This window comes from Emydura macquarii, unplaced genomic scaffold (genome assembly GCF_026122565.2).
Source record: "Emydura macquarii macquarii isolate MOO-44397 ecotype Brisbane River unplaced genomic scaffold, CSIRO-AGI_Emac_v2 contig_3374, whole genome shotgun sequence".
NCBI lineage: Eukaryota > Metazoa > Chordata > Testudines > Chelidae > Emydura > Emydura macquarii.
This window is the reverse complement of record NW_027133511.1, coordinates 6,030-147,686: the sequence shown is the minus strand read 5'-3', so window position 1 is coordinate 147,686 and position 141,657 is coordinate 6,030. Positions and strand designations below refer to the sequence as shown.

Genomic DNA, 141,657 nt, shown 5'->3' with positions numbered 1-141,657 from the left:
GAGCGCAGTGCTACAATCAGGCCGCTATAGGGAGCCCGTATCCCCCCAGTCTGCAGCAGCCATTCAAGACTTAAAAAGCAGCTAGAGCAAGATTTGCCAGTGCCCGTGGGATTTAGGAGTCCAAGTCCCTTCAAATGGGGATGGAACCTGTGCACCTAAATCACATAGGCACTTTAAAAGATCCCACTCCTATATTTGAGTCCCCATTCAGATTGCCCTTTGGCCAGCCTAGCACAGGGTTGTGTGTGAATTACTGCGGCATGCAGGAGGGGTGAGGGCAGAACGCATTCAGAGCAGCAAACTAGGGGGTTGCTTCATGCTCCCCTTGCACACACGACTAGGCAGGACAGGCTCCTACAGCCGGTATATTGGGAGTGACGTATCTGGGGCGAGGCCCCTAAATCAGTCGTCTCAGTTTCAGAGGCTCTTTGCACCTGCTGAGGCCAAAATTCTGGCCTTTGCTCCTCAAGAGCTCAGGGAAAATACGGCTTTTGAGCAGAAGAAATAAAGAGCTGCACAAGTGTAAATCAAACAAGGCCGAGGCGCACAGGAGCTGTGGAATGGCCACCAACAGAGATGGCTAGACCTGGATCGACTGCACAGGCTACATACCGGCGGGAGAGGTGACCCAAGCTGTACATCCATTCAGGTGGCTTATTTCACATCTGATCCCCTCACTCTGTGGGGCATGACAATGGGCAGCTGTAGGAATGACATCCAGACCTGATCAGCTCAGGTAGGCAGAAGCAAGCAGCACAGATGAGCCTGCAATACAGACCCTGCTTTTATGGCCCCATTCCTGGGAGTGGGAACACGAGCTATAGGCAATAAAACCCCTCCACCACCCAGGAGCAGTGGCATCCATGTAAAGTCGGTCAGCATGAATCCCATCAGCGTGTCTCCGGTAGGGCGTCGTCTCCATAAAAAGCCCTGCAGAGCGCTCGGACACTGAAAACCAGTGGGGGATGGGCTCTGCAGCCAGCAGACCCAGGGGTCAGTGGCAGGGTCCACAGGTCACTGCTTGCGGAAAATGAGACACTTGTTGTTCGCAGGCATGTCCACCTAGGGGCACAAAGTCAGGGTTAGAGCACGGTGGCTACACCAAGATGCCCGTTTGCCAGGCAGCCAGTACCCAGGCCAGCTCCAGCTGCCTGCCACAAGCCCTAGGATGCGGAAGCCCCCAATACTGGGCTGGCTTGGAATCAGAACCAAAGCGAAAAGGGACTGGGAAACGGGACGCTTCCAGGCCCAGCCTCTCCAGCAGGAGGCGCTGAAGGGAATGATGGAAGTAGGGGAGTTCAGTTGCTCTGACCCTGGCCTCTCCCCGATAAAATCACATCAGAGCTCCGCCTCATGCACACACACACTGGAGAGAGGACAGCCCCCTCCCCGGCCCATCACGAGCCAGAGTGTAGGGGAGGGCAGGGGAAGGGGGAGCTCTGTAGTCCTTGTTCATATGGTCCCCTTCCACCAGGGGACAGGCCCAGGCTTCTGCTGCAGAGAAGGGATGGTGCTTCCGCCACACAGCTAGGAAGTGAGGGGTGCAGAGAATCCGGCTGGCCACGGGGAGATGATCTACAGACACCAGCGCTGGTGGCACTCTACTGCGGAGCTGCCTGGTTGTGGGTTCTGTTCCCACCCCAGGAGCCGAGCCTGTTCCCAGTGCTCCAGCATTAAAAGTGCTACCTTAGGACAAGCCGTAAAGCAGAGCCCGGTCTGTCCGGCTCTGGCGGGGGACAATCCCACCCTCCTGGCAACAATCCCTTTGGTGTGGGATCCTGGGCCTGTGAGAGCCCAGCACGCCCACCAGCACCTACCATCCTCTCCAGACACAGCCCACTGGCCTCAGCCAGCTGCTGCAGCAGAGCCGTATCCCGAAGGCCCCAGGCCGGGTTTCTGCGGAGGAGAGAGACCAGACAGCTGGCAAATGCGTCATTCCCACCACAGCCCCCACAGGCAGTCCCACAAATGCTCTTGGACTCCAGGGTTCAGAGGCAACCCTTCCCCCACAAAGGGGGCTAGGACAGCAGCAGCCCTGAGGATCAAGACCCATGACTGCCGCCCTCCGGAGATCCCGGGGGGTTCTAGCCCAGGGCTGGGGGCGCCCCCATAATGTGCCAGCCATGGGTGTGCCGGCTAGATGAGCACAGGGAGAGGGATATTGTGGGTAATGCTTTGGCCCCTTGGACAGTGGGCCAGGCATTGCCAAGAGCGGGTGGAGGATGCTCATAGGCAAGGGGACATAGCCAGCCAAGGGGCTCTAGGCTCCAAGGTGATGCATGCTGCCTATGATGGGCAGCTGCAAGGCCTTGCCCTGTGGGGGTCCAGTGGCCCCCTCAAGGAACTGGCCTCCCCCCTGGGGGTGGAGACCCAGGTGCACAGCAGACTGGGAGGGGAGATGGCTGGGTCTAACTGGGTGCAAGGGCCTGGATTGACAGTCCCTGAGATGAAGCATCAGGTCCAGCCTGGGCAGAGGCAGGGCAAGCCATGCCCAACACAGCCCAGACCCGTCCCAGGGCTACCCGCCATGTGAAATCCATCCACACGGCCTCCCTGCTGAGCCCTCAGGGGAGACCCACCACGCCGCCCTCCAGCAGAAGCCGCACCTGCTCGTGCCAGCATCTGCATGTCCCACAAAGACCGAGAGGGGAACAGCTCCTCAGCCCCCATGCACTCCTCCTTTGCCAACGCCCCAGAGGCTTGGAATCTGCAAGCCCCGGGCCGGGCGTACCACAGGGTCTCCTGCCTCTGGCATGCACGGCCAGCCCGGTTCTGAGGCAGAGGGCTGCACCCTGCAGAGTGGGGTGTGCACGCCAGAGACCAGGCCACAGGAGAGGGCGGGTGTTGTCTAGCTTTTGCGATTACTGCTTGGCCATGCCCCTTTTCCACAGAGGGAAAGCTGGGGCCCCACACATTGGGGGTGGGGTGGGGATGGACACTCTGCTGATTTGAACCCTCCACCCCTCCTGCCCCATTTCCCAAGCAACAGAGACCTAGATCTTTGGAGACACCTGCAGGGCTGCTTCCCCCATCGGTGCCGAAGATCGCCTCCCCCGGTGGCCACAAGAGCAGCTGGGCTTTTAGACCCTCTTGGCCCAGACCCTCCCCCCGCCTGGCAGCTGGGATGCTGCACCCAAGCCAGGCTCTCCTACCTCTGTCTCAGGCAGCAGTCGAAGTCCACGTTGCTCTGCGGGCTGATCTGGCCGTTGATGGCGTAGGGCTATGGGGACAGGGCGCAAAGGAACTCATTATAGAGCCAACTCAACGTGGGCACCTCCAGCATCCCAGGGGCCATAGAGCGGATGTGACTTCCCCATGGCTTAGGCTCCAGGCTGCCCTCCCCCTCCATTCCCAACACTGGGGGGAGAAACCAGAGAGTGGAGATGGAAACAGAGCCAGCAGTGGAAACACAGCGAGGTCAGCAGGCAGAACTGGACCCAAGAACCATCCAGGTGAGGCACTGCCCGCCAGACCACGCTCCAGGTGTGTGCAGGGGGGGGGACAACAGCCAGTGCTCGTGACCCAGCCCACACAAAGGGTGTGAGGATTAGCTCCCAAGTGATGGGAAAAGATGTGGGGGTGGGGGCGTTGTACGCAGGGGGAAGCCAGCAAATGTATAAACCAAAGCGCAGAAACTCTCTGCCACATGTGCCAAGGGGCATGCGGACTGGAAAGGACCCCGGGGGGGGGCAGACTGCCCATCTAGCCAGCTGCCCCCACTGAGCGCGTCCCGCCAACAAACAGCCTCCCTCAGACACGCAGCACCCCACCCACCCCGTTGGGGCCAAGGGAAAGAAATCCCCAATAGCTCTATCACCCTCCTGGACTGCAGGCACCCGGCGTGTCCAGGCCCACCCAAGCTGTGCCCCCCGCGGAAGATTGCTTACCCCGTAGGTGATCAGAACAGCTCTGGGTTTCAGCAGCTTCCCTGCTCCTTTAAACAAGCCCTGGGGAAACATCAACTCAGTAAAGGAGGGAGCCACTGGCACAAGGAACTGGGCGCATGCAAAGCGTGCCATGGCTGGGATCCTCCCTGCACCGCCCAAGGGCAGCCAGTGACTGCCTCCTTCCTCTTTTCCAGGGCTGTTCATGTTCCTTGCAGGTGTCACCCCTACACCCTGCCCCTCATCATCTCTGGCCATGACCCAGCTCCAATATTTCCCATGTGGCACAAGGGGCCTCTCAAGCAGATGCCAACCCCCCCCAAATAATTTGCTCCATTGTCCCATCTGATCTGAGCATCACCCCTCCTTGGGGAAAGAGAAGGATTCTCAGCTGGTTTATTGGTACGCCATGCACACCCAGCACAGCCCATCTGTGAGCATATCCAGAGGCTTGTAAGTGACCTGAGATGGTGCAGCCACACGGGGGGAGAGAGGAGGATTCAAATCAATTCAAGTTCACTCTCCCTCATTCTAACATGGCACCCTGGGGATGATGGGAGCAAACTTGAGGATTAACCAACAGTAAAGAGTCTCAGATTTGTCCCCCTAGGAGTTAGGACTGTGGGCAGGTCACTTCAGATGCCATGTGACTCAGTTTCCCCATCTGTCCAATGGGGATAAAAGCACTGCCCTGTCCATGGGGCGGTGAGTTCATCAACCTCTGTAAGGTGCTTTGGGATCTAGGAAGGTGCTAGAGAAGGGGCAATATCAGGATTACAGGAAACAAACATCCACCAGGTGGCACCACGGCTCTTCCAAACGTTGGCTGAGATGCCCGGCATGCTAGAGCGAGTGACCATACTCTGCAACAGAGACCACTTGCCCAGCCCAAAGGGTTCCAGCATTTAATCAGGGCTTTCCCCTAGTCCCAGGCCAAGGGTCAGAGTCAGATGGCCCTCACCTCGGTGCACTTCAGCTCAGAGATGTGCATCATGTTGATGTTGACGATGAGATCCAGCGTGTCGGGCCTCAGGCCACCCCACGTCTCCCAGCTCTGGGACGAGTCCAGGAAAATTGGCGGCCTCACATTGCTGACTCCCAGTGCCGTGATGAATGCAGAGATGCTGCCGGGGGGGGGGAAGGAGAGCGCCTGCTTGACAGGCATGCCAGAGCCCAGCGCTGCACAAGTACTGAGCCCCAGCCCTGGCACGCGCCGCTCCCGCTTCTCCAGCTGAGGCGCTAACCCTGGACTGGCCACCCAGGGTGCTCAGTGCCATATGGACACGCCATAGAGACAGCCCCATGAAACTCACAATTAAATCACTAAGCAGCTGGCCGAGACTCACCCCAGCTGTGGTGGTGGGGTTGTGCCAGGCCCGCATGGGAGTCAGAGGAGCAAGGCTGGGCCAAACCCAAGCGCTTCCGCAAATGCAAATCCTGCCCCTAACCTCTCAGGCCCCCCTTCCCCAGCTGCCCGTCACAGGCGCTGTTATTAAGCTGAAGTCCAGAAGCTCCTTCTCCCTTTGCCATAGTCTGAGCCTCCTCCAGCCCCAGGTTAAAGTGGAGAGCTCTCCTTCCAGCGTCACATTCAGGTCCTGCTCTGAAAGTTTGGCCTATGATTAAATCCAGGGCAGGCTGCAGTGGAAACTACCCCCCAGCCCTTCTCTCCAGCAGATGCGGGCAGATCACTTCCTCCAGTATTTACCAAAGCAGCCTCGGATTTTGAGAGCTTCATGTTTTGGGTCTCCAATCTGGGGTAATCCAAGGGCCAGATTTCCAGAGACGCTGGGCACCCCAATCTCCTGAAGTTAATGAGGAAACTGCAGCTGCTCAGCACCTCTGAAAATCAGACACCCCAGAACCAAGACACTAGATGTGGGCTTGAACTCCTGAGTCTCATTCTGGGCAGGGACCGTGTCTTACTGCGCGAATGTACAGAGCCTAGCACAACACACCCCTGATCTTGGCTGGGGCTTTCAGTCACTACAGTAACAGAAAAGCTGTATGTACATGGGGGGCATCATACAATTGAGTTAGCAACCTCTCGAGGGTGTTGTGGGGAATGCTTCATTTTGCAGGGCAATTTAAAATGCAAGTTATGCTATAAGCACTGAAAAGCGTCTCCAAAAAGAACACCCAGGGTCCTTGTGTATGAGGCTCAGCCTAGGGATGAAACGGTTTTTCTACCATCAGCACTGCACTCTCAGCCTGTGCTCTTTCTGGCATGTGCATTACCACCAGGAATAAAGAGCCTGTCCTTGGGACCCAGTTATCAGCACCGATGCACACAGCAGAACAGACACCAGTTCTCTGTCTCAGCACTTGGCAGGGCTAGCAGGAGCAGTGAAAACCCCCTTCTGGAAGCAGGGTGCTTATTTATACCAGGTGCATCTGCTAAACAACATACAACAAAAGGTCTCGCCATTGACAAGTTGTGAATACAGCTTAAGGGAAGAACCTTTACAAAGAAAGGGAAATAACCCTCCCCAGCCAATCCACCCAGTCCTCAAAAGTCAGAACGAATACAACAGCTGCAGAGTCACAGCCAGTGATTTTGCTCACTGAACAGACACTAGGAGCAGGTCAATTTTAGACCATCACTTGCTAGATCCTTTAAATGGAAATACATCAGGCCCTGATCAAGATTGAGGGTCCATTGTGCCAGGTGCTGTACACACACATAGCAAGCAGCTGTTCCTGCACCGAAATAGAGACCACTGACAGAGGAAGGATTCTTGTCCTTATTTTACAGAAGAGGCACAGAGAGATTCCAGCGCCCATGGAAATTTAACCCAGTCTCCTCAAGCCAGTCCTTCAACCCCAAGAGCATCCTGACTATAGAATGTGAGCACAGCCCTTCACCACGCACAAGGGACGGGGAGCACCAGTGCCCCCCGTGCATCATGAAGGGCTGGCCAGGTGCACCCCCAAGCCAGGGGTGAGGGCCACCCCGTCCAAACCAGCGCCTGGCTGCGGGGCTGGAGCAGTGGGTAAGTGCGGGGTGCCGGACTTCCCCTTCATGACAGGCAGGGGGCGCAGGAGGCTGAGGGGCAGCTGCTCCAGCGCTGCCCACTCCCCCATGCATTGTGAAGGAACAGCCCGGCTCCCCCTCCCCACCAGGCCGGCCCAGCACCAGGCTGTGGGGCTGGAGCGGGAGAGGCAGGCACTGTGCAGCAGGTAAGTGTGGCCAGGGGGAGGGCGGACCCAAGCCTGCCTTTGTGCCACTCAGGCCTCACACCCTCCCCCAGGTACAGCTCCCCCCCCCCTCGGGGTAGCTGGGGGGCAGTGCTGGGACCCCTCCTGCCTTGCAGGGGGGACGCAAATGCAGGCTTGGCGCCTGGGTGCCGGACACCCATGGTACGCCACTGCAGCAGGCCATGCCAGTGGGTGCCCATGGGGAAGACCTACCTGTCAACGGGCCTTTCCACCCCCCTCAACATAATTCCCATTTTCCACTCTGCCCCTCCCAACCCCCCAGCTCAGCCAATGAGTCGGAGGGCTCCGCCTGTTTCACCCCCTAAGGTTCTGATTGGCCACTGCGCTGCCCCCCCCCCCCATCATCATTTACACCAGATAATTTACACCCACTTTGCATTAGTGCAAATAGAAACAGGAGGTCGGGGTGGTACTCAGAAACACCTGGGGTGGAGTGGAGTCACGCTGGCATAGAGCATTCAATGTGATATGTGATATCCTGCAAAGCTGGGGCAGAAAGCAGGCGACCTGTGTAAAGGGAAGTGCAGGGGGGGAAGGGGGGTAATTTCCCCATTGCAAATAACCCTGCTGAACAGGCAAGGTAATGGTGAATATGGTCTTGTATGTGTCTGCTCTTGAGGTCAGGCCCAGGCATGTATGACCCAGACGCCACCATGGCAGGTTACAAACATGCCGGTCTGCGCAGGAGACCCTAGCCCTGCACTCACCGACAGCCCACACACGGCACTGATTCCACAGTAAGGCGGCACTGCACCACAGAAGCAGAGGGGACGCAAACTCTGAATGACTCAGGAGGAAGCTGTACAGGTCTCATGCTTGGTCTGATGCAAGTAACAGGGAGGCAGGATTTTTCCCAACACACACAACACCGTCCCTCTGTCCCCCAAGCGGCTGCTCTGGCAGAGGCACTACAATTGCCAAAGCCGATCGCCAAGCTAAGACAGTCTAAACACGAGGGGACAGACCGTGGTAGAGCATGTGACTCTCCCACTGCAGCCATGGCAACAGGGAGGATTCGATGCCTGGTACCTTCGATCTGGACAGACTTGGAATTTCAATCGGAAGCAGGATTGTTCTGTGTGGCTGGAAGCAAGGGGAGAGTTTAAACCAGCACTCAGACATTTAAGGGCTTCAAGGTGCACACTTTGAAACAGACGCCCAGCACTGGTGAGAAGGAAGCTGAGCCAGGCTGGTGCACTAAGGGTTTCAGAGAAGTTTTGGCAAAAGGGTGAAGAGAAATAATGTCCTAAAGTGCATTTTCAAACACGATTTCCTTTCCCTGGATATAAATAGCCCCCTGCAGGGTTTGCCACCCAAGCATTGCTGTCCCCTGCTATACAGAACAAAACTGACTAGACCAGGGGTTGTCAACCGGTGGTACGCGTACCACCAGTGGTACGGGGAAGACGGCTCAGTGGTACGCGATGGAAAACGCGCCACCGATTCCCCCCCCGCCGCCGCCGAAAAACCCCGCTGCCGCCGAATCCCCCCCTGCCGCCGCCAAAAAACCCCGCTGCCGCCGAATCCCCCCCTGCCGCCGCCGAAAAATCCTGCTGCCGCCGAATCCCCCTCTGCCGCCGCCGAAAAATCCTGCTGCCGCCGAATCCCCCTCTGCCGCCGCCGAAAAACCCCGCTGCCGCCGAATCTCTTCCCCCGCCTCCGGTCAAAACACTTTTTGCCGCCGAATTAAAGCCCCCCCCCCAACGCATTTTCCGCCGCTGAGAAAGCACCATCCTCTCTGCCGCCGAAAAATGCGAAACGGCGGCAGGGTTTCGGCAGAGGGCATCGATCCCTCACGCAAACCCGCAATTTTACTGAGTCCCACTCTGGCCAGGTACAGTTAGGTGAAGGGGTACTTGACCCGACTGTATCTGACCCAAGTGGTACTCTGTAAAAAAAGGTTGAGAACCGCTGGACTAGACAATGGTTGAGACCAGGCAGGGGAAGTAATATCTTCCAATGGACCAACTTCTGTTGGTAAAAGCGACAAGCTTTCAAGCCACACAGAGCTCTTCTACCTCACCCATCTGGTCTCGCTAACATCCTGGGACCAACACAGCTACAACACCACCGCAGACAATGCTGGGAGCGACTGATGTATATTCAGTCTCCAGACCAAAAGCAACCCCACAATGACAAGTGCCTCCGGGTGCTTTGTGAAGGGTCCTCAAATTGTGACTCAGCTCAGCTGACTATCGACAACTGGATAAATGCGCTAAGCCCCAAGCCTCCCTTGTGATCCCTCTAGGCAGCCTGCTGCTCCCACACACATCAGAAGGCATGACTGGTGAAAGTGGCCCCATAGTTCAGATCTCCTGAGTCCCACTCCAGTGCTCTACCCATAGACCACACTGCCTCCAACTAGGCAGTGGAACAGGATGGTTGCCTTCATGCAGCCTGGCAGCACCTATTCACCAGACTCCCCACTTCACTGAGTAGGGAGAGCGCTCATTAAAAAGTGGAGGGAGCAATGACACTCAGGGGTGACAAGGCCAAAGCCACCCTACTAGAGCCTGCTGTTTGCCCTAACCATAGCTGCAATGCACAAAGCCCCTAAATAAGGAGTGGTGCTGCAATTCTCCGCTTAACGCAGTGGAACAAATTATTGTTTGCAAGTGCACTTTGTTACTCTAGTATTGTTATGCAGGTAACCACATGGGGAAGTCAGGGTCCATCTCCCACTAACATGATAACACGTCTCTTTTTTCATATTCAGTGCACTTTGCATGCTTCGTGGGATGAAACTTCACAATGCCATGGGACATTGGTAAATAGATGCCCATTTTACAGATGGGAAAACAGGGTAAGGTTAAAATTAACTTTTTAATTTTTTTTTAAGTGGCCACAAGTTTTGGGTGCCCAACAGGAGACACCTGAAAAAAATCCAGGCCCAGGGTTTCTTGGTCCAGCCAGGCAAAAAATCAGTGGCTGCTGCTGAAAATCTTAACCTAAGGGACTTTCCTGCCAATGCAAACCCGGGAGCTCCTGGCTCCCAGGCCTGTGTTCTGCCCACTAGGCTAAACCTTTCTCAGCCTAATTAGTTATGTTACTAGGTTTGAGCTGTGAAGGTTGTACTGCGATGGCGATTTGGAGTGCAAGCAGCTTGAAATACATTCTATTATTTTGATTTACTTTTTAGTCTGAGCCATGCCCAGAAATCTTGCTTAGATTGTCTTTGAAACCGTTCTTAACTCAGCACATCCCCGTAAACGAGCCAAAACTGAAAACGGCAAAATAAGAATAAACCACTTAAAAATCAGACCCGTCAAAGGATAGAAGCAAACTCCAGTGACCGGCCGCCTCCGTCTGCTTCCAAGCAAAGGGACTGAGCGGGAGCAGCCGGGCCTGCGGATCTAGTCCGGGGATTTAAATCAGCCCTGGAGGCTGGATCAGACCAGGAAGCCCGGGCTGGAGCGAGGGTCACAGACCCGCACAGGGGCAACCCAGCCAGCGGCGCCGGCGCGGAGCGCGGCTGGACTCGCAATACAACCACCCTGGAGCTGGGAACGAATCGGCCGCGGGCGCGGCGGAGCGGAGCGGGGGCACTGGGCAGACGCCGCAGCAGCTCGAGTTGAGCACGGCAATGAGCGGGGAGCGGCCCGGCTGTTGCTGCGCAGGGACCCAGGGGCCAGCCAGGCCGGGATAGCCTCGCCCGTGGCCCCTGGCCACAAACCGCCCCCGAGTCCCCGGGGCCCGCCGGCCGCTCACCTCTCCAGGCACTGGGGCTCCACCTCGGAGGGCTGCCAGAGCAGCTGGGGCAGCGCCTGGGCGCAGTGCACCGCGTGCTGCCCCGAGCCCGAGGCCACCTCCAGCACCCGCACCCGGCCCGGGCCGGCCCCCACGTAGTCGCGCAGCACCCGCAGGATGGGCTCCTTGTTCCGCTCCGCGGCCGCCGCCACGATCATGCTGCTGGAGGGAGGCAGGGAACCGCCGGCGTCGGCAGCGCAAGGACCCTGCCTGGACTGAGCGCTGGGCGCCCGTTCTGCTCCACGCCCACTCCACGCCCAGCCCCAGCCCTAGGCGGAGCCCGGAACCAGCCGGCTGACCGCGCATGGGGTGCTGGGAGTTGTAGTTCCGCTGCGGGCGACAGCCCAGGGAAGAGAGGGGGCAGGTCAGGGCAAGGAGACTGCCAATCCCAGAAGGCACCAGTCCATGCTCCTTGTCCCGCCCCCGTGCCTTAAAGTGACCGCCGCCAATTTCTCGCGGGGAGATGGGGGCGGGGTAATAAAAGGGTTAACGGGGGGGGGGGGGGGGGGGAATTTTAGGGCAAATCCCACCCACGTGCCGAGGAAGGATAATCCTGCCCCGTTCCGGGTGTGAGGGGGCGCCCCCAACCTTCCAGCCCTTGCTTGAAATGACACCCCTCATGGGAAAACGGGGGGCAGGCCCCACGGAAGCAGGGAGGGGTCATTGCCCCCAGCAGCCTCCCGCCTCCGCTGCTGCCGGTGGGGCAACAAGAGTAACACGGAGGGGCGGGGGGCAGCCGGTGAGCGGGGATTCCGGGCGGCCGGGAGCCGCTAAAAGGGGCTTCCGAGCAGGGGAGAGCAAAAAACGTTCGTGCGCCGCCCGGGAATCGAACCCGGGTCGCAAGAATGGGAATCTTGCATGATACCACTACACCAGCGGCGCGGCTCGTTAAAGTGGCGGGCGGCGGAGCTCATCAGGCACTTCTGGGCAGCGCCACCTGAAGGCGTAGCGCTGCATCGACAGGCTGCATGGCCCCGCGGAGCTAGTGAGGGTTGTCGCGGCCCGTGCTGCAGAAGAGGCAGACACCGGAAGGCTGCCGGCTACACCCCGGCACTGGGGGCGCTTTCTCAGGTGCTAACCCGCCTGGAGCGGCTGCTCCTCAGCCTCTGCGCTGTGCTGTTACTTTGCCACTGGCCGCATTGTGCAGCCCTTTGTATTGGAGTCGCTTGGCTTTCGTTAAGCCATGACACTAGCTCCAGTAGCCGTCACCCCCCCCCGAATTCAAATGCCTTGCAAAGGGGAAAAGGCCCATTTTAAAGAAATATTTCATGTGCTTAATTGCAAATAAATCAGACGTGACTCTGTGCCTTTTATTATTTCCCCATGTGGAAATAATGAATAGGGAATGATACTTATTATGAATACAGTATTAATAGAAGACTAACATGATTGATCATATATTTTACATTTCTACAGCACCATTCATCCTGCAGGATCCCAGAACACTTTATAGATTATGCGCTATACTAGAAAGTCTGCCCTTGAAATGCAGCCAGCTCTGGGGTGGAGGGCGGTAACCACCCAGTGCTGGGACAGAAGGAATTGTGAATGGCTACAGCAGAGCATTTAGCAAAAGTTTCACAGAAACTATTCAGGAAAAAAATGCCAATGTCATTTATAATGAACAGTTTAAGGTGGAATTGTTTGTCATCCATAACTGATGGGTTTGATATATTGGGGAAATGCACTGTTAGCTAAATGGCTGTATAAATAGCTCACTACCACAATATGCAATATGATTAAATTAATTCTACATTCATATTTCATAGATTCAAAGGCCAGAAGGGATCTTTCTGATAATCTAGTCTGACTTCTTGCACAGCACAGTCAGCGAACCTTGCCCACTAATTTCTGCATGAAGCCCATAAAACAGGGTTACTTACCAGTAACTGTTGTTCTTCGAGATGTGTTGCTCATATCCATTCCCATTTAGGTGTGTGTGCGCTCCGTGCACAGTTTCCCGGAACTTTTTCGCCCTTAGCAGTCCCGGTAGGGTCGGCTCAGGCGCCCCCTGGAGTCCCGCGCGCATGTCGCGGTACATAGGGCACTGCCGACCCCACCGGCCCCCAGTCCCTTCTTTCTGCCGACTCCGACAGTGGGGACGGAGGGTGGGTGCGGAATGGATATGAGCAACACATCTCAAAGAACAACAGTTACTGGTAAGTAACCCTGTTTTCTACCTTTGAGTGATTGCTCATATCCATTCCCATTTAGGTGACTAAATAGCCATACATGGAGGTGGGTAGAAGTTAGCATTGCGCCGCCCTGGCCAGGACAGCTCTGCCAAACCCCGCGTCCTCTCTCGCCTGTTGCATGATGGCGTAGTGGGACGTAAAGGTATGTACCGTCGACCAGGTCGCTGCTCTGCAGATGTCCTGCAGGGGCACTCTCCCCAGGAAGGCCGCAGATGAGGCCTGGGCCCTGGTCGAGTGTGCCGTTACAGCCCCTGGAAGAGGTACCTTTGCCTGCTCATAACAGGTCCTGATGCAGGCGGTGATCCAGGTGGAGATGCACTGGGTGGAGACAGGTGAGCCTTTCATCCGGTCCGCCACTGCCACGAACAGCTGCGTCGACTTCCGGAAGGGCTTGGTCCTCTCTATGTAGAAGTATCGGGAGTAAAACCCTTGTCCCCTTTCCCCTGGTGGGACCTCCTCCACCGCCCCCAGCTGGAGGAGGGAGCAGACTTCCTGAGTGAGGAGTTGCTCATGCAGTGGGTCCCTGAAGGGAGACTGGACCGGAGGGGAGTCCGGGGGGAAGGGCATGAGCTGCAGTGCATAGCCCCTGCGGACTATACCAAGGACGCATTGGTCCAATGTGACACTTTGCCAGTGGGCGTAGTACGGCCGTAATCTGTGGGCAAAGGGTCGGTCGAGAGGCAGGGGGTAAGTAAGAGTACCACCCCCTTGCGCACCATCAAAAGGACTTTTTATTATTCTGGCCCTTATTCGAGCCACGGGTCCCCGCCGAAGACCCCGAACGATTACGGCGGTTAGGGCCTCTAAACCTCTCCCGACCCCTTCTGGGTTGGGCGGGTCTAGGGGCTGCCTCGGTGGTTGTTGAGGCTGCCGCTGGCCCTGAGGGCGATTTTGACGCCTTGCAGCCTGAGGGGTGTAAATCCCCAGGGAGCGTAGCGTGGCCCTTGAGTCTTTGAGGGTGTGTAACTTGTCATCAGTGCTGTCCGCGAAAAGTCCAGCTCCATCGAAAGGAAGATCCTGGATGGTGCGCTGGGCTTCCCAGGACAGACCCGACGACTGAAGCCACGAGGCCCTCCTCATGGCGATGGCCGATGCTATGGCCCTACTAGCGGCGTCCGCCGCGTCGCTGGAAGAGTTCAGGGCTGCTCCTGCCACTGCAGCCCCTTCCTCTATTACCGCCATGAAGTCCGCAGTCTTGTCCTGGGGCAGGACCTGTGGAAGGACCTCAGCAATCCTCTGTAGCGAGGACCATAGGTTGAGGTTGTAACTCCCTAGGAGCGCCTGATGGTTGGCGATCCTCAGTTGCAGAGACGCTGTTGTATAGGCCTTGCGGCCAAAGAGGTCCAGTTTCTTAGCATCCTTATTTTTTGGGGTGTTGGCTTGACCTCCTTGTCTCTCTCTCTGGTTGACAGCATCAACAACCAGAGAGCACGGTGCCGGATGGGTGTATAAGTACTCCACCCCCTCCATGGGGACGGAGTACTTCTTCTCGGCTCCCTTGGCAGTGGGAGGAACCAAGGCTGGAGTCTGCCAAAGGGACTTGGCCACCTTGAGCACCCTCTCGTGAATCGGGAGGGCTACCCTAGATGGACCTACCATCCCCGAGGCTCCAAATAGGGGGTCCTCCTCCTCGGAGAGCTCTTTGAGATCCAGTCCCAGGTTACCAGCGACTCTTTTTAGCATGTCCTGGTGAGCTCGAAAGTCCTGCCATGGACCTTTGCGACCCCGGAAGGTGACGTCATCGGGGGATGAGGAGGAGGACTGAGGAAGGGGCCCTGTGGAGGGGCCTTCCTCCGGATCAGATCCCTCGTCCGAGGGGTGATCCCTTTCCCTGTGGGACGCTGAAGGCGGAGGCGGTGGTGCCCCAGATAATTTGAGGGAAACTGTCGCCTGTCCCACCTGTGTACCCCAGGGGCCCCAATAAGGCCACTGCCAAGGTCCCTGGGGCCATTGAGGAGCCGGCATCGGGGCCGAGTGGGTCACCCGGTGCCGTGATCTAGACCCGGATCCACTGGAGCGGCGCTTGCTCCTGGTCTTGGGGGAGCGGCTCCGGGAACTAGAGGACGACAGCGAATGTCGGTGCCGTCGTGAGTGGTGCCGGTGGGAGGAAGAGCTGCTCGAGCCCGAGCGTCTCCTTCCTCTTGAGGATTTCCGACGGCGTTTGCCCCCTTTAGGTGACCGGGAGCGGTGCCGTCGGTGCCGGCGAGAAGATCGGGACCGGGATCTGGATCGGTGCCAAGCTGTCGAACGGGACCGAGCGCGGGATGGACTGCGCGTCGGTGCCCGGCGAGTCGGTGCTGAGGGCGCCGGTGCTGGAGGCAGCGGTGCCAATGACGCCGGTGCTGTGAGTAGCGGTGCCGATGACGCCAGTGCCGCGTGTAGCTGTGACGGTACAGCTGGCTTTGCCGCAGATGGCGATGATGGGGTCTGCAGCGGCAGCAGTGCCGGTGACTCAGGCTGTGCCATGGAAGGTACCGGGATCCGCACTGGACTGGGTGCCAGGGATCTGGACCGGTGCCGGGCGTTGCGGTGCCGAGCCGGGCTGTTGAGGGATGATGGTGTCGTCATCCCTCGAGAGCTCCTCGACCGTCCACGGTCCCGTGGCGTCGAGGAGCTGGACTCGGTGCCGGAGCTGGGAGGGGAGCCCGCACTCTCAACCCTCCTCAACCGTCTGGGGGGAGACTTCGACTCCTGTCATTTCCACCCACCGGGTCCACCCATTACGGGCTTACCCCGAGACGCAAGTCCCAACCTCGGTTGAGGGTGGGACGGAGGCGTGGGCAGGCCCATGAGGGTGCGTGCCGCGGCCAACGCCTCTGGCGTCGACGGCCCCTGCAAGGGCTCTGCCCCACTCCAGAGAGTTGGGGAGGGCTCCTCGCGTGGAGATGCCGGTGCCGGAGAAGCCTCAACGGCATGTGGCTGGGGCATCTCCGGACTCCCCCGGTGCCGGGTCGGCGGTGCGGAGGAGTCCTGGCGCGTTGTCTCATGGAATCATAGAATATTAGAGTTGGAAGGGACCTCAGGAGGTCATCTAGTCCAACCCCCTGCTCAAAGCAGGACTAACCTCAGCTATATCATCCTAGCCAGGGCTTTGTCAAGCCTCAGCTTAAAAACCTCTAAGGATGGAGATTCCACCACCTCCCTAGGTAACCCATTCCAGTGCTTCACCACCCTCCTAGTAAAAAACTTTTTCCTAATGTCCAACCTAGACCTCCCCAACTGCAACTTGAGACCGTTGCTCCTTGTTCTGTCATCTGCCACCACCGAGGACAGCCTAGCCCCATCCTCCCTGGAAGCCCCTTTCAGGTAGTTAAAGGCCGCTATCAAATCCCCCCTCACTCTTTACTTTTGCAGACTAAACAAGCCTAGTTCCCTCAGCCTCTCCTCATAAGTCCTGTGCTCCAGCCCCCTAATCATTTTGGTTGCCCTCCGCTGCACTATCTCCAACTTGTCCACATCCTTTTTGTAGTGGGGGGCCCAAAACTGGACACAATATTCTAAATGCGGCCTCACCAATGCCGAATAGAGGGGAATAATCACTTCCCGTGACCTGCTGGCAATGCCCCTCCTAATGCAGCCCAATATGCCATTAGCCTTCTTGACAACCAGGGCACACTGCTGACTCATATCCAGCTTTTTATCCACCGTTACCCCCAGGTCCTTTTCTGCAGAGCTGCTGCCCAGCTCGTCGGTCCCCAGTCTATAGCTGTGCATGGGATTCTTCCTTCCTAAGTGGAGGACTCTGCACTTGTCCTTGTTGAACCTCATTAGATTTCTTTTGGCCCACTCCTCCAGTTTGTTTAGGTCACTCTGTATCCTATCCCTACCCTCCAGGGTATCTACCACTCCCCCCAGCTTAGTGTCGTCCGCAAACTTGCTGAGGGTGCAATCTACCCCATCCTCCAGATCATTAATAAAGATGTTGAACAAAACCGGCCCCAGGACCGACCCCTGGAGAACTCCGCTTGTGACCGGTTGCCAGCTAGACATGGAGCCATTGATCACTACTCATTGAGCCCTATGCTCTAGCCAGTTCTCTATCCATTTTATAGTCCATTCATCCAACCCATACTTCTATAACTTGCTGATAAGAATACTGTGTGAGACAGTATCAAAAGCTTTGCTAAAGTCAAGGTATATCACATCCACCACCTTCCCTACATCCACAGAGCCAGTCAACTCATCATAGAAAGCAATCAGGTTGGTGAGGCACGACTTTCCCTTAGTGAATCCGTGTTGACTGTTCCTGATCACCTTCCTCTCCTCCAAGTGCCTTAAAATGGATTCCTTAAGGACCTGCTCCATGATTTTTCCAGGGATTGAGGTGAGGCTGATCCTCTTTCCTCCCTTTTTTGAAGATGGGCACTATATTTGCTTTTTTCCAGTCCTCAGGGACCTCCCCCTGTTGCCACGAGCTTTCAAAGATAATAGCCAATGGCTCTGAAATCACCTCAGCCAACTCCTTCAGCACCCTCGGGTGCATTGCATCCGGCCCCATGGACTTGTGAATGTCCAATCCTTCTAAATAGTCTTGGACCCATTCCTTCCGCACTGCGGGATGTTCGCCTCCTTCCCATTCTGTGCCACCCAGTGCAGCAGTCTGAGAGCTGATCTTGTCTGTGAAGACAGAGGCAAAAAAGGCATTGAGTACCTCAGCTTTCTCCACATCCTCCGTCACTAGGTCGCCTCCCTCATTCTCTAAGGGGCCCACACTTTCTCTAATCTTCCTCTTGTTGGCAACATGTCTGTAGAAACCCTTCTTGTTCCCCTTCACGTCCCTTGCTAGCTGCAACTCCAATTGTGCTTTGGCCTTCCTGATTTCATTCCTGCACGTTCGAGCAGTGTTTATATAATCCTCCCTAGTCATCTGACCAAGCTTCCACTTCTTGTAAGCTTCTTTTTGTGTTTAAGTTCGCCAAGGACATCTTTGTTAAGCCAAGCTGGACGCCTACCATACTTGCTATTCTTTCTGCACATCGGGATGGTTTGCTCTTGGGCCCTCAATAAGGTCTCTTTAAAAAACAGCCAGCTCTCTTGGGTTCCTTTCCCCCTCATATTAGCCTCCCAGGGAATCCTGCCCATCAGTTCCCTGAGGGAGTCAAAGTCCGCTTTTCTGAAGTCCATGGTCCGTATCCTGCTGCTCTCCTTTCTTCCTTTCGTCCTTGGATGATGATGTCGGTGCCGGCGGAGCGCTCCGCACCGAGGAGACTCTTGGTGCCGCAGATGACTGCGCTGGCTCGGGGTCCGGACGTAGAGCGGACTCCATCAATATTTCCTTCAGCCGCGCTTCTCTCTCCTTCTGGGTCCGCGGCTTGAAGGCCCTGCAGATTTTACATCTGTCCCTGCGGTGCTGCTCCCCGAGGCATCGGAGGCAGCGTGAGTGAGGGTCACTCACAGGGACCGGCTTAGCACATTCGGTGCAAGGCTTGAAACCTGTTGAGCCAGGCATGGCCCAACGCAGAGAGAACCCCTGAGGGTTTTCCAAACTATCTAACTAACTGAAAACGATTTGTAGAACAAAGAGCTAAGGGTCTGCGACTTGCAAGCAAGAGGCAAAGTTCCAACAACCGTCAACGGGCGGAAAGAAGGAACTGGGGGCCGGTGGGGTCGGCAGTGCCCTATGTACCGCGACATGCGCGTGGGACTCCAGGGGACGCCTGAGCCGACCCTACCGGGACTGCTAAGGGCAAAAAAGTTCCGGGAAACTGTGCACGGAGCGCACACACACCTAAATGGGAATGGATATGAGCGATCACTCGAAGATAGAACTACTGTTTCAGCTACAACATGTATCTTTTATAAAGACATCCAGCCTTGATTTATAGGCTGCACGGGACAGAGAAGTCACCATCTTCCTAGCTCAGTTGCTCCAATGCTTAATTACCCACGCAGTTAACAACCTGCACTTCATTTCCAGTCTGAATCTGTCCAGCTTCAGCTTCCAACCACTGGGCCTCATTATGCTTTTTTCTGCCAGATTAAAGAGCTATCAGAAATCTCTACTCCAGGTAGGTACTTGGCAATCAGCTCTTCAAGAAACTAAATAGATTTAGAGTCTTTAGTCTGGGTTTTTCAGACCTTGATTAATTCCTGTAGCTGTTTTCTGAATCCTGAATATTTCTTTCTTTTCTTTTTATTTATTACAAATGACTTTAATGAATTAAAGTAATCATTTCACAATGTTTGCTTCAGCTAGGTAGCTAGCTGCACTCTATGCTTACTTTAGATAGTAACACCTGGATTCACAAACAATAAAACTATCCTCTTATCCTTCATGCTGTTCTAGCTGCTGTATATGCTGCTCTTTAAATGAGGAACACAGGCATGTTAAGCTAATGGAGTGACTCGATGGGCCGCCATGAGGACCTCTGCGTAATTACCATTCTGATATGCATGAGAAAATGTGAGACAACACTTATTTCTTTTTATTGAGAACATTTGAAATTGGTGGCCCCTTTGCTCCTTTCCCATTGACCTTCTCCTCCTTCACACGCCACATGCTCATCAATGTCACCAAGTCCTTCTGTGATCATTCGTTTTAATGTGAAATTTTAGGATTTTGACAATCTGGCTGCTCACTTTGATACTGTTATGCCAAAAGGTGCTCATGGCTGCCTGCCCTTGGATGAGTCTTGGATCCAAAGACAACCACAGAGCCCGTTAAAGGCAGCGGGGCCACGCTCTCTCAAGTTCAGCAGCGGGAGCAATCAAGCCCTTTTACATAGTAAAGACAGCTGCAGACTTTGGTGGCAGCCACCTATAGCACTAAGCATCATGGCAAACCAGAGCTAACCCAGGTAGATTAATAGGGGTTTCCCTGCTTGCAATGCAAACACAGGGGTTGCAGGATGTGTGCGTTGGATGCCAAAAAGCCAGAAGAAACAGTTGAGAGTGTGTCCCTGAGAGGAAGCAGAGGCTCCTTGGGCACAGGGCTTGCTGGAGGGGCAGATCTGGAAATTTCTGGGCAAAGAAACTACCTGCTGCTTTTTGTTTCTGCTGCGTTCAGAGAAAAAGGACATTGTGGACATTCTCTGTAAATAAATAAGATTCCACCAAGATTATACCTGTATTGTGCCATCAATTTATCATCCTAATTGTAACCCTGCAAGGTCCTTAAACTGGCTACCATTGTGGCCCAAAGGAACAACAACACAATGTGTTGACAAATGAATGGATTATACAGAGGGGATGCAAACCTCTCCTTATCTCAGCTGTTCCTTTGCATTTGTGGTGCTGTGGCAGGCATTTGGACAGAGCAGAGTGAATTCTGGGAAGGGTGTCTTTTTCCCCCCCAGAATGCTCTCTGCTGGCATGAGCAAGGGGTTGGCCCTTGCATGAGTGGCGCTGCAGGGCTATGGCTTTGTGGTGAGTGCCGCCAGCTCTACAGAGATGGCTGGAAAACATGACATACACTTTTAACAGCCCAGCATCCTAAACTAGGATATTAAAGTGATCCCCAGTGCACAGCTGCTCGGAAAGCATCGGGCATCATTGCAGAGAACATATCCTGGGAACGCCATGGGAAATGTGCCCCTAGCTGGAGTTTAGCTTGCACGATGGCCCTGCAGTGCATTCTAGCTAATCTAAGCAGGAAGAGCCCAATCCAAAACCCACTGGAATCAATGGAAAGACTGCCAGAGAGCAGGCCCCTATAGTATCTGACATTCAGTACAGATTACCCACTGCAGGGCCTAGGCGTGCGGCCAAGCAGAAAAGGTTGGGTTCTCCCTTCTAACACACCCGCCGTGTGGCCACCCTGACCTCTCTAACTTCTGCCTCTGCAGCACGCTGCATGTCACCCATGTACGGGATGTTTATCTGTCCCGACCTTGGAGTGAAATATAATGGCCTGCAGGGCCCCTAATCCTGACAACAACTTTGATGATAATATTATTGAACCAGTGTTTGTTGTTCCTAGGGAGAGCTGGGCTGAGGGTTGTTTCCTAGCACAAATGGTTGCACAGTTTACGAATTATTCCTGCTCTGAAAGCAGCATCGGGTATTTAAAGAGGTGCTTAAATGATCCAGTCTGCTCCCCACCTGAGTCCCAGGGACTGTTATGCCAAAGCAGCACTCTCAGCACACTGAGAAGATGGCATTTTACATTGCCCCTGACCCCAGTGAGATCTTGCTGCTCACTCTTTCTGGCCAGTTCAAGACACAGCACTGATGGACTCAGCAGGGAGTCACAGCCTTCTCTTCTCCCCAAGGGGAGGATGTCTGGGCAGATTGGGAAGAGGGGTAATGATGAGAAAGGTCTGCCCCCAAAAGGTGCTGCTTAGCATCCTGATAACACCTCAGGATCAGCTCCTGAAAAGAGAATCACCAGAAAGGGAATAATGGGTTGGAGACATTCCAAAGTATCTTTCAGGTCACTCCAATCCCCAGTGATAACGTCCAATTCATCCTTTAGGGGTAGCAGCTCCTTGCCAGCAGTCAAGGTTAGGTGACACTTTCCAGTCAGAGTCTGATTTTGAAATTCCTGCTCCCATTCTCACTTCCACCCCAATAAAGGAGTCCATACCGATCCTCCTGGGCGTGGCATGGGGAGGAGATTAGGGATCTGAAATGGCCAGAAATATTGAAAACATGGAAACAAAAGTCCCACCCCCCTTGTTAGGAAAAAAACAGAAACTTTGGGGAAAACTGCTACAGTGGTTACTTGCCTATCAAAACTAAAGTTTATTTACTTCATTAAAAATGAGAAGCATATTAGGTATAACTGAGCACATAAAAAGTACTATTTGGTCTAGTTATGAAATAAATAAATATAAATTCTTTAGTTTTTATTCAAATAATAATGACAAGTATACCTAGTCGTGGGGACAGAGCTGCAGCTGCACACTAGCGTCCTTAGATGGATTTTTTTTTTTTTTGCCTGTTGGCAAATAGGAAAAACATTAAGTGTTGAAAATAGAAAACATCCTTTTGTAAACAAAAAAGGAAGGTTAACTCCTTTGGGGTCAGCAATAATGTGTAAATAAACATGAGCCGATGTCATCGTGCAGATACAGAAGAAGCTCATGTTTCTAAAGGAAAAGCTCAGAAAATGAACAATGTCGTTAACAGAGCACAATATTAAAACAAAAACGAGAGTCCTGTAGCACCTTAAAGACTAACAAATTCCTGCAGGCATAAGCTTTCAGTGGCTGCAACCCACTTCGTCAGATGCATGAAATAGAAATCAGATAGGGGGTATATATATACATCCAAGGGTAAGAACCGACAATGGGGAGGGTAGGTGTTAGCAAAGTCCATTCAGTTAGAGTAGATGAGGCCTATTCACAACCCTTGATTAGAAGGTGAGAATGTGTGAACAGTGACAATTACTTCTTGTAATGAGATAACTATTCCAAGTCCCTGTTCAATCTCAGTCTGATTGTGTCAAGTTTGCATATGAGTTCCAGCTCTGCAGTTTCTCACTGAAGTCCCTTTTTTAAACACTTGTTTTTAAAACACTTTTTACTTTTCTCCCATCCTCTTCCTTTGTTGTCACAGGTTATCACAGCTCCTGAGAGGCCCAGGGTCAGACAGGTCTTGTTCTCTCATGTCACAGTATGTGAAGAAGCCACCTAACTAATGGTGCTGTTCTGCTCCTGTCTGTTACAAATGTCTGACCCTCTTACCATCTCCTTTCTACTCGCATTCCCTCTGGGGATGGAGTGGTCAGTTTTGATTGGACTGAAAAATGCACTTAGAATCCTAGAAGATGAGGGTTGGAAGGGACCTCAGGAGGTATCTAGTTCCACCCCTGCTCAAAGCAGGGCCAACCCCAACTAACCCATCCCAGCCAGGGCTTTATCAAGACAGGCCTTAAAAACCTCTAAAGATGGAGATTCCACCACCTCCCTAGGTAACCCATTCCAGTGCTTCACCACCCTCCTAGTGAAAAACTTTTTCCTAATGTCCAACCTAGACCTCCCCGACTGCAACTTGAGACCATTCTTCCTAGTTCTGTCATCTGCCATCACTGAGACCAGCCTAGCTCCATCCACCCTGGAACCCCCTTTCAGGTACTTAAAGGCTGCTATCAAATCCCACCTCATTCTTCTCTTCTGTAGACTAAACAAGCCCAGTTCCCTCAGCCTCTCCTCATAAGTCTTGTGCTCCGACATTTGAGTCCTTTAACCTCCGCCAGCCCCCTAATCATTTTTGTTGCCCTCTGCTGGACTCTCTCCAACTTGTCCACATCCTTTTTGTAGTGGGGGGCCCAAAACTGGACACAATACTCCAAATGTGGCCCCACCAATGCCGAATAGAGGGGAATGATCACTTCCCTCTATCTGCTGGCAATGCTCCTACTAACGCAGCCCAATATGCCGTTAGCCTTCTTGGCAATAAGGGCACACTGCTGACTCATATCCAGCTTCTTCTCCACTGTAACCTCCAGGTCCTTTTCTGCAGAACTGCTGCTTAGCCATTTGGTCCTCAGTCTGTAGCTGTGCATGGGATTCTTCCATCCTAAGTGGAAGACTCTGCACTTGTCCTTGTTGAACCTCATCAGATTTCTTTTGGCTCAATCCTCCAGTTTGTCTAGGTCACTCTGTATCCTATCCCTGCCTTCCAGCATATTTAGCACTCCCTCACAGCATACTGTCATCTGTGCACTTCCTGAAGGTGCAATCCACGTGATCCTCCAGATCATTAATGAAGAAGTTAAACAAAACCAAATCCAGGACCGATCTCTTGATACTGGCTGTAAACTAGACATCAGGCTATTGATCATTACCTGTTGAGCCTGATGATCTAGCCAGTTTTCTGTCCATACTGTCCATTCAGCCAACCCATAATTCTTTAACTTGCTGGCAAGAATACTGTGGGAGACCACATCAAAAGTCAAGGTATATCACGTCCACCACATCCACAGAGCCAGTCATCTCATCATAGAAGGTGATCAGGTTGGTTTTGGCAAATTGGTGGGACAGTGGTCGAAGGGGAAAGGCCAACAATTTTGTTCAGTGTTAAAAAATTCTCTGCTCCCCGAGAACCACGAAATCCCGACCCACCATTCACTTCCCCCCTGCTTCAAGGGGCCAGATTCACCGTTGCCCTGTCCTTTGTGCAGTGCTGTACGCCAGGGCAAAGTGGGTGGGAAACACTGCTGGGTCAGGAAAGGAGCATTCCACATCCACTGGTGTATGTCAAGGCACAGCGGGATGGCCAATGGCGAATCTGCCCCAATGGGTGAAGGGTCAAATTAATCCCTGCTATAGCTCCACTGTAGCCAGCGGAATTACACAGCGATGAACGGGCCCCACGCAGTTAAGTGAAACTCCCTTTGAACTGGTTTAACTTTGTACGAGGGCCCAAGGGCAGACACAAGGCTTCAGTCAGGCTGTTAGCTGCAATAGGTGCAGGATGGAAAGCTACAGCTACTAAGCAAACAGACAGAAGCCTCCTGACTCCCCTGAGAAGCCTTCCTTAGCAAACACTTGTCACCTATGCCCCAGACACAGAGAAATCTCACTCTGGCGATGATAGTGGCTAATGCAAATAGGCTGGGCATGTGGAACATGAACCTTGGAACATTTCTAAGCATCTGTGCAAATAATCATCATAATTACATTTTAAGCAATGGCTTCTGTGCTATGGATTCCCTTTTTTAAACACTTGTTTTTAAAACACTTTTTACTTTTTGTAAAAAAAAAAAAAAAAAAAGGCTTAAGGGCCCCAGTCAGTAAGGGGGAAACAGGGAGGAAGGCTTAAAAAGGGTGACAGCAGGCATACTTTATTATTATTTTTGCATTGGCCTAGGATGCCCTTGTGCCAGGCGCTATGCAAACAAGGACAACAAAGCAACCCCTAATCTAAAAGGGACAGTCTAAGACCAGAGCCCCCAGGCAGATACAGACAGATGCGGGGGGAAGAATACAAGGAAACGAGGAGACAGCATGTCGAGCAGCAGCCTGAGCGCACTAGTGGCCCCATGGGTGAAACTATTTAGTTGTTAATAAAGGTTGGCCTTGCATAGCGCCTTCCACCCAAGGGGCTCAGAACATCTCCCCAAAGCAGACTTGCTTTTCAGATGGGGAAACCAAGGTGTTTGCCCAATCCTGTTTTCATGAAATACATGAAAGAACAGAGCCACAAACATGCCCCGTCCCCTCTTCCTACCAAGAGGCACTTCAGCCTGACACATTGTAACTTTAATCAAAAACCTCAACTGACTCTTATTGTTCTACCCTTTGAAATGTTCACTTCAGCCTTTTTAAAATATCCATTTACTGCATTATAATTCAAGTCTGTCTTTACTTTGAATAATTCTGTTTTACGATTATTAGTAAAACCACTCCACTGACAATTTTAGCTGCTGATTTTACCCACTTTCAGAATATTTGTAAAAATCCTATTTTATATGTGCTTAAGTCAAAGATGAAATAATGTTTGCTTTAAAAGACATGTCAGTTCTTCAGCTAGGAGTTTGCACTGAGTGATTGGAGTGTGAATGGCTCAGCAATTGAGGTGGGTGTAGACAGGGAGAGTTATTGAACTATTGGTCTAAGTAAAGGATATGGAAACATGATGAAGAAAACACTAGCCTCACCTCAAACGTTTGAGAGAGGAAGAAAGGAGCGAAGATAATAACTTTTACCACTCAACTGGCCGAAGAGGAGTCCACCCTGATAACTTTGGAGTCAGCCCACTTCAAAGAACAAAATCTGATCAGGCTTGCAATAATGTGGGTGATTAAGGATCACACCAAATGCAGACGCAGCATGACAGAGCAAAAACCCACAGACTTACATGGGATCTTTTTCCTATAAAATGGGACAGAAAGATGAAGGCTGGAGGTTCGGGTCTACATCACCACACCATCCAGGAGTACTGATGTGCATCGGCAGAACCTTGCTCCTCACCCTCGTGCTACAGTCACCTGGCCAGTGACTACCACGGGCACCAAGAGGCTGGTAACTATAATATCTGTGAGACCCCCTATGTATGTTTGTCTGTCTCCCTGTCTGTGTATGCCTGTCTGTGTGTGTGAGTGTGAATGAAAGTACCAATTGAAACGTGTCAACGAAGTAAATTTTATTAACAAGAATCTCTGTATTTGTAGTATTGATACAATGTTGATACAGTTTTCCTGGTATTTACATTATTGATACTATTTCACTAAGTAAAGAACAATATTGATGTTGTTACAGTGTTAATACTTTTTTATTGATACTATTTACCAAATTTCTATATTCACAATAAACGTGGCTTGTTGCCTTATCCCCTGAAAAAGATCCTGTGATATTTATTTGAATAACAAAGGCACAGATGATTAATTAACTTGCTAAAAAGCAATGAGGGAGTCAATGGGAGGAAGAGAACCCTAGAGTCCTGGTTTCCACTCCACCACTTTCTCTCTCAGTTCCACCTTCCTTTTTGTGTCAAGCCCTGAGAACATGTGATGCTATCACTAACCCCTAGAGCAGAGCCAGGCGTGCAGGAACATTACACCTTGTTGGTGTTGGCCTCATCAGCTGTAGCAAGGGAAACTACAATCCTTAACTCTAGAATATGGGACCCAGGTCTGCTTGCACTGACTTTCCAAAGCCAGGGCTCCCACTGGCTGGGAGCAGGCTTGTGCTCTCAGGCAAGAGATTTTTATCTCAGCAGAGATTTTTAACTATATGTCATGTTAGGGCCAGCTCCTTTGGGGAACTGGGTGCCTCCTGGGAGATGCTGAGCACTTTCACCCCCATTACAGTGGAGCGTATCACAGAATCAGGACTGCAGACTAATTCTTTGCCGGTCAACTCTCTCTTTGCCAGCTCTGTTATATCATGGAGCCAGAACAACGGGCCCTCGCGGCATTTCTGGTGGGGATGATCTCTAATTCTCTGCAGCCTCTTGCATGTTCCTGGGCTGCTTGTTGGCATCTGGCTCAAGTGCACATGCTGAGCACCTAAGGGGATGGCACTTGTACTTCATACGCCCTGGTGTCAATCTCTCATTCTCCCATATTGCTCCCTTTGCATTATGGACTTGGCTGGACCTTCAAAGGCTGCTTCAGACAAAGCTCATCCTCCATGAGATAGAGTGGTGTATGTACCGCAGTAAGCAGGTACCCTCTGTACCTTGCCACAGTTGACATATAAATATACACAGAGCAATGGGTTCTGTCTGCTTTAGTCATCAGCCTGGGGCCGTTTCTTCCACTCTCTTATGATGTATTGGGGATGGATGCACCTCCTGGCGTCTGGGCATCAAGTTAAACCAACAATTCCTAACAAGATAGATGAAAACACACCACCTCCCTCCCCACTGACACCTTTTCCCTGCAGCAAAAGCCTCCAGCCCCCACCCAGATGCCCCAGTCTGTCTGTAGCTACATATGTACACAGCCCTGTTGTTATAGGATCTGAGCATCTCACAGTCATCAGTGGATTTTAGCTGGGTGACACCCTGTGAGGGTGATGGGGCATTGAGGCACAGATAGACTGACACATATCCTTACAGGTACTTAGGCACCTAACTCCCATTGGTTTTAATGCCTAAATACCTTGGAGACTTGCCCAAAGGCACCTCGCGTGTCTACGTCACAGAGGGGAGTTGAATCCAGCTCTCCCAGGTCAATGTTCTATGCACTAGAGCGTCCTGCCTACCCAGCCTGGGGAACATTGGTATGAGCAGCTGAGTTAGCAAGGCAGTGAATGTGTTCAATAGAGAGAAACCTTGATACTCCCCAGCAGTACATGCTGTCCTACAGCATCTCACTGCCCTTGTTGTCATCAGACACTACTCCCAATCCTGTCAAGTGAAGTCAAGGGTCTTTCACCCAGCTCTAGACCTTCCTGACCATGGGATGCACTGAGCATGTGAACCCAAGGGGTCAGGAGATTGCATGTCACCCCAGCTGCACACTCAGTCAGCCCAAGGTAAAACCCCTCCAGCTCCTCATTCTGCATTTCAGAACACAGGCTTGCATATGAAATAAAGGCAGGAACAGGCCCATACTTGGGCATTGTCAGTGATGTTGGACTTTGGCTAGCTGAGAAAGGGTTGGGCTTCCCCTTTGTTCCACCCAGATCAATTGGGGCATGTGGGACACCTCCTGTACTATGACCTCCCATTCCCATTAGCCGTGGCTTAGGCCCAGTTCCTCAAAGACAAAGGGAGTTAGGCACTTAACACCTTTGAGGATCTGGGCTGTAGTGACTTGGGATAAGAGCTGGTCCAAATCCTGCTCTTTGGCAGCCCCCATCCCTTCATTTCAATTGGTCTCCGCTTCTCCATGTGTCCATACACCCTGCCCTCTGGAGCAGCTCTATGCTGCATCGCCTTCCTTCATTGTAGCCAGAAAAGGCAGTGGCTGCAATGCTGCACATGCCAGTCACTTGCATGCATCCAAGGGCACAGGGAAATGCTCCTGCTCTTGTAGAGACGTGTCAGCACTGCAATGAACCTAGAGTCCCAGCCTTCGCTGACTAGAGAAGCAGAAATTTCCAAGGTCACCCCTGAGCCTGGATCTCCTGTGAGGCAAAGGCAGGCTGCACCTGGTTAAAAGTCCAATGCAATCTTGTTGCATCTGAACTGGAAACTGCCTTTAAACCACGTCTGACCTGGGGCACAAAAAATGCTGGCTGGCATGTCTGAGTTTTGTGTTCCCCTTGAGAGCCTTTTCCATCAGTGGAACATCAACTAGACATCATCTAGTGGTTAGAACAAGAGTGTGGGTATTTCCAGCTCTGCCACTGATTCATTGTGTGACCTTGAGTAAGTCACTTTGCCTCTATGTGCCTCAGTTTCCCCATCTCTAAAATAAGGATGTTAATATGCAGCCCACCTTCCTCAAATGAAAGGGAAGTGCAGAGAACAAGGAGCAATGGTCTCAAGTTGCAGTGGGGAATGTTTAGTTCGGATATTAGGAAAAACTTTTCACTAGGAGGGTGGTGAAGCACTGGAATGGGTTACCTAGGGAGGTGGTGGAATCTCCGTCCTTAGAGGTTTTTAAGGCCCGGCTTGATAAAGCCCTGGCTAGGATGATTTAGTTGGGGTTGGCCCTGCTTTGAGCAGGGAATTAGACGAGATGACCTCCTGAGGTCCCTTCCAACCCTAATCTTCTAGGATTGCTACTAATTTCTGCCCCCCTCAGTAATTTGGAGCTCTAAAAGTCATCACTGATCCTGCAGGTCATTACTCCAGCCCAAACTGAATTTCACTGGTGATTTCTAGTCTTCCTGGGGGCAGTAGGAAATAAGCCAGCAGCAGGATTTGGCTGTGTAAACACAGAATGATAAAGTCCTTCTTTTGATTATTTAACCCAGATTGGAGCTGGAGGGAACCTGCTGTTTACCATGCACTTTTCTATGGTTCCCAATCTGCCTCAGGCCAAATGTACCCCATTGACCTTTGTAATGTGTGACGAAGATCCTGGAACAAAGACCTGTCGTCAATAGCAGAGAGGGGCAGAAATGTGAAATGATGTTTCCTTGCAGCGTACAAAGTGGCTTAGAACATCACATTCCATAGCCAGCAGTTTGGTGATCAACATTTGCCAGAGGGAATCGCTACATCACATTAGAGCAGTGGTCAGTGTGTGAGAAGGGCCAGTGCTGACACAGCTAGGTCGATGGAAGAATGCTTCCAGTGAACTAGCTTCCATTGCTGGGGGAAGTAGTGTTCCTACAGGGATGGAAGGGAACCCTGTAGGCTGCATCTATATTAGGGGATTATGCCAGCATAGCTAAGGTGCCAGAGCCATGCTGCTCCAGTCCCTGTAGTGTAGACAGGGCCTCAGTCTCTGTAAATGCTGTATCTTATCTAAGGTAACGGTGGGTATTCTAGTGTGAACCCACTAAGCCCTTGGCCTCAAAAATGCATCATGGCAGTGCATTCCACAGGTTGATGATGCATTGTATGCAAAACTGTTTCCTTTTATGTTTCAAATGTGGCACTTTCTAATCTCCACTGGATGAGGGTGGTAAATGGTGTGTGTGCAGAAGAATCTAAACTGTTTCTCACCCTCATATATTCCTGTGCCTGGTGCAGCCTTCCCGGAGGGACAAACCCGTGTCACTTCCATGTGAGTCCTGTATAAGAGGCCTATGGGTTATGCAGTGGATTTACCCAAGACCATATTTTGGCTTGGGTCTGACCTGATCGGAATGTGGCCCCTTTCAAGTGTCACACAGACATAGAGACAAAACGCTAGTGTCTTTGTACACGAGTGAGACACATGTCCTTTTCACACGAGAACCTTTCAGCCATTTGGAGCCGTTGAGACCATTGTTTTTCCAGTGGGTGTCTCTGAGTGTCAGGGGAAGTTCAAATGGTGGCTCTCCCAAGGGCGTGCGGGGGGATGCATTAGATGTGTCCCTGTGGAGTGAAGCTCAGCTGCCTCCCAAAATATGTTTTTGTTCAGAGTCTTGTGCTCCTCTCCATATTCCTGCCTGAGAGACAGTGCCCACCATGACACCAGACACCCCCACTTCCCTCCTGAGTACTGGTTCCACAGGAGACTCACAGGGTGAGCAGGGGCTGTCAGACCCATGGGGCTGTTTTACCTTGGATTGTTTCCCCTTCTGTGTGCTGGGACCTCGCCTTAGGGCTTGAGGGCAGCTGTGACAGGGAGAGCGTCTGGCTGTGCAGCTGGTATATCAACTCTCACTGCTACTGGGGTGCTAGTCACTAGGGTGCATCTGATGGGTGGGAGCTAATGCATTCAAATGCATCAATCTCCCCTGTATTTACACAGCCCTCCATGACAGCCCTCAGCTGGTAAAAGCCTGTTAGGGCCCAGTCCTGTAGCCCACGCTCATGCAAGTACAGTGGCCTCATTGAAGCTCATGTGAGAAAGGTTTGCAGGATCGGGCCCTCAATTGCTCATTACAGCCACTTCTTAATTCTTCAGTCAGCATGTAAGAAGCTCTTCTGTTTATTTTAACCAATTCCTTTGAAGACAAATCATCTGTATTAGGTTTGTCTCCCCACTGTGATCACATTCTGTGGCTCAGATCTGATAATTCAATCAGGAAATCCAGCTGCAGGGATGTTACAATCCATAGATGTTAGGAGTTTGTTTAAAATAGGAGAGTTCAGGCTTATTTGCTACTTCTCAGACCTGAAGTGAATGAGGACCACAACTGACAGCATCGAGGCAGTGTTGGCCAGTGGCTAGAGCGTAGGACTCATGAGACCTAGATTCTGTTCCTATCTTTGCCCCTGTTTCACCATGGAAAAAATCACTGCTTTTCTGTTGTCTGAGTTTTCCTGTCTGTAGCTCCTTTATCAAGTACATGGAGATCTATGGATGAAAATCTCAATACACATATAAAGGGTCAGATCCTCTGCTGGTATAATTTGGCCTAGCTCCATTGACTTCAATGGGCCTACATTGATTTACACTAGCTGAGGGCCAAAGTATTTATTACTGAGAGCTGAAATTTTAGGTCAGTGCAGAAGAACTGCATAAAAGCAATAAGTAAATAAATAAAAACACCGAGGACTGGATTTTTTGGTTAATGTTGCTTTGGTAAAGCGAGCCACCCATTGTCATTACTAATAATGATATTTTGCTCTTGTGATCTCACAGCACTCAGCAAACATTACCAAATTAAGCTTCCCAATGCCCCTGGGAGTTGGGAATTCTTACACTCCTCATGCAAATGGAGAAACTGAGGCACAGCAGGGTGAAATGACTTGCCCACAGTTGCAGTGCTAGGAGGACTAGGAACCATGTGTCCAGATTCATGAGCAGGCCACACTGTCTCCCCAATTCATGACTGATGAAAATGGCATTTCCCCTCTTTCAGAAACAATCTGGCTAACACGCTAAAGAACCGCCCCCCCTCCCCAGCTCCACAGTACCCCTATAAAGAATGGGGTGAGGTGTCCTGTACGTAACCTTCAGTGCTGGGCAGCTCTGACCTTTCTCCATTCCAGGAGAGACATATTATTAGGCCAGTAGGAACAGGCTGTTGGCTGCTCTTTGACCCTCTGAAAGCTCAGTGGCTACTTTGCTAGCAGTGGAGGGGTGTTGTTAGCATGTGACCGAACTTGTTGTTGTATTAGTGACATAGGTTAGGATACCAACAGAACCGCAAGGAAAGTAGAGAGAGAAGCTATAGAGCATCACGATGGGTTTGATTCTCACCCTCCGAAGCAGACAGCTGCTGTTACTGTTATTGCTGCTGCAGCAGTGTCTCCACCTTACCCCATGTGTAGCGACAAGGCCCCTGAGTTTTTCAGAACAGTGGGTGAATTTGATGGGTATGTTGTGCTCTCTGTTACACTGGGTGCAGTTTAAGGAGTGCTGCAATGCCCTGGGCACAACCAGAGGAAGACTGGAGTTGGCAGCTGTCCTAATTTCTACCTTTGCTCTGTGGGTCATCTGGTCTGTTGTTGGGGAAATCCTGTGCCCTTTAGACCCAGTGTTCGATCAACCCCTCACTGACATCAGTGGGGACGGGACTGAGCCTCTAGCTTGCAGTACTTTCATGTCCCATTTCAAAAGTTGCCCCTGGTTTTGGGACCCAGGGAGGCACAAGGCTGATATAACTTTTGCAGCTTGCAACACATCATCACCACTGAGCTGTGTTGGAGGACAATCAGCAGAAACAATGTCACAATTAGATGACCTCCTGAAGTCCCTCCCAAACGTAATCTTCTATGATTCCATGAACATGCATTTGGTGACGCAACATCTCTTCGTTTGAACCTCTGAAAAGGGATGGATTTATATGCACCTTCCTTCAGGTGTTTTCATAAGCTTCCATCCTTGCTATCAGAGCCATGCCGGAGGGCCCATTTCAATAACTAAACCTCGAGATACACAGCTTTGTCTGGCTCTGGGCCACCTTGCACACGTGGCCGGGAAATCCCCCATAGCTGAACCTCCTGCCTTTGGTGGCTTTTAAGATTATTTGCCTGGACTGTTTTTAATTGCTGTGTGTTAATGTCACACACTACCTGGCTGGCAAAAACTTTTCAGCAGCAGCCTAAGCAGTTTATCTCCAAACAGAAAACAGCTGAGCAACACCAAAGATTTGATTTACCCAGCAAATGCAGAGAGGCCAGAGAGAGAAACCCCAGCCAGATTTCTCCCCCCACGCTGAATGCCCCTATTCGTCTGTCTGGGGCGTTTTGTAGTTGGATAATGAAGCAAAGGAGCCTCCTGTCCTGTCCCTTTAAGAGGCTTGAGGGGCGGGCTGCATCCATGGTGCTGTCTCTCACGGTCTCCCTCTGCCTGTTAAAGGGGAATCACTGCCTGTTCCTGTGCCTGTCCGTCCCCAGCTCTGCGCAGCGAAGTTAAAGTCAAAGGCATCTTGGAAGAGTTTTGCAACAGGCAGATCTGGCTTTGAAAGCTCCGGCCAGCCTCAGCCCTGCCGTGTCTGCTGCTAGCGGCCAGCTCCAGGCAGGAGGAACAAGAGTTTCCCCGCTGCTGCACCATCCACGTTGGGTGCTGGGCGCCCTCTCGCCCTGCCCCACAGTCAGCTGGAGCTGCGCGGGGCACATGATGTACACGATCACCAGGGGACCTAGCAAATTAGCCACGCAGAGAAGGATAGGTAAGGGGGGCGGGCGGCGGAAGGAAGGAAGCCAGATGTGCAGCAGCCGCTTCTCTGCTGACGTCGGTGGGAGCAGCCAGTGGAGGCTGCGCCCCGCTTGGTGCTGCGCGGGGCCAGGACGACTCTGCCCCGCGCCCCGGTGCTGCCGCCTTTGCGCGCCCCCAGCCCAGGCTCCGCTGTTCTCAGCACCACGCTGTCGGGCCGGGCCGGGCCGGGGGCAGCGGAGTCGGGCAGCCCGGGGACAGAGCGCGCTGGTGCCCAGCAGCCGCGGCCGGGAGCCCCGCGCTGACTCCGGTGTCTCCCCGCAGGCCCCACGCAGCAGGTGGAGAGCAAGGCGGCGGATCTGAAGTGCCGGCAGCCGCCGCACAGCGCCTCGCTTCTGTCAAGGTGAGCGAGCCCCTCCCCCCCCCGTGGTCCCCCTCGGCCCGCCACGTGCGCGGGAGCCGCCCCCCGGCCCGGGACCCAGCTCGCGCTCCGGGGTCCGGCTGCAGCCCGGGGGTGCCCAAGTGTGGGGCGCGGCAGCCCGGCCGGGTGCAGCGGTGACCTTGTGCAGAGGTTACCCGGCTCGTCCTTGCCAGTTGCCACATGGCTCCGGGGAGGGCGGGGAAGCAGCAGGCGTGGAGGCGAGCTGGGGACTCCGGAACCAGCCGAGGGGTTCCCCAGCCCAGGCCGGCAAAGGCCGGGGCGGGATTCAGGCTGGGGCAGGGCTCGCTGAGCCGGGAGGCTGAAACTGGGGAATAGGGGGCGAGTGCATGGAGCTGGGGGGCGGGGCAGGGGGCACAGAGCGTGGGGGGCGGAGCTTGGCGCTCTTAGCCCAAGGGGTGCCAGCCAGATGAGGAGCACTGGCAGCCCCCCTTCGTTGCTGCCCAGATGTTGGCCTTTGCCCAATTTCCCGCACACATGCTCCCACAGGGGAGGGGCAGGGTGTACCAAAGTTCAGCCATGGGATGCCCTGAAGCTGGGCCAGCTGCTCCCAGGGTCTCCACAAAACCCAGTACCTGTCCTTCTCCTGCTGCCCGTCTCAGGGGAGGAACGATGCTAGGCCATGGCCCAAAATCACCCCCCCTCCATGGTGCTCTGAACCTACCTATGGATATTGGGGCCACAAGATGTGGGACCAAGGAGGATATGCAGGGCCCGAAACTGCATTTCTCTGTGCGTGTGTCAGGGGATGGGGCGGGCGGAAGGCCTGAAATCCTGGCCCCAGTTAAATCAATGGCAAAACCAGTGTTTAAAGTGGTCTGAAAAAAGTGTGTGGGTGTCTATCCTAATCTGGGGTCAGCAGCTTTGGTAAGACAACGCTTGAAGTGCACACCTCAGGGACCCACAGGATTTAAAAAAAAAAAATTCTGGATCTGTGAACTTGCAACCCCCACTCCCCACTTTAAGCACTGGACAAAACTCCCATTGAGGTAACTGGGGCCAGGATGTCACCCAGGGGCTCAGTCCCAGGGAGGGGGGGACCTCTTCAGAAACTTTTGTGCTTGAGCATGTGCGGAGCGGGGAATCACCAAATGCGGAGGTCATTTTGGAAGCTCATGGCCTGGCTCAGATGAGCCATTACAGGATCCGGTCCATAACCCATGAGTGTGGTCCCCCCCCCCCCCCCCCAGTGCAGCCTGTCTGTTTCTGCCCCCCAGCTTCCTTCTGATTGAAACATAACTCAGCCGGGAGAGCTTTCGCTTACAGGCCATGGGAACTGCAGATTTAAGCAGATGGTTCTGAGCTCTTTACAGCTTGGCTCGGAGGATCCACCCATGGTGGAGATGTAGAGACCCTCCCCAATCTCTCAGACTCCCCCTCCCCACACAGCCCAATCTGCTCTTTTCCAGATAGTGCAGCCAGAAGATAAGGAATTAAACCCTCTTGGTGGGGATGAAGACAAGAATGGCCAGCCCTCAGATATGCAGTGGCCTAGGCAAGGGTAATGAAGGTGCATATCTGGCTAGGACACTTGGTTGAACAGCCCCCGCCCCTCATGCTCAGCCCAACCTCCTGCCTGCAGTAGAAAATACTACATAGTTTCCCAACCCACGTGAGGGGACAGGAAAGGCCAGAGCACGTGCCGCTCTGATGACATAGCCAGAAATTCAGGCTGAAGGTGGGGAGGCGGTGCAGAGGGCCAGAGGCAGTTGAGCAGGTGGACTGCAGTAGCTAAGTCACAGTCACTGCCTGTGTCCAAGCCTGTCTGTTCTCCACTTCAGGGGAAAACAGCCAAGGGCAGAGTGGTATCCCACCTTAGCTGTATGCATGGCCCCCAATTCCACGGTCGGATCCACCTGGCTGGACCTTTGCACCCATGTGGAGCCCTGTGGAAGTCAGCATGGCTCTGTGAAGGCACAATGGTTCAGCTGCATGGATCTGAATCGCTGCAGGACTGGGTCATGCTCCTAACAGTTCCCCGGATTCTGCTGTGGCTGCTGTGCTGGGCAGTGAACTGCACTGCTGCTTCAGCACCCCCTACGGGATCACCCACCTGTACAGGCTGGGGTACGTGAATGCATGAACCCTTCTATGCGGGGAATTACCAGCTGTGAAAGGTGCACAGAACTGGGGGAAAGTAAACTTATTTTACTCTAAACTTATTGCACCTAGAGGACCTTCTCAGCACCTGTTTGCTATGGGGCCTCCCTCTCACCCCTCCAACCCATCCACCTGGCCCTTTTCTTCCTAATATCTCTCCAGAACAGACTCCCTCATCAGATCACTCCAAATTCCACACACCAAAAATACAATAAGAAAACCTTAGAGTTGCACAGCTAAGCACTCAAAATTCAGGATATTGCAACATTACTATTGTACACACAGCCTTAACTCTGCCCTGTTGTTGGTAAGCATTACTATACTGTGTTTTGATTACATGATCACATGGTATTTGTCACACAATGAACAACTGAAAACGGACCATATTTCTGTTTACAAACAGCAGAACTATACATTTGCATGTGGCAGGTGTTTAAGGTTGCTGTAAAAGTTCTTAGGAAATAACCCCTATTCAACACAGATTTCTAGTGACTTTGGAGCCATCAGATCTTCTATTCTTTAGCTGCCAATGAAACATAACTAAGAGCAATGGGGGGAAGTTTCACTTAAAGGCCATGGGAACAGCAGAGTTTGTGTGTGCAGATGTCTCCAAACAGTACTTGGTAGATTAGTTTCTATATTATACTAAGATGATAAAATCAGTTTCTCTGCTTATCAATTCTCTGTTGTGGGGGGAACCTACATTTTCATGATGGGATGTATAGAGGGGGACCCTGGCAGATAGTATTGTCTGCTTTGGGCTATTCCTTACTAGAAAGATTATCTAGTGGATACTTCCTCTCCCAATCACCTAGTTCCCTCTGTCTTCCCATTCACAATCCCATAACACCACTGTAGTAATTTACCTGCATAAAAAAGTAACATTAGGGAAGGCGGTGGTGTGCAGCATAGCAGTTAGAAACAGGGAGAAAATAGCACCATGAGATCAACCAGTTCTCCATAAGCCAGGCATAAGTGCTCTGCAGCCCACAGCTTGGGAATGACTGGTCTGTTTGTTTCTGTTCTTCCACCCTATGGGTAATAGATATAATTCTATCTAGGGGATTGTAATCTAGGAGATAATTTTTAGTTGTTGAGCAGGGTCACTATAATACACTTAATAGAAAAAAGTCCAGCTTTGGAACACATTTAGGCATTGCACTGCTAGGATATCAGCAGAAGACTACCAAACTTGTTTGCAAAGCATTTTAACCAATAGAGTTGCAGTATGCAAAAAAAAAAAAAAAAGAGCTGCTGCCATGCTCCTCTATCCGGGTGGAAAGTGCCCCTAATTCCCACTAAAATCAACAGCTGTTGATTGCACCTGAGCACCTTGCAGGATTGGCCATTTATTCCTATACTGTCTAATCCAAAACTCATTGAAATCAGTGGAAGGAGCTATAATAATCCTCTGCAATAATTCTTTCCAGTCAAGGACCTCAGCTGAGCACGGACCTGGTGAATTCAGCCTCCTAAAATACATATTTTGGCAGTGACAAAAAACCAGCCTGTATTAGTACTGAATGCCAATTGAGACAGATGCAAACCTTTGATCAGCTTTGCAAGGCTTTTGTTATCCAATATTTATTATTGCTACCTTCTGGTGAATGAAACTGCTTTGGGTTTTGCTCATGTGGCTTCAGTGGAAGTAGATTTTTCTTGGATTTCACCACTTACAAAATATTATTTACCATAGAACCTATTAAACAAACAGCAGCCTTATTACCCATGAAAGGCTGTTTCTTGTTATGACAAGACTTCAGTTTAACTCATATCCACAAAATTCTCCCATCAAGATGACCTGTGCTTGTGCCTTTTGGGTTTGCTTCTTTATGGTATAAAATGGAGATCTGCAAGGATGTGATATTTGTTATTCAGAAATGTCAGGAATGTCAATCTTGCTGTTCTTGCTGGAGAACTCCTTGGATGACAAACAACTGTGGCTTGGGAGTTTCTCTGCTCTTAACTGAAAGGGCTGGAAGTGCTGAATAGGAGTTAAAACCAGAAACAGAGGTTTATGTAGTCTTCCCTTCTCTATAGCTCAGTTTTCATTACTTTGCTACTTTCAATGTCACAATCCTAGTAGATCTCTAGTTATCCATAGAATCGCCAAGGGCAGAGAAAACTTCAGTGTCTAATGTGAATGTCATGCGGGGAGCTCCTAAAAATCCCAATACATCTTTCTGGCAGTTTTTCTCCATCCTCAAGATGCAAACAAGAAAAGATGTCCTGCCCAAGCTCCATTTTCTCCTGTTGCCTTTCACACATTAAACAATATGATGGTTAAACATTTACCACCTTGAAAATTCCAAGTCACTTATTTACCATCCTGGCCTTTAACATTCCCACCGTGGTGACTGTTATACGGAATAAAATTTCCCTTTGACATTCTGAGGGCCTGCCTTGCTGGACCATGTGACATTGCTTAGGTAGTGTTATTGCACTGCAGATTCATCAAGGCAAGAAAATGACTCCCAGGAGTAGACAATGGACCCAAGAATAGATTGGCAGGATTTCATGTCTCAAGCGCTTGGCAGGACTGATGGTCTCAAATGGTGGCAGAGCATGGCAGGGCCTTCAGGTCACTAGCTGAGACCTTGTGTACGCTGGAATTTCTAGACTCAGGGAGAACTATGAGAACTGGTTGAAAATTGGAATTTCTGCCCCATCAGAAATTCTGATATTTCAACATTTGTTTTTGCCCCCAGTTGGGGTGAAAAAAAAGAAATATGTTGATTTTTCCCAGAACAGCAAATTCTGAAAAGTTTAATTTCAAAACGGTTCATGTAAATGTTTCTGTTTTCACACTCCAAATCCAAATGGTTTGATTTGTTTGCATGCCTTGTGATCTATTCTCTTCTATGGGGCTGGGATCATGAACTCATGGTCCCCCCCATTGGTTCAGAGGAGCACCCACAGTGCATCATGGGAGATGTAGTCCAGCCAGAGATGCCATTCAATAGAGAAGAATGGTGGCATGAAGCATCCAAAGTACACTATGGGAGCTCAAGCAGACAGAGATTAATACTAAACTGACCAAAAAAATTGATTCTGTTCAACAGACTGAAATGTTTCAATCTGGGTTGACCCGGCCTGACACACAATATTTCATTTCTATTTTCCTGACAGAAAATTGAAAAATTTAGTTAAAATAAAAAATTTGTTTTGGTGGAAACCACATTTTCCATCCAATTCAACAGATAAGTCCCAGTTAATTCGAGTAGCTACACCAGTTCAGACTCTTCTTGCACACTTGGTGCATTTGTGTCAAGTGTGATCTACACTGATGTAGGTACTCCAGTGTCAAACATCTTACCAGCAAGTTAAGAAAGTATGGGTTGGATGAATGGACTATAAAATGGATCGAGAACTGGCTAGAGCATAGGGCTCAACGAGTAGTGATCAATGGCTCCATGTCTAGCTGGCAGCCGGTCACAAGTGGAGTGCCCCAGGGGTTGGTCCTGGGGCCGGTTTTGTTCAACATCTTCATTAATGATCTGGAGGATGGGGTAGATTGCACTCTCAGCAAGTTTGCAGATAACACTAAGCTAGGGGGAGTGGTAGATGCCCTGGAAGGTAGGGATAGGATACAGAAGGACCTAAATAAACTGGAGGATTGGGTCAAAAGAAATCTGATGAGGTTCAACAAGGACAAGTGCAGAGTCCTGCACTTAGGACGGAAGAATCCGATGCACAGCTACAGACTGGGGACCGACGAGCTAGGCTGCAGTTCTGCAGAAAAGGACTTGGGGGTTACAGTGGATAAAAAGCTGGATATGAGCCAGCAGTGTGCCCTGGTTGTCAAGAAGGCTAATAGCATATTGGGCTGCATTAGAAGGAGCATTGCCAGCAGATCGCGGGAAGTGATCATTCCCCTCTATTTGGCATTGGGGAGGCCGCATTTGGAGTATTGTGTCCAGTTTTGGGCCCCCCACTACAAAAAGGATGTGGACAAGTTGGAGAGAGTCCAGCGGAGGGCAACAAAAATGATTAGGGGGCTGGAGCACAGGACTTATGAGGAGAGGCTGAGGGAACTAGGCTTGTTTAGTCTGCAAAAGAGAAGAATGAGGGGGGATTTGATAGCAGCCTTTAACTACCTGAAAGAGGGTTCCAGGGAGGATGGAGCTAGGCTGTTCTCAGTGGTGGCAGACGACAGAACAAGGAGCAACAGTCCCAAGTTGCAGGGGGGGAGGTCTAGGTTGGACATTAGGAAAAAGTTTTTCACTAGGAGGGTGGCGAAGCACTGGAATGGGTTACCTAGGGAGGTGGTGGAATCTCCATCTTTAGAGATTTTTAAGCTGTGGCTTGACAAAACCCTCGCTGGGATTATTTAACTGAGGTTAGTCCTGCTTTGAGCAGAGGGTTGGACTAGATGACCTCCTGAGGTCCCTTCCAATTCTATGATTCTACCCCAGGCTCCATGGGAAAAATAGCATGTGGTCATGTAATTCAAGATTGTACCATAATACATATGCACAGAGGAGCCAAATTAAGGTTGCATGGGCAACCTTATGTAACCCCCTTCTATGTCTGGGTTACTTGGGAGCCGGCAACACTCACTGGTGTGCACGGGCGCTAAGGTTGTTAACAACAAAGGAGATCCTGAGTATCCCAGCGGTGATGTAGAATAGGTGGGAATCCTCTATCCACCCCCCTGCTGCAGTCCCTTTACTTTTAAAGGAATTTAAACTTGGCGGTGCCTCCACCTGGCTGGCCCCTGCACACGCTTAATAGCGGGCCTTGGGAGCTTCCAGGACTAAACCTAGTCTGATAATAATAATAATAATAATAATAATAATCTGAGACAGGTATAACAACAATTGCACTTATGCAAACTAAACATCCAATATACTTAAATTAGAGTTAACACAACTTTACTTAACAAATTAAAGACATATAGCATAACAGACTGAAATTAAACATCACTATTATATTAAATCCACAGGGCAGCTGAATAAATCAATTAATAAAAATAGTATAAAAACAAATGAAACTTGTTGAAACTTCCATTTACACTGCCACTGTGTACCCCACCTGCAGAGTGTACACTCCCCAAGAGTTCAGAGCCCTAACCCCTTGCTTGCGTGGGCGCGCTTGAAGATCTGAAGCAGACAGCACTCTGTGGGTTCGGTGTTCAGTTCAGCTCAGTTGTCCCGCTGGAGGTTTGGAGCTGGCCCAACCAAAGGTCTGCAGTCCTGGCCCTGCTTGAAAGGATTCTCCCTCTGCCTCTTCTCAGGCCCAGTGAAAGTTTCTGTGCAGTGCCCCTTCCCTTACACGCCCTGCCCCAAACAACAGGGGGGGTGGCACTCACACTACCTCCACTGCAGGCCCACCTCAGGCAGCTCTAGGCTCAGTCCCTGTCCTGGCTTGGGCAATGCCAGCAACCTCCGAAGCTCCCTGCTCGAACAGGCTCCAGCAGGCTCTCGCCGCAGCTTTGGGACCCCAGCAGCAGTCAGCAGGCAGCAGCAGCTTTGGGACTCCAGCAGCAGTCAGCAGGCAGCAGCAGGCAGCCAGCAGCTTCCAGCCTCAGCTGCACTCCACCCTAGCACCAAAATGGAGTCCCCCACATGCTATTCCCTGTCTCTCTGGAAGGGGAAGAGTCTCTCCCCTCTTCCCCAAGGCATCATGGGAGTTGTAGTTTCCCAGGCTCTTCCCAACTGTAAACTCCCAATCAAGTTCCAAGGCCCCTGAAGTACAGGGTGCCTACACTTAATTCTGGCATGTTCTATCTTCTCAATGTGTAACTTTGCAACCGTAATGTTCTTGTAACATAGCATGTTTGTGTGTAATTTCCTAGGTTTACAAAAAAATCAAACTGAAACCCCCTCAGAAATTCCCTCAAGTTGTGTCACATTTACTCCTATGTGGTTCATCAGCAGGGTTGGACCCTTTAGATCTACTGCACAGACCTCTGCCGCTGAGCTAGTGAGGTAACTGATAGCAGTAGTAGGTTGTTATAATCGATGTGGGTCCAGCACTAAAGAGGTATGGGACACATTGCCAAGGGGTCTCACAGCTGTTGGCCCACAGCATAGGAAATGAGAGATCAGGAACCATGGGTTCCATTCCAGGGTTTGGAGGGGAGTGTGCTTTAGGGGGCACAGGCTCTTCTGCCTATTCCCCCTAACCCACCTTTTTGTCCAAGTCCCACTCCTCAGGCTTCTCACCCCAGTCACCTTGCCCAGCCAGTCTCCATTCCCCAACTCTCAGTTTCTCAGCCGATCTGTCTCTCACCCCACCCCAGCTGCTAGTCACTGCTCTCCCCCACCCACGTTCCTCATCCCCATTGGATCCTAGTCCCAGTCGCCCCCCCTCAGCTTCTCATCCACTCTCAGTATTCTCCATACCACCTAGTTCTTTGTCTCAGTCTCTGCCCCTGCACTCCAGCCCCTTATAAGATCTGTCTCCCCACCTTCGCCCCTTCTTCCCCTACCCCACCCCATTGGTATGCAATCCCAGTCTCCTATCTCTGTCTCCCCCCAGCCCATCTCCCAATTCTGGGTTCATCTCTAGCCCCAGGTTCTCTCCACCATCCCCAGCCCCTTGCCCTAATCTGCTCCCCACGCCACCCTGCAGGTCTGGCTCTTGTCACTTCTTCATTCAAATCAGACAGCTTCCTCTAGCTGGTTGGGCCCAGCCAGGGATCCTGGCTCCACAGCATGGAGGCCCTGTTCAAGCTTTCCAAAGACAAGGTCACAACATATTTTCCCTTAGCCTCATTACTGGAAACATCTGACCCATTTTGGCTGAAATCTTCCCCCCAAAAAGCAGCTTTGGGCAGATACTCAGCATGGAACATTTCTGCCTAAACAGTGTGACGTTCGGCAAAGTTATGAGCAACTAAAACCAGGTTCTCATAATGGGAAGCGTCAGACAATCTTTCCTCTAGCTGGACTAGGATGTGCCAATGCTCATTTCTAGATCTGTTAGAGCCAGTGGGATCGGGGGCGACCCGCTGCACTGTAGTGAGGGAGGGGGGCTTGGAATACAGTGTGGAGGCAGCCTCTTCTGGGGGCGTGGGGGGGGGGGGGGCAGAGAGGATGTTGGGATTTCTGAAAATCAAGCCAAGCAAGGTAAATTGAAGCTGTTGATGGATGACTTTTTTGGAATAAGCTAATACTGACTGTGCCTGGACCGGTACCTGTGCGAGGCGGTGACTGAGTCCTGTTTCTAGTCCCACATATGGGCCGCATACTCCTGGTTATCCAAAGCCCTATGATGCGAACTGGCACGCTGTCTGAATCCCTTTCCTGTGCCCCAGGGATCTCGTGCTGGGGGACAAGAGAGGCATTTAGATCGTGCAGTTTCGGGTAACAGAGCAGAGCTCCCCAGCCAGGACTGTGAGGCAGAGGAGGCCCTGGCTGCGGCCAGTGCACTACTGAGTGGCTGAATGTCTCCTGCCCTCCTGGTTATCCGCATAAAATCCACACCCCCCGCTATTTGGATAAGCGGCAGCATGTAGTATTTCCTACCCCTCTCCATGCCCAGCCCCAGAAGTGGGATAGGAAGGGCTTGCTTGTCCCCATCTGTATCAGTCTGGCCCTGTCCAGCTCCCTCCCCCCACCCCTGACCCCGTGCGAAGGGGTGCCGTGCCTCCATCACGTAGTGTCTCGCTGGGCTAATGGCTCACGCGTCATGCACAGGGCCAGCCCATGCTTCTTAGAGGCACAGCTTAGATGCTTCCCTGATGGGCATTCTGCAAAGCAGACGGACAGCTATTAAACTGAACAGTGGGTCCTGGGGCCTGTGTCCCAAAATCACGGAGGGATTTTTAATGTGGATTCGTCCTTGGGCAGCAGAACTGACCAGCCCTGGGGCCATTTGAGCAATGCTTTCTGCCTTTGGGACTTTTCTAGACCTGTGATGGCCCCCCCCCCCACCTTACACTCACAGCCTTCCCCGTGTGTGTTGGTTCAGTTATTGCGCTGCTGGTTGGTGCTGGAGCAGGGAGTCTGCAAAGATGCATGTGGGTCATTCCCAGCAATCAGCAGCTCTGTGGCTTTTCCAGTTCTGGGGGCAGGACGATGCAAAGATCCTTGGATTGCTGAAGTCAGAGCCTTTAATGCTGCCCACTGAAGTGACTGAGAACTTTAGAAAGCTGCTGACTATTTCAGGGGTGGGAGAAATGGCCTTATCTTCCCCACAGGCAGATTCCCCCCCCCAATCCATTGATGGTTATGCTGCCTGCCCCAGTTCATAGCAAGACCCCCCAGCATCTTTTTGTTCTGCGTTTGTATAGCACCTAGCACAGTGGAGGTCCTGGTTCATAACTTTCCCTCCAGACCTGAGTACAAATATTTAATAATCATCAGAAGGAAGCTGGAAGTTGGCAATTGTGGGATTTCACTTCCTGGCCCAGGAAAGCCAAGGAAAAATGAGGCACCTGCTGAAATGCCGCTGGCTCTGCTGACTTTGCCAACGCTGCCGCTCAGATGACGAATGCAACATTTTCCTTCCCAGTGAAAACTCATATTGCAGTGACTATGTGGGGGGGGGCAGTGCCCGCTGCCGAAACCCTGCCGCCGAAAACCTTGCCGCCGTTTGTCCCTTTTCGGCGGCGGGGGGACTTCGGCGGTGGGCACTGCCCCCCGCCCCCCACGGAACCCCGCTGCCGCCGTGAAACCGCGCCGCCGCCGAATTCTCCCTCGCCGCCAGGGCCACCATCAGGCCCTTGACCTAAAACAGGTTCCCCACCCCTGATTTAGAGCAACAGGTTGTTAGTTAAAGAAACCAAATTGCAAATGTCAGTCACCGGGAGTGTGCATAACGGGGGCATGGGCCAACCCAATAACCGGCGGGGGGAGGAGAGCTCCTCCGGCCCCTGGGGCCCTGGGCAGGGGCACAGAAAGTGCCCCTCCAAAAGCAGTGGAATTTAAATTCCTGCACACGGCCCTGTCAGTCATTGTCTCATAACCTCACGGTATTGATATCTCAGCAATGCCTAGCAATACCCGAACTTGAGGCCCCATTGCGCTAGGTGCTGTACAGATAAAAGCCTTTTGGCCTCTGATTTTCTCTGATTTCTTTGCCTCAATAGCCCGACCCCAAAACTCGTGTTCAACAGAGTGAACGGCAAAAGGCCCCAAGTGACCCCACAGATCACGTCATCCACAGAGGAAAGCTACACGCTGGCCCACGAGGAGAACGTCCGCTTTGTCTATGAAGGTAAGAGGGCCTGCCCATAGGCAGGGTCTAGCTAGCTCACAGAGAGAGAGAGAAAGGCATCCCCTCTAAATCCCAGCCTCCTAGAGGTGTCTCTGTGCCGGGGGGCGGGGGCTATACCATAGCTGAGAGGATGCAGGGATGGCTCGGTGCCGGGGGTGCTCTGGTGCTTACCTGTGGCAAGGATCCTGCTGTGTGAATTAGCCCTTCCCTCACTCCCCAAGAAATCTGTCACCGCTGTGACATCCCGGTGCCTGCTCACTTGGGGATGTGGCTTGGAGGTTCCTGCGATCCAAATGTCCTGAAGTCAGCGTCTCCTTTCCTCGGTGGCTTGCACAGACTCCGGGTGGGAATTTGGGGGGCAGGGTGGTTAATCAGCTGAACACGGGTTTCTAGTGCAACGCTATGGCTCAAAGGGCTAATGTGATCCTGGGAGACCTAAGCCGGGGAATCTCGGGTAGGAGCAGAGAGGTGATTTTACCTCTGGCTCTGGCATGACCACTGCTGGAATCCTGTGTTCAGTTCCGGTGCCCGCAATTGAAGAAGGATGTTAAAATGGAGAGGGTTCAGAGAAGAGCCAGAAGAATGATTAAAGGATTAGACAACCTGCCTTACAGTGATGGATTGAGATCCCGGAGTCTAGTTAGCTGGACAAAAGGAAGGTTAAGGGGTGACGATCACAGTCTGTAAGCACCTTCAGGGGGAACAAATACTTGAGAATGGGCTCATCTATTTAGCAGACCAAGGTCCAAACACAATCCAATGGCTGGAAGTTGAAGCCAGACACATTCAGACCAGAAAGGTGGTCAATGTGTTTAGCAGTGAGGGTAACTGACCCTTGGACTAGTTTATCAAGGGTTGTGGTGGATTCTCCAGCACTGGCTGGTTTTCAATCCAGATTGGACGTGTTTCTGACAGATCTGCTGCAGAGATGGTTTGGGGCCTGGGTCACACAGCAGTTTAGCCTCCATGGGCACAGTGCTAGCCTTGGACACTGAATCTTTGTGTGGTTCACAGCTGGTAGTGCTCGGGAATGGATTCTGCCTGCCCAGCCCAATGGGCAGTTCCATTTGTAAGGCTGGCATCAGCTGTGCCAGAGCAGCCTCATGAGGTCTCCTCTCATGGGGCCTGAGCCTACAGCCTTGGGGCAGCATCTTCTAGACCTGGGCAGAGGTCGTGGGAGGGGGGCTGGGGAAAGTGGGAACCCAACGTAGAGCAGTGCCTGTGCTGGACCAGTCAGAACGTAGGCTCCTAGTTGGCCCCCTTGTTTGCTGGCAGCTGCCCCCAAGGATTTGCCTGGCTCTCACCTTCGCTCTCCCTCCAGCCTGGCAGCAGGTAGAACAGCAGCTGGATGACAGCCAGCAAGGAGAGGGCAGGTGTGGCCCGGTGCAATATGCCGAGAAAACTCCCAACCCTGCATTGACAAGTAAGTGTCCAGGACCCTCGTCCAGGGGGCAGCGCTCAGCACAGCACGGGATGCGTGCCGGAGAGGAGGCATGATGGCTGCTGATGGACCAGGCTGACTTCCAAGAGAACAGCATGGCCCTAGCTTTTTACTGGGGTGACCCATAAGCTGCATTTGGGCTTCTTGGGGACCTACCATCATCCCTGCTCCCCCCTCCCCAGCCCCCTGCTATCGCCTCTCCATCCCAGCCCCCAAACCGCCTGCCTGGCTCCCCACAGCGCTCTCAGCCAGCCCCTCTCCCTCTCGCTGGGTCCAGTTGCTTCCTCCAGGCTCCCCAGGCTGCAGGGGCTCCTGCTCAGGGAGGTGAGAGCGTGTTGGGGACCCCCGGGGCACACACTCTGGTCAAGGCCCCCCAAATGTGTTGCCCTTGGCTCTGAGCTCCCTGCAAAGCAATTCCACTGTGGGGCCAGTAGGTGGCGCAAGGACATTGTGGCCCCGCTTCTGTGGAGTTGGTCTCTGAAATGAAAGGAGTTGGAAAGGCCTTGAGCCAGTGCACAGGGGATCTCAAAGGGCCTGGTAACAGGGGCCCAGCTGGCAGGGTCTGCAGCTGCGCCCCCCAGTGGTGTAGGAGGGAGGGGCCACAGAACTAATGAGGCTGGGGCATGTTGACAGTGAAGTAAGTGCGTGTCCTGGTGTATAGGGAGCTGCAGGCCAGGACAAAGGAGCGCTGTCAGAGCCCGGGGCTGGAGTAGCAGGAGGGCTGCAAGTCCAGATAGAGGGGCTGTGGGCCCAGCATAGTTCTGCCAAAGTCTGGGGGCCGGGAAGGGGATTCAGAGAAATTGGCTGTTGCCTTACACATCCGCCTGGTTGAATAGGTCTTGTCAGTTCCGGCCCCACTGCAACCTCCCAGGCCAGGAGCCAGACTCCCGTCAGCGGGGCCAGGAGCGCCCTTCTTTGTTTTTTCTGAAAAAATGTCACTTCTTCCAACAGACCAGCCTTTGGGGACTGGGAGAAGGGAGCCCCCAGCTTGTTCCCCGAGCACAGGCCCCCTCCCTGCCCCCCAGACCCCTATCCCACTGGGGGATTGCCTCAGTTCTGTCTCAGGGGAAGAGCGCCCACTACTGAAGCACCAGCACTGTATTACTCTGAGTGTCCCATGAGCATCATCCACTGAGTCCCTGGGGAAGCTGTTTGCCAGGAAACCCAGCGGGTGAGGTCAGAGTCCTACGGGGATCACCCTCCTCTCCTCCAGAACTGACTGCTCCAAGCTTGCCATGCCTGGCTGCCCAGCCCCAGGGCTCCAGGGAACAAAGGCTTCCTCTTTCTTAGCGACACAAGAAGACCTTTGATCAGCCGTGCGAAGAGGAGAACAGGCTGGGGGGGGGGGTGTCGCTGTAGCGTCCTTCATACTCCTAGCAGCCCAGAGAAAGTATGGGGGGAGCAAAGATACAGGCAGCAGCTGTGGTTGAAAGAAGGGGAGGTGCACTAAGGCACTCCGATTATTACCTCCTTAGTTCAAACAGGGGCATGGTGAAAGGCCAGGTGAAAATGGACAGGGAGCCTTTTGCCTGCAATCCACCGTCAGCCCCTGGTGGCGGATGGGGAATTGCCATATGCCAACGTGAGCACTGTAAAACTGTGCTGCCTAGCCCCCATGCAGCCTGTCCTAGTCTCTTCTTTCTCTCTTTCAGATTTCGTACCGATTGACCTGGAGCAGTGGTGGGGGGAGCAGTTTCTAGCCAAAATTAAAAACTGCTCATAAAAAACCCAACCCCAAAATACGGTGTAAAAAAATTAAGTTAAAGAAATAAAATTGTTAAAATGCTCCCAGCGAAGACACCGGAAACAGACCACAGCTCCGCTATGCCGACGGCAGGCCAGCAGCTCATGGCCCCGGCTGGGATTCCTTAAGTGCCAGTGTTCAGACACTTGAAACTCCTGCAGACTCAGGGTCCCGGAGACACCGCTGCGGCAGAGGTGGTGGGGAGAGGCTTGCGACCCGCCCCCCACATCATCCGTCTCTCTCTCTCTCTGTCCACCCCTGAGTCGTAGCCCCACGGGAAGAGAATAGTTATCTGTAGTCAGGACCTTGTTACAATAAAGAGCTGAAACTGCCAGTGGATGGAAGCTTGCTCTGCTGCGGGGCTTTATTTGCAGGCTCCAGGCTGTCCCAGGATGGGCAAGAGACAACCAGGCCTAGTGCAGCCAGCTGCTGCCATGCCCTCTGCCAGGCAGGTGGCACGACCCATGTGACTCTGCCTTTTCCTCTGCGGAGAGGGACCTGTGCAGGCATGCTGGGGCGGGGTGGGCCTTCTGGCTCAGAATATTTGGGTGCTGAGCCCCACCATTGCAGCTGGGAGTTTAACTGCAGCTGGCTTCCTCTGGCTGGCAGCTCTGTAAATGGCTCCCCCGTGGGGAGGAGCAGGAGGTGCCCAGGCCTGGCTGTGGGAGTGTTTGGTACACACCGTATAGGGGAACGTCTGCTCCCCGGCATATTCCCTGCTGCTGTGACCCCTGGGCTGTGCATCGGGCTCCTGCCCAGCCCTGGAGCAGCTTGAACGGGGAACCCTATAGTTGGGGGGGGGGGGGGGGGGGGGGGCGGCGGCGCAGGTCAAAGCACAAAAGAGAATGGGGCTCAGCCTAGACAGCATGCCACTTGGGGCTCACCCAGGCCTCTTCCCCCTCTCCCAGCTAAGCACCCCCACTACACCTCTCACCTCCCTCCCACCATTGCCCCTCCTCCACCTGAACCTGCAAAATCCAGCGACGCAGGGCTTAAACTCTTTGCTCCACGGCCCCAGGCTGCGCCTCATGGCAGCAAGCTGGGCTGCCTGCATCCCCCCCTCGTTCCCCGCTGCACCAGCCAGGCCTGGCCCCTGTGTGATGTGGGGAGGATCTGAGAGGGAAAAAGCAGAGCCAAGGCCTGGCTCTGCCAATTCTGGCTGGGCCACGTGCCTACCCTGTGGCAGCTGAGCCCAGCCCCCAGGCAGCCGGCCCAGGAGGGGCAGAGCGAGATCCCAGCTGAAGGCCAGCGCTGAAGCAGGATTGCAGTGCATGGGCACGGGCCCTGCTTCCCTCTCCATGAGCGAGTAGGAGATGCAACGAGCCCATGGCTGTGCCATGTCCGCCAGCTCCGCAGGCAGAGGCTTTTGGGCCTGGAGCTGGGCTCCATCCAGCTGCTAGAGGCAAGCACGCGATGAGCATATAACACCCTGCATGAGGACACCTCATTAACCCGCTTTCCCTCCCCTCGCACATTGGCCACCCAATGCCCCATTCCCTTGCCACAGCCAGGACTGAGAACAGGCCAGTGAAGGGAGCAGGGCCAAAGGCAGAACGTGCCTCCGTAGAGGCTGCAGCTGTCACACAATCACATATACACCCTCTGTGCCTGAGGACAGCGCTGCCTAGTGATGAGAGCGGGGGGGGGGGGGGGGAGACGCGTAGGTGGGAGCCCTGAGTTCTGGCCCCACTTCCACTATTCACCGGGCATGACTTTGGGCTAATCCCGTCCTCTCCCTGGTGCTCAGTCTGCCCAGCTGGGTCACGCAGTCAGCAGCCTCAGCAATGCACAGCAGTAGCTGGGCCATCCCCCAAGCGTGGAGCTGGCTGCAAGGGACACCAGGGGGACATGCAAAGGGCCCCTCGGCAAGCCAAACACTGGGGGGGCTGTGAGAAGGGGAGGAATCAAGCTGAAGAATAAAAGGCCCATGTCGCTGAGGGTCCCCTGCAGCCATTAGCCAAAGCTGTGGCTGGAGGCAGAGACACCTGCCCTGACTCCCTGGGGCAGGAGACCCTGTGGCTGCTGCCTGATTCCCACTTGGGTTTTGCAACACACAACCGACACCTTGCTGAACAGATACACAACCTTGGTCTCTGCCCCTGTGGGTTTGATTATGGGGGAGGCACTGGGGCAAAGATACAGGGGGCAAGGGGAGAGTAGGCCAGGATTACAGCCCCACACTCATGCTGTGCTGCAGCTTGGTACGTTTCCCTCTGGAGGAGACCTCGCCCCCGTCGGTTACAGCCTCAAGTCCCTGCTCTGCCAGGGACCCGCTGCTAGCTCTTGGCCAAGTGACTTCGCTTTTCCCCCCCACTGGGTGGCTGGCTCTCTGTCTGCGCCATGAGAGTGGTAGCTCATCGGGGCAGAGACTGGCTCTTCCTCTCACCCAGCGACCGTGACTGCAGCTAGGCTCTCTGGCGGCTGCACTGCCACAAAAAACGAGCAAGCGGGGTGTGTTTTGCTCCCTATCACCTCACACCTCAATCTGCCCTTTGATCTAGCGAATTAAAAGATTTCTAGATACAAATCCAGCATCAGTCACCCCTCACTCACCCTGCTCATTACTGAGTGCAGCCCGCATGGCCCACGTCACCTTTGGCCTGTGAGGGAAATGCATCCTGCGGCACGAAGTGCCCACGCCACCCCCAGCCGTGACCAACACCGAGTCGCTAAAACTCCCCTCCACACTTCAGCTGTTTGCCCCGGGGGTTGCTCTTCACAGACCAGTCATGGGAGGCAGCACTGGTAGGAAAAGGCAGTTTATTTCGGAGATGGGACAAGCTGCGGCTGCCTGCCATGCACACAGCTACCCAAGAGCAAACAAGCCCCGGCTCACGACCAGCGCCTCCCTCCCGCTGCTGGCCTTGTCGTCACAGTAGATTGGTTTCAAATGAACCAACACAAACCTGGATCAAAACAGACCAATGTGGACAATGGCCTGGCAAGAAAGAGACCCACGGTGGAAACCAGGCAGCTGAGTGCTGCGAAAGGGCGGGTGGCGCAGGATGGATAGCAAGGAGAGGTGGCAGCACCCACGGCTTAAATCCTGGCCTGGGATCCCATTACTATGCATGGGCCCAGCAGAAGAGAGACCTCTGCCATGCTTAACCCTATGCTCTGCGCACACAGTTAAGCTCAGGCATGCATCTCTGCTGAATCAGGGTGCGACAGCAGGCGAAATCATGACAACGACAGTGGCTGATCATCCCAAGCAATGATTCTACTGCAACCTTCTGCTGAGAACCGATCCTAAGCACTCCTACATCTCTGCTGCAGGATGGAGGTCGTGCCTGTGAGCAGATAGCCATTGCTCACACTCCTTCCCCGAGAAAGCCCTTCCCTCTGGTTGCACTGAATCGCACAGCATGTCTCCTTGCTCTTTCACCGGCAATTCACAACGCGGGGCCCACCTTCTTCATCCCTCGCAGCCTAACGGCAGGGAGCGGAACTGCTGCTTGCTTTCGCTCAGGTTCAGTTGCATGCGGTGGGGTTCATGGCCTGGTCAAGCCCGAAGTCAATTCACAAAAAAGTTTGAAACTTCAACTTGAAATGATTTAGATTTTTGACCATTCATGTCTTTTTTCAGTTTTTGGCTCTGAGATGGTTCATCTAGTTTTGGGGGGGGGGGAAGGAGAGCTGCTGCTACTAAGTTCCCTACTCTCTCCCCAACTCTTGGGGGCTGCTTGCTTCTCTTTTCATGATACTGGGACAGGCAGTCCTGGAAGCACGCACCTGCCTGGGAGTTGTCTCGTTTTATACCAAAACGATCACACTAGTTTTTTAAATATTGAGCTTAATACAATGCTGAACCTTTATTTGAGCTGGTAACTTGATTCCCCTCTCACCCCCGCCCCTGCCAGTCAGTTCCAGTTCAGCAGGTAGGACAAAATTAGGGTTAGGGTCAGTTCCGGTTCCACTCATGGGTTGGAGGGAGCTGAGCTGACATGCTTGGGAAGATTCCCTTCCTGAAGCACAACTAACATGCATGCTCCTGCACGTATGTAATAGCTACAGCCTGCAGGTCACACAGCGGGTATGAAGCACGTGGCCTGGCTCCAGGCCCATATTTCTGCAAAAGGGAGGGTGATTTATTGCACTGAGCAAACATCACTCAAAGGGTTTGAAAAAGGGAGACTCCATACCCTTGAACTATGGAGGCCAAAACTGTCAGGTGGTGTTTCCTGCTGCGGACGGGGAGGGGGTTAAAACTCAAAAGCCCATCAGAACCACTTCCAACAGCAACCTCTTGAACAAGCCACACAGCTTAGATGCAAAGCACAAATCAATAGCAAGCTGAAATGGAAAGAAGCGCACTGGGGTACGCAGACCCCAGTCCTATGAAGCCAGGACTTACACATCCTGTTCTCCTTGGGAGAAATCCTCGCCCCACTGAAGTTTTGCCATTGATTGCAATGGGGGCAGGATTCCACCCCCAAACCCAGCTATTGCTGTAACTTATGCTGCGGACACTTTTTTAAATAATGTAGGCTTTAGAATCTAATTTTGTGGCAAGGCAGCCCCACACAGAGATCTTAGCTCCAGCTGCAGAGGGATAGCCAGGAGCCTGGCAATTTCTTAGCTGACAGGTCAGAGAAAACATCTCTGACGTATATTATCTACAATTAACTCCACCTCTAAAAGTGACTCTTCCTGGCCAGTCCAGAAATTTCCCCTACACAGTTGTAGTGACATGTTGCTTTCACTGCAGACAGCAGCCACTTCTCAAAGTACTGTTCTAGCCTCCCTCTCAGCCCCATCGCAGCACTTGGGGCTTAAGGACAGTGACAGGGAAAAGAAAGAAAGGGCGGGGGGTGAAGGATCTCCAGCCTGGAACCTGCACGCACTTCATGCAAAGCTATGCAACAATGCATGGGAGACACCCGTTACAGACACACACTACAACGCCAGAGGCCACATGACAATCTCATCTGTTTGCCCCCTGCTGTCTCTCAGAATTTGGGTCACCAACAGGGATTTTTCTGGGCAGTGGATAGGGAGAATAAAGAAAGTTTACTCCAGCAGGGCAAGGGTTAATTATAAAAGCATGTGGTTCCTGCTCCCACCAGCAGAAATTGGGTGGGGAGGTGGACATTCTTTCCTTGGCTGATCCAGCTTCCACTGAAGTTTTCCCATGGACTTCAAAGGGAGCAGGACTGAGGCCTTCCTGCTTAGTAGTTGTACAACTGGAAGACAGTGCCTGGCAAAACGGGCACCCCACCCGTAGCTGCATCGACATGTGGACTTTGGGGGATACAGGTGTTCCAACCCACCGATCCCTTCGCACCATCTCACTGAACGGCTGCTGTAGTCAAGTTCGAGCAGGAGCAGTGCTGAGAGCTGCCAACTCCCCCTGTGCACCGCACCTGCATGGGTTTGATGGGTCCAAAGCTTCCCCACTTTGCCATGCAGGCACCCATGCTCAGCTAGTGAATAATAAAACGGACACATGCCGCGGTGAAGATCCAGAGACATTCTTAGTAACACAGTGCACCATCGTAGTAACAACATCAGGGGAAACGGAACAGAAAAGAAGGATCTGGTTACAGGAACAAAAAACAAATTAAACCCCCCACGACACGAGCATCAGAAGGGAATCTGCACCCCAGCCCATAAATATTAGCATTTAATATGTGCAATCGTGTGTGTAAATATAGTGCAATATCTCAGCTCTGCACTGATCCCGGAGCAGTCAGGCGGACGGAAGCTAGTCACCAGCATAGGAATCAGAACAGGTTACAAGCAAAGAAGAGAGACCCGAGAGAGGGTTAAGAGCAGGAGACAGCCCAAACCTATCAGCAGCTGCTCCTGCAGCCTATTCAGCCAGCCCTTCCGTACAGGGACGGCTCTGCAAGCCAGAGAGCTTGATCCTGCCAACACCCTCGACCGCCGGTCACGTCCCTCACACGCCGCAGGATCAGGCCCACAGGCAGGTCGAGACGTGCTGACCGTATCAGGGAGCGCAATAGTGCCTCCTGGCAGAGCAGTTTGACCATTGGTAGGGAGGTACCGTGGGAAGGCTGAAGCAGAGGAGAGACGCTGGCATCCCAGGCGTGTCGTATGTGGATCAGAAGGTGGCCCACTTCGAGTGCCTTCGTGAGTGAGCAGGGAGAGGGGCACCTGTTGGACACAAATCTGAGTACCCCAAAGTCGAGGTGGTTTGTTATATGTAGTGAATCCAACATTTAAGAAACTAACATGAAGCACTATGTCTCCCACGGCAAGCCCACAGAACCGGCCCAAGGAATTCCATCTCCCTCTCCAAGCCCCTGGGTTGCCTCCATCTCCTCCACCATTTAGATTGTAAGCTCTTCAGGGCAGGAACGCATCTAATTCTTTGACCACCACATGGCATGCCTGATTTGGGCGCTACGTAAAAAGGCCAGACTCACAACGGTTATAAGTGGCACACGGATCTGAACGAACCAGAATTGGGCTGGGGCCCAAAATGCACATCCCAAATTGTTTCCGTGCCAGGCCCAACAGTGTCCAGGCTGCAGTTAGGGTTTGTCCAAGGCGCCTCTCACAGCAAAGTGATGGAAGCAACAGCAGCTTCTCTTGGAGAGAGTGGGACATTGCCCCGGCTCATGACAGACCGATCAGCTGCAGCCCTTACCTCGCCGAGCGCTCTGTGCTGAGATGCCACTGAAGATACCACCATACCGCAGGCTGGGAACCACAATAAAGGGCTTTCAACTGACAGGTGCTTTGCAAGGACAGGCAGGCAGCATTTTAGGGGGTGGAAGTGAAGATTTTTCCCTTTTGAATGGCATTCCCCTGGTCTCCCAGGGTGGGTTTTGGTGAGCTAGCTGGCAGCATACACAGGGCTCAGTGCTGAGCTGATGCTCGTTACAGTAGGTGCTGTTCAAGTCCGACAGGTGCACGCTGCGCCCGCTGGCACAGAGAGGCCCACGCTGACCTAAGGGTGGGATCTGGGGTGGCCTTGAGCACCTGGACCCTACTGAATGAGGTCAGGAGGGTTCCCCTGTTCCTCACTGGTAAGTCTGTGCTGGGATAGTCTCCCCGCCCCCCTGCAATTTACTCTGTGGGACACGTGCACTGGGGAGGGGACACGGACGGACGGGAATGTAATTTCACTCCGCTGGCCTGGTCTGGACCACGCACCGGGGGAAGGCTCTCTCCAGCCACGCCCAGAAGCTTCTCACTGGGATCTGTGCCACAGATCCAGAGCCAACCCTTCCTGGACAGCTCCGTGTAAACGGGACCGTCTGCGGCACAACGTCCATGGGCCACTAGGAGCGGCCTGTCCCCATGACCTGCTCTCTAGCACAAAAGCGCACACTCTATGCAGGCTGTGTCTCCGGTGCCAGCCAGGGGGGGAATTTACCCCTGGAAGCCCAGAACAGTTATTTCCCCACTTCCAAAAACACTGGCTGTGGCAGACGTAATGCAGGCCAAGCAGTGAATTCAGACCACCTTTTAGCACATACTGGCCTGGCTCCTTCACTTGTTACCAAGGCAGGACGGGTTCCGGAGGGGGAAACTGTTGTGTCCAATAGCTGTTCCTCGCTCTCATGCGTGTGATCGCTGCAGCCCAGCTCAGGACGGAACGTGGCTCTCCCTGGTGTCAGGTCAGAACAAAACAGGCAGTCAGCAGAGCTTAAAAAGAGCCAGTGATGGGCTCTACCCCGCTTTGCTGCTGCTGGCCCTGCTAGAGGAATGGACGGATGGTTCATCTGCAGGTCCTGGAGCGTGAACAGTGGCTATTTGTTTCTGTCTATCTAAACATCAAGTGCTCCTAGAGGATCATCCAAAACAGAGCCTAATGAACTGAGTGAAGTGTTAGCTCTAAGCTACGTGACAGTGTCCCTCTAAATCACAGTGAGCCACTGAGGGAATACCATGCAACGTGTGTGAGTACCAAAGCCGTGTCCTTACGCGAATGCGTTTCTGGGCGGATGAGGCGCGTGCAGAGATGTGGCACGTTAGTGAGGGGCCCCTCTGGAATGGTGCCGGGAGAATTCTGCCTGTTCTCAGCTACGACAGGCACGTTGGGCCCAATCCTGCCCCTGTGAAGGCCACAGAGACTCTGACTGCAACTGCAAGGAGCAGGATCGGGTGCTCACGCATGCTGGTGCCTTTTCCCCTGCTTTTAGATGTTCCTGTGGGTGGGAGTGAATGTTGACAAGTGACTGTCTCTTGCACACTCACAGGGAGACGTGTGCTGCCAGCGCCCCACCCAGACGCACGCAGGGATCGGGGACAAGAACACCAATCCAGAGGGAGGCTCTGACACCCCCACCGAGCAGCTGATACATCGATTCCCCCCTTCGATGGAGCGAAGCAGCAATTTCCTGGTGCGGGCCCGACGTGGTGTAGAGAGAACTGGACTCCAGAGGCTCTACAGCTCCACTGGCTGCTCCCCTACTGCCAAGCACCATTGCTTAGTTGGTTTAAAGATGGGGGGACAGTAACATTCAAAGATTTCCCCAAAAGGCAGCAGGTTGTGAGCATCTTCACCGTCTGTGCTTTGCAGACCCCCATTCACACACCCTCCTTGTGATCTCTGCACTGAGGAGCAGGCCGTACGTCCCCAACCCCCAACACACCCTGATAAAAGCGTTCTGACATTGACACATTATTGAAGACGCGCTGATAATATACATGACTGTCTCCGTATACACTATGTACAGGCGGCAGGTCAGTCCAGCGGGCGGGGCTTCTCTTCACTTCCCTCGGTCCTCTGTGCAGTGCTGGAAGCGGGTGAAGCTCATGAAGACCTGCTCCAGAGAGATCTGGCTGACGGAATAATCCTCCACGTGGAACTTCTCTTTAGCTCTCTCCAGCGCCCCAAAGACCTGCGGGGAGAGCACAAGGGGCCGGGTGACTCCAGTGACTGGGCTCTGGGGATGTAGCTGGGTGAAGCCCACTGGCCTGCGTTACTCAGGTCTGATCAGACGGCCGGATGGTCCCTTCTGGCCCTGACCTCTGTGCCTCCGGCTACACAAGCCTCACTGCAGCGACTGTCTGCAGCGAAAGGAGACACCGCCCAGGGCCCGGCGTTCACTTTGTAAGCCAGCGCCCTTAACTGCTGGGATGACTGGGAGCCCTGATGAGGGCGGCATGTGCCCCGGGGCAGGGAGCTGGCTACAAGACCCAGGGACCACTGGAGGAGAATATGGCTTGCTGGGGCCGCCTGCTGGTCAAAAGACAGCAGCAGATGTGTTTCAGTGGGAGCTGCGTCTGATTGGCCTGACCTAGCAGGAGGGTTGCTGGGCCAAAGGTGGGGGGTTTTAGTGGGGGTGCTGCCCGGTATACAGAATAGGTCCTCTGGGCTGGAGACAATTGGGCCAACGTTCCAGCCTGACATGCCTAGTAAAGCAAAGCCCAGCTGAACTGGATGGATAATCCCAGCAGGACCAACCCCCAAATGGCCAGGGCCACCCAAGTCCCTCCGTTCACACCCTACTTCCCTCCTCTCTCTACGGAAAGGGAGGAGCCTGGCCTGGCTAGAGCCAGACTCCAGCAGCCTCTGGCCAGCCCTCACCTGTGCCCAGCTGAGGTTCTTGTTGGTCAAGTGATAATGGACCATGCCTTGGTGCTCGTGCTTCAGGACACTCCCTGGAAGAGACAAGTTAGGAGACAGCTGGCGACACGCACACATGGCTACCACGCCCACCGCCTAGGGCTCCCTGGCATGACCAGAGGCCGCGTCCCGGCTGAGGGGAAGGGGCTTAGGAAATGATCTGTACCTGGAAATGTCTTCTCCACAAAGGCCTTGAACACCTGCACGTCGCCCTCCTCATCAGCCTGGGTTTTGGCCAGCAGGGTGTAGCCGCTGCCAAACTTGCTCTTCAGGTGCTGGGGGCTGCCCAGACATTTGAACTGCCCGTTAACCATGATGGCCAGCCTGGTGCACAAGGCCTCGCACTCTTCCATGCTGCAGGGAGGAGAAGGGAACCATGGAATGGAGGCGGCATCTGGAGGGTACGATGCTGAACACCTGGGGGGGCTGCTGCCTGGGGCAGGGATGTGACGGGGCTTTTGGGTGGGGGCTGGAGACAGACACGGGAAGCTCTTCTTTACCCACAAGGGAGGTGGGGTGCAAGCTTGCCACCCCTGCTTCGCAGGCTAGAAGCCATGGGCAGAGTGGAGTAGGTTACACTGCAACGGGAACTGGGAGGACTGGGCAGAGCTACCATTTCAATGCTCATTCAGCAGGTGCCACAAACATCTGCCTGGCGCTCTGGGAGATGGGGAGCAAGGGCTAGTCCATTGCAGGGGAACCTCCCAGCCACCCTGCCCCTCCCCTGTCCCCCTTCTCCCTCCACATCCCCCCTTTCCTCTCCACTGTGTCCCAGAAAGGAAAGAGGCACCACCTGTGGGATGTGATGATGATGGATTTCCCGCATTCCCGTGTCCTGGTCACGGCATCCCAAAGTAGGCGCCTGGCCACGGGGTCCATGCCAGTGGAGGGCTCGTCCATAAAGATCACAGGAGGCCCGCCGATCAGGGCAATGCCGGCACTCAGCTTCCGCTTGTTGCCGCCGCTGTGAGGGAGACACGGACATGAAAAGCAGCTTCGAAACAAGCTCTGTGGAGCATCATGTGTGGCTCTATGGGATGCCTCACTGTCTCGGGCATGCTGGGGGGCGGGAAGCCTGAATGTCAGGGGGCTGCAGGTAGGAAATCAGGGCATCCCATTGAACCAGTTCACAAAGGCTCCCCCCCCACAACAACAGGTAATCATTTGCACCACTCAGGTACCATCCAGCTGTGTGTCAGAGCCCTTTCCAAACTACGGGGCACTTAGCTGCACAGGCAAGGACCAGCTATCCCCATTTGACAGATGGGGAAACCGAGGCAGGGAGAGGGAGACTGGCCAAAAGTTCTCAGCAAGTCTGGGGCAGAACTGGGACTACATCTCCTGTCTTCTGGCACTGAGCCCTGAGCTTTAACCTCTAGGCCCTGCTCCCACAGGCACTCAGGTTTCCAGTTCTGCCCATGGGGACGCCTCAGGGCAGAGGGTTTCTGTCTCACCTGTAGGACCTCACTAGCTTGTCCGCATGGGGCTCCAGGAGCAGCCCCCGCAGCATGTTCTCCACGCAGCTCCCGATGTAGCGCTCGGGGATCCCGCGCAGCCGGGCATACATGCTCAGTGTCTCCCGGCCAGTCATGTGATCCAGCAGGGCATCAAACTGAGGGCAGTAGCCAATCCGCTGCTGAACCTGGGAGCAAAGGAAAGCCAAGAAAATAAGCAGAGAGCCAGCCCCTGTGAACAGCTCATTTCACTGAGATCACTAGCAGGGGGAGCTTTGCTCTTGCCATAAAGATCCAGTCCTAATCATTTTACACTAATTACATCACTGGGTAGATTCAAATAACCACAGCCCTGAATGTGCTGGATCTCCAGGCAGAAAGACAGACAACCCCATACAATACAGGCTTATGGCTAATGTGTCTTCTAACCAGCTGGTAGAATAACGAGCCATGAGAAGTCACAGAGCTGCTAGAGACTAGGGATGGCTAGAAAATCACGGCATGGCTGGTTGGTGCTCCCTGATTCCTAGACAGGCGTGCTGCACTGCTAGCCAGACAACACCATACTACACTCTTCAAATCCTCTTCGTGTCAGTCAGTCCAGCAACTGAGGCTACCGGGCAAGGAAGCTATACTCTACGTACTGCCTGCCAATAAGCAAGGGGAGAAATCGGTCACTCAAAGAGGTTAAGTGGGCACCACGCAAAGTTACTCACTGTACTGTACGCCTGGTATCTTGCTTCCTAAATCCTCACTAGCGAGAGGGATATTTGTGCCAGCCTCCTATGGCCTGATCCCGTGTTAAGTTTCTTCTGGGTAGCTTCCCAGGTTTTAATTCTTTGCTCCCTCTCCCAAATCAACACTATCTGCAGACCAGAGTGCATGAACATGGGCACCTAACTGCGGCACCAGCTTCAGGGGGACAGGAACTAGATCACAGGCTCCTAGCCAGTTTTATTCCACAGCTGGCCCCACAGTGCAGGGGGCACTGTGCTTCCGTGTGACTGCCACTTCTCAAAAGAGGGGCTGCAGGGGGTTAGAGAGACCTTAATGGGGGGAAAGGCACAGACACAGATAACGTGTTGGAACTTTGGATTCCAGGAGGAGAGCCCTCAAAACTGACCCCAAATTTCAAGGTGGATTGTCTTTGGGAAGGAATCATTAACATGTCTGGAGCAGCAGTACCATGTATTAGCGTCCACCCATCGATGTGTCAGATCCGAAATGATCAGGGCCTGTTTTCAGGATTCTCTGCATGGTTACCAGAGGCTTAGTTTATAAAGGAAACGCTGCTGCTTTGGCTAACTCCATCCATTTTCTGGAAAGCCACCAAAAAGATGGACAGACGGAAAGGACTGCTCATCCCATTTAGGAACTACAAGTCCTGTATTCTGCCTGACAGCAGTCAGCACCAGCTACTTCAGAAGAAGGCAGAAGAACAGCCTATTCATAGGGGTGTTTTTCACCAATTCCCCATCAGTTAGTAGTGGATTTATTCCGTAAGGTACCAGGGTTTATTCCCATCTGAATAATTTTAATCTAATGTAACTGCTGATGTTCTCATTAGCCATAAAAGGTCTGATACTTGTTTGAATCATGCTAAAATCTCACTGTGGAGCAATGAGTTCAATGGCTAATTATGCCTTGTGCAAACTATTTCCTTTAACTACGTTTATGAAATGTGTTGCCTTGCAATACCATTGACTGCCCACCATTCTTTGATTGGGAGAAGGGATAAACAGAAGGTGTAAAGAGATGGCAATTTCCTGCAGTATCCTGGGAAAGCCTGGCTGAATTAAGTTTATGTAGCTTTCAGGTCCATTGCACTAACTGCCAAGGTGACGTATTATTGTGGGCCGGGATGGTCTGTGCCGTCTCGAGGGGAGAAATGAGATGTAAGGCTTGGAGGGAGGTAAGGCACACGCTGAGCAACATGCCAGAGAAGAATGGGCTTTTGGCACAACGTGTGTGAGACATGGATTTCCTGGGAAATATCTGGGGGAGGGGGTAGGAGGAATGCAAATTTCTCACCTCTGGTTATGCAAAAACCCAGCCTTTGGAAGCTCTGCCCTAAGAAAGGGTCTTTGCCTGCTGACCACCTCCTCCCAGAGACTGTATGACGAAATGGATGAACTGACTGGCTGATTGTTCTGGTTCGGAGCGAAGGCTGTTACGAACTTGTACCCACAGAAAACCCCAACCGGGGGGAAGAGAGCAGGGTAGGGGTGAAGGGCTGACTCTTGCCAGAGCCCCTCCTGGAGACGGGGTGATCCCTGATAAGATCATTAGCAGGTGTGTAGGTTCTTTTACTATTTGCATTGGTTTTCTCTATAATACTCTTAAGAATAAATGGGCTGTGAGATAACTTGTAACTGCTAGCAATTCACACTGTTACAGATCCCACACGCTGCCACGTGATTGGTCACAGCGCAAGCCAACAGCACCAGTATTCCCCCTGCACTCCATCAAAGGCATCTGCTCCAGGCTTCTCAGCCATCACCTCTCTTGGGCAGGGACCTACGGCTCTCTCACCTGACTGGGGTTTTCCTAGGCTGCACAATTCCCGGCCTATCCCAGCAAGCCAGGTATCTGCGCTTTGTTTCTCTCCGAAGGCTGTGAACAGCAGGGATGTTACCGTGGTCAGAACGCGTGCAGAACATTTAGTGAGAGGTAGCAGCGTCCATGTGACCAGTTAGTGCGTCAGAGATTTGCATCTCAGCTTGCCATGCACTAAGTCTCTATGCAGACGAGCCCTAATTTACATGAGTCGGTAGCTTAATGCATTTTGATTACAGTGCGTGGCACTCTTTGAAAAGTTACTGACGTTATTCTGAGGTTAAACTCGTTTTCTCTCTGCCTTTACAGCCAAGAGGGTCAGCCTCCACCAAACCCTGCTTCCGACCTTCGGAAGCAGCTAACACCCCATCGCTCTCCTGCTCCCCACACACACGTGGCCAGAAGCAGCATTGTGCCCTGAGAATCAAACATGGGGTGCTGAAGCAAGGCTGCTCTCCCACTCTGCCCCCAGCGTCACCCCCAGCAGGGTGACACCAGCCTCGCCCATTCGCTCTATGGGGCTCGCTACCTTTTTGATGTTGGCTAGGATGCTGTGGCCATCCACGTAGGCGTCCCCCGAGGTGATGCTCTCATCACCGGTCAGCATTTTGAAGGTGGTGGTTTTGCCGGCCCCGTTGAAGCCAAGCAGGCCGAAGCACTCCCCTTTGCTGACCGCCAGGGAGATTCTGTCCACAGCTAGCAGGGACTCGTGGCTGTCGTACACCTGGGAGAAAGCAGAGAGCAATCCACTCGGTTACAGAAAGCCTGAGTGCTTTTCCATCTGCCCGATACACTCCTGCTACTTCCTGACTGGGGTGCTGGGCTCCACAGGGGATGCTCAGGGACAGGGCTAAGAAGGGGACCCTCAGAGCCTGAGACAAATGAAATCAAGCCCTTGAATACAGAATTAGATACCTCACTCCCTATCCAGTGGCAGCAGGGGCGTTCCTGCCACCACAGCATGACCAGGGAAGCTGACCAGATTGGGGGCACTCGGCATCCTGCGTGTGAGCAGCGAAAGGGCTCAGGCCCCTGTCCCACAGTCAGCAGCGTGCAGGACCGTCACACGCAGCACTCGGTGTTCTCAAAGCACCCTGGGAAATGGCAAGCAGAGGGGCAACCCTCCACATCCACCAAAGCCCGGGCTTTCCTTGGGCACTTCGCTGTCAGGGCCTCTTCACGGACTCGCCAACAGGACAGGAGCCGCATCCTTCCATCCCAGCGGGCCCAGCAGGGCGTGGCCAGCAATACCACTCGCCAGGACGAAGGTGCCAAGTTCCACAAGGCCGGGGGTCACGGACAGCCAAGGCCGGGCTTTGCTGCTGTGCAAACCTTCCCTGGAACAGCTCTGCTAGTGCGCCGTGAAATCCAGACCGGCAGCACCCTGCGAAGCTGCAGCGGCACAAACCGTCTGTGTCCATTCGTCTAAACTGGGCCCGTTTAGGGTGGACGTAACCCTGCAAGGCCCACAGGCTCCAACTCACCTTGGTGAGCTCTTTGATGACCAGTGGGCTGCTCAGCGAGGACAGCAGCTCTGGCGGAGACTCCAAAACTTTCTTTCTCTCATCTGCCACATCCCGGTCTTCTGGCAGCACAGGCCCCTTGTTCAGCAGCAGCACCTACGCCGGGGTGACCAGAGGGGACGTCAAGGCGTGACTGGCAGGGGCGAGAGGCTGCCCTGGGTGAGCCCCCAACTTGGAGAAATGCAATTTAAAGGAGGAGAAAACTGTTCCAACACACGCTGGATGGACCCTCCCTCCCAGACAAGCTGAGGAATGATTTCACTCCCCCCCCCCCCCCCCGACTGACCCTTCTGTCCAGCAGACTTTAGGAACAATTCTCCTCTCTGCCCCCGATAGACACAGCCCTGACGGTGGGAGGGAGAAACCCCCATGTCAGAGAAGGACCAGCAATGAGAGCAGTTTAGCGAGGGCGGGAGAATTAATCCTGCTTGTAGGCAAGCAAGAAGATGTGACTGAAAGCAAAGAGCATGTAGATCTGGGGCTCCGACACCACGATGACACCTGGCACAGGCTGCAGGCTCCATTCAAATTCGGACTGGCTCCGATGGGCTCATTAGACCAGCCTGATACAAACACCTCTGAACTAAGAGTGTTAAGAGTCACACATTCCCCCAGTCCTGGACAATCGGGACCCGATCCAAACTGAGCGCTTTGCGCCCATCTCGTTTGTATCACCACCAACGGGTCCGATTCCCATTTACGCCAGCGTCACTTCACTGACCTCAGCGGAGCCAATCCTGATTACACAGGGATAAATGAGGCCCCGTTCCTCAGAATCCCAGCACACTGACATCCCGCACAATGCTGGGCTGGCAGATTCCCTGCTGCAAACACTCAGGCCCTGGGTCAAATGCACACTAGCCAAACCTGGCAGAAGGGCTCATCAGCAGGGGAGAGTGGAGGGCGGTTAATTCTCCCTTCCCTTGCTGGTTCAAGCCAGGAAAAGGGCTCTGAATGTTAAGAAGGGAGAAGGTGGGGAGGGCATGGAGGCACTGCAGCTTGATGGCAAACACCTGGCTGCCTGCACCGGTAAAACTACACTGCACAGTTGTTTCTGAACGGCTCAGCAGCTCACCCATTTCCGCCTCCTACAGAGGTCGCAGACAACGATCCTCAATCTCCAGAGGAGGTTCGTTTCAATGAAGAAGAGGAGGAGGAGGAAGGCAGTGCCCTGGACAGCCAGGGAGGTCAGATATTGTCCGATCCCTGGAGTCTCCCATGAGAAGTAATTCATCTGGTAACTGATATCTGGAGAGGGGGGGAAAAGCCAAAAATCAGAGGTGGGTCATTCCTTCCTTCGGGGGGAGGGGAGGATTTGTCCCCACCTGCCACATCCCTGACCAGCCCAGCAGGGCTTCCCCACACAGCTCGGCCAGCACCCTTTGTCCCCAACCTGCTGGATGCCCATTAGTCAGTGACTGCCAACTGGCAAGGATCTGGTGATGCAGAAAGATGCCCAATGGGGATCCAGGCAGAGCACACTGGATTCTTCACTCTTTGTCCAGTCTTTAGCCTAGTTCCTTAGAGGTAAAAGGCTAATGCCCCAACCCCACTGTGCCCTTCCCCCCTCCCTCCCTGGTTAGCCTTTAAATCATCTCCTACTTTCTTGCTTTCCAAACTGACTTCTCAGCTCCACTGTCCAAGGCCAGGCCTGGAACCACAGATTTCCCAAGGGGAACCACGAAGATGTCTCGAAGGAGCATGGACTGTGCAGAAGCCAGGCCTGCTAGCCCCAGAGAAACAGGGAGGCAGGGATTTGCCCTTGCTGTGCGCACATGTCAGGGATCAAAGACACCAGTAAGCCTTCAAGTAGTTTTGATCTTTCGCCAGACTCCCCATCCTCAACTCTACTGTCCCCCTTGAGCCTGGCCCATCAATGACATGACTCTAGATGCCCACCTAGGTTCTAATCTGCTCCCCAGATCCACAGGAGGCAAAATACCAAATATAATCCACCTTTCAGTTTGCACTGGTGTTCTGCAGAAAGCAGAGCCTCAGGAATCTAAGTGCACTGTGCAGGCACTCAATAGCATCACACAACAGAGAGGGGTGAGCAGCATTTGTAATCCATTTCTCACATCCGCTTACTCCCAGTGTTCCCCCCTAATGGCAACGAAGTTCCTTTCTCTCCCCCTCACTCCCAACACCTCTGGAGAGTCTTTTATGGAGACCAGCCTGTGCCGTCTCACTGCAAGGCCCATGGGGATGCTGGACAGTCGAGGGCTGGCAAGCTGAAAAGGAAGCAATTTGGATACTCACTAAACGCTTTGCAGATGATGACAGCTTCGATGGAAGAGGTGCAGAACTGAATGAACTCGTAGTTCTGGTAGAAGTCGCTGATGCACTGGCCCAAGCAGTAGTTGGGCAAAATCAAGAAGATTTTATCTAGGGTTCTGGAGAGGTCCACCAGGCCTAGCTCTGAAAGAGAAACAAGATCAGGTGGGTGGACTTCAGTGCTGAAATTTGTTGTCCCAGAAAACACAGCAGCAAGACTTCAGAATTTATAAAGCAAGGAGGGAAAATGAATTGGCACCGTGGTGCATGGCAGGAGGAATGAATCTGCAGAGCTCTCCCTGCTAGCAATTAGCACTGTAGGGTCTCCGGCCAAGGAATTGAGGAAAACCTCTTATTTTTCACTGGAGGCTGAACCACGCTAGCATCTTACAGGACAGAGTGGGAGGGTGAGGATTATGTCAGGAAGGCAGAGGGCAGTCACCTTACCTGGAATGCTCATGATCGTGACCGCGAGGAAGGTGGCCGTGCCCGAGAAGATGTTGAAGATGGTGAGCCGAGTGTAGGCCGTCGCTGCCACTGAGAAAAAGAAACTGAGCAGGTACATGAGAGGGATGATGGCCCAGCCGTAGAGCAGGAAGATAAGCATCACGTCGACGAGGTGGTTGTCCTGGGTGAAAGCTTTCACGGCGAAGGCCTGGAATATCACCTTAAAGACGACACCGAGAGGAGAATCAACACCCAAGGAATGAGTTGTTCTAGATCATGCCTAACACAGCCTCCATCTGACCTGGCTGGACAGCTTAACACTGTTGCCAACTCTTAAGACGCACTGCCAGCTCGAATCAGGACATGGGCAGAGTTACCCTTATCCTGGAGCCCCACTAGAAGAAGCCATAGATGAAGACATGAGGAGTAAAGCAACGCTGTTTGCACTTCCCCACCCCTACAAGGCTTTTCAGCAGGGTTTCTGCAGGCCAGACATGCAGGTTTCCCTGTTGGTCCTTTATTCGTCTTTGCTTAGGGACAGTTACTGTAATAAGATGGGCCCAAGGATGGCAGTGGACAAAGTGGATGGGAGGGAAGCAGTAGACGAGCTAGGTCTTGATGTTAGCAAGGCTTTTGACACAGTCCCACATGACATTCTCATAAGTAAATTTTAGAAATGTGGTCTACATGAAATTACTATACAGTGGATGCACAAGTGGTCAAAAGACCATACTTAAAGAGTAGTTATCAATGGTTCGCTGTCAAACCCGGCATATGTTTCTAGTGGGCTGGCACAGGGTCCAATCCTGGGTCCGGTTCCATTCAATATTTGCACTAGTGGAGTGAAGTGGAGGCTTATAAAATGTGCAGATGACACTGAGCTGGGAGGGGTTACAAGCATTTTGGAGACCAGCATTGGAATTCAAAATTACCTTGACAATTGGAGAATTGGTCTGAAATCAAGATGATGAAATTCAACAAAGACAAGTGCATAGCACTTCACTTGGAAGGAAAACTCAAACTACAAAATGGGGAATAACTGACTAGATGATAGCACTGCTGAAAAGAATCCGGAGTTATAGTAGATCACAAATTGAACAGTCAACAATGTGATGCAGGTGTGAAAAAGGTTAATGTAATTTTTGGGTGCATTCACAGGAGTGTTGCATGTAAAACACAGGAGAGGTAATGGTCCCACTCTCTACATGGCACTGGTGAGGCCTCAGCTGGAGTGTCCAATTCTGGGCACCGCACTTTAGGAAGGATGTGGACAAACTGGAAAGTCCAGAGGAGAGCAACAAAAATGAAAGAAGGTTTAGAAAACCTGATCTATGAGGAAAGGTTTAAAAAACTGGGCATCTGTAGTCTCGAGAGAAAAAAAAGACCGAGTGGGGGGGACTGGTAACAGTTTTCAGATATGTTAAGGGTTGTTATGAAGAGGATGGTGATCAATTGATCTTCATGTCCACTGAAGGTAGGACAAGTAATGGACTTAATCTGCAGCCTGGGAGATTTAGGTTAGACGTTAGGAAAAACTCTCTCACTATAAAGATAGTTAAGCTCTGGAACAGGCTTCCAAGGGAGGTTGAGGAGTCCCCGTCACTGGAGGATTTTCAGACCAGGTTGGACAAACACCCGTCAGGGATGGTCTAGGTGACGTGGTCCTGCCTCAGTGCAGGGGGCTGGACTTGATGACCTCTAGGAGGTCCCCTCTGGCCCTGCGTTTCTAGGATTCTAGAACAGAGATGTGTCACTAGTGACTCACCAGCATCAGTGCACAGGGAATGAGGAAATTGATGAGGTCCCAAAGCAGGGCTGAGAGCCAGAAATTGGCGACATAGACCCCGCTGACAAACTGCACGTGCTTGGCCTTGATGGCTCTCTCGCTGACCAGCAGGAGCGCAAAGGTGCTGGACAAGGACGCCATCCCATAGAGCAAGTTGATAGCAATGGCAAAGCCAGTCTGGCCTCTAAGGGAACATTAAAGCAACTGGTTAGCAGGGGAGAAATCCCATCGGAACAATAGCAAGCATCTGAACCTAGCTGCTCCCTATGTTGTATGCTGCACACGGACGAGGCTGGTGGCTTGAGCTCTCTATCCCCCCCAGCATGATTCTCCTAATGCCAGAGGGGGTCACGACCACCTCCCAGCCCTTCAGTCTTGACCCACCACTGTGCTCCCTCAAAGTCAATCTAGGCAGCTCTGAGCATGGTGCTCTCGCCTGGAGAGCAGTTGGGCAGCTCAGGGTGACGTTGCCTGTGCAATGTCTGTGCCTGAAAAACATTCAGCATCTGCTGCACCAAAGGTCAAATCCTGAGCGGTGCTGAGCACCTGGCAACACCCATCGGCTTCTGTAAGAACTGCAGGCATGCTGCACAGCTCAGGATTGGGCCCCAGCAGATCACCCCTGGCTGGATGCTTGCTCACATCACACAATTCAGCACCAGTGGTGGGCTTCTTTGGCTCTGCAGAGGAGCCCAGGGCTGGAAGAGCAGATGAGGTGCGAGCGGCACTCGAGTAGCCCCTGCCTGTTCAAGGCCCAGCTTGGGGTGGAGACGCAGAGGGGGATGGGGGGGGGGGGGGCAAATCCACGCCCAAGATGGAAGTGAAATAAAAACAAATGAGCGCTTCGATAGTAACCTCGCGTCTCCACCCACCGCTCTCAAATCACCTGGCAACCATCAAGGAACCCTTGGGAGATCAGCGGCATGATCCTCTGTGCAGAGAGGGGAGTCAGGGCACAGACAGGTGCCAAAGACCAAGCTTTCAAACGCAGCACCGCTTGGCTGAAAGCGGGTGTCACGTACCTGTCTTTAGGCACCTACAATCTGATGTCCAGAGGCGTTACTGCTTCCACTGACCTCCGCTGGAATCCGGGGTCCTCAGCACCTCGGAAATCAGGCTGGAGGTGTCTGGAGACAGACGCTCACCCACTGAGAGGGACCCCCACTTTTGGCTATTTGGGTTCACATGACCTTGGGCTAGGTCACGCAGCACGTCCGTAGCACAGCGGGAGCCAGTGCACCAATGTCCTGACCGCCAGACCCGTCCTCTCGCCTGAGATAACACTCCCTCTCTGGTCTGATCTCAGCCATGGCCAGCTATGGGAAACTCAGCGCTGGTGGAAATTAGTGTGGCTTCATTGAAGTGGATGGTCCTATTGACTCCACTTGTGGGCTTGGCCCTCTGACCCCTGGCATGAAAGCAAGCAGTGAGAAAGCTGGACGTACTCCATGAGCTGGTCCTTTGCCGTCTCGGTGATGTTCCGCGGCTGGGGGTAGTTCGTGACAGTGATGGAAGCATTGGGTCCAGCCAGCAGCCGGAACAGGGCGTTGTCTGCCAGCATCAGTGCAGTGGCAGAGGCATGATACGCCTGATTGTTGAACAGCGCCGTGATCAGAGTGCGGTTTTTGACTTCTTCGAAGGAAGCGGCTGCAATGTAGCGTTCATTGAAAGTTCCGCCCTCCGCTGCAGCTCGGGAGATCAGGTACTCCTCCAGGTCACCTGTGACAAGTGCATCCATTTAGCCATTACCACTGGAGCCCAGCTAGTACCCGTGCAATGGATGCCAGGGTCTGGGCACAAAAGATACTGAGCAATCACTCTCCATCAGAAGTCCCTGGGAGCAGGGGAGGCTCCACATCTTGGAGTCTAGCTCTCATTCTTTACAGCAACGCTTCACTGAAAGAAATTGCATGTTACAGAGGGAGGTGGCACTTAAGGTTTGTGCTGGTGGTTTTTGAATTCAACTTTATTTTAGGCAAAAGTCAGAACATGCGGCTTGGTTCAGCAAAGCCCCATGGTTTGGATAGGATGCGCACAGCAGGCAACCGACACATTTGATCAGTTATTGGCTACTTGCTTAATATAAAACAAATGCCCTTTTAGAGGAGCATAGATACTACTCGCACTTCTATACAGAACTAAGTCAAAAGAGGATCACACCATCCAGAGCCTTGTTAATGGACGATCTGGACCGTCTGTTATCGAAACTAACAGAAGAAATATAATAGCAAGTGTATGAATAGTACAAGTGTGTCAGAGAGGTACAGGAAAGACCACAAGGGCCAACCATAACAAATTTGGGGAAGGGTTATTCAAAGAGAGGGCTGTTTATGGGATAGCCTGTACAGCCATTCCAAGCCTTCCTGTAGACCCGAATTTCCTCGTTTAGAAGCAAGATGCACTTGGGTTCAACACAGTGTTTGGAAAGCAAACACATTTTTAAATGAAGTAAACACACACACGCACAGCCTGGAGATGCTGAACTAAGTTTCACCCTCCGTTCTGGTCTACATGAGGAAACATTTATACGTCTGCAAACATCTGCTTGTCTTACAGACTGCAGTGGCTAGCTAAGAGCTAACACAGCCTACTCTGGGAAATAATATGGAGAAAAGCAGCAGGCAATATGCAGACCTGTTTACATTTAATGCGCCTTGATATGCATACCTTATACTCAGATCTGAAAGCCAGGGAATACTGAGCTCGGAACCAAGTTTTGAGCTGGTGGAGAATTCTTGTCACCTTCCATTAAAAGAATTCGCTACCCAGGGATGCGCGAGTTGAAAGGCAAGTGTAAATTTGGAAGTTAAGGCACAGCTCTACTTTTAGCATGCCTGCTTAGTGAAGGGGTCTAACAGAATGGGATCAGAAATAACCTATGTACTGTATTACCCAGGCCTTTCAGGACACACAGAGGCTGGAATCTGACTTCTCTGGTGTCTGTTGGCTGCATCATATTGATCCTGCTCAGTTATTCCTGCTACTCACTATCTTTGGAGCAGGAAACCAGCAGCTCTTATGCCTATGGCCTAACACTGTATGACCCCTCCAGACTAGCAGCCCCGCCCCAGTCCTGACCTACCTAGCACCTCCAGGGGCACTTGGTGCTGACCATCCAGCAGCACCGCATACTGTTCAGCCAGTCTCGGCGAGATCCCGGATGCCTCAGAGATGGAGAAAGGCACAACAGTCTGGCCGTACGGGTCCAGTGTCAGCCTCAGCAGTGCGGAATCTCTCGGCCCGGGGAAGGTCTTGGCGACAACCAGAGCAAGGGTTGTGAAAATCAAAGGCACCAGGAACTGAGCTGCCACCATCTTCCAGTTGCGCCAGCTGTACACGGCCCTCTTCATGAACATGGCATAGAACTGCTGGCAGCACAGATAGAACTGGGAGGAGACAGAGGAAAGGGGAGGGTTTAACTGGACTCCATGTTGGCAGCAGACACCCCAGCAGGACAAATGCGTTAATACTGGATCAGCCCCTTGCAGCTTCCTGGTGGAAGGAAACACAGAGTCTCCGGAGGGCTCCTCCTAACCCAGACCATCCTAACTGGACTAACCTCAGAGCTCCGACTGGCCATGCTGGTTCCCAGCAAAGCCCGTAAAGAGATTATTGGGGGTTAACAACTGCAATCTGCATCTGTTTTCAGAAGAGTAGCTCCAACCCCTGCCAGCAGCCAGGTCCTGTGGTTTTACAACTGCCTTTTCTGACTTTTTTTCTCTCCCTCCCCTGTGGCTTAGTGAAATACCCACACAAAGCCACCAGAGACCTTGGACACATAGTGAAACAGGCTAAATGCAGGCTGCTGCTGCAGCTGCCCAAAGAGAGAAAGATTGCTTCCGCTAATCTCCTTCAGTGCTAGGACACACCCGTACTGCTTGGAACAATGGCAGGTGAAATATTAGACAATCTGCCTTTTTTTAATTTGAAAGTGACCCTATGTATATAATGTTTGCAGTGTTGTTATAGCCATGTTTGGGGGGCCCAAGAAAGCTCATCCCTTCCACCCAACAGAAGTTGGTCCAATAAAAGATTCTCTCACCACCTATCTTCTCCCTCCTATAAATCTAAGGCACATTAAAAAGGCTGCAGTGACTATTTCCTCATTTAATGCATAAAGTCCATCGAACAGGAAAGAAGCCATATAGAGGTAATTAGCCTTTATAGTGCTAGAAATATTCAGAATGTTAAACATTAAGAACAGTAAAATCAGTACATCTCAAAAGGAGACAGGAATTCTTGTACTTCCAAGTAAAAGGTTTAAGATGCACATGATCCAGTGATTTTACTATGGAAGAATTCTGCCTCTTCTATACACCTCAAGTTTTGACCACGTTTCACAGCTGGATGCCCTGGTATAGCAACTAATGCCTGGCAAATTAAAGAAGTTTCAGAAAGAAAGAGAGAGACCAACCCACAGTTTAGATTGCAATTCTGGGCATTTGAAATCATAAGCAGTGGGAATCTAGAGTCAGAGGAGGTGACTAAAATCAGGAGTCCTGGGTTTTAATTCTGGACTCTGCCACTGATTCACTGTATAACCTTGGGCAAGTCACTTCACCTCTCTATGCCTCAGTTTTCTCACTTGTAAAATAGGGGTATGGTACTGACCTACCTCACGACATCGACATGGGTGAAACCAGATAGACAATCACCACATGCTTGAATGAACTTACACAGAAAAATGATAAAAGACAAAAACTAACACCCATGGGACAACACTTGACAAAGCAATCACTCCATATCTGACCTCTCCATCCTCAAAAGTGTGGTGCAGGTTTCCTTTGAAAGACAAGCCTGGGAGTTTAAATTCATAACTTTGCTAGACACTAGAAATCATAGACTCAACTGACACACTGGTTGTATGTCTCATTACAACAATCTGTAACCTACTAACCCCTCCTTTGTCCTATGACTGCAGGGTGTTAAACGCACACTTCATCTCCAATGGTCTGTGCAACATGTGTTAACTCCTTATGCTTTACAACCTGTTCCACCTTGCATTTAACTGTGACACTTGGATTATTACCCTTCCCAGCCCTGAAGAAGAGCTCTGTGTATCTGGACAGCTTGCCTCTCTCACAATAGAAGTTGATCCAATAAAAGATACTGCCTCATCCACCTTTCTCTCCCTGTCTCAGTAGGACAATTCAATTTATGTAAAGTGAGTCAGTTAACATTAGTGCAGTGCTTTGAGACCCTGTCATGGAAGGGTCTAGTGAAGTGCATTTAAATTATTAGTATTAATAGGGAAAAGCATCATATTTTGCTATGTGGCCCAAGACTCCAAGGGCCGAATTCAGAGAAGGGTCAGATTCAGAGGGGAAGCCAAAGAGATTTAATCCACTTGAGATGTAATTTACACCTTTTTCCTTCCCCCCTCATATTCACCTCGACATTTGGCCCCATCTTGATTTCCTCCAGACCCCCAACCAAGCCAACTTGCCCTCCCCATGCCCCAATGGTTCGGACTGAGTGCTCACCCCCGTGTTCAGTTTGATACTGGAGCAATCCTCCGTGATCAGAGCCCCGCTGTCATCGGTCATGTCAGTCATTCCACTCAGACTGCTGGAGTCATCCATAGCCCAGTCGTTGGACCGCCTCTCGTGCTGGTACTGCAGAGCAGGGAGTTGAATGGCTTGGATATCCATGCTAGAGTCCACCAGCTTGCCAACCCTGAAACAGACGGAAAAGCGGCCAATGGAACTCATGGAGGCAGGGGACTGAATTTCCTGATGCTCCATTAAAACAAAGGGGACTAATAGATGTGTGCTAACAACTTGTGGTACAGATTGGCCTGAGCTCAAACCCAACAAGTCAAGGTTCCTAGCTGGACGTGCTCAACTCCAGCCCACATGGGGGCCTTTAGATTTTTGCCTGATTGACTCCTCCACCTTCATTCCTATGGAAATGTTGGCCCTGATGTGTTCCAGGCTCCAGGGAGCTCTCTGTAATGCTGCTTGGATTGGGCTTTTTTTATATCTAAAAAGACAGAAGCCTGCTTTGTCCAATCACATGCTGACTTAAGTAGCATTTCTAGAGAGCCTCCAAATCTAACTCCACAGTGCCCTGAACAGCAGCTTGATCCAGGTTTACCACCAGTGACATCTACAGCAGAAGTGAAAGAGGTCTGTGCTGTGGATCTGGGGGATGGGGGTTCAAACACTGGTTATGACTCGTATAGGGGGTGAAAAACGTATAGACATGAGCGTAAGGGTCCTGGAGTAATTGCTGGAATGAGTGGGGATCAGTCGAGTCCCTTCTGGACTTAAAATCTGTGACTGGCTCTGAACACAGGAGTCAGCGCTAGCATTAACCCTCAGTAATCAGTCATGCAAGAGATGCTGGAACTCCAGACAGCCCAGGAGGGCTCAGTTATTTCCTTAGAGGTGCCTGGAGTGCCCGTTCTCAGTACAGGGCTTTCCACATCCACCCCTCACAGGCTATGCTGATCTCAGAGATCTGCTGAAAGGCAAAATCTGGAACCTTTCCTGAGAAGATAAATAAGGGGATTAGGGTTTTTTTCATGTTACTGCATTGAAACGGATGTTGCTCACAAGAGTTCATCTTCAGAGACACCTCCCTTTGGGAGCTGGGGTGCAAGCCTTCTCCACTGGCTATCCCAACGGCAGCCTCCCTTCCTGGCTAGCGTATGACTACCTACCTGAGGAAGACCTCCTCCATAGTGGTGACAGAGGCACCATAGCTAGCGATCCCCAGCTCCTCCCGTTTCTGCTCCAGCTCGGTGAACAGCGCCTCAAATCTGCCAGGACAGGGAGACAGTTAGAAGCTACATTCTTGTATCCCTTGCTCATGAATCAGAGAAACTAGAAGCAGCTCTCCAGCTTCCCTGTGCAGAAGCCAGGCAGTTGCCAGCCACACTCATCCGTTAGGATATCAGGCAGACAGGTCCCTCTGCGAGGTTTGACATCAGACAGGCTCATTCGATTAATGGACAGTGGAGGGTGACGGGAAGCAAGACGGGGCAGATGAGCAGCTCACCAGCAGGTGTTGCCCTAGATACCCAGCCTGGGGCTTCCAGGCAGACAGGGTGGAATGGGAATTGAGTCAGCTATAGGCAAAGAAGGAACTTGCCGGGAGTTGGCCCTGTCAGGAGCCTGGGTTGGGTCGTGCAGCCCCTGCTTTCAGTAGGACACTTCGGCGACGGAGCAGCTGCCCACCCGTCTTGCAATGGAAGTTCTGGGTGCTTTGGCAAGTGCCCTGTCATCTCATTACGGCTTCACTTAGCCTCTGTGGAAACGCTGATCAGCAGCGTTAATGTTAGCATTAACTATTTGTATCAGCGTAGGCCCAGTGTGTGACGACATAGTCCCTGTCCTGAGTAGTTTACAACCCAAGCAGCCCTCAAGCGACAGATCCCCCACGCCCATCAGTGACAGCATGGGAACAGCAGGGATCTCTTCCTAGCGGGAGCACACCAACACCTGGGACGACTTTGCTACATCAGACTTCTCAAGCCTGGCCTACAGGGAAGCCCAGGGCTCCTGCACTGAGCAACACTGAGAGAAAGCTGCTTCCTCGGTCTTTCCTCTGTGCAGCCCAGGAGCGACTTGTATGCCCCTCGTCATGCATTCTGCGCTATCTGCTCTAGACAGCAATACCTGGGGTTACCAGAGACCCTCCAGCCTAGGAATTCCATTGGCCACTCCAGGGAGAAGAGGCGTTTTAAAGGCCCGTTTAGGATTGCTGAGGCAGAGCAACTGAGGCACTTCCCCTGACACCCAAAGGGAGTCAGCATCAGCATTATACCCCAGGTCTCCTGGCTCATAATCCTACGCTTTAACCATCAGGCAACACTGCTCCTCTAAGTAGCCCTTTGTTCTTGATAGCTTTGCTTTTGCTACCGGTAGTTTTCCCAGTTAGTCTGGATTTCTGTCCATGTTAGGTACTTATCTGGCTCCTATCACCATAGCATGGGGGTGTCTCACAGCCTTAATGTACTTACCCTTAACTTTACCTTGGAGGAAGGGCACGGCTACTGTCCCCATTGTACAGATGGGAACTGAGGCCCAGCCAGGCTAAGGGACTTGCCCAAGGTCACCTAGGAAGTCTGGGGCAGAGTAAAGATTTGAACCCAGGCTCCCATGTTGTAGGCTAGTGCCCTAACCACTGACTCATCCCTCCTCCTACACCTTGCTGTGTAGTTTAGGTCTCGAATTGCTGGCAGGCCTGGTGTGTGGCGGCACTGCAGCTCGCGCTGGACCTGGCACCAAGCCATCTAAGCAGCAGGGGAGGCAGTTATGGAAATTGCTGAGGACCCCTCCAGGGCAGCGTTACCTGTGCGTGCTCTCTGTGGGCAGGATGAATGATAGCTCTGCCCCGGCATTGCTCTCCAGGGTGGCATTGGGCACATACTGACAAATGAGGCGGGAGATCTCCCCGAGGTTACAGTACGGCTCCTTCACCATCACCATGTGGTATCCGGCACCTGAGGGAGACCAGTTACAAACGGGCACCAGTCACAAAGGCTGTTCCTTCCAGGGCAGACCTAGCCTCTCGCTGCGGGGAGACAACGTGGTCAGGCCTCATGCTGCATGACATGGACTTCCTGTCCCGTGGGGCTGGGCCGGCTCCCCTCCCCACTCCCCCCATCATGACGATGGGGCAGCTGGGCCAAATCTGAGTGAGTGGTGTTGCAACCTGGCACACGGGGTCGCAGTGCCAGCTCAGGTTGGGCCCAGGCCCATCACAATGGAGGGGCGACAGCTGGTCCAAACCTGCCGTGAAGCCAGGCCAAACCTGAGATGGGGGCCCTGTGCAAATGCAGCCAGTGCACACTGGTTAATCTGGGCTTGATTCCTGTGGGTGCAGTTGCATCTGTGGACCCTGGTTAATGCCGCCCCTGAGGCATTCCCCTCCCACAGCACCCTCCTGAGGCTGGCACTCCCTCTTTCTCGGGACACGGGGGCAGGGGCAGGAGATGACCTCTCCGCTGCCTCCCTTCACCGTATTTGTGCTTGAGGAAGAGCGAGGAGCCGCAGCACTGCAGCTCGCCCTGCGCCATGATGGCAATACGGTCCCCAAGCAGATCCGCCTCGTCCATGAAGTGGGTGGTCAGCAGGATGGTACGGCTGCTCCTCTGCTGCTGGAGGAGGTCCCAGGTGGCCCTGCGGGAGGCTGGGTCCATACCGGATGTCGGTTCGTCCAGCATCACCACCTACGCACCAGAGAAGGCAGTCCATTAGCGGGACAAGACAGATGTAGTATTGTGCACGAGCGTGCTCAGGGACCGGAGCTGAACCCAGCCCTGGGCTGGCAGCTCTGCAGAGACATGGGGAGGGGGGCATGGCAAGTTACAACAGGGACATGGGGGCAATCAGTGGGGGAATCAGCATCTTAAATGGCTGTTCACAAATGCAAGGCATGTGGGGAATAGACAGGAAGGACTGGGAGTATCTGCACACAAGCTAAATTATGACTTAGTTGGCAGCAGAGACTGGGTGGGTGTCTCAGGACTGGACTATGGGCACAGAGGAGGTAAATCCTTCAGGAAGGACAGGCAAGGTGAAAAGGAGGAGCTTTGCTTTATACAGCAAGAATATATACACTTGTTCTGAGATCTGGAAGGAGCTGAGAGGCAGAGCAGGTAAAGAATTAAAGGGGTAAAAAAATAGGGCCGACGTCATGGTAAGCGCCCACTAGAGCACCAAATCAGGAAGAGGAGGTGGCTGCGGCATTTCTAGAACAACAGAGCTATTCAAAGCACAAGACCTGGTAGAAATGGGGAACTTTAACTACCCAGACATCTGTTGGGAAAATAACCTGGCAAAACACAAAATGTTTAGTATTTGGAAGGCATTGGGGACAACTTGTTTTAGAAAGTGGAAGAAATAACCAGGAAGACAGCCATTTTAGACTTGATTCTGACCGACAGAGAGGATTTGGTAGTGAATCTGAAGGTCAAAAGCAATTTGGGCGAAAGGGATCATGAAACAATGGATTTCATGATTCTGAGGCAAGTAAGGGACTTCAAAAAAGCAGGCGTGAATGGACTCAGAGAACTGGTAGGCGAAGTCCCATGGGAAGAAAATCTAAGGGATAAAGGAATTCAGGAGAGCTGGCAGCTTCTCATGGAGACAACTGCAAACTATCCTGATGCAAAGGAAAGACTGGGAGTATAGTAAGAGGCCAATATATCTGCATCAGATCTTTAACAATCTGAATATCAAAAAGGAGTCCTTCCAAAAATGGAAAGATGGATGCATTGCTAAGGAGGAGTACAAAAGAATAGCACAAGCTGTAAGGACAAAATCAGAAAGGTTAAGCACCAAATGAGTTACACCTAGCAAAGGACATAAAGGGCATCAAATAGATAATATTTGTTAGGAGCAAGAGAAAGACAAAGGCAGGTGTAACCCTCTAAGTGGGGTAGGAGAGCTGATAACTGAGGACATCAAGAAGACTGAGGTGTTAATGCCTTTTTTGCTTCAGTTTTCACTAAAAAGGTTTGTGTTGCGCATCAGCTCACCATTATTAATATTAACAGCAAGGGGGAAGGAACACAAGCCAAAATAATGTAAGAACAAGTTAAAGAACATTTAGATAAGTTAAATGTATTCATGTCAGCAGAGCCTGAGGAAGTTCATCCTAGGGTACTTAAGGAACTAGCTGAAGCTATCTTGGAACCATTAGCAATTATCTTTGAGCACTCATGGATAACAGGTGAGGTCTAGAGAACTGGTGAAGGGCAAACATAGTACCTATCTTTAAAAAGGGAGACAGAGAGGACCCAAGGAATACAGACCAGTCAGCCTTACTTCAATACCTGGAAAGATACTGGAACAAATTACTAAACAATCCATTTGTAAGCACCAAAGGGATAACAGAGTTATAAGGAATAGCCAGCATGGATTCATCAAGAACAAATCATGCCATACCAACCTCATTTCCTTCTTTGACAGGGTTACTGGTATGTTGAATGGGGGGAAGCAATAGGCATGATATATCTTTATTTTAATAAGGCTTTTGATGGTTCCACATGATATTTGCATAAGTAAACTAGAGAAATGAGGTCTAGATGCACAATGGGTTGAAAGACTGTACTCAGATAGTAGTTATCAATGATTCATTGTCAAACTGGGAGGGCGTATCTAGTGGGGTCCTCCAGGAATCAGTCCTGGGTTGGATACTGTTCAATATTTTCATTAATTACTTGGATAATGGAGTGAAGAGGATGCTTATAAAATTTGCAGATGACACCAATCTGAGAGGGGTTGCAAGCACTTTGGAGGACAAGATTAGAATTCAAGATGACCTTGACAAATTTGAGAATTGGTCTGAAAAAAATAAAGACAAGTGCAAATTATTGCATTTAGGAAAGAAAAATCAAATGCATAACTAGAAAGTGGGGTGGTAGTACTGCAGAAAAGGATCTGGGAGCTATAGAGGATCACAAATTGGATATCAATCAACAATATGATGCAGATGTGAAAAATATCAGTCTGGGGGGTATTAACAGAAGTGTCGTATGTAACAGACGGGAGGTTATGGTCTCACTCTGCTCAGCACTAGTGAGGCCCCAGCTGGAGTACTTTGTCCAGTTCTGGGCGCTGCACTTTAGGAAAGATGGGGACAAATTGGAGTGTCCAGAAGAGAGCAACAGAATTTAAAACTGACTTAGAAAACCTGATCTAGGAAGAAAGGTTAAAAAAACTGGGCACATTTAGCCTTGAGAGAAGACGACTGACGGGGGACCTGTTAAATCTTCAAATCTGTTACAGGTTGTTACCAAGAGGACGATGATAAATTGTTCTCCATGTCCAATGAAGGCAGGACAAGAAGTAATGGCTTAAACTACAGCCAGGGAGCTTTAGGTTAGATATTAGGAAACACTTTCTAACTAGGAGGGCAGCTGAACTCTGAAAGAGGATTCCAAGGAAGGTTGTGAAATTCCCATCATGGGAGGGTTTCAAGAACAGGTTGGACAAACTCCTGTCAGGGATGGTCCAGGTTTACTTGGTCCTCACTCAGCGCAGGGGGCTGGACTCGATGACTACATGAGGTCACATCCAACCCTACATTTTTATGATTCTGTGGCACGCAGGGATCCTCAGAGCCTGGGCTGGACACAGCTCTGGACAAGTGTGTAAGGGTCACAGTGGAGAGACCAACTGTCGCACACTGGTCTGCCCCAAGAGGCAGGAGACGCTGCCGGTACCAACGCCAGAGCTGGTCCAGGAAAGACAGACTGGCCCCTGGTCTTTCATTCTGGGGGCACCGACATCCCCCTCTCCCGCAAATGTTCTAATAACCCTCCTGGCTCACGAGGGAGGGGCAGCTTTCGGTGAGCTCAGCACCCATTCTGCTCTGTGGCAGCAGGCTGGGCCAATCACAGGCGGTTGCCGCAGCCCTGTCCCCAAAGAGCCTTTTGCTGTAGCCACTGAGCAACACAGCATCCTTGTGCCACAGAGATCCCTAGCAACCCGGCTAGTAGAGCGGGAGGGGCTCGGGACCAGCCACTCTCCCCCGAGCTCTGTCGCCAGCACCTCAGCCCCAGGGCTGCCCAGAGCCACCCGAGAAAAGGGGAGCTGCTTTGCCTTGGAATCCCCGATGAGTGCAATGCCGATGGACAGCTTGCGTTTCATGCCTCCGGACAGCGCTTTCGACAGAGAGTGGCGCTTCTCCTCCAGGTTCAGGATCCTCACAATGCGGTTGATCTCCTCCAGGCACTTCGATGAGGGGTAGCCTTTCAGCTGGCGGACAAGGGGAAGGAAGGGTTAAGCGTTTAATAAAGCAGACCCCGCTGGGGGGAGCCAGTTCCCTGCCCCATACTGCATCAAGCAGCCAGAAAAGCCCCTTTGCAAGAGGCCTTGCTCACGCCGCTCCCTGGGTGTAAGGAAATGCCTCATGCTCCACCCACGCTTCTGCATTAACCAAGAAAACAAACTCAAGAGAAGGCTCAACTCCTGCCCCAGAGAGTATCCTTTCCTGCAGGACTCCCCATACCCCCTGGGACAGAGCATATTAATCAATGCCCCCTGAAGGGGTCGTGCTACTCTGGTGCAGCCAGTTCCAGCTGCTGCCCCAATGAGGCAGCCTTAATAGGATTCCCAGGGGTTAAATCCCAGCAGGGGTCTGCAGAGACCCAGCCAAGAGGGATGCCATGAGCTGGGAGCTTTTTTGCATAGCTTGGTTGAATAAGAAGGCCAAAGAAAGGTGAAAAAAGGGGGTGGCTCTGCTTGAACTGGGCTGCTTGTAACTCTCTTTCCAGCCACCCAGTCTCTGCCACGTCATGACCTTCGGAACAGCAAGATGTCTCAGTGGGGGACCATCCTTATAGCCACTCCGCCACTCAAGGGGCTCCACTGCTCTCTCAGACCCTCCAGAGCGGGGGCTGTAAATGGGAAAAGGCCCTCAAATGCAGATGAGTGTCTGAGGGAAGCCCCATTCCCTCCAGAATTTAACACAGCCTGTGCTCTGCCCCCGATTGCTGGATCCAGCTCATCCTGCCCCATTGCTACAGAGATACAAAGAGGGAGGGCAATTTGGACTCAACAGAATAGTCGGCAGGCATCGGAGAGTAGTTAGATTCTACGGCCTTGTCCACACCCTCTCACATCAGTGACCAAGGAAGCAAACTTCCTGATCGCACTCTCTCATATATGCTCTGTAAAATTTCACAGGTCATCAGCTTGTCCACCTGCAGAGTTCCACCAGCATAACTTAAAGGGACATTTTAAACCCCAGTTTAACCCTGGATCATTTCAGATTAGCTGAAATGGATCAGGTATAACTTTAAGATAAACTGGAATAAACTGTTCAAAACAAAATAAGTGCTCCTACAGGGTTTGCACCTGTTCAACCAAACCAGCTGCAAGCTGACATGTGGATAACCCTGGTAGGGATAGAAAATGGAAGGATAAACATAATTTTCTATTATTGATATGAGAAGTATAAGCCATCAGTGTTTAGCACAGGATGCATGGTGCTACATTATTGATGGAGGTTGCCGTGTCCATGCCAGAACTATGGGCCACTATTGTGATCCCAGAGATACAAAGACTTCTGCAGACACAGATGGGCCCCCAGCCACTTCCCTCCCGCGACGCTGCACGTCCTCAGCTCACCCCAGAGTAGAAGTACAGGTGCTCCGCAACTGTCATGTTGTCAAACAGAACGTCGTGCTGGGGACACAGGCCCAGACTCCTTCGGATCAGAACCATGTCCTGGGAGATCTCGTAGCCGCTGATGTAAGCCTGGCCGCTTGTGGGAGGATACAGACCTAGGAGTGCAACACACCGGAGGGACAATAGCCACTTGTGGATAAGAGCAGCGAGTTGCCAGTGTCTCATCTCCTCCCCCCCCACATGGAACTCTCAGCTCCCAAGACCTGGGGGTTTCCCACACCCCTAGCCCTTGGCTAACAAACCTTCACTGGAGCCACCCTGCTTCAGGCAAAGAACTGAATCGGGCTCCCCTTACAGCCACTCTGTACTACGCCTTAAATTAGCTTCTCCCTTCCACCTTGACTGAGCTGATTTCACAGAGCTCCCAGGAACCTGCCTGAGCAGGGAGAGAGAGAGGGTGAGGATGAGAACCTGCCTCCCCCACAGAGCAGGGCAGACCACCTGTCACGACCTCACTGCCCAAAATCCCCTCCAAAGCCAAGTGAAGTCTCAGTCCCGGCTTGGCTGTACAGCCTTGTTCATCCAGCCAGGCTCTCTGCTGCAGGGAGAGACACAATCACTGCAAGGCCGCAGAGGAATTCACCCCTCCCTTCGCACAATTGGCGGGGGTTGTGCTGTCCTCTGGTACATCAGGCGCTGGCCGTTGCAGAAGGCAGGATATCAGACTGGCTGGACCAATGGTCTGACCTGGCCTGGCAAGTCCTATGCTCTGCACACTGCTGAGAGCCACGTGAATCCAGGGGATTCAGAGTCAACCAGGGGATTCAGCCACCAAGCAAGACAGCCTGCCTGAGATTCCCATATTTCATCTTCTGGTCCTTGGGCCGACAGAGGCAGCGTGCTTAGCCCCCGAAGAGGAGGAAGGGGCCACGTCACCCCACAGCTCCGTGAGCTGTCAAGAGTCCTTCATTTCCAGAGAGCCATTTGCTGTGCAGTATCAACAGTCTATTGCTCTGTAGCACTCACCAAGCCATCGCACAGGGAGGTACGTGGAGGCCAAATTTAGACCAGGACAAAGTACAACAGATCACCTATTTGCAACTGGACAGATACCAGAGACGTGCACAGAACACCTTTTAGGCTTCAAACAGGCTTTTGAGAGCGCTTAGCAGCAAGGGCTATGGCGAGTTAGGAGGACGTACAGCATCCCAGAGAAATCCATCAAACTGATAGAAAACATCTACAGCAAGTTGCTGAGTGCAGCAGGGGTCGACAAGAAACTGATAGAGTGGAGATGGATCACTGTAGGAGCAAGAGAAGGGTGCACACTATTGCCAGATTTGTTCCACTTGGTACTGGAAGTAGAAAGGGCTGTAGCACTGGGAGGTGAAATGGGAGGAGTCACGTTATATGGGAGAACAGAGAGTAACCTTTGACTCACAGACAATATTGGTCCCCCAAGCATTGACCAAGGAAGATTTACAAAGAATAACTTACAAGGCAAACCAGTAGAAAATATGAACTGAAGATCAGCATGGAGTTGACAAAAATATACAACTATTGGAAGACAAGAGGAAAAGGTAAAGATCAAAGTCAGAGACAAAGAACTAGAACATGTGGGAAATGTTGTGTACCTTGGAGGACTAGGGTTGAAGAATGGGAATTGTGAATGTGGAATCAGAAAAATCACTGACAGAATACCTTTGTCTGAAACTGTGATAGAAATGCTAAGTTCAAGTGGAATGTCTTAGCCCTACCGTCCACATGCAAATTTGTTAGTCTATGTTGTAGAACTTAGCCACCTTTGAAGTCCGAACACGGACATCCCCTGTCAGATAAGATAGCAAGTGTCTGTACGTGATCCTAGACTTCCTGGCACCAGAATACCCACTAGGACAGGCTAGCACTGGGAAATCCCCATTGTGTGTTATAATTACCTTGCATGAGGTAATTAACCTATTAAGAAACTCCACTATACGATCTATAAGTAAATGAATCTAAAACAAACCCATATAAGTCCTTTGTATCTGATAGCAAGGTGAAGTTCCAGAGATCAGCATAGGGGCATGCTGATGGGCTTCCCTATGGCCATAGCTCTCTGTGTGTCTGTCAGAATAAAGCTCTACTCGATCTAATCCTAAAAGTGAAGCTGCGTGATCTTTCTTCCACGACATGAAGATGACATAAAAAGAACTGGACTAGCTGCTACTGCATTCAGAAAACTCTGCAAGATCTGGAAGGCTAAAGACATTGTGATGAAAACAAAAATTGGCACGTCTGAGACAACTGTCAGACCAACACTACCATAGGGGATGGAATGGTGGAGTATGAGGAAAGCTGACGAACAAAAGAGTTCGACTGCAGAAATGAACTGGCAGGGGGAAAGCTGAGGGCTTTGAGATGGCAGAAAATTAAAAATGCAGTGATTAGAAAACAGCTAGGGCAGGAAATAATGCTCTTCAAAAAAGACAACTGTGATGGTTCAGACACGTGTCCCAAATAGACCTGGAAAAAATACCGTGCATGGTGATACATAGCAGAGTGTGAAGGACTCAAAAGAGAGGAAGACTGAGGATGCGTTGGACAGAAAGTGACGAACGACATGAATCAGAAAGGTTTAAAGGTTAACGAAGCCGGTACGAGACAAAGGGGTGAAAAGTCTTCATTCGGCCCCATCGTTGCTGTTGAGCTGGCAGCAGGGACCCAAAGATGAAGAGTACATTACGCTGCAGTACAGTCACCGGATGCTGCTTTGGGGAATGGATCAGATGTGAGAATACAGTCCAGCACCTCGCCAGCCTCAGCAGATGGTTATGGCTTCATATGCTCCAAAGCGAGATACGCATTGCCCCAGCCCCAGGAAACGCACTGTGCTCTCTAAGCCATACCCCATGCTGTAGTGAGGATGGCCCGGGGTGGGGATGCTCTACCTGTGAGCATGGACAGAGTGGTTGTCTTCCCGGCACCATTGTGTCCCAGGAGGACTGTGATCTGCCCCTCATACATGTTCAGGGTCAAGTCCCTTACTGCCTCCTTCGTCTTGTTCCCCACTTTAAACACCTGCAGAAGCATCAAGAGAAGACAAGTATTAGAAGGAAATACACATTCATCTCTCACATCCATTGCACCCTTCATCCCAAAACTCTGCCATCCCAGACACAAGCTGCAATGACACCTGTACAAGAGACCATCTCCTTATGAGGCAACCAGACGTTTTAGCAGACCACCCTCGAGTGCGTCTAAGCAGAGCAATTTCAAATCTACTCCATTACGCAGCCAATGTATGCGGATCCCTGGAGTGGTGACGTTAAAACACTGGGTTTTGCCGTACGAAGAGAGGTATTGTTTCATCCTACTGCTAAAATGCTACCACCTCTGGCGCGAGCCTGGGCTACTCTTGAACAATGCCCAGCAACTCTACTCAGGAAGAGGGCAGCCTATTGAAATGGTAGCAATGGTAAGGCAGTTTTTAAAATATAAGAGAGGGTGTTTCAGATCCCTGGGGAAGGACAGGTGTGCCCAAATTCTACCCCTTTCAGAGCTCACGTCACAGCCTGTAGGCAGATGGCTTTTCAGCACCCATCAATGCCATGCCAACAGCTACAGGGATCTGCTTTAGAGCAACACTTCCTGTCCCTCCGCAGCACATCTAGCTGGGCACTAAGCAAGAGACTGGGAATCCAACCTGGTTCTTTGTTTAAAACCCAAAACCCTTATAAAATGAGGGTGTTTACACGGCAGCTTGTGTGTCGTGCACGGAGGTGTACGACTGGTGATCCGTGCCAGACAGGAGCTTCCAGTTCAAAGGTCTGCATGGACACAGCAGAGAGTGGGGCACGGTCCCTAGGGCTGGGAGGATTTACCCGCAGGGAATTGCAGACACTCTACTGAAGGAGGGAGGGAGACAGCTTGGTATTTGTTAATTGATGCATTGGGCATAGGGGCAGCCAGAAGTCAGGAGAGGGCAAAAGGAAGGATTGCTCAGTGCAACCGGGTACATGCGCCCCACCGGGAGCTCAGTGCCTGTAGTCTCCCTAGGAGCACAGGAGCCACTGAATGCCAGGCCAGACTCTTTGCACACCAGGCTGCTGCAGTTATACCCCAGCCGTAGATCTCCTTGGGACAGAGGAGTTGCATGATGCCCTGTGCTCTGGGTCCAGACGGGGGAAGGGAATGGGTCTGAAGCACCAGGAGCCCCACTGATTTCTTCCAGGGACTCCCAAGTGAGGACTTTGGTCCCCAGATTGTTGAAACAAACCACAGTCACTTCCTGCAAGTCCCAGAGATCACAAAAGTGACAGTCGCCAAACCATTGGCCCTGATCTACACCAAAAAAGTAGCTCCACCTAGATACATCATTCAGGGGTGAATTAAGTGCTGTTGTGAAGCTGAACTAACCACCAGTGTAGACGCAGCTAGGTTGATGGAAGAATCCTTTCACCCACCTAGCTACTGCTTTGTGGGGAGGTGGGTTACCTATACTGATGGAAAAACTCCTTCCATTGGTGTAGGTAGCATCTATACTACTGTAGTGCCCGTAGTGTAAACATGCTCCCAGAGGCTGTGGCTGGGGGGCACAGGGCAGAGCTGAGTCACCCCTCTCTTAGCAATTGCCACTGACAACTCCTATGTGAAATTGCATGACCCAGACCAGCACAGATCTGTCTGGTGTTATCTATCTCCCTGCTGCGGGCTCTCTGCTGTCAGATGGTCCCTGTTTGCTTCACCTTGGAGAGGTGCTTTATTTTGATCCCTGACACCAGATCAGCAGGCTCTTCCTCAATGTACTGGCTTTTCAGGGCCTTCTCCGGGTCCTCCTCTTCCTCCTTCTCTTTCCCCAAGACGGTTCTGGGAGTCCCGCACCAGTACGAGGGCTAAGATGAGAGATACACATAGAGTGAGATAACCCAGCTGCCATGTACAGCAACTTCCCTTCCTCCCGAACCAGCACAGCTCAGATAGGATCCGCTCTGACACCTCTCATCCCACTAGCTCACATTGGTACGTCCCATGTGTGGAGCTGTCCAGAACAACAGCAAAGTGACAGACATGTCACAAAGATGTGCCCATAAGACACAACTCAGACATGCTTTAGAATTACTCCACCTTTCAAAGCAATCACTTAGTGTGATCCTGCTAGGAATGGAGTGTCTCCAACACACCAGAACCAGATGGTGCCCAACACCTCTGAGGATCAGGTCCCACGGCCATCCATCCCTCTTCCCCAACCCAAACGGGAGCCCCCGATTTTCTCACGACTCCCAGGGGAGCCTCTGACTACTGACAGTCATTTCCAATAGAAAAGGCCTCAGGAGAATTAATTCACTCCTCCACAGACACATGCTAGCTACCGAGAAGGCAGTTTTATTGCCAATGCCTAATCCAAGAGAGATCAACCATTGGCTGAAAGCTCTTGCCCTTCCGTTACCGCCACCACCCACGATCACGTAGGCAGTTGTTCCTCCAGCACCCATCATCACAGAGGGGTAAGAAGCGCAAGGACCCCAGGCATCACCCACCTAGCACGATGTTGGCCAAGGAACGTACCAAGTGGGACAGCACTTCCCCCAGGCAGGGGTTTGGGTCAGTGAGAGTGAAGGGGGGCCAATTGGGGCTGTTCAGTGGATTATCACCTACTCTTCAATCTGCCACTGCCCCTCACCATCCTCACCCATGCAGCAATTTAAGCAGGGCCATGAGCTTCCACACTGGGTGATAGAGGACCCAGACAGGTCTATGCAGAGGGTGCAATCACTGCCTCCACTCCCTCATTGGGGGAGCCATACTCTAAAGAGCAAGAGGGCCGCTCATGATTTAGCTGGAAGGAGAGGCCTGACTTCACTCCCATATTTGGCTCTCCTGCTTCCTACAGCAATCCACAACCAGCCACACCAATGCACCTGACTCATTCCCGGCTTTCGGTGAGAGGGCAAAAAAAAAAAAAAAATCGCACCAGGTTACTATGCCCTGCTCCAAAGAATCTCAGCGCTTCCTGTGCTTTCCAGCGGTCCACAGCATCATCTGCCGCGCAGAGAGCTGGCTCACGAGCCCCACACGATGTCCTAGAGGAACACTCTCAGCTCTGTGTGATCCCACCTGCACTACAGAGCCAGGCACTGAAATGAAATCATGCTGGAGGTTGGTTCGGGGGCAAAACACCATCAAATGATAGCCCACACCTGGTGGTCCTGTACCACCTCTTGTATGGCGCTTGGTGCTTGACAGATTTCAAAGCCTAAGACCTAGTCACTCACGTGGCTGACTTCTGATGCCAAAATTTTAAGCCCAAAAGAGACTGTTGTAATAATTTTACTCTGACCTTCTGCATAACACAATAAACGCACAGGGTGTGAGAACAGAATCCCTGTGTTTTATCTCACAGGTTGCCAGCTGTGGAGTGTGCAGCAGTGGTGCTCACCGTCAAGAAGAAGTACCATGGCTGCGGCACACCATATTCCCCTGGGAAGACAGCCTCCACGTACCAGGCCACCAGGCCATAGAGGACAGAGTCAAACAGCAGCATCCCCAGCACCTGTGCAAAGGTGAAGTTATCGTCCACGCTGACAGGCTTCATGAGGTCCCTCCATTGAACACCAGTCCCTGAAATGCACACAAGACGGTGTCTGCATCTGCCAATGGGCAGTCACAGCATAGAACACAGTGTAACGCCTCACCCGCAGGCTGGGAGAATGCACAGCGGCGCACGTTCCCTGGGACTGCGAAATAAAGCATTGTGACACAAATTCACTGCTAGCATATGTATATTCTCCACACTGCATGAATTTTTGTCACACCACGTGTGCGTGTGTGTGGGGGTTGAAACCACATTTGAAAGCAAGACATGATAAATACATGCATGTGCCTAATGTAACTTATTCTGTGTTTTAATTTGCAAAGATCTACAAAAATGTACTGGCTAAATATTTACGTTACTGCATGACCTTGTTCTCACCAGCTTTGTTCCCTCCCACCCCCAGAGAGATTTAAGTTACCCTGAGCCCTGAAGCCAATAAGCATGTGCACTGACAGATTCCCTCTGAAGGGCAGCTCCTTTAGGTTAGCTGTCCAAGGACTGAATCCTGCTCTCACTTATGGCAAGACTCCTTCAATGGTACAGGATCAGGATCAAGTCTCAAGGTTAAAAAAAACCAAAAAAAATCAGACTCTAACATGCCTAACATCCCAACCCAGAGCCCAGTGTGTCCCCAGGCTGGACTTCCCCCAACTGGGACTGGGTATTACAGCAGTAGGGAGAGAGAGAAATATCACTCACCTTTTCCTTCAAACATGCCTATCAGCTGCGCTCCCATGGCCATGGCAACATTGGAGATAAGGCAGGACGACAGCTTCTGACTGTGAGACATCAGGTCGTAGCGAGGCGAGATGAAGAAGTAAGGGATGTAGGAGAAGAAGTAAAGGAAACCCCCAGCGGCAGCTGCCACATTTGCTGCAAGTGTAGAGATGGGGGGGAGGGAGGAAGGGAACCAACACAACAGAAGTTTTCAACGGTGTGGTGACAAAAACAAACGGATGCAGACACACTGCAAGCACACTTCTCTACAGCTTCCTGCCAAGGTGATCCAAGTACTTTACAAAGACAGGTATTTTCTCCATGATGCCAATGGGGAAACAAGTGCAGAGCGGCTGAATGATTTGCCCAAGGTCACACAGTAGGTCAGGGGCAGAGCTGGGACCAACTTCCCTGCTCTAGCTATCAGACGGCACCACTTCGTGTCGAGCCCCAGAACACTCCCAGAAGCGTTGTGAAGCGAGTTTAGCAGGGCTCAGCAAGCTGGCCCATTTTGGGAAGTTACAGTAGACAAGTTTCCTGTGCACCACAGCATATAATACAACTGAACGGGGATGTGTCCTAACATCCCTTACTGGGCAACAAACCAGACCACTCAAGAAGCAGCTTCATGCTCCATGCACAGCCTGTCAGTGCTGGGTCGAGGCTTTGGAGCCTTTCATAGCATCCTACCATATGGAGTGCGGCAGCAAAGGATGCCTCCGGCTCCCCAAACTAAAGCCACTGCTCAGTGCACATCTGCTGATGAGAGCAGGCTTGATTTGTAGGTCGCACGGGGAAGATGGAAGAGATACCAACCCCTTCCTCCACCAGATGAGTCCTGCCCTTATCAGAGAGGAATTCAACACACAGCCCTTTCCCAGCAGCAAGGCGGGATGTTTACAAGCCATGACGCTTACCCAGACCTAGAAGGGAAAAGCTTCCCTCTACTGCGGTGTTTAAGAACAAATTGTTCCCTGGGCCTCCTGTGGAAAATTGCTGGAGGGGCTCATGGAATATTTGCATGCATTCCTCACCCAGCACAAAAATCCAGAGCACCAGCTCTCCCACTTGGATTGTACCCTGCACAACAGGAATAAGAGCCTTTACGAGACCAAACAATGGGCAAGTGAGACCAGCAAGTATTTCCACTGCCGTTATTGCCATGGAGAAAGGCATGTGCTCTGTGCAGCACACTGTTCATTCCTCTGCCCCCAGTGCGCTAGCACTTAATGCCCAGTACCAAACAGATAACTTGGCAAATGTCCTACAACAATCAAACATCCACTGGTAGAGCATCAAACGCTGGATGGGAGTGTGCAGGCTTCACGTCTCTCCCTAGGCTTCTCGTCTGTCTTTCCTGTTTGCCCTCTTTAAAGCACACACTAAGATAGCCCTACACAAATACAGCTTGCTGCCCTCTGAACCTGGGGGCTTAGGTTGGAGGCAGGTCACTAGCTAGCGGGACACCCAAGTTCCATTAAGGAGGATGCCAGGAAGAAGCTAGGAATCCTATTCAAATCCCCCGCCCACTCACAAGCAACCAACAACCCTTGCTGAGGAAGAGGGGCATGTCACCCATTTCCCCACGAAGCGCCCATGTAGCAAGTGGCATTCCGAGGAGCTAGCCCAGCGCTGGTATTTACCACAAACAACAATCAGTGCTCACGAGTGATGTCGAAGCTGACAGCTGCTCCAACCCCAGCCCCTTCCACCACGTGGTGAAGAGAAACTGCAAAGATGCAATTAGGGGGCTCCGTGTTTACTGGCTCTCAGTGGCTCCCGTAGCAAATCTGCTCTGCTGGTAAGTAACAAGTTGTTTTCCAAATTACGACCCTGCAAGGTCCATGTGATCTGAGAGTCAAGCTGGGCTCTTTCCCCACTAGTAATAAGGGTTCTGCAGAACAAATGATTGTCTCAGCGACATCCGTGCAGCACTACTGTCTTCAAAGGTTTAACTGATTGCAACCTGGTAAATAGTTCTGTTGATTGCTCTCCAGGCAGATCAGACTCCAGGTGACTCCTAGAGCTTGGCTGGCCTTGCAAGGCTAGTGGGTGGGTCTTAGTAAAGTCAGCAGGTAGGATCCACCGAGGGAATGGATAAGGAGCCGTTTCTATACGGCAGTCCATGTTTCAGAGCCAAACCACCCTGTTGGACAAAAAGCATGAAAGTTTAACAGGACGGACTCACCTCTGGAGAAGAAGGTGCTGACCATGAAACTGAAGGAGATGGAGGAGATGGAGAAGACTGCCAGGAAGGTGAACACCAGGGTCGGGTCACTGTTGGTGAGCACTGCCCCCTGCTCACTTACCTACAAACAAAATCCAGGCCATGAGTACTACTACCAACACAGGCACGGCATCTAGCCTGCGATTCTCACGGTGCGGATGGTGGCACAGAATGGGCTTGGGAGTCAAAAAAAGATAAAGGAACTGTGTTAAAGATACGCAAGACCTTTCTACACCGCAGTCTGTGCTGCTGCACCGAGGGTGAGTTATGGGTGGTGATTACCCTAGTGTAGACCAGGCTCTAATGAAGAGTGGCCTTTATCGCCAACACTGCAAGGACTCCAGTATGCTCACCACCGGAATGGTCAGACTGGATCAGACCTCTGGTCCCTCTAGTCCAGCACCAGCTGCTCCAGAGGAAAGCACAGGAAATCCTTCAGCAGCAGTTCTGGGACAGCCTGCCCCCGAGGGACGTTACCTCCCATCAGTTAAGGCCGCATGCAACCTGATGCAGGGGGGTTTAGATCCCTTTGAAAACCCTGAGTGATTTAATCCTTTAATGACCAGATGTTCCTGTTAACCATATGCATGTCCCATCCCTTCCTGAAACCTGCTAAGCTCTTGACCTCAATGATACTTTGTGGCAGGAAGTTCCACAGGCTAAACTGTAAGGCTGTGTGAAAAGCAAGATACGGTGTCTGCAGAGGGGGATTCAAACACTTACAAACCCAAGTGCATCAAAGGCCCAGCCTGAAGTAGCAAAGTGAACCTCCACGCTCCACATTTTGAGAAAGTGAAGGTACCTCCTTACACCCAATATTGACTTCCAAGTCTTACCCCCCCAGCTGCCCCTTTCCCCCTGCTTTAAGATAGTGATGAGAAAAGCTGTCTGGATGTGAAGGAGTGGAGAGTGGTGGGGAAATATCGTTCAGGAGCAGCTGAGAGTCTGAGGGCCTAGGACACCACCCCTCAATCCACAGCCACCCGCAGATGCCTGTCCACACAAGAAAGCCATCAGCTCCCACTCCGCCAGCAAGAGTGTGGCTCTGACGTGTACCGTGGAAGCCGTGGCAAGGACACTCACCTTGACACAGAAGAGCACAGTGACGAAGAAGATGGACACCAGGAGGAAGAGGAAGAACATGAGGAACCAGGCACTCCAGTGCAGCCAGTTACTGAGGCCCATCATGCGCATGTACTCCTGTGGGGAGGCCAGCACAAGCTCGCGTTACACTGCTGCAGCTGCCAGTCACCAGCAGGGCTGACAGCTGCCCCACGGTAGGAGGGAGCCAGGCCCGGGAGAGCTCCCATAGCGGGGCAGAAAGAGAAGCTGATGAGGGACCCACGGCACTTGCTGGAGCCAGGCCCAATGTGGGGAAGCACGGTGCAGCCGTCCCCCACACACAGTTCTACTTTAAATCCTAGCCTGCCTCTGAACATTGACCGCCAACGACTCCAAATTAAGGATGGTCATGGTGGGGCAGGTGTGGAAAGAGCAAGGTTCTCCTGAAGCACTGGACGGAGACCCAAACCTATTTCCACAGAGGATAAGGCCGGAAGGACCATTATAATGATCTGGTCCGACCACCAGCGTAACCCAGGAAATGTCTCATCACTCTACGAGGAATCGAACCCTGGCCTCTCAGATTAACGATCTGACGCTGCAGCGACTGCGTTACCTGAACTCAGGTTACCCAGACACCGAAGTCTCTAGACAGAAAACACGGCATCATGCCCCGCCGTTTAAAAAGACAGGCCCTCCCCCTCCCCAACAAACCTCCCTAAGTACCGCCCCCACACCCTCACCACCCGAACCCACAACAGTTTCCATCTCCCCCAGACCCAATGACCTGCCTGCCATCACCAGCCGATCTAACGGCATCGCCAAGCAGACACAGCTGCACAGCAACGAGACAGAGCTGAATTCTAGCTATGTCCCTTCCTAGAATTTACTAACCCTCTGCAATCCCTCTTTCCTGCCCTCTGGTCTCCTAGCAGAGGGGGATTTTGTTTACAGCCCAGCAGTTTAAAAGGAGGGACCCACCGTTAGAATGCATCTGCCAGGGACAAGCAAGGCACTGAACGTGGGCTTAGCGACCAAGCCCTTACTGATCACAGAGATTTTATTCCTTCAGTTGTTATTTCTCCACAGGGGATTCCATGGCACGAAGCAAAGGAATGCCCTTGCCATTAACTGTTTTGTACTGGTTTCCTCTCACTCCCTCGCTTCCCATCTCCCCCCACAAACCCGAGTGGACCCTCTTCTCCCTTGTCCCACCAGACCCCAACCCATGCAGAGTCCTCAGGGTTTCCTCCATCCCGACGTTCCAGGAAAGCCTAATTTCTCCTTGCGTTTGCCTCACTGCACCACCTCACAGCTGGGCCCAGACATAAGCAACTTCCTCCAAGAGGAAGAACCAGGCCACTGTGCAGGCTGGCCATGCGAGCAGAGCTACGTCGCCCAGTTCACCTTCCCTATGCGCTCCTCTCACCACACGGGAACATCCGGTGCCCCCCTAAGCGCCATCCTGTCTTGGAAGAAGGTGTCCTGATCTTCCCCCAGACTAGAGTACTCATGGTGTCACTGCTACAATGGCAGGTCAGCCTGCCAGGAAGCCACCATTGCCCAGGCCACCCGCCTCCCATTTACCTTCAGCTTCTTCTCCTTCTCGTGCACCACGGCGCGGACGATGTTGAGCGAAGTGTAGGTGAAGCTCAGCATGAGCAGCAGGGGCAGCTGGTTCTGGATGGCAAGGAGGAAGAGGTCGTTGACGTATGGTGGGTAGGGGAAGCGCCGGACGGCCACGGTGACCCCCTCCAGCAGGCTGGCGGAAGAGGCGTTGGCATGGTACTGCATGATGGCTCTGTCCACAGCGTGCTGCACTGCCAGGAACCCTTCCCGGATGTAACCTGAGGGAGAAAGCACAGGCTGGCAGAGTGAGAGGCACTGCAGGAACAGAGCAGCCGGCTGCCCCAATAAGTGAATGCTTCCTACTGGCAAATGGGTGTGCACTGTATTATTTGTAAATAACTAGGGACTCATCATGGACCAGGACCCCATGGCGCTAGATGCTGTACAAACAGAACAAAGACACGGTTCCTGCCCCAAAGAGCTTACACTCTCAGCAGGTTTATAGACAATGTGTTCATGGCAAGGCATGTGTTTTGAGCTGCATACACTAGGGAAAGGTGGAGTCTTCACAGGGTCTTTGGGGGGAGCAGGAGGAGGAGAAGCTGCATAAGAGGAGCCCCTAGAATGGTCACCCTCATGATCCATGTGTAACAGTGTGTACAGTGCCCTGCAGGAGGACCCGTGTTTTATTGGGGCTGTTCCTTGAAACCCATCCATAGGTTTCAGCTATTGCACTACATGGCAGCATCCCTGCCCAAAAGCCTTTCACCAAGAGGCCGTGATGCCAGCACCCAACTTGCTCCGGCTCCCAGCGGGTGTGCGCCAAGGATGTACTATGAGAGAGGAGGGATAATAGTGGGACTAGGGCACAGGGCTGGGACTCCACAGATCTGGGTGCAGTTCCGAGCTCAGCCACAGATGGTCTGTGACGCTGACTCTCTCTGCCTCAATTCCCCATGGATAAGATAGGGAAAACAATCTTTCCTTTCTCCCTCCCTTTGTCTGTCTTGTCTATTTAGATTGGGAGCTGTTTAGGACGAGGATGACCTTATACATTTGTGCGCTGTTCAGCTCCATGGAGCTTAATCTCACTTGAAGCTTCTAGACATTACAGTAATGTAGATCGTGATTTGGGGAAACTGAGGTAAAGAAGCATTATGACTTAGCTAAGGTCATACAGTGAGTCAGTGTTAGAGCTGGGACTTCTGCATTCTACACTCTATTTCCAGTCCTACGTGCCGACTGCTAGCCAATGGTCCCACAGCAGAGCTGACTGCATGGCCATGCGTACAGGGCTCTGAGCCGTAATCATGTCAATGTACATGACTTCCTTTTAAAGCTGTTCATGAAATACAGAATAACTTGATAACCAATTTTTATCCTGCTGTGCTGTTAATTGAATCAAGTGTGTGCAGTCATAGCCAACAAAATACACAGCACAGCTGGAGTTTTGGAGCTCATATTCAATCAAGGGGTTCTGGAGACATTCACTCTCTCGGTTTGTATCACCGCAACCCCATGGAATTCAATCCCCATAATTCAAGGTTACTAGTTTATTCTATATTTAACGTTGCCATACCTGACCAGACCCATGCTCCATCTAGTCCAGTTTCCCATCTCCACAAGGGCCAAAGCAATACACCTCTGAGGAGGGTGCTAGAGCCCCTGCAATGGAGAACTACGGAATACCTGCTCCATAGGGAACAGGTCTTCTGAACCCTTTCAGTTAGTGCTTGGTTAATGTTCTGAAGCCTGGCAGTTTATCTCCTTTATTATTCATACAAAAGTCCAACCTGTTTTAAACCCTACTAAGTTCTTAGCCTTGGTTCTTTTTATTTTCTCGTTACTTGCATTATGTTGGGCCCCAGCTGAGATCTGGGACCTATTGCACTTCACACTGTACACACAGAGAAATAAAGAAATAAAAGAAATAAACTCGCACTGAAGAACTGATTATCTAACAGACAAGTGGTGGGAGGAAAAGAGGCACAATCAGATGAAGTAACAGGAGCCAGGTCACCCCGTAGGTCAGAACCCATCTCCTAGATCCCAATCTAGTGCCCTACCACTAGTTCACATAGCCGCTATAATCAGTCTTGTGGCAAGGAGTTCCAAGGGTTAATTTAACTGTTTTAAAGGAACAGTTCCTCTGCTCAGTTTTATATTGGTTGCCTTTTGATTTCACCGCACGACAATGCACTCACCCCAGTAAGACAGAGTGGGGTAACACTAGCTCGGAGTGTGACGGAGTTGAATTGGAGTCTCAGGTGACAGACCTTCTAATGCGGTACACTTAGAGAGGTGCAGCATATGGCTCCCTCACAGCTTACGGTTCCCCCGAACCACAAGAGCTAGTTTTCTGAGATCTTACTCCTTCAGATCTTAAAGGTTTTCTATTGACCTTAGAGAGGACAGATGGCCCAATAATCAGGCCACTAGCCAGGGACTCAGGAGACCCAGGTTTATTTCCACACTCTGCATGACCCTGAATGCCACTAAACCTCTCCATGCCGCCGTTCCCCATCTGTAATAAATGGGGATCACAGCACTGCCTTGCCTCACAGGGGCATGGCGAGGAAAAATATGTTAAGGATTGCAAGGTGCTCAGCTACTCCAGTGATGGGAAACACAAGTGCCTTAGATAGGCTCTGCCAGACGAAGGCAGCAAACAGGTAGAGATACACCACACTCCCTTTCTGCCATTGCCCAATGGAAATAAAAGGGGACGGAGGTGGAACCAGTCAGCAGAGGGGCTAATTGATGCTCCCTGGAGCCATGCTGGAGAACCCTGCCTCCTTAGGTAGCAGGATACGTCAGAGGAGGTAAAGCCGATGGGTGTGGAGGAGCTCACTGCAGCCTCTTCCCAGCGGTGAAATAATGAACAAACTGCTAGTCTGTTGTCAGCGTAAAACTGGGTGAACACACACACACACACACACACGCACGCATGCACACACGCAGTCAGAAATGCCACTGAGGGGATCTGTAGGGAATTACACCCACATCTTCTGCCCCACCTGGATGGACAGAAGCCTTGAGGACGGAAGTGCCCGACTCAGCCTGTCCAGGTATTTTAGTAGGGGAAGGATGGCTCAGAAAATCAGCTTCCACGCTGGCCTCAAGATGCCAGCTCTCGTGAGCAGCATTTCATTACAGCTCCCAACATGCCTCTGCGTCCAGAGAGCCAGCCCACAAGGGAGATACTGGAAAGCTTTTGTGTTTTGCTACTACAAGAACATAAAGACGCCAGGCTGGGTCAGGGCAACGGTACATGTAGGCCAGGGTCCTGTCTGCTGACAGTGGCCAATGCCAGGTGCTTCAGAGGGAATGAATAGAACAGGGCAATTATTGAGTGATCATCCTGTCAGCCATTCCCAGCCTCTGGCACACAGCAATCCCAGCCTATCCTGGCTAATAGCCAATGATGCACCGATCCTCCATGAACTTATCTAGCTCTCTTTTGAACCCCATGATAATCTTGGCTTTCACAACATCCTCTGGCAAGGAATTCCACAAGTTGACTCTTCATTGTGTGAAGAAATACTTTCTTTTAAACCTTCTGCCTATTAATTTCATTTGGTGACCCCTAGTTTGTGTGTTATGAGGAGTAAAGAACACTTCCTTATTTACTTTTTACACACCAGTCATGATTTTATAGACCTCTATCATATCCCCCCTTAGTCATCTCTTTTCCAAGCTGAAAAGTCAGTCTTATTAATATCTCCTCATATGGAAGCTGTTCCATACCTGTAATCATTTTAGTTGCCCTTTTCTGCACCTTTTCCAATTCCAATACATCTTTTTTGAAATGGGGTGACCAGATCTGCACACAGTATTCAAGATGTGGACGTACCATGGATTTATAAACAGGCAATACGATATTTTCTGTCTTATCTACCCTAACATTCTGTTAACTTTTTTGACTGCCGCTGCACACTGAGTGGATGTTTTCAGAGAACTATCCACGACTCGAAGATCTCTTTCTTGAGTGGTAACAGCTCATTTAGACCCCATCATTGTATGTATAATTGGGATTATGTTTTCCATTGTGCATTACTTTGCATTTACCAACACTGAATTTCATCTGCTGTTTTGTTGCTCAGTCACCCAGTTTTGTGTGATCCCTTTGTAACTCTTCACAGTCTGCTTTGGACTTAACTATCTTGAGTAGTTTAGTATCATCTACAAATTTTGCCACCTCATCCTTTTTCCAGATAATTTATGAATATGTCGAACAGCACTGGTCCCATTATAGATCCCTGGGGACACCACTATGTATCTCTCTCCATTCTGAAAACTGACCATTTATTCCTCCCCTTTGTTTCCTAACTTTTAACTAGTTACTGATCCGGAAGAGGACCTTCCCTCTTACACCTCTAGCTGAACGGTGTAGAAACGTATGTCATACAGGACATCAGCCTAGATGTTCACAATGGTCCCTCCTGGCTTTGGAATCGATGAATCTCTGTGAGATCCTGCTCACCTGGTGTTCCCCCATCAGCGAACTTGGCTTCTCGTGGGCCCGGTAACTGGAAGAGTGGGAACAGGTAGCTGGTGTGCCAGTCACGGTCAAGGTTGGGGTTCAGGCCGGTCTGCTCGCTCCGGGGTGCATTCCTAGGGCTGTATTTGAAGCGCAGCTGGTAATTAACCTACAAGGCAACAGAATGAGACGGGTGTTGGGGTCAGGAAAAAAAACCAGGGGGATTGTGGAGGAAGCAGTGGAGAATCACAGCATGAGAGAGACCATCCGTTTGAGAAGAAAAGGGAGGTGTCTCAGAACACCACAAAGCACCATTGGGGGGTCCTGTCTCTGGCCTGCACAGGTGAAGGGACACCATCACCCCTACCCTGCATTTGGGGTGCTGGGCCAGGGAAGGTGCTGTCTTTTATATAGGTCTCTAGGTACTTTTATGGCCCCTTTGTGAGTCTTCCCCAGGAGCTCTGCAAACAAATCAGATGTAGACTCCTTGTTCTATTGTATAAGTGAGACAGAGGTAGAGAGAAATTTTTCCTTTACTGTTATGATAATGATATAGTACTGTTTAGTGTGGTGTAAGTGGACTCCATCGTCTTAGTTTCTTGAAGTGAGCTCTTTCCTGAAACTTGTACTATTGAACCTAAAAATATCTTGATAAATTCCCTTTGTGAGAGTGAGGAATGCATGTGCAGGGCATAAAAAGACACCAACCTAAACTGCTTTAACAACAGAAAGGGGCGTAAAGACACCGACTGCCATCCTAACCCCGAAGAATACCTATCAACGACCCTAAAGTGCAAATTAACCACCCTAAAGTACAGAAGGATCCACACTGGGAACAAATAAAGTACAGAAATAAGAGAATAGTCACGTTTTCAATTTGCTGGTGATTAACAACTATACTGAACCTAGAGACAGCAGGACACAGCAAGGCCCATAGACTTATATGAAAGCCAGCAAGTATAAAAGATGGGTAAAAACATGGAAACTTTGGGTCTCATTCTGCAATTGTCACCTTGGAGCATCGGATTCGCGACTAACAGAGGCCTGGCTCCCTCCTTGTGCCCAGCCTACTTGGCCACTAGGCTGGCTCAAGCAATGCATAAAAGGACTGGTAATTATATCACACCAGCTTGCCGAACTTTATGAATGTGTGTGTTAATGTGACTGCTTTTTGATAGTACAATAAACATGGCATATTGTCTTGTCCCCCTAAATAAGATCCTGCTAGTCTTTTCTTATACAAACACCTTCAACCTAGGTACCATCCTTTACCACTGAGGCACTAGGAACCGCTGTGCTTATGAGCGTCTTTAGAATCATAGACTTCTAGAAGATGAGGGTTGGAAGGGACCTCAGGAGGTCATCTAGTCCAACCCCTTGCTCAAAGCAGGACCAACCCCGACTAAATCATCCCAGCCAGAGCTTTGTCAAGCTGCGCCTTAAAATCTTCTAAGGATGGAGACTGCACCACCTCCCTAGGTAACCCATTCCAGTGCTTCACCACTCTCCTAGGAAAAACTTTTTCCTAATATCCAACCTAGACCTCCCCTACTGCAACTTGAGATCATTGTTCCTTGTTCTGTCATCTGCCACCACTGAGAATAGCCTAGCTCCATCTTCTCTGGAACCCCCTTTCAGGTAGTTAAAGGCTGCTATCAAATCCCCCCCTCACTCTTCTCTTCTGCAGACTAACCAAGCCCAGTTCCCTCAGCCTCTCCTCATAAGTCTTGTGCTCCAATCCCCTAATCATTTTTGTTGCCCTCCGCTGGACTCTCTCCAATTTATCCACATCTTTTCTGTAGTGTGGGGCCCAAAACTAGACACACTACTCCCGATGTGGCCTCACCAGTACCGAATAGAGGGAAATAATCGCTTCCCTCAATCTGCTGCCAATGCTCCTACTAATGCAGCCCAATATGCTATTAAGCCTTCTTGGCAACCAGGGCACACTGCTGACTCAGATCCAGCTTCTTGTCCACTGTAACCCCCAGGTCCTTCAGCTACCAATGGGTAGCTTCTTTGTAACCATGGTTTCTGGAACTAGCCCCACACTGAGGAGAGAGCCGCTTTTGGCACAATATCATCATAAGTGGGATGTCCTCCCTCTTGCGTCACCTTGGGCAGCTGTGGGGGATCACCATACAGTGCCCAGTGACGCTGGCCTTTGTGACAGGGAGGACAGCCACTTCTGAAAGGTTCTGGCCTGTAGATCCGCTTACCTGGAGTGGCAAGGGGTCTTTGCTCTGATTGAAGCAGTGTTTGAAAACGAGGGCGGCCAGCACATCACCCGAGCGGTTATCAAATTTCACATAGTCCTCAAACTCTCTCTCCGAGGGGAAACCTTGAGCTGCAGAGGAAGGAAATCCACATAGTGAGTCGCCCGATCGAGAGAGTGGGTCACGTGGCTGCGAGGGGGAGCGTTGGGATGGTTCCAAACCAAGGACTCTTGGGTTCAGTCCTGACAGGCTGCCTGGCGAGCATGTGGTGGGCGGCACCGAGCAGCAGTTGGCAGGACTTTATCAGAGCTCTGCTTTGACTCTGTCTCCCTCTTGAAGGCAACTCCCTGCATGATGCCCAGTCCCCACCCATGCTGGAAGTGCCAGCGCCTGGTACCAAGGGGTTATGTTCTTCTCCTGTCACAACAGAGGAAGCTCTCCCCTGACACAGTACTTAAAGAACAAACAATGGGAGAGTTTGGTTCATGCATGTGAAAGCACAGCCAGACTTGGACTCCGCAGAGGCAAGGCCTGTATGAGTTTCCCCCAAAGAGTTAAACCAGCTCAGCCCTGCCTTTTGCAGCCAACAATTACATGACTCTCCCTAGACCAGCTTGCCAAAGCCATCACGTGACAATGCTTTTGGGACAGATCTTCTAGGGCTAGAGGGGGTACTTCCAACAAGGCTCAGGCACACGAGTGGGGAATCTTGAATTGCTGCTGCCCAGCTGTAGCTAGTGTGTAGCTACCCAGAGAACTTCACTCTCCAAGGTGGCACCTGGCACCTTTTACTGGCATTAAACTAACTCAAAGACAGAACATAGCAAATGTTGGCTGAAGGTGGAAGATCAGGTCCTGCTCCCATCGTGTTTCTGTCATTAAAGAGATGCTGCCAACTTGGAAGCCTAAGCAATATGAAAAGTGAGTTAAAAAGCAATTTCTGGATCCAGCCTCAAGTCCCCTGACCCTCCACTGTCCTATTTTTAAAGCTTTTTCTTTCTAGTGCTGTGTGAAAGACCCATGCTAACCATAGGACAACACAGATCATGAGAGCCGATGGAAAAGGGAATTTCCATCCCGTAGGAAATTCCAACATCCGCTTGTTTTCCAAATTGGAATGAAAAGTCAAAATCTACCATGAAATCAAACTTCCAAAATATTTAATTTCAGAAACATTCAAAATGACCACAAAAAATATTGCAATAAGGTCAGAACATTTTGTTTAGACTTTATATATCACAACAAAACACAGGAGTCGAAATGAAGCTTTTCCATAATTTCCTATCGAAAATTTTGGCAAAACTGAAATGTTCCTGCAAACCATTTCCATTTAGTTGAATCGCATTTGTAACAGAAATTTTTCAACTAGTTCTACCTATTAGAGAGGGAAACCAGTGAAACTGTTTAGACAAAGTGCTGTCAAATGCATGAAATAAATAAGCAACATAAAGGAGATTGCTAATTTTTCTAATTTCATTCTGTTTGAGAATCTCAGGTACTACTTTAACAGTAGGCAAAACGTTTCCAGACAGAAGTCTGATTTTTAAGTGGACTACTTTAACTTCAATAGCAGACGCCTCAGCTTTTTTTCTTAAAATGAAACTAGCAACATCATTTGCACCTGGGGCCTGAACCAGATTTTGAACTCTGGACCCTAGAAATGATTAACCTAAAGAAATTTTCATTCCCTTTTGATGCTTAATTCATGATAGGTAGAACATTCTGCCCATAGATCCCAGTTCAGCAAAGCACTTATGCACATGCTTAGCTTTACAAGCACTTCCATAATCTCATCTCTCTTCAGCAAAGCACTTAGTCAATAAAAAGAACGTGCTTAAGTGCTTTCCTGAATAAGCTTATATACAATATGTGCCCACACACCATAAAATCATAGAAGATGAGGGTTGGAAGGGACGTCAGGAGGTCATCTAGTCCCACTCCCTGCTCAAAGCAGGACTAACCAGTTTATACATTTAAAAGACCTTCCCTCCCTCCAGTAACCTCCAACCCACTCTAACCTTTGATATTGATGTGTAAAGCCTTTTCTACAGCCTCGGCAATGCTCTTCACGGCAGTGCTGTTGGAGGGGATGTAAGCCAGCTCCCAGGGGTTTGCCTGCTGCCGGTGATGGAAAAACCATGGCAGCTCATCCACTGACAGCCTGCGGTAGATAGTGGCGTTGGGGTGGCTGATGGAATGCACTCGGTGACGAAGCGCAATGAGGATTGCGGCAAACAGCAACGGCAAACAGATTTCTATGACCGTTACCAAAATCTGTCGCTTCTGCAGGAGAAATGAGGGAAAACAGGTTAGACTGGCAGAAAGGGGATCAAATTAGCACTGGAAAGGAAGTTACAGTTCACACGCGCCAGTGCTACGCAGTGCATCAACTGCATTTCACTGCAGTCATAGCCAGAGGCAAAAGTAGTAATCATTATTTGTATTGCATTGGCAGCGGGACCCCGATCAAGTCAAGACCCCATTGTACTAGATGCTGTACAGGCAAAGTGAAGAGACAGGGCCTGCCTCCAAGATCTTGTAATCTGGGTTTTGTGGCACAAAGCACAAGGTAAATAAGCCAAACGGACATGGGGAGTTAATAGTGAATAAATCAAGTTTGCAGCCTAGCCATTGTCAGCTAGCAAGATTTGATGAGTGCTCCTGCATCTGTCAGGACTTAACAACTCATGACATGTCGTTCCCCACCCTCCCAAACTCCATTCTGCTTTTATTAAGTCATTCTCAGTCAGCACCAGCATTTCCCACGTATGTTGCATGCACTGCAATCAAAGAATGCATGTCAGGAGGTTATTGCACCTCTTTGTTATGCACAGATAACCCTTCCTAAAGGTAAGGACAATTGCATGCAAGAATCAAACAGTAAATACAGTGCTTTCCCCTTGAGAATCTCTGGGCATGCCACAGACATCAAATTAAACTTCTTGTAAAGAGGGAAAGGGAGGCTTGGTGATTGATCACCACTGGGGTGAAGAACAGCCGCTGTTCACCAGTGCAGTGCACAGCAGCAACACCCAATAGCTTAGGGCCAGGAATGCAGAACAATATTACAGTCAAATAGAAAAAGGAGAAGAATGGAACAAGTGGAGCTGGAATAAAGTCAGAGCACTGGAAGGTTAATTCCTCTCCTCTAGCACAAAGTGGTCTTTAGTGGGAAGTGGGTGAGCCAGGGGAAGGAAAGCCTCCTACAAAGTCACCAACACCACTTCTTGCAACATCTCAGCCATTCTCTGGAGGCCACCCATCAAAGCACCGAGTCCGAGGAGCTGATGAGATCTGACAGGTTCACAGCACAAAGTGGAATAGCTGCAGCATACAGCAGGGCATCAAGGGTAGCAGGAATCTGACCAGCACAGAACATGCCCAGCAGCACTGGAATCTGATGGTACATCTGCCAAGTCACCTCATTTGGTTTCATATGTAAATACTGGACAGTTTATAGTATAACACCACCGCAGCTCCAAGCAGGACAGACAATCCCACCACATCTATAGTGGTTAAAGGCAATTAGCTGTCACCCATTCCAACCCTAGATGCAACAACATTTTTATATAGCACTATAGGTGTTGCATGCCCCCCATATTGCATGGAGAATGTGTCTGCCTCAGAGGTTTGTCTACAGTAGAGTTTTAAGCTCGGGTTAATTGAGCTGACATTTAACTCGAGTTAACACATGAGAATGTCCTATTCTAGACACCCCCCATCCCAGGCCACAAAGGTTTGTGGCATACCCTGAGGCTGGGTCTTGGAATAGAAGCTTGTAGACTATGCAGACATGATAACTAACAAGTTAATTGGCATTAAAACCTCAAGTGCAGTCATACCCAAAGTGTTAAGCACCACACACAGCAAGCCAAGTTATTCTGCCGCAATGTTTCCCTGACTCCATGGGATGCCCCATTTGCAAATGTTAATACTTTACTGTGTCTATTGCTTTATGATTTCCAAAAGGCCATACAAACATTACCCTCCACAGAGCCATCCCCAGCTGGTAGCAAAGTATCATCCCCCTTGTCCCGCTGTCTGGAGTGGCTCACGACTGGGACCTGGCCTACACTTACCGGGCGATTCAGCTGCAGGTGACGGGAGTTACGCAAGCTACACAGAGTAGCTTGCGTAACTCCCGACAACTGCTGTGCTTCCGTTCTGTGCGGCGTCTTCACTGCACTGCGCCGATGGGAGCCACATTCCCATCAACGCAGCGCTATGTGTGGTGGTTTTACTGCGTTGACGTCTGGATCGACTGAGCAGATCCAGCTCTGCAGTTTTGCGCTGGAGTTTGTTTTTGAAGTGTTTTTGTTGAAGTCTGGCAACTTTCAAGTCCGTTACTGAGTGTTCAGGAAGACTGAAGTGCTCTTCTACTGGTTTTTGAATGTTACCATTCCTGATTTGTGTCCATTTATTCTTTTGCGTAGAGACTCATATGCAAACTTGACACTATCAGACTAAGTCTGAACAGAGACTGGGAGTGGCTAGCCCACTACAAAAAATAATGTTCCCTCTTTTGACATTCAAACCTTCTCATCAACTGTTGTAAACGGCCTCATCCACCCTGACTGAATTAACCTCGTTAACACTCGCCCTCCTCACTGTGATGTAACTCACCCTTCCTTGCATGTGTATATACACCTACCAAACTGAAGTTTCCACTTCATGCATCTGACAAAGTGAGTTTCTGCCCACGAAAGCTTATGCCCAAATAAATGTATTAGTCTTTAAGGTGTCACAGAACTCTCGCTGTTTTACTATGTAAATGTTTGCTGTGGCATTGTGATAGGAACAGATAAGTGAAAACAATGCATGTAACATCCCATTAGTTCTATGAAGTTTAAACACCCAAAAAAACACTAACACATTTACAATTGTTTTGCTCTAAACACGTGAATTGACCTGAATACATTCTAGCATGACCTGTCAACCAGCCTCACAGTCCTTATTTTACAGATGGGGAAACTGAGGCACGGCGAAATGAAGTGACTTGCCCAAGGTCACTCAGTAAATCGGTGGCAGAACTGGATTAAATGTAGCGTTCCAGGCCCACAGGCCCAGTTCCAGGCTCAACCCACCAGACCACATCACCTGATTAAGGCCTTTATCCCATGCCTGTTGAAGTCAATGAAAATCATTCAATGGGCTTGGGATCAGACTCCTAATAGAGAAGCTACTTTAAGCATAAGGAGCAGTGGGAAAAGATAAGTGAAGTTGGGACTGGGTAGAGGAACAGCTAGAAAAGACATCCAAGGAAGCAGGGGAGGCAGACAAGAGTTGATGTACAAGTAGGAACAGGGAATAGCTGTGCTGAATCTTGAACATGAAGGAGAATGGAAGCGAGTAAAGGTATCTGAGGCTACATCTACACTTAAAACATTACTGCCACTGCAGCGCTTCAGCGTGGATACCTATGACAGCAACGGGAGGGGCTCGTCCATCACCGGAATAGATCCACCTCCCAAGGAGCGGTAGCTAGCGCTGTCTACACAGGGACTTAGGTCGACAACTACAGTGCTCAGGGATGTGGATTGTTCACACCTCGAGCAACGCAGCTGGGTCAATCATTTTCTGGTGCAGACCAACCCAGAGAAGGAGATGAAGGAAGAGACGGTAGGAATTAGATGATCTGAGGGGGCCGGGTTACCAGAATCTTGGCGGCAGCATTTAGGATATACAGAAGGGGAGAGAGAGGAAGGGCAGGAAGCTGGTGACAGGACACAGCATCATTATACTGTGTCGTGCCAGTCTTACAGTGGTTAGAACGAGACGGGAGAACCAGGACCCCACAGATTCTATTCCCAGTCGTGCCACTTCCTTGCTATGGGACTTCACACAAGTCACTTTGCCCCCCTCTGCACACTGATAAAACTAGCAGAATGTCTCAGGGGAGTGCAGCCTAGGGGATAGAGCACAGGGACTCGACACCTGGGTTCTAATCTGCCACCGGGTTGCTGGGTGACCTTGAACAAATTACTTCACTTACCTCTGCCTCTTTCCCCCTTTGTAAAGTGCTTTGAAATCTACTGATGAGAAGTGCTACAGAAGAGCGAGGGATTATTTACATTCTTCACTGGGGCAAAGGGAGGCTTAATTAAGGGTTGTGAAATGCTTTGAGATCCCGAGAAGAAGGTAAGGTGTCATGACTCAATTTGTTGTTCAGCCTGTTGTTCAGCCTGTTCAGGTGACCCAGCCCTAGCCTGGAACACCACCGGGAGCAGTCATCAAGCTGTTAAATCCTCTCCAGCCTGGGGTGCCATTTGTGTAACTGATTGTTGGGAGCAGCAAATTCGGCCCACAAGCACATCGAGTCACGTTAGGATTGATCACAAGTTACGTCCAAGGGCAGAACAGGAGTTGGTTGGATTGTCAGAAGTTTCATGCTGATGCATTTCATAATCCCTATTGAAAGGATCGATTGATGCACCGTAGATGAACCTTGATTAGCTCTGTCATGCCGTCTGAATCAGAAGCTCCGATTGCTCCCTTCTACACCAGTCTCGCGTTGGGGATGTCACACTGGTTAGATTGGGGGAGGAGGGGCATTTGTCATATTCGTTAACATCAGTGTGTCAAAATCATAATAATTCATGTGAGGTGTGCCATGTCAGGTACTGTTAGAAAGATTATAATGTGCTAAGTCAGATGACAATACTTATGTTCATGTGTTATATCTGTGATGGAAGTTATGGACCTATTTGATGCACCTGTGTTTCAAACTATGCTGTATAAGACACACCCCAGACAGAGAGGCGGCAGGACAATAACCCGCTTAATGACCCATCAAAACCTTTACAGAAGCAAAGGGCCCAAGAAGAAACTAAAGGCATACCTGAAGAGTTACCAGGATTGGCCCATGTGACTCTGGACTCCATTTTAGCTCCTGTAAATTTCCGCATGACCAAAGACAGAGGGTATATAAAATCAAACCACAGAAACCATTTTGCCTTCTATCCTGAGCTTCAGTGCCACCCACCAGTGCTGGGAGAATCTGCTCTCCATTTACAGCCTGCCCTGACCTGGCATTTTCAGGAGGCTGCCCTGGGCACGGATGGGTCACACGCTCTTCATGGGTGTGTGTTGATATTCTCCCTCCCTCCACCATTCCTAGATTTTTAATTCTTCCTACAATGACCGACTCCTTCTGGGCCTATAACAAACACGAACAAATGCAACATGGCAGCCTTTTCTGGTTCTTACACCAGACCTTATCCTCCGTACCCGCCATCCCCATAGTACCTTCACCAACGCACAAATATGAGTTGAGCTTATTCTCACAACCACCCTGTGCGGTGGGGAAAGATCACCCCATTCTTCAGATGGGGAAGACAAGTGATTAAGTGACTTGGACAAGGTCACACAGGGAATCTGTGGCAGAGCTGGGAACTGAGACCTGGTCTGCATCCTGCTCCAGAGCCTTAAAGACCATGCTTCCTTCTCCAACTGTGAGGCACACCCCTAGCAAGAAAGGCAATGGAAAGACCTGCCTGGTTATGAATTTGTTTGTTGTTTCCTCAAACTACTGCTGATAAAGTACAAATTCCTCTCCCTACTTGAGTCCCCTGCTCCAGCCACTGCTGCCCAGCTGTGCAGGGAAGGCTGGGGGGCCTATTCCAGATGTGCATGCACCCCCAGGGAAGGTAGAACCTCCCTGCCCACAAGGGGCCTAGGACATGCATGCTGTGGATGGCACCAAGGCTGGAAGAGGCTGAGGCCTGTGAGCAATTCAGGGGCCCCGAGGTAGGGGACATGAGGAGAGGGGGACAGTCCGGCTGTCTGTATCCTACTGGGGCCACCTGCCCAGAGCATATCCCAGGAGCAACAGGGTGCCTGGCCAGGATGGGCTCCTGGACACCCGGCATCCATGGAAATACTGTTTGAGGGGCTGGCAGCACAGCCAATCCTGCCCGATGCCCTTGGCACCCAGCAACCACTGCCAGCGCATCTGCCAATGTTTCGATTCCCCTGGGTGAGCGAACAAGCTGCCCTGCATCTGCCTGGGGCTGGGAAGGAGAGATCTGAGCGGTGGCTGCCTCACTTACGCACTTACCAGCGATCAGCCTGTTGTTTTCTGTACTCGCAGGTTTGGGAATCAATGGAATGATTGACATTTTATGGGCCAAATTCAACTCTGGGGTAAACCGACTGTAGTCCCTGGAGTTACGCCCAGTACGACCTGGCCCTGCATGACTGGGGCAGGGGAAGAAGCGTTTCATGCTCAAAGTGAGGGTTGTAAACGTCTGATGGTTTTATAACAACATTCCCCTGGCAGCAGGCTGTCTGCAGGGCCCCATCATTGTATTAACTCTCTAATTGTCTCCTGGACCATGTCCAAAATCGTCATCTGGCTCCGTAAACTGAACCACTACACACTGGCCACTGCTGGACTTTGCTAGTGCTCAAGCGAGTTCTGTAATCAGTAGCTCAGGAGGTCACAGAGCAGCAAACAGGGTCTCAGCTACGGCTGTCTCGTCTTGGCGCGAGTCACATGGACCCAGCTCCAGATACAGAACAGCCGTTGTCACTGCCCTGTTAATCACTTGCGAGTTTTATTTCTTGAATCAGAGCATCTTTTCCTGACCGGGAGGCCCGGGAGAAAAACAGCCCTTTGGTAGATCCAAGCCTAGCTTCCTATTAGGGGGAACTAAATCCAGAGAGGCGTATCCCCAGCCCTATAAGAGCCCTAAAAGAGTGACCCACCCCCAAGGTTGTTTGCTTGGAGTGCAGTGCTCCCGGTCTGAGGAAACCTCTGAAGAACAAAGGTACAGCCCCAGCCCATGCTCTGCCCACCAGAGCAGGCAGTCTCCCAGCACAAAGAACATCAGACAATGGATAAGGGAAGTGAAGCAAGTTCAAAACGAAGTCCTAGGCTGCTGGCTCCCTGTGATGCCCAGGATGTGCTGCGGCAGTCAGGACAGGATATTAGTTGCATCACCGCAGTGCCTTGGAGCCCTCTGCACGGACCAGGACCCGCTGTGGGTTAGGGATCACTTCAAACACGTAATGCTTTTAACAGTAAAAACAAGCTACAGATTCCGCCTCCACCTCCTGCCCCACCACCCACGGCAAGGGCCGGCTCCATGCTCCAGAGGCATTGCAGGGGAGCTGGCATAAATGAGCCTCTGCAAGTTTGAATGGTGAGTCAGGGGAGGAGCAGGAAAGTGGCCCTAAATCAGCAAGAGGCCAAAGGAGCCCAGTGCTGTTTGAGCTGCTGTCTGAGGGATGGCCCATTGACCCTTTGCTCACTGGGGATGGCCAGTCCGATTAGGAGCTTGCATGTCTCATTGCTGGCCAGTTTCCAGAGACACAGCTGGGCTGACAGGAGGGGCTCCATCAAGAAAGAGAGAGGCTCTGACATGCTGGATCAGGCGTCCTGAAGGGAGCCAGATCTAACCCAACCAGCTGGTCAGTGCCTCTCCTCGCTCCAAAGAGGCAGGGGAGTAAGCAGCCACGAGGGGCAGAGCTGAGCTGGCATGGAGCCATTCCTACTCTAGAGGCAGCCAGCAGAGGAGGCCAGGTGGGTGGAAAGCAGGAGGTTCTCTTCCTCTTTTAACAGCCACCGCAGGGTCTTTCTGGCCAGTGGAGAGGCACCACATTCACGCCTCTCCCAGCATGAGTGCGAAGGGTATGGCGCGAAGAACAATTCTTAGAGCAGGGGTGTCAAACATCCAACCCACAGGCCAGATATGGCCCACCAACCTTTTTGGTCTGGCCCATGGTGGCAGTGCGTGCTGCTGCGACATCTCGCGGCGTTGTACTCTCTGACAGCGTCGCGCGCTGCCACCAGAGAGTACAACGCCGCGAGATCTTGCAAGGTCACGTGCTGCCACGAGGTCTGTGTACTCTGGCGGCAGCGCGTGGAGCACTTAATGCACAAGGCACAGCGCTCCAAAAGGCGGGAGAGGGACAGTGTGGTCCTGGGGCATCGCGCAGTACTATAATTCTTAATCATTGATCGATTCTTTCATTTAATCGTAAAAGAGTAGTAGTTGTAGAAGTGAATTTACTGCAGTTTTTATATGGCTGATATCTAGCAAATAAAATATACTACTACATAAAAATGGTTGTGCCTAGTATTTCGATTTATGGTATGTATGGCCTACTTGAAGTACATTTAATTCAAATCTGGCCCACCATAGCAAATGAGTTTGACACCCCTGTCTTAGAGAGTGACAAAGTTACCAGCATGTCCGGACTCTGACCAGCTAAAATTCTACCCATCTACTGCCTCCCCGTGGGCAAGGTTGAGCCTTATGGCCCTTCGATTTTTTTAAAATCAGAATGTTGTGTTTGAAGAGGTGATGCAGGGGCAACCGACGAGAATTTTCGTGAGATGAATCTTTCTACAGGATCATTGGATTAGCCACTTCCTCCAGCCAGTGCCTCTTTCAATCCGGCTAGAGACATTGAAGGGACCAGCCCTTCCCTTAACCAATCCCACCGCTCTCCGCTTGGCCCTGCTTCCACCATGCCCACAAGCAGCAGGTGTTTCAGAGAGTTTAAATGAGAGGGAGGTGGGTGGAGAACAGGGGTTGGGAGCGTGTCCCTTGCACAAAGGGCAGCACAAGAAAAAACACACACGCACCCTGATGAATTTGGTCAGCAGCTTCTGATGAGTTCCCTGCTCTGCCCATAGCACATGCTGCGTTCGGGGAGCAAAACAGGACGGAACATTAATCAGCCACCCTGAGCAACAGATCCCAGCTGGGTGTGGGCTGCATGCCAGATTTATGGAATTCCCCCCAACCCTCAAATAAATGCAACATAGAGATCAGGCATTTAAAACAGTGCTCCCTGCTCAGAATCTCAGCAGCTGGAACCTAATGTAAAATCCACAGCACCAATAGGATGAAAGAGACAAGCCAGTGTCCAGCTGCCATGGTCTTACTACTTAGTCGTGCAGAGCTAACAAATTCGATGGCCAGCTGACAGCTAGATGGCCTGTCCCAGAGGGTGTTCTGAGCACACCACAAAGAACCAGAAAATCAACAGGCCAGCCCTGAAACTGACAAGGATTGGTAAATGCAGGGGAAGGGGCATGACAAAACTAAAACAACCCTACCTTCCTCACGCATACACTCAGACAAATCCAGAAGAAAATGAACCCATTCTCCTCTGGATGCTGTCCTGCCCACATGACTAAGGCTCATTGGAACTTGGAGACATACCAGGAGGGTCTAGAGAAGTGACCATGTTTCTCTTAGCCTCATATCCACAACCACCTATTCTCCTCCGCACAGAAAGCCCAGTATGAGAGTACCTGCAAAACGTAGTTCTTCCAGAGAAGCAGCCCAAACTGCCTTAACAGGACCATTCTTCAATCGGAAGGGGAGAGTCACCACTTTCCTGGACTCTAGAAAAAAAGAGCAGTCAGCAGTGAGTGAAATGTACAAAACAAACCCAGGATCATTATCATGGTCAGCTCATGGAGACAGCCACTGAAAAGCCCATGAGCAGATTTCACTTGCTGGTTCTGTTCGCTCTGCCTTATCTAGCTCTTCAGCTGACCCCATCTTGCCCCTTCTCCTGGCGGAGGTAGTATCTATCCAGCATAAGAAGGAACAGAGCAAGTTCCTCCACTCTACCCTGCAACTGTGCTTCAAACCTGACCCGGAGGAACTGCCTTGTGGAATGGGGGAGGAGTTTATGCTTTATAGCCCATTTGTTTTTTGGCCACTGGTGTGATTCCTAGTAAAGTGCTCAGTCATGGTGGGCTTCTCAGGCAACGTAGACCCTGATCTGCCGGGAACTCGCCATGGGTCAACAGCTCATTTGCATTATTTGTTGAGGCAAAAATATACGTACCTATATTTATAACTGACTTTGGTTCACAGCCTTTGGTTCAGGCCTCAGATCTTGCACCAGGCCCAATGCTCCAGGCTCTCTGTACTACACCAGGTCACTTGGTAATGGAGACACTGGCAGCACATTTGCCATGAACTGTAGTGGGAGCAGAATCAGGCTCACAGAGGCAGATACAACATATGGCCCTGACCCAGCACTGGGATCCAACTGGGCAGCGCCTTATGGAGCCCTAGTAACTTCACATACATAGGGAAAACTGACTAGAAAGAAGAGGAAACAGTGAAACTGACTTGACAGAGAACTGTCCTATGAACAGAGTATATCACCAGAAAAAGGTAGGGAAACACTTTTCCTCCCTCAGCTCTTTTATTTATAAAGACTATAACAGCAGGAAAAAACATGCAGTGTTCACTCTGCCATGCTCCACATACAAATGTGTGTAGCATAATGTTAAGTTGTGGTAAGCCTGAATTTTAGCCTTGTCTTAACTGGATCTCCCACTTGTAACACTGTTTGCATAACCAAATTATTACAGAAAAGATACTTATTAGGATTTCTAAAACTAACAAAGGCTTCTGTTGTTAACTCTAGCGGCCTGTTTGGCTGTAGTGCTAAGCAACGCCTGCTGCCACTGACGTCACTAGGAGCTGCAGATGCTCTGACCCTTTAAAAAAGAAATCTGGCCACAGTTGTCTAGAGTAACAAATAACCATAAAGAAAAAGACCAAAGGGAAGAAGTCAAATCAAACAATTTTGATCATAAGACAGACATCTCAGTACCCAATTAGCAGGTGCTATCAGAGACGTAGACATCTAAGTGGCCTAAATTACACCTAATATAGTAATTGCATGCACAAAAAGGGAGGTCACCATTTAAAAGTCTGGCCCTATAACTCCAAAACAAGATATAATTGTGTATAATTATACAACGCACTGCACACACCCTATGCCACACTGCAAATCCTAGGTGTGCAGAGCATGTCCTTATAGGTTAGGCATTGAAAACAAACAATACTACTTGAAAGATTACATTGAGCAAGGCTGAGAAAGATACCAGCTGAGTGACTCTGAGAGAGAGACTGAATTACCATTGTGAAAAAGACTTAACGAGACAGCATCATCTTAAAAACCAAACCTCTGTTCAAATGTTTAACCCACCATCATTTCAGGCAAACCCTACGATGGCTGTCACTGAAATAAATGAGTGGAACAAAGTCTTTATTTTGTGTAGTTAGCAATTTGTGTCTAGTCAGTTTCACCACTTCCCCTGTTCCTAGGAGTCTTTCAGACAGCAAGGGGGGAGGGAAAACATATTTTTTTAAATCAGGGGAATGAGAGGTTGATTATACAGGCTCAGAAACTGGAGGACATAAAGCTACTTTTTACCCATTAAGTTGAAACTGATTAGATCTCCAGTTTCCAGGCTTTAGAGCATTTGGTTTTGCAACCTTAGCACTGCATTAACAATACATCCTTTTATTTTGCTATTACAGGTGTGGACAAGAACAACGCGGGAGCTACACAGAGATCTGGAGGAAGGTGTGTGGGAGAAAGATCAGTACCTGGATTGCACCTCAGGCCTTCAACTAGTCTTGCAAGATTTTCTCTCTACTTTTCATTCCAACCACTTCCCCATTATTTTGGTCATTGCACTAAGGAATTTCCTTATGGGAAAAAAATAAAATTGCAACCACAATGAGAGATGAGCTGTGATTTTACCCTCTTGTAGTTCTAATTGGTATTGCTCCTCCAGGTTAGCAAAATTTCCAACACAAGCAGCTTTTTCAGCACTTTGATCTGAAACATCAGATCTTTCTAAGAGCGTCAGGACAAACAAAGGACTTTTCCATCTCCCCTTCCCGGTACCCCAGCAACAGGTGCTGGCACTCTGCAAGCTAAGAACTTGATGGTGTTTACCCCCCAGAAAAATGTCAAGGCCTCTTGTGCAAACACACAGCTTAAGTATGCTAGAAACAGTAAGAGACCCAGGAGCTTTGATGTCTGGCTATTCAGCCTAACTCTAGGTCAAGCAGCTGGCAGAGCCAGCTGAGACCCTTCTAAGAACAAGGCTCTCTTTGTTCCTGGCTCCCTCAGAGGGGGGTGGGAGTAGTGAAGGAAGCAGGAGAAGGAGAGTCGAGTGGAAGCAGATCCAGGGTAAGATCTGGGCAGAGATGCATCCTCCTCAATGTTCTGGGGTAGAACAGGGGCAGCTTCTTCCTGCCCAGACACTTCTGTAATTCCCCCAATGCACTAGGGAGGGACAGTGTAAGTGTGGTCGTGGTCCCTAAGCAGCCAGGCCATTTATACATCCTGGCTCCCAAGTCTTACTTCCAAACCGGTAACGTGCACCCAGGCTGATAACCAGGAATGCTAGATTTGCCACAGCCGACAGCACCTGATGCTCCAGAATAAACTACTGTACCACTCCCAGCAAAGCATGAAATGCAGTGCAGGGATGCTGGAAGGGGCGGAGGAGGTCACCACTTCTTTTCTGCCCCCTTCCGGCAATCACTTTACACCTGGAAACACAAGATTTAATCACCTTTCTCTTAGCAAACCCAACCACTGGTAATGAGTTTTATGGGGCTGTGGCAGACTGTGTCCCCTGCACACCATTGCAATAATCCCTGTACATAATCTGCTTTGGGAGATTTCACTGAAAACTCAATTTGCTAATCAGTGTTGTTCTGGTAATACACGTGCAGCAGCACTGTCTGTGGAGCTACAAGATTCCCATGTCAGGTGTTATGGACACATGCTCCATGTCTGGGATGTGGTCAAGCCAGTTCCTCAGAGACAAAGGCCAGCCGACGCCTCAGCCGGGGTAAACATGGCCAACAGGCCATCACCTGTGAAATGGCCATTCTTTGGCAGGAAAGGGGACATGGCTGACAAATCTACATTTTAGCAAAGAAAGCCTGGGATTCCCGTCCACGCAGACCTTTTGTCTCCTGAGTCTCAGCTGAAGATGCTTCTCAAAGGAGGCAGAGGACTATTAAAAGAAAGGGGAAACACACAGAAGCAACCATTCCTCCTCAGTCTCCATCAATTCACGGCACCAGAAGGAACAAATGAAGCAGCCATTTCACAGAAGAAGGGGTCCTGGCCTAAGCGTTTGGTTGGTAAGACGGTTGAGAACATGTGGTGAGAGACACATTGCTTTGAATCTAACAGTTTGTTAAGGTAGGTCCGAGCTGCGGTTTTTTTCTTGTAACCACTTCCGACTTGTATGCCTCATTACTTGCATTCACTTAAAATGTCTCTTGCTGTAGTTAATGAACCGGTTTTATTGTTTTATTTAGACCAGGCTGTTTGAATGGAAGTGTTTGGGAGCCTCCATGTGGGATAACAAGGTCTGTTAACAACAATGGACTTGCTGTGAGCTTGTACAGTGCTGAGGAAATATCTGGGGCTGGGAGTGCACTGGAGTCAACCTGCAGTACAATCCGAGCTGCTAAAAGCCTGGGTGTGACTGGCCGGCTGCAAAGTGCCCAGACGTCACTGGGAGTGACTTACATGCTAGAGGCGGATTGCGAGCAGTCCAGGAGCGGAGGCAGCAACAGCAAAGCAGCGTAAAGGGCAGGGGTGACACAGCTACTCACTGGTGTACACTCTGCCCTGGGTATGTCACAGGGACTCTTGTTAAAGTCCTGCCACAGCGGCTATCCCCAGGCACTCCTGCAGCCTGACTACATGCTGCACAGTCCCGCTTCCTTTCATTCATTCCAGTCAGACTGACACAAACATAATTACTTTCCTCACCTCACAGGACAAAATTTCCTCGAAGAGACGTGTTTCCAGAGATTAACCCACCATAATACCACGCCTAGCCTCAAACCTCCATGGAGAACTCAAGGCATCAAAGAGAAATGGACAAATCGATGAGAGACTTCAGGTTAACGAATCACCTTGTCTGATCTATGCTGCAAGACAGCACACGCTACAAGGCAGTTGCAGCACTTACTGTTGGAATAATTGCATTATAGCCATTACCCACAAGGTCTGGTAGAGAGGCAGGTCAATACAGATCCATACACATCCCGCCTCGAGATACCCATCTGCATACATCCCACAGTGTCAGCATCCCAGATGCAAATCAGCCTCTAATATGCATAAACTGGCATAAGCTTGAGCACCCTTTGGGCAAAGAGAAGTGTCAGGTTTCCTGCCATTGAAGATGTGGGTGTCACATTCACCAAACTACAGCAAGCACTGGTCACCCGGTTTTGGTACCTAGACTCCACACAATGGCCCAGCGTCAGCGATGAAGAATTGGCCCATTCTGGCAATGTACAAACTGACAATCAGCAGAGTCCTTTCCACAGCTGATGAGCCAGGACGGAACAAGAGAAGCTGCGCCCTCACAGAAAGTGGCTGCCTCTAAATTTATATTTAGATGCCATCAAATTGGAAACAAGTGACAGAGCACAGGGTTTTTTAACAAGTCTTATAGAACCAGACCACTGGCCTGCCAGCGTATGTCACGGCTGGTGGAGACATTACTCATTATCTTGCAACACCTCTGTGGTAAAAGCCCCACCCACACGCAGGCACTGAAGAAACACTCCAGGATCTGATGAATATACATTGGAGTGGCCCAAGACTAGAAACTCTCCAGCTCCACCAGCCTATTCTCGACTGGCTTGAAAGGAATCGGAAACTTGGTCACGGAGCACCCAACAGCAGCACCAGGCAGGTGACTCTGCATGGTCAGATCTAGACTGCAAACCAGATGGGCATCAGCCATCTAGAATGTTTACTTGAAGGCAGCTATACAGTCTGACCTCAGTCTGATTGTGGGGGGAGGGAGGCTTTTAAAGTGAAGACAAAGCCAAGCACATCAGATTAAGTGAGACTTGGACACACTAAACCAAGAGGATAAAAAATGAGAAATCTTGGCACAATAGACCAGAGCAGAATGAGCAGAGTGCAGAGAAAGACCCTTCTTTGCAGAAGCATTAATATTTCATTTCAATTTGCCCAAGGGAATGAGACCATGTCCTGCAGATTGGACAGCCACATTTTTGTAACAGACCATCAAATTTGAAATCTAAAGCTGCCCTGGGCCAAGAGATCAGAAGATTTTTTTGTTTCCAAGCCTCAGCTGCACAGACAATTTTGAGTTAGACTTTAAAACAAAGGAGCAATGGAGAGGACAGCAGTAAAAAAGACTGCACGCCTGGCAGGAATTCCTCTCCCTGCCTTGACAGCGCCCTGGCCCATGCTTTTCGCTCAGATGGTTGATGATAGTATAGTGCTAGTTTCTAGGGAAACTAATGAGCAACAGTTGAGTAAAACCAAGGTCACATGAAGTCAGAAGACTAAATTTATGCCAGTCAAAACCCACCAAGCCCTTGACAGGTCTAAAAAGAGAAGTATGGAATTCCCACCCAGCGAGAGCTAAAGTCTTACTGTAACACCAACGTCTGACTTGTCCGACCCACTGGAGACAGAAGAAAGCAGAAGTTAGGAGTTAAACCTAATAATCAGCATATGACTGAGACTGTACGAGTTTTTTCAGGGTCTACAGACCAGAGAGATCAAGCTTTTAACCTGGAACACATGGCGGCAAAGGGAAATTCCTTCCAGAAGATGTCTGAAGAGAGAACACACTGGATCTGGCTTTGCAGCCCTGCATACCTCAGCATGTGTTGGGGTTTCAGGATTGAAGCCATGACACCTGTTTGTTTAACTAAAGAAAGTTTGATCAGCTGAAGATCAGCTCACCAGGGACTCTCAATCTGCATCTTCTAGCCCAACAGCTGTGTCAGGAGCATCTCCCTTGCAAAGTGTCCATAAGTAACCTATGCAACATCAGGCACAAGAGTTACGCTGCAAGAGGATGCCGTGGAATATGCATGTGAACGCACTTGCTTTGCAGCTTCAGTTCATCATTGGGTCAAGTTACTAGCCAGGAATGCTGTTTGTCCTGACCTCAGCATTAAGGTCTGGTCTGGGAGATAAGACTGATGTCCCAACCGATGTAAACAAAAAAGACAGAGGAAGAAGAAGACACTACTGCTTCGCAAGGATAGCTGGGCGATAATATACAATCAAGGGATTACGCTGCACATTGAGGTTGATACCCCTCTCTTTCAGGTGAGAAAATCTAAGTACATGGGGCCAAACCCAACTTCACTGTAACTCCACCAAGTTCAGGGGAATAGAGATCAAATTGGCTGATATTCTCCAACACACATCACCAAATTACCAGAGCCTTTAGGAGCCTCTGGTACCCAAGAGAGAGTAGCTATTTCTTGAGGAACCAGTAATGTGAACACTCAAACACTGAAATCTAGAAGACAGGAGCAGAAGGTTTACCATGGAAGCTACATCTGTGCCAGGAATTTCCTTCACATTTCCTACCATTGCACTAGCGGAAGCAATGTGGGGAGGGGTAGCATGGACTGACCCCCTGGTGTATTAGCCACCATGTTGTCTAATCCTGCTCAGAGGAGATCTAGATGGTTTAACTCAGTGGTTAAAACACAGGCTGCCTGCCTACACTGGTACTCGTCTACTGCTGCAGCACCTTGTCATCAAGAGCTGGCCATTTCTAGCTACCATCTCAATAAAGATGGATGAGTGAGCTGAGAATAGGCCATGTGCGCTGAGAACTGGCAATTAATTTAAAGAGCTTACTGCATTTCTGCTCTTCTGATGTCCTGTTTCCATAGAAACCAGGACTGGAAAAGGCAGCCGTTTCCCTTATCAGCACTTCTCCTTCCCCAACTTGGATCAGCATTAGAACTGTATAATTTAGCAACTAGCCCTGACCTGCTGACTGTATTGGACAGCTGCATGCCAGATCCCACCTCATGCCCATTAGAACACTCACCCCGGGGCAGTTGCAGTAAGACAATGCATGCTAGCGTAACCTGCAGCAAACCTGTGTATTGAGGTGAGGATGGGTAGAGCAGAAGGACACACTTTAATCAAACATTAATATTAACCCGCAGAGCTTCGTCTTCCCCCAATACCTGCCCCAACACAGTGGGGAGGGGCTGTCTCCAGAGTTTTCTATTCTAACAGAGAACATTCCTCTACTCATTACAGTACCGAGACATTCGAAGAATTGTACAACTCCAAGAATTGGCAGCAGGAACTTTGGCCAAGACTAGTGATCTCAGGTGCCCAAACTGAGCCACCCAAAAGAAGCTCAGGCTTTCAAAGGGGTCTGAACTCCTGCCACCTGTAAGGTGGCTCACGTTGGGCAGCCAAACCTCGATGCACCCAGAATCACTAGTCACTCACCAACATGCCGAATCACAACTAGACAACGCAGAATCACTAGTCACTTGCCAGCATTTTCACCTTGAATTTTTTTTAAAGCATGCTACAGTTCTGAGTGCTCTGTACTACTGCAGTCCTAAAACAGAACTAGTGTAGGAATGCAGACAAAATAATTCTACCACTGTATAAGAGAATTTAAGGCAAGTAAGTTATTAAAAGAATAAAGTTTCAATATAGCCTGCAAAAAACAGAGGCCAGCTAGTCTATGTACCCAACATGTGATACATAGATAACATGTTACCATATCAAAGCAGGTGGCTAACAGTTTCACTGACTTCTCTGAACCTCAGAGTTTATAGACGCCCCATGTGGATTTATTTTTCTACAAAGACGTCATCAGTTCTCAAAGGTTTAAATAAATACACACAGCGGAAGTGGCAGTTTCTCAGGTTAGAACACTTTGGCTTTACAGGATTCAATAGATTACCCCGTACAATGCATTGCTTAATGTTAATAAATTCCAGGATCTCATGTTAGATCTTAACAAGCACAAATGACTCACCTCTCCCCCGAGTGAAATGAAGCAACAGGGCAAGTCATCATAAAAAGGAGTTTGGTTTGCATAGGAATTTCTATAGGTTCTGAGAGGATGAATGACTAAGAGGCAAGTTAAAAACAATCCATCAAGAAGTTAGCTTGGGTTGACCGGAAATGGGGAGAAAGCAAGAAGGGACGCACACTATATTGTAGTCTCTATTTTCAAGGAGTACTGTGGTTTATAAACATGTATCTGAAAAATGTTACTTATTCTACAAGTAGCAGCTGGGATTGCCATTACTGGGAGATAACAAATTGTTTCTGGTTTGTGGATTTGATGGTTTTGCAGCTAAAGTGGCAGAACGGGACTCAGGAGAACCGACGTCAATTCTCTGCAAGCCCCTTAATATCCAAGTCTCAGTTCTCCGGCTGTGACACAGAGATAATAATCCAGCCTTTTTCAGTCTTGTCTCTTCAGGCTGTGAATGCTCCAGGGAGGGTCTGCGGTGGTGTACAGCACCTAGCATAACAGCACCCCGGTCTACATTGGAGCCATTAGGACTGCCATAACACAGTATTGTCACTTACACGCTTTCCACTACATAGCCAATTATCCCATTTGTGCGCATCTCACACACGAAAGGGAAGAAAGAATATTAAAACGGACGGGAAAACATGATTGCAAAGCCACAAAAATTGACAGTGGGACTCAGAACCTGGAACTAGTGGTTTAAAAAGCTGCCCAAAGGCACAGTGCGCTGGTGAGGAGCAGGAGGGGGTGAGAGCTGTTGATGAGCTGAGTATTGGCTCACTGATGATGTGCCCCTGCCCAGCAATCTTGGTTTGGACTCTCCAGCCCAGATTCATGTTCCCCCGTTGATTTCAGTGAAGTTACTCAGGATTCACACCAGCATAAACAAAAGAAAAATTGTTCCGCCTCTGTGGGGACTTGCTGGGGTGCCTGATGGCACAGAAGGAGCTGGAGAGGAGACAGGTACAGAAGCTGAGGGTGGGGAGGGAAAGGAACTGGAGCACATGATCGGTCCCTTTCCTCAAACAAAACCTTCCTATGTCATTTAATGAAGCCACCTCAACCAGAGCGATGCAGTTTTAGTTCTTTCCAGTTTCATCTAAACATTTCAAGAGCCCTTCTGATTCCTGAAAGAGCGAATCCTTCTCTTGGGGCACGCTTTGGCCAGGCTGTCGTTTAGCCACATGTTAAACCCCATCTAGCGGCAGGTCACTGTCTGCCTTTCCCTGAAGAGTCAGCCAGAGACCATTGCCTTTTCAGTCCCAATGCAAAGTGATTAGCATTTTCCAGAACTCCCAGCTCTCAGTAAATCCAATCTATAGCAGATATGACTGACTGTATCCAAGCTCTGAAGACACAAACTGTTAAGTATTAGTATGAGAGGAGATACGTTAAATAATAATAATAATACTTAGTGACACCCAGCTGAAGGAGCCCAGCATCGATGCAGTTCAGCGACACTACCTCTAGAATAAACTTGGAGAAACTAAGGCATGGAAGAGTCAAGACAAAAAATGGCCGCTGATTTTGGGAGCCGAACTGGAGACATCTTGGGCCCTGATATTTGGAAAGGCAGAGCACCCATCATTCCAATTGAAGTCAGAGTTTTATGTGGTTGGCGCCTCTGAAAATCAGGCCCTGGGCATCTTAAGCTGGGCACCCAAAACCAGCAGCCACTTTTGAAAAAGCAAGCCAACTGCAAGAGACTAGCCCAAAATCACGCAAGTCTGTGGCAAAGCTGGGACTGGAACCTGGGTCTCCCATCTCCAGTTCCCGCCTTCCACCCACTAGCCAAAGTTGCCTCTCGTGCATGTTGCGTAAGAACACTGCCAACCAATCCCCGTGCAGACAGGAAGGAAATTCTCCCCAGACAACTTAAGTTACAGACACTGCACCCTAGTCCTCCAGTCACATGCCTTTTCTCACACAACCTGATCTTGGAACACTCAGGGAAGGGCAAATCCTCTCCACGGCTCAAGGATTTCTACTAGGGTCTGGAAGACTTCACTAGGGCTACGTTTACACTGACGGCAAAATCACCGCTGCCAGATCGATCTTTCAGGATCGATTGAGCGGTCAGTGAGACTCACTCAATTGATCAGGAAGTCAACTGAGTAAGTCCACCCCCTCTAGTAGCGTAGCGCTGAGTCGAGGGGAATGCTGTTCTGGTTGGCTCAGCACAGTGTGAACAGCGCGCAGAAGGGAAGCTGAGCAATCGACGTCAGTTACGCAAACTACTCTGAGTAGTTTGCCTAACTCCCGTTGACTGCCGCTGAATCGCGTGGTCAGTGTGAACCAGGAAACAGGAATCCTCCTCCAAGACATCGAGTAACCCCACTCTATGGACTTAATGGCTGGAGGAGACTCCAGTGGCTGTAGCACAAGGGGAAGGAAGCAGCACAGGGTCCACACAATGATGGATCTTTCCTCGTTACTCCCTGTGCAGCAGTCAGGGACCTCTGTATCATACAGGGAACAGGACCCCCCCAACAGCCTCCCCATGCCCCATCTTCTTTTGTACAGTGAGATCACAAGGGTTCTTCTACCAGGGGATCCTACACAGCATGGAGGAAGGGGCAGGACTTCCACGTACACTGCACCATTGCCAGGTCATCTTCCAAAGCGTCTGCAATCCACTCTGCAGACACACCTTACTCGCTAGCAGCTAGCTCATGTCACCCCTGCCCTTACACTCTGCTGCCCGCACTGGCACTGCCGGCAAGTCCTGCTGGGGCAAAAATGGCAGCACAGATGGGCTCCCAAACCAATAGCAGACATTCTAGTTCTGGTATGAAACGAGCGCGTTTACTGCACTCAGAGGCAGAGGCGGCCCTCACCGCAGAAGGAAATGCCAAAGCGAAGCTCCCAGCTCCCCATGCTCTGTGCACTGCCATGCAGCGCAAGTCCTCTCCATTCAGAAACCTGCAGCAGCGTGGCGAAACGAGGCAAGGGCGGCACATCCGAGTCATGCCAAAGGGGGAGGTAAGCACAGCCCAAACCGAGACCTTGGGGGTGTGCAGCACGGCTGAGAACACTTTATCAGACGTCACAAAATAGAATCCACGCAAAGGGACGTGACTGAGTGTTGGTCCCATCCGCCACTTGACATTTCAGAGAAGACTCAGTCCCCACAATCAAGGGTGGCCCCAATCCAAGGCAGTCTCAACCCCATGGAATCCCAGCAAGAATGGGTCCAAGCCAAATGAACCCTGCCCTAATCAAACACTCTGGTGCCCATTCACTTTCTTCTCTCTGCTGTTAAGACAAAAAGCCCACTTCATTTCCTCTTTATGAAACGACACTGCCATGCTAAAATGCCTCTTCTTGTGCTGTTAAAATATTGATAATTTCATCAGAACCCTCTTCAAGCGGAGGTTCTAACATTTGCTCTTTGGAGCAAGCAGTTGAACCCTTTGATTTTGCAGCGGTGAGGGAATAAATGCCCAAAGGAACGGGCCATCTGAGCTCAGAGACATTTCGCACAGCTCCAGCTGGGCCCTCAGTTCTACGCCTGGAGTTAGTGTGGTTGCAGGTGTGTAACCGGATGTCGAATCTGGGCTTTTTCACTTACACAGCACATCGTATCTTCAGAGTAGTCATCATCAAGTTACTGTAAGCGTCTCAACATCCCTGACAGGCAAGTATAATCCCCATTTTACAGATAAGGAAAACTGAGACACAGAGAAGCCAAGTGACTAGCTCAGGATCACACAGCAAGCCAGTTGCCATGCCGGAAATTCACAGAATCATAGAGTTGGAAGGGACCTCAGGAGGTCATCTAGTCTAACCCCCTGCTCAAAGCAGCACTAACCTCAGCTAAATAATCCCAGCGAGGGTTTTGTCAAGCCGCACCTTAAAAACCTCTAAAGATGGAGATTCCACCACCTCCCTAGGTAACCAATTCCAGTGCTTCACCACCCTCCTAGTGAAAAACATTTTCCTAATGTCCAACCTAGACCTCCCCACTGCAATTTGAGACCGTTGCTCCTTGTTCTGTCATCTGCCACCACTGAGAATAGCCTAGCTCCATCCTCCCTGGAACCCCCTTTCAAGTAGTTAAAGGCTGCTATCAAATCCCCCCTCATTCTTCTCTTCTGCAGACTAAACAAGCCTAGTTCCCTCAGCCTCTCCTCATAAGTCATGTACTCCAGCCCCCTAATCATTTTTGTTGCCCTCTGCTGGACTCTGTCCAACTTCTCCACATCCTTTTTGTAGTGGGGGGCCCAAACTGGACACAATACTCCAAATGCAGCCTCACCAATGCCGAATAGAGGGGAATAATCACTTCCCGCCATCTGCTGGCAATGCTCCTACTAATGCAGCCCAATATGCTATTAGCCTTCTTGGCAACCAGGGCACACTGCTGACTCATATCCAGCTTTTTATCCACCGTTACCCCCTGGTCCTTTTCTGCAGAACTGCTGCCTAGCTTGTCGGTCCCCAATCTGTAGCTGTGCATGGGATTCTTTCGTTCAAAGTGCAGGACTCTGCACTTGTCCTTATTGAACCTCATCAGATTTCTTTTGGCCCAATCCTCCAGTTTATTTAGGTCCTTCCGTATCCTGTCCCTACCTTCCAGGGTATCTACCACTCCCCCCAGCTTAGTGTCATCTGCAAACTTGCTGAGGGAGCAATCTACCCAATCCTCTAGATTATTAATGAAGATGTTGAACAAAACCAGCCCCAGCACTGACCCCTGGGGCACTCCGCTTGTGACCGGTTGCCAGCTAGACATGGAGCCATTGATCACTACTCGTTGAGCTCTATGCTCTAGCCAGTCCTCTATCCATTTTATAGTCCATTCATCCAACCCATACTTCTTTAACTTGTTGATAAGAATACTGTGAGAGACCGTATCAAAAGCTTTGCTGAAGTCAAGGTATATCATGTCCACTGCTTTCCCCACATCCACAGAGCCAGTCACCTCTTCATAGAAAGCAATCAGGTTGGTCAGGCATGACTCTCCCTTAGTGAATCCATGTTGACTGTTTCTGATCACCTTCCTCTCTTCCAAGTGCCTTAAAATGGATTCCTTGAGGACCTGCTTCATGATTTTTCCAGGAATTGAGGTGAGGCTGACCGGTCTCTAGTTCCCTGGATCCTATTTCCTCCCTTTCTTGAAGATGGGCACTATATTCGCTTTTTTCCCCATCATCAGGGACCTCCCCCAATTGCCACGAGCTTTCAAAGATAATAGCCAATGGCTCTGAAATCACATCAGCCAACTCCCTCAGCAGCCTCGGGTGCATTGCATCCGGCCCCATGGACTTGTGTATGTCCAGTCCTTCTAAATAGTCTTGGACCTGTTCCTTCAGCACTGCAGGAATTCAGACATAGGATTCCCCCAGTTCCCAGTCACGTGGTCATTCACCCAGACCATGCTGCCTCATTAATCTAATGCACGGTGCCTGTCTTAATGACTGTTTCTTGGAGCAGTTAGTCCTGGAACCCACAAGGGGAGAAGCAATTCTTGATTTAGTCTTAAACGGCACACAGGATCTGGTCCAAGAGGTAAATATCGCTGAACTGTTAGAAAAGAGCAACCATAATTAAATTTAACATCTTTGGGGTGGAGGTGGAAAACACCAAAGAACGCAGCACAGAAGCATTTAACCTCAGAAAGGGGAACTACACAAAAACGAAGAAGCTAGTTAAACAGAAATTAAAAGAAACTGCCACAGGAGTGAAATGCTTATGAACTGCACGGCAGCTTTAAAAACACCATAATAGAGGCTCAAATTAAATGCATCCCCCAAATTAAAAATAATAGGAAGACCAAAAAAACCACACCGCTATGGCTATACAGACTATACAGGCTCAAATGAAATGTATACCCCAAATTAAAAATAAGAAGAGCTCCCTCCCCCCTCCCCCACCCCCCCCCCAAAAAAGCCACCACCATGGCTATACAGACTAAAAGAGGCAGTTAGAGGTAAAAAGGCATCTTTTAAAAATTGGAAGTCAAATCCTACTGAGGAAAATAGAAAGGAGCATGAACTCTGGCAAGTCAAGTGTAAAAATATAACTAGGCAGGCCAAAAAGGAATTTGAAGAGAAACTAGCAAAGGGCACAAAAACTAAATGAAATATTTTAAGTACATCAAAAGCAGGAAGCCTGCTAAAAAATCAGTGGGGCAACTGGATGATCGAGGTACTGAATTAGCACTCAAGAAAGACAAGGCCATTGCAGAAAAGCTAAAGCATCTATCTTCACTGCAGAGGATGTGAGGGAGATTCCCACACCTGAGCCATTCTTTCTAGGTGACAAATCTGAGGAACTGTCCCAGATTGAGGTGTCAGTACAGGAGGTTTTGGAACAAACTGATACATAATAAATCATCAGGACCAGATGGTATTCACCCAAAAGTTCTGAAGGAACTCAAATATGAAATTGCAGAACTGTGGTATGTAACCTATCGCTTAAATCAGTTAATGTACCAAATGACTGGAGGGTAATTAATGTGACAGCGCTTTTAAAAAAAGGCTCCAGAGGTGATCCCGCCAATTACAGGCCAATAAGCCTAACTTCAATATAGGCAAATTGGTTGAAACTACAGTAAACAACAGAATTATTCAACCCATAGATGAACATGATTTGTTGGGGAAGAGTCAGCATAACTTTTGTAAAAGAAAATCACGCCTCATCAGTCTATTAGAAGCCTGTGAGGGAATCAAACACACATGTTAACAAGGATGATTCAGCAGAAATAGTGTGCTTGGATTTTCAGAAAGCCTTTGACAAGGTCCCTCAGCAAAGGCTCTTAAGCAAAATAAGCTGTCATGGGATAAGAAGGAAGGTCCTCTCCTGGATTAGTAACTGGTTAAAAGATAGGAAACAAAGAGTAAGAATAAATGGTCAGTTTTCAGAATGGAGAGAGGTTAATAGCAGGGTTCCCCAGGGGTCTGTACTGGGACCAGTACTGTTCAAATTATTCATAAATGATTTGGAAAAAGGGATAAACAGTGAGGTTGCAAAGTTGCAAACAATACAAAATTACTCAAGATAGTTAAGTCCAAAGCCAACTGCGAAGAGTTACAAAGGGATCTCACAAAACTGGGTGGCTTGGCAACAAAATGGCAGATGAAATTCAGTGTTGATAAATGCAAAGTAATGCACATTGGAAAACATAATCCCAACTATACATACAACATGACTGGGTTTAAATTAGCTGTTACCACGCAAAGATGTTGGAGTCATTATGGATAGTTCTCTGAAAAGATCTGCTCAATGTGCAGTGGCAGTAAAAAAAGTCAACAGAATGTTAGAAGCATTGGAAAGGGACAGATAATATGAGGAAAATATCATAACACCACAATATAAATCCATGTTATGCCCACATCTTGAATACTACATGCGGATCTGATCACTGCATCTCGAAAGAGATATATAGGAATTGGAAAAGATACAGAGAAGGGCAACATAAATGATTAACATGCATTCGACGAAGTGGGTTTCTGCTCACGAAAGCTTATGCCCAAATATATTTGTTAGTCTTTAAGGTGCCACAGGACTCTCGCTGTTTTGATAAACGATTAAGGGTATGGAACAGCTTCCATATGAAGAGAGATTTAAAAGATTGGGACTGTTCAGCTTGGAAAAGATGGATAGATCTATAAAATCATGAGTGGTGTGGAGAAAGTGAATAAAGAAGTGTTATTTACTCCTTCACAAAACCACAAGAACCAGGGGATCACCCAATGAAATTATAGGCAGCAGGTATAAAACAAACAAAAGGAAGTATTTCTTCACACAACGCACAGTCAGCCTGTGGAACTTGTTGCCAGGGGATGTTGTTAAGCCCAAAAGCATAACTGGGTTCAAAAAAGAACTAGCTAAGTTAATGGAGGACAGGTCCATCAATGGCTATTAGCCAAAGTAGTCAGAGATGCAACCCCATGCTCCCGGTGTCCCTAAGACTCTCACTGCCAGAAGCTGGGGATACACCACAGGATGGGTCACTCAATAAGTGCCCTGTTCTGTTCATTCCCTCTGTAGTATCTAGCATTGGCCACTGCTGAAAGATGGGATACTGGGCTAGATGGACCATTGGTCTGACCCACTATGGCTGCTCTGAATTTCTTATGATGGCATCCTGAGAAGCAAGGAGCCAAGAGTGCTATTTCAGTCAACTTCCATCACTCCTGGGAATGCAGCTTCCAAGGCTAGCATGTCTTTGTACTGACTTTGTTCAGTTCAAGATGGTTGTTCTAGATACCAGCCGCGTTCACTCTCTGTTTTCCTCCTTGCCATTCATCCATGAGGGACCTTTCCCAACTATAAACAAGCAAAGAAATATACCCCCCAGAATTAGGTCAGGCACAAAGTCATTCTAGATAACTGCTCATTAATATATGTAGGGAAAGGGGATGGAGAAGAAAGTAGTCACCAGATCAATACAATCCACTAAGAAATGCTGGAAAAGCTACACATTTGATTTCCAAGACAGAGTCAGAGTGTCATCATCACAACCGCCTTTACACACACACACACAGGACAGGAATTTCACCTTCACGCCTATGCCTCCCACACTGTAGGGCTACAATAAAGTTTCTTTCAGCCTTTACAGCCCTAGTGTTCAGCAGCAGCAAGCTTTCCATGCTGGGAAACAAAGAAATACACTGGCAATAGATGGCAGGTGATTGCTAAGGGTCATTTTCCAAGGTGCAGCACAGAAACTGGAATGTGGCACCAGAAAGACACTCTCTCCTTATAAAACACCATGAAATCCCAACTCCGTCTCAGCCTTCTGCTGCCCCATCTACTATACTTTCCTTTACTTACTGAAGTGCGTTTTAAAGAGACTGAAAAAGCAGCAGCAACCAACTCCCTTGTGTAATTCTCAGGTCTCTCATCACTTCCTGTTCACAAGTAAAACCAGAGTCAGGGCCCAAAGTCAAAAGTTCAGAAAGGTGGGAAAGCACACAGAATTAGAATTTAGTCAGCCACCCTGTCAGTCATGAAACCTTGTCCCTACTCCTAGTATTAATACTTGTGTTTGAAGAAGGACAAAAATTATGAAGATTGGCAAAGAGTCAAGAAAGGGAGAAAGAAAGAAAGAAAGAAAGAAAGACCTTTAGAGTTAAGAGAGAGATCCTCACAGACACAGTCATATACTCAGATTATTCTCTCTGCCACCTGTGCGCTACCTAACATAGGCAGAGAGATGGTGAACAACTTTCCTGCTGCGAGAGGATAGATATAAGGTACAGAGGTTTTCAACGCTCAGTCACAGTTCAAATTCAACAAGGGGTCATCCATCACGAGTTACACACAACAGATGGCTGCTTTGAAGGCCAGTATGAGGGTACCAGTCCGAGTTCCAATATACAAGAGATTTCTGGAGAACAAAGGACTGGATGGGCCACGAAGACAGGATGACCCTCTAGCTCCTTGAGGTGATCTCTGCAGAGCAAGCCTTAAGCACCGCGGCAGAATGGTGTGTAGAAACTTGCACTGCCACTATGGTGCCTGGTATGGAGAGAGAGGACCAAGCATCCAGGACTGGCAAGCTGGCACCTTCCACCTGCACTAAACCCACTTCAAAATTAAAAATATAAACTCCAGGAGAGACTCCCTTCAATGAGCACCCTGTGGGACCAATTATTTCCCCTCTTATGATCCCCCTGTGATGACTACTTTCAAATAAAACATTCAGAACCAAGATTCAAACCTTATAGTGGGCACAGATTTCTCTCCAGAGCACCTGTCGAGATGCCAAGGGCTCAGATCCCAGCCGCCACAGGGGCGGCTTACAGGGGCTCCACACACGTCTAGCTGAGGTGGTCTCTGTTCCAGGCAGTGGCAGCCACAGCATCAGCTGTGCACCCGCCCAGAAAGCAGACACACCTGCAGGTGCGAGTCCCACCCATCTCCCCTATCCCAGGGTCCTGACTGGATCCCACTCTCCACAGCTGTTCTGTGACAGCAGGACGCTGGGCCCAGTTTAACCATCATGTGCTGCCAAACAGGGCTAAGGAGGAGAGCTGGAAAAGCTCTGCCAGTGGGGCCTGCTGCTGGGGTGAGGGCTGGGGAACAGGGATAAAGGAGGAAGATGTGGGTGAGGAGTGATGAGGAATATAAGTGGGAGTAGAAAAGATCGGGGGGGGGGCAAACCCTGAATATCACCCCAGCCCTGCTGCCACTGCAGAATGAGGGCTGCCCCCCCAAAAGCGCGGGTGGGATCTGGGGGGTAATTACTTCTAGGCTGGAGAGTTGGGGTAGCTTGTGGGGAAGGCTGGGGTGAGATTCAGGGGCCCGGTTAGGGTTACTGGGGGACTGAGGCTGCTGGAGGAAAGGACGGGGAAGGGGGGAAGGCTGGGCGTCTTGCGGAGCAGGTCTCCTTGGGGTGGGGCCGAGGGGAGAGATGGAGCCCGGAGGTCCCCCCGAGGGAGGAAGGCAGGGGTGGGGGTCTGCGGGTGGGAGGGATCCCGGCCCCCCGGGGGAGGAGAGAGCGGATGGGGGAGGGGAAGGGGGAGGGGAAGAGGACCCGGGGGCCGCTTACCGGCAGCGCTCCGGGCCGGGCTGTCAGTGCTGAGCCCCGGGTCCCGCGGCGTCCCGCCCCCCGCTGGCTGCTCCCGCTGCCATCTCGGCTCGGCCCGGCCCGGCCCTGCCCTGCCCTGCCTGCGCGGCCAGCTGATCGCGGCACACGTGACCGGAACTCGTCACGTGACCCGGAGACAGAGGCGGTGCTGTGGCTGGGACTGTCTGTCTGTCTGGGGCAGGGGCAGGGGCAGAGGCCGGACCTCTCTATGTGTCTGTCTGTCTGTGTGGGGCAGAGGCCCTGGCTGCTAACTCCCTGTCAGACATCACAGATCAAGCCCCATCTCCCAAGATGAATGTGGGCTCTGCCTGTCTGTTCGGCTCAGGAGAGAGTCCTTGCCTTTCCTCTCCCACCACGGACAAGGGCTGGAGACTGCCTCTTAAAAACAAAACCAGCTGAGAATCTCACAAAGTCCCATGACTCCAGGAGCCAGGGCTTTTGTGACCACACTTAGTGTCACGAGGCTATCAATAAAACCACCAATGTTAGCAACACTGTTGAGGTTTCAGGGAGGAGGGGACCGCAGAATCCCCCCCCCGTTGCCTCTCCCATATCTGGGGAAACTTGCAAGTCACCCTCCCAGTGCCTCTCTGGCCCTGTGTTTGTGGGAGCTCAGCTTCCTTTACTTCCCTGTGCCGCCTTTGGCTCTCCGTCTTGTCACAGAGCTGCATGCTTGGCTCAAGCTCTGCTCCAGGTGAGGTCTCAGACCAGCTGGCAAACACACTCCTCCTCACTGGGAGGACTAAGGTAAATATGTTTCTCCGTTCCCGGCCTACAGACCCTTCAGGGTCTTTCCCCTAACTGTCCCATAGTTCTGGGGCAGCATTCAAATAGCTCGGCTGTTCTTTCTGTATTCTAGGTCGCTCAGTGCTGTTTTATCCCTTAGATCCTCACTTAAATCTCAACCCCCCACACACACACCAGGCAGTGTTCTGGACTGGTGGGCACCTGTACATCTCCTCCTCTTTCAGCCAGTTACTTCAGTACCTCTTAATGTCCTCACTCAGAAGTTGGTGGCCCTATCAGACCCACCTGCCCCCCTTTCTGCCTGCCTTTTCCTCCCTTCCCTTGCAGAGAGGGACTCAGCCCTGGCATCCCCATTCCCTCATTCTTCATCCAAAGCCCAGGAGAAATGGGAGCTCTCTCCACTTAGAAAGAACTTTAAACATTTTCTTTCACCCATGACAGTATTTGGAAAGTTGGATTTGGTGGGGGTTGAACAGCAGAAGCTAAAATCTGCCTGGTCAATGTGAACAGCACTCGCACAGCCTGCAGCCAGCAGAGCCTTTTGGGCAGAGAAAGAAGACTCCATAAAGCAGACACTTGGTGCTCTCTGCAGACCTTTAGCAAGCACTGCAGGCTGGTGCTGCCATAAGAGCTATGGTGCCCTGGCTATGTTTTCTGATCAGTTTTGCCCTCCTATCCAAGTTGAGTAATTATCTGAGGGGAATCTCCCTCCCTCTTTACCTGCAGGAGTCCAGTTGTCTTGATGGGTCTGTTTTCTGTGCTGCCTCATGCAGCCATGCCACCCTCTGACCCAGTCAGCTTTGCCAGCAGCACAAATCAGGACTGTTCCTGTGCATGTGCTAGGCATGGGGTGCTTCCCCACTTTAGCATGCCAGAGCAGGGACAGCCATAATTTAGCTCTTAGACCCTCATCAGTGGCAGAGCTGTATCACTTACTCTTTAGTGAGCCAACGAGAGCGTGGAGTGGAGTAAAGCAAAGCAATTTGAGTGGCACCCCTGCTGTAAAGGGACGTCTCCTTAAAGTGGATGAAAGACCAAATTAAGAGGATTCTACTATACGTGCATCCGAAATCCAGGGTTTCCCAAGAATGTTAGTCCAGATCCCTCCTAGAATGAATAATGCTTGACTGCAATGAATAGGTGCTCCCCATTCCACTGTGCTGCCCATTCCAATTCCAGCTAGCACCCACCTCCACTGGCCAGCATGATGGAAAGAGGGGAAAGAAACGAGTGCAGGAGAGGAAAGAAACTACAGGAAAAAACTAAGGCTTGGCCTACACTGCTGGTGAAATTTGGTGGCAGTTGATGGGAGATATGCAAGCTACGTAGAGTGGTCTGCATATCTCCCGTTGACTTCCTAACTTCTACCTACTGCGGCATCCCCGCTACGCTGCGCCGACAGGAAATGCCCTCCCATCAATGCAGCGTTACTCTTTTTGTGCGGGTGGATTAATGGCATCGACTTCCGGATCGACTGAGCGGGTTTCCCCTGCCGCTCAGTCAATCCCGCAGAATTGATCCGGCGGCACCAACAGTGCTGCTGTCAATGTAGACATACCCACACATGAAAAGCAAGGTTGAAATCCCACTGGAGAAGAGGGCTTTAAAGACTGGAGGAAAAAATATGACTTGGCTACTTTAAAAGACAATGGGGTAGGGAAGGACAGAAGAAGGTGGGGAACCACAAGAACTCAATGGAGAGAGAGTAAGCTGTGTTTATTTGATAAAAGATTAGTGTTTTTACTGCATTTTGGAATTTGTTCTATATACACGCAGCAATAAGGGCCAAGACTGAGTCCATGGAATTGGCCAGAGTGTAAATTAGGTCCCAATTTGACCATGCGTGAAAAAGATACAATAAACACTTGATAAACTACTGGCGATGCTGTTACACTTGATGGTGCAATGCCATTGCAATAGTGCTGTACTAGTTCAGGTCTAAAGGCTCTCTCCACCAAACCCAACAGCCCCCTGTTGTAAAATTGTCACTCTGCTACTCGCCTTTTTAGCAGTGAGACATTTTCCTGCAAAGAAGCTGTAGCTATTCCAGGCCCCCAGTATGAAAGGCTATGTCTACACTGCAGCGCTAATTCGAATTAGCTTAATTCGACTTTCAGCAGCCGATTTATAGAAATCACAGCAGTGTACACACACTATGCTGTTTGTGCTGGTCTCTTGCGTTCACACTGGCCAGCCTTAATTCAAATTAGAAATCAGTGCAATGTGGGTAGCTATCCCACAGTGCAACTAGCCATAGTGGCTGTTGGGATGAGTGTCATCGTCCCAGGATGCAGTGCTGCTTCCCCTTCCCTTCCCCCCTCAAACAAACAGGAAAAGGATTTTCGTGCTGTTTTTTTAATCCCAGCGATCGCCATTGCTGCAGAGACATGGAGGCAGCTGAACTCTGCACTGTAATTCTGATCATGACAAATACATCGCGGCTTATCATGGAGTACTTTAGAAATAGTGTAAGAAGGTGAAGCTGGTACTACATCTATGCCACCGTGGCTGCCCTGCTACAGGCCATCGAGCAGAACAATTCCCAATTGCTGCAGGCTGTAATGTGTCATCTGCAGTCCATGGACCGTAGGTTCTGGTGCAGGGAAACAAGCACAGACTGGTGGGACCGCATCGTTATGCAGCTGTGGGATAATGATCAGTGGCTGGAAAAAACAGGGTTACTTACCAGTAACTGTTGTTCTTCAAGATGTGTTGCTCATATCTATTCCAATATAGGTGTGTGCGCGCTCCGTGCACAGATTCCCGGAACTTTTTTCCCCTTAGCAGTCCCCGTAGGGTCGGCTCAGGCACCCCCTGGAGTACCACGCTCATGCCATGGTACATAGGGCGCCGCCAACCCTGCGGCCCCCTCAGTCCCTTCTTTCTGCCGACTCTGATAGTGGGGACGGAGGGTGGGTGTGGAATGGATATGAGCAACACATCTCGAAGAACAACAGTTACTGGTAAGTAACCCTGTTTTCTATCTTCGAGTGATTGCTCATATCCATTCCAATATAGGTGACTAAATAGCCATACCTGGAGGTGGGTAGGAGTTAGTGTTGCGCCGCCCTTGCCAGGACAGCTCTGCCGAACCCCGCGTCCTCTCTCGCCTGCTGCATGATGGCGTAGTGGGACGTGAAGGTGTGCACCGACGACCAGGTCACTCCTCTGCAGATGTCCTGCTGGGGCACTCTTCCCAGGAAGGCCGCCGATGAGGCCTGGGCTCTGGTTGAGTGAGCTGTTACAGCTCCTGGAAGCGGCACCTTTGCCTGCTCGTAACAGGCCTTGATGCAGGCGGTGATCCAGGTAGAGATGCACTGGGTGGAGACAGGTGAGCCTTTCATCCGGTCCGCCACTGCTACGAACAGCTGCATTGATTTCCGGAAGGGCTTGGTCCTCTCTATGTAGAAGGCCAAGGCTCATCTGACATCCAGGGAGTGCCATCTCCGCTCCTCCTCTGAACCGTGTGGTTTGGGAAAAAACACGGGGAGGAAGATATCCCGGTTATAATGAAACTGGGACACCACCTTCGGCAGGAAGGCCGGGTGGGGCCTCAGTCGGACCTTATCTTTGTAAAAGACAGTGTAGGGGGGTTCTGAGGTTAAGGCCCTTATCTCAGAGACCCTTCTGGCCGATGTAATGGCCACTAGGAAGGACACCTTCCAGGAGAGTAAGAGCAACGGGCATGTTGCCATGGGCTCGAAGGGGGGTCCTGTCAGCATGGTGAGGACCAGATTTAAGTCCCAGGGAGGCAGCGGGTCACGGACCTGGGGGTATAGCCTCTCCACCCCTTTAAGGAATCTAGATGACATGGGGTGTGAAAACAGGGATCTGCCCTCCATCGGTTGGTGGAAGGCCGAGATGGCCGCCAGGTGTACCCGAAGAGAGGCCAGGGCTCAGCCCTGCAGCTTCAAGTGAAGGAGGTACTCCAAAATCGCCTGTACTGGCGAGGAGCTCGGTAGGATGCCCCGGGACTGAGCCCAACTTGTAAACCGCTTCCACTTGGCTCGGTATACCACCTGGGTGGAAGGTTTCCTGCTGCTAAGCAGGACCTGCTGAACTTGCATGGAGCAGGTTCTCTCCCCCTCCGTTAACCACAGAGTCTCCACGCTGTCAGGTGGAGGGAGTCCAGGTCCGGGTGGAGCAGTCGACCCTGGTCCTGGGAGAGCAGGTCGTAACGCCTCGGGAGTGGTAAGGGCGTGGTCATAGACAGGTCCAGCAATATGCTGAACCAGTGCTGTCTCGGGCATGCTGGGGCGATCAATATGATATCTGCTTTGTCTCTTGATTTTCAAGAGGACTCTGAATAGCAAGGGGATGGGGGGAAACACATACATGAGGGTCCCCGTCCAGTCTATAAGGAACGCATCAGAAATGGAGCCCGGTTCGCGACCTCGGAGCGAGCAGAACCTTGGGCATTTCCTGTTCCAGGCCGATGCAAACAGGTCCAGATGGGGAACACCCCATCTGTGGAAGATGGAAGTCACCACCTCCGGGTGCAGTGACCAATCGTGCCGGGGAAGGAACGACCTGCTGAGGCGGTCCGCCTCGTCGTTCCTGACCCCCGGGAGGTGAGAGGCAGATATGTGGAAGTCGTGCCTCACCGCCAAGTCCCAAAGTAATGTAGCCTCCTGGCATAGGGCCGAGGAGTGCGCTCCCCCCTGCCTGTTCATATAGAACATGGCTGCTGTATTGTCTGTTAAGACCTGTACCACTCTGCCCTTGAGGAACCGGAGGAAGACCTTGCATGCAAGGCGGACTGCTCTGAGTTCCCTGACATTGATATGCAGGGACATCTCGCTTGGTGATCAGCGCCCTTGGGTGCTCAGGTTGCCAGTGATGTGTGCTCCCCACCCCACATTGGAGGCGTCCGTGATCAAAGTCACTGACGGTACCACCTCCCTGAAGGGGACTCCCTTCAACACCTCCCTCGGGTCCTTCCACCACAGTAGGGAAGCCAGTATTGGGGTGGGTAATGAGACTATCCTGTTGAGAGGATGTCTGATTGGGGCGTACACTGAGGCTAGCCACATCTGAAGAGGCCTGAGTCTGAGGCGAGCCAACCTGACCACATACATGCAGGCTGCCATGTGTCCCAACAGCTGGAGGCATCGCCTGGCTGTCGTCGTGGGGGACCTGTGAAGGTCGTCTATCAAGGCAGCCATCACCTCGAAGCGAGGCCTCGGGAGGAAGGCTCTGGCCTGGGTGGCATCTAGCGTGGCCCCAATGAACTCTATGCGTTGCACCGGGGTGAGAATGGACTTCTGCTCGTTGATGAGCAGCCCCAGGTTGGTGCACGCTGCACACGTGAGTTCTAGGCTGTTCCTGACGTGGGCCCTGGACCTGCCCCGGATCAGCCAATCGTCCAGGTATGGGAATATCTGGACTCCCCTGCGGCCCAGGTGTGCCGCCACTACCGCCATACATTTCGTAAAGACCCTGAGGGCAGACGAAAGGCCAAACGGCAGGGCTGTAAATTGGTAGTGGGCACCAGCTACCATAAACCTTAGGAACCTTCTGTGTCCTGGTAGGATAGAAATATGAAAGTATGCGTCCTTGAGATCGAGGGCAGCATACCAGTCCCCTGGGTCTAGGGTAGGAATGATAGAGGCTAGGGAGACCATCCGAAACTTGAGGCGTCTGATGAACTTGTTCAGACGATGGAGATCTAAAATGGGCCTCAAGCCCCCCTTGGCCTTGGGGATTAGGAAATACCGGGAGTAAAACCCTCTTCCCCTTTCCCCTGGAGGGACGTCCTCCACCGCTCCTAGCTGGAGGAGGGAGCAAACTTCCTGAGTGAGGAGGTGCTCGTGGGTTGGGTCCCTGAGGAGGGACTGGATAGGAGGGGAGTCCGGAGGGAAGGCTGTCAGTTGTAGGGCATAGCCCCTGCGGACTATGCCAAGGACCCATCGGTCCGAAGTGATACTTTACCAGTGGGCGTAATACGGCCTCAGTCTGTGGGCAAAGGGTCGGCTGAGAGGCAGGGGGAAAGTAAGAGTACCACCCCCTTGCACACCGTCAAAAAGACTTTTTATTGTTTTGGCCCTTATTCGAGCCTTGCTGGGTCCCCGCCGAAGACCCTGAGCGGTTGCGGTGGTTTGGGCCTTGGAACCTCTCCCGACCCCTCCTGGGTTGAGCGGGTCTGGGGGGTTGCCTCGGAGGTGGCTGAGGCTGCTGCTGGGCCTGAGGCCGAGACTGTCGCCTTGAGGCCTGTGGGGTGTAAATCCCTAGGGACCGCAGCGTGGCCCTTGAGTCTTTCAGAGCATGCAGCTTGTCATCAGTTTTGTCTGAGAAGAGGCCAGCACCATCGAAGGGAAGATCCTGGATGGTGTGCTGGGCCTCCTGAGACAAACCTGATGATTGGAGCCACGAGGCCCTTCTCATTGTGATGGCCAATGCCATGGCCCGACTAATGGCGTCCGCCGCGTCACTGGAGGAGTTCAGTGCTGCTCCTGCCACTGCAGCACCCTCCTCAATCACTGCCGTAAAATCCGCAGTCTTGTCCTGAGGTAGGACCTGCGGAAGGATCTCGGCAAGCCTCTGCAGCTAGGACCACAGGTTGAGGTTGTACCTCCCTAGGAGCGCCTGATGGTTGGCGATCCTCAGCTGCAGAGAGGCTGTCGTGTAAACCTCTCGGCCGAACAAATCTAACTTCTTGGCCTCTTTGTTCTTGGGGGTGTTGCCCTGACCCCTCTGTCTCTTTCTCTGGTTGACTGTGTCCACAACCAGTGAGCATGGTGCAGGGTGATTATATAAGTACTCCACCCCTTCAGCAGGAACAGAGTACTTTTTCTCGGCTCCCTTGGCAGTAGGGGGAACTGAGGCTGGAGTCTGCCAAAGGGACTTCGCCACCTTGAGCACCCTCTCATGGATGGGGAGGGCTACTCTCGATGGGCCTACCGTCCTCGAGACCCCGAATAGGGGATCCTCCTCCTCTGAGAGCTCTTTCAGGTCTAAGCCCAGGTTGCCTGCAACTCTCTTCAGCATGTCCTGGTGAGCTCTGAAGTCTGGCAATGGAGCCCTGCGACCCCGGGAGGTGACATCGTCCGGGGATGAGGAGGACTGAGGAAAAGGCCCTGTGGAGGGGCCTTCCTCTGGATCAGATCCCCCATCCGAGGGATGATCCTTCCCCGAATGGGACACCGGAGGAGGTGGCGGCGGGACCGCAGATGAATGGAGGGAAGCGGTCGCCTGTCCCACCTGTGTACCCCAGGGGCCCCAATAAAGCCACTGCCAAGGTCCCTGGGGCCACGCTGGAGCTGGCATCGGTGCCGAGTGGGACACCCGGTGCCGTGATCTAGAGCCGGAGCCGCTAGATCTACACTTGCTCCTCGTCTTGGGGGAGTGGCTCCTGGAGGAAGATGTCGACGGTGAATGTCGGTGCCGTCAGGAACGGTGCCGGCGCAGAGAGCAGCTGCTCGAGCCCAAGCATCTCCTTTCCCGGGATGACTTTCGCCGGCGTTTGCCCCCCGGAGATCTGGAGCGGTACCGTCAGTGCCGGCGGGAGGATTGGGACCTGGATCAGTACTGGCCAGAGGAGCGGGACCGACCGCGGGATGGAGTGCGTGTTGGTGCCGGATGCATCGGTGCCGAGGACGCCGGTGCCGTGGTCGGCAGCGGTGGCGGTGCCGATGTCGCTGGTGCTGCCGATATCACTGATGGTGCCGCCATGGAGGGCACCGGGATCCGCTCCGGGCTAGGTGCCGGGGATCGAGACCGGTGCTGTGGGCTGCGGTGCCGAGCCGGACTGTCTACGGAGGACGGAGTTGTGGTCCTCCACGAACTCCTCGACCTCCCACGGTGCTGCGGTGTCGAGGAGCTTGACTCGGTGCTGGAGCTGGGAGGGGAGCCCGCACTCTCGACCCTCCTTGACCGTCTGGGGGGAGACTTGGACTCCTGTCTCCGCCACCCACCGGGTCCATCCAGCACGGGTTTACCCCGGGACGTAGGTCCCCTAGCCCTCGGCCAAGGGGGGGAAGGAGGCGTGGGCAGGCCCATGAGGGCGCGTGCCGCGGCAAACGCCTCCGGCATTGACGGTCCTTGCAAGGGCTCTGCCCCACTCCGGGGAGTCGGGGAGGGCTCCTTGCATGGAGATGCCGGTGCCGGAGTACTCTCAACGGCACGTGGCTGGGGCATCTCCTGACTCCCCCGGTGCCGGGTCAGCGGTGCGGAGGAGTCTCGGTGCACGGTGTCCTTGCGGTGCTTTGGTGCCGGGCCCTTGGTGGAAGATGCCGGTGCCGGTGGAGCGCTCCACACCGAGGAGACGCTCGGTGCTGCAGATGACCGTGCCGGTTCGGAGTCCGGACGGAGAGCGGACTCCATCAAGATAGCCTTCAGCCGCGCTTCTCTCTCCTTCTGGGTACGCGGCTTGAAGGCTCTGCAGATTTTACACTTGTCCCTGTGGTGCTGCTCTCCAAGGCATCAGAGGCAGCAAGAGTGAGGGTCACTCACAGGAACAGGCTTAGCACACTCGGTGCAGGGCTTGAAACCGGTTGAGCCAGGCATGGCCCAACGCGGAGAAAAAAACCCCTGAGGGTTTCTAAACTACCTAATTACTTAACGTTTGTTAAACAAATGAACTACTAAGGGTCTGCGACTTGCAAGCAAGAGGCAATGTTCCAGCAGGCGGAAAGAAGGAACTGGGGGCCCGTGGGGTCGGCAGTGCCTTATGTACCATGACATGAGCGCGGTACTCTAGGGGGCGCCTGCGCCGACCCTACGGGGACTGCTAAGGCGAAAAAAGTTCCGGGAATCTGTGCACGGAGTGCGCACACACCTATATTGGAATGGATATGAGCAATCACTCGAAGATAGAACTTTCATATGTGAAAGGCAACTTTCCTCGAACTGTGCTCGCATGAACACTTGCTTGAGACAAGCCATGACAGTGGAGAAGAGAGTCGCCATCGCTCTCTGGAAGCTGGCAACCCCCGACTGTTACCACTCGGTTGGGAATCAATTTGGAGTTGGTAAATCTACAGTGGGCATAGCCATGAATCAAGTGTGCAGTGCCATAAATAGACTTCTGCTATGAAGGCTAGTGACTTTGGGAAATGTGCAGGACATAGTGGAGGGATTTGCCATGATGGGCTTCCCAAACTGCGAGGGGGCCATTGATGGGACACGCATCTCCATCTTAGCATCTGCACACCTAGCGACCAAGTATATACACCACAAGGGGTACTTTTCCATGGTCCTGCAGGGGCTTGTGGATCACAGGGGTTGTTTCACAGACATCAGTGTGGGGTGGTCTGGGAAGGTACATGAAGCTCGTATATTTTGTAACTTGGGGCTGTTCTCTAAGATGCAGGTGGGTACTTTCTTCCCTGACCAAAAAATTCACATTGGGGATGTGGAAATGCCCATAGTGATCCTGGGGGATCTTGCTTACTCCTTGCTCCCTTGGCTAATGAAGCCCTACACCGGACACCTTGACAGTGACAAGGAGTGTTTTAATAAAAGGTTAAGCAGTTGCAGAATGGTTGTAGAATGTGCCTTTGGGCATTTAAAGGGTAGATGGAGGAGTCTCCTCACTAGGCTGGACATGAGTGAGAAGTACCTCCCTTCTGTGATATCTGCTTGCTGTGTTCTTCATAATGTGTGTGAAGTGAAGGGGGAAAAGTTCCCTCAGGGTTGGGCTGTGGAGGCAGAAAGACTGGCCACCAACTATGAGCAGCCAGATGCCAGCACTATGCAGCGAGCTAACTGCGGAGCGCTTTGCATTAGGGAAGCTTTGAAAACCAAGTTCTGCACTGAGATGCAGGAGTGATTTCTGTTCATGTATGTTGTTTGCCTTTGATGATCCCCCCCCACCCACCCCCACAAATCC

General features: G+C 51.2%; 4 protein-coding genes and 1 non-coding gene across 6 annotated transcripts in view; 1 reads left to right on the top strand and 4 right to left on the bottom strand.

Annotated features, from left to right (window-relative positions):
• METTL26 (methyltransferase like 26) overlaps positions 1–11,101 on the bottom strand; it is an 11,210-nt gene extending 109 nt beyond the window's left edge. The window contains exons 1-6 of the mRNA XM_067534054.1: positions 10,809–11,101; positions 4,846–5,008; positions 3,888–3,947; positions 3,153–3,220; positions 1,818–1,896; positions 1–1,062 (exon numbers count right to left, since the gene is read on the bottom strand). The exon at positions 1–1,062 is cut by the window's left edge and continues 109 nt beyond it. Coding sequence (XP_067390155.1) covers positions 1,015–1,062; positions 1,818–1,896; positions 3,153–3,220; positions 3,888–3,947; positions 4,846–5,008; positions 10,809–11,005 — 615 coding nt within the window. The 5' untranslated portion in view covers positions 11,006–11,101 and the 3' untranslated portion in view covers positions 1–1,014. The remainder of the gene's footprint in view (positions 1,063–1,817; positions 1,897–3,152; positions 3,221–3,887; positions 3,948–4,845; positions 5,009–10,808) is intronic.
• A 557-nt stretch (positions 11,102–11,658) lies between these two features.
• TRNAG-CCC (transfer RNA glycine (anticodon CCC)) lies at positions 11,659–11,729 on the bottom strand. The gene has a single exon. It is a non-coding gene; the product is annotated as a tRNA-Gly (tRNA).
• A 21,262-nt stretch (positions 11,730–32,991) lies between these two features.
• Positions 32,992–49,389, top strand: MCRIP2 (MAPK regulated corepressor interacting protein 2). The gene is made up of 5 exons (XM_067534058.1): positions 32,992–33,540; positions 33,849–33,927; positions 45,101–45,228; positions 46,550–46,651; positions 48,322–49,389. Exons 1-5 carry the CDS (start codon positions 33,486–33,488, stop codon positions 48,390–48,392), a joined length of 435 nt encoding a protein of 144 aa, XP_067390159.1. The 5' UTR covers positions 32,992–33,485; the 3' UTR covers positions 48,393–49,389.
• Positions 49,390–53,863: 4,474 nt separating this feature from the next.
• On the bottom strand, positions 53,864–131,138 carry ABCA3 (ATP binding cassette subfamily A member 3). Of its 2 annotated transcripts, XR_010917305.1 has the most exons (32): positions 131,043–131,138; positions 112,196–112,288; positions 102,948–103,212; positions 100,933–101,060; positions 98,717–98,882; positions 94,252–94,511; positions 92,686–92,802; positions 91,564–91,684; positions 89,358–89,531; positions 88,503–88,684; positions 86,812–86,958; positions 85,015–85,144; positions 82,085–82,239; positions 80,555–80,710; positions 76,965–77,175; positions 76,296–76,446; positions 74,662–74,760; positions 73,481–73,673; positions 71,080–71,383; positions 69,443–69,716; positions 67,977–68,181; positions 66,212–66,431; positions 65,750–65,908; positions 64,566–64,738; positions 63,452–63,586; positions 62,497–62,691; positions 59,412–59,599; positions 58,751–58,921; positions 58,124–58,311; positions 57,919–57,992; positions 56,981–57,229; positions 53,864–55,992 (listed from the first exon to the last, which is right to left on the bottom strand). XR_010917305.1 is itself a non-coding variant. In XM_067534066.1 (31 exons), the coding sequence occupies exons 2-31, from the start codon at positions 112,247–112,249 to the stop codon at positions 57,098–57,100; spliced, it is 5,127 nt and encodes a 1,708-aa protein (XP_067390167.1). In that variant the 5' UTR covers positions 112,250–112,288; positions 131,043–131,138; the 3' UTR covers positions 53,864–57,097. The 2 variants fall into 2 exon arrangements, 1 of the variants encoding a protein (XP_067390167.1); XM_067534066.1 differs by having other exon boundaries at positions 53,864–57,229.
• An 8,008-nt stretch (positions 131,139–139,146) lies between these two features.
• The window catches only part of LOC137143973 (uncharacterized), a 4,249-nt gene continuing 1,738 nt past the window's right edge, over positions 139,147–141,657 (bottom strand). Inside the window, exon 2 of the mRNA XM_067534062.1 lies at positions 139,147–139,483. Within this exon, the coding sequence (XP_067390163.1) occupies positions 139,147–139,483 (337 nt within the window). The remainder of the gene's footprint in view (positions 139,484–141,657) is intronic.

Bases quoted from the DNA above. Each gene is read 5' to 3' on its own strand.
- MCRIP2 (XM_067534058.1), top strand. From the start codon at position 33,486: ATGATGTACACGATCACCAGGGGACCTAGCAAATTAGCCACGCAGAGA. The intron at 33,928-45,100 runs GTGAGCGAGCCC...TTGCCTCAATAG, and splicing joins AGCGCCTCGCTTCTGTCAAG to CCCGACCCCAAAACTCGTGT. The intron at 45,229-46,549 runs GTAAGAGGGCCT...CTCTCCCTCCAG, and splicing joins CGTCCGCTTTGTCTATGAAG to CCTGGCAGCAGGTAGAACAG.
- ABCA3 (XM_067534066.1), bottom strand. From the start codon at position 112,249: ATGGTCCTGTTAAGGCAGTTTGGGCTGCTTCTCTGGAAGAACTACGTT. The intron at 73,674-74,661 runs GTAGGTAGTCAT...CGTCTGTTTCAG, and splicing joins ATGGAGGAGGTCTTCCTCAG to GGTTGGCAAGCTGGTGGACT. The intron at 63,587-64,565 runs GTGAGCTGCTGA...ACCCCGGCGTAG, and splicing joins TCTGTAGGAGGCGGAAATGG to GTGCTGCTGCTGAACAAGGG.